Genomic DNA, 138,142 nt, shown 5'->3' with positions numbered 1-138,142 from the left:
TAGATTAAGGAATGTGTGGGCCGATTTTTTAGCATTCCTGGGTGGTAAGTCAACAAGCCAGCTTATAATCGAAAGACAAAAATGCCTATATTGCGACCTAAATCGGGAGATAGGCGTTTATCTCCGAAAAACGAATAACGCGGTATAATCGAAAGCCGAACTTGGACGTTTTCAACTGCACTTCATCGCGGAAGCGTACAAAGTTGACGGGGGCGTGTCAAAGGTGTGGTGAAGGCGGAACTGGGGCGTGGTTATCGGGCGATCAGAGATGGGCGCCTTTCGCCGATAATGGAAAAAAAATATGCGTTTTTAGCGAGAATTTAGGGCACTTTTCCTGGACCCTGTTTTTCCACGAATAAGGCCCCAAAAAGTGCCCTAAATGACCAGATAACCACTGGAGGGAATCGGGGATGACCTCCCCTGACTCCCCAAGTGGTCACAAACCCCCTCCAACCACAAAATATGCCGTTTCACAACTGTTTATTTTCACCCTCAAATGTCATACCCACCTCCCTGGCAGCAGTATGCAGGTCACTGGAGCAGTTATTAGGGGGTGCAGTGGACTTCAGGCAGGTGGACCCAGGCCCATCCCTCCCCTACCTGTTACAATTGTGCTGCTTAATGCTTATTAGTCGTCCAACCCCCCAAACCCACTGTACCCACATGTAGGTGCCCCCCTTCACCCCTTAGGGCTATAGTAATGGTGTAGACTTGTGGGCAGTGGGTTTTGAGGGGGATTTGGGGGGCTCAATACACAAGGGAAGGGTGCTATGCACCTGGGAGCTGTTTTACCTTTTTTTTTGTTTTTGTAAAAGTGCCCCCTAGGGTGCCCGGTTGATGTCCTGGCATGTGAGGGGTGACAGTGCACTACGAATCCTGGCCCCTCCCACGAACAAATGCCTTGGATTTATTCATTTTTGAGCTGGGCGCTTTCATTTTCCATTATCGCTGAAAAACAAAATCGCCCAGCTCACAAATTGTCGAATAAAACATGGACGTCTATTTTTTTCGAAAATACGGTTCGGTCTGCCCCTTCACGGACCCGTTCTCGGAGATAAACGCCCATGGAAATAGACGTTTTTGTTCAATTATGCCCCTCAAGGTCTATCATGTAGTCCGGGGCATCTCCGTGAATAATTTTATGAACGAGCGTGCAGATCTTGAATGCGATTCGTTCTTTAATTGGGAGCCAGTGTAGTTTTTCTCTTAGGGGCTTTGCACTTTCGTATTTTGTTTTTCCAAATATGAGTCTGGCTGCAGTGTTCTGGGCTGTCTGAAGTTTTTTTGAGAATGTGCTCTTTACAGCCAGCATATAGTGCATTGCAGTAGTCTAGGTGACTCAGCACCATTGACTGCACCAGGTTACGGAAAATAGCCCTTGGGAAGAAAGGTTTTACTCTTTTAAGTTTCCACATTGAGTGGAACATCTTCTTAGTTATATTCATCACTTGATTTTCCAATATTCCTATGGGCATCTTGTCATTTAGAGTGTGCTAATCGTTAGTGCTCACTAAATCTATTAGTACACCTTAGTAAAAGGACTTCTTGTTGAATTTATGTTTATATTTAGTCATTTTACTATTGTTATACTGTTAATGAAATTTTAAGTTTTATGTTGGGTGAATCTTTTCATAAAGGCAGTTAATAAATCCCAATAAATAAATAAACGTGGGTCATGTGAAAGTACGCACCTTCTTGGCTTCACACATTTTTACACACATAGGGCTAGATTCTATACATGGCGACTAAAATCTAGGCGTGTCCGATTTACTCGCCTAGCAGTATTCTATAAGCTGCATCTATATTCAGCACTGGTTTATAGAATAGCGCATAGGCCAAGTGGATGTGCCTAAGTATAGGCACAGCCATGTACGCCACTGAAAAGTTGGTATAAATGCCTGCACCTACATCTAGGCCATCATCCCCCGCATTCTATCACCACGTGCATGGATTTGATTGATTTCTCCAACAAGCCCACACTCCTCCAATTGCTGTGCTCCCTTTTTGGCTACACGCACTGGAATTTACTAATTATGACTAAATTAAACAAATAATAGCAACTGGCAACAATATACTCCTCCTACAATTTGACATGTCAAGCGCATTTGACATGGTCGACCACGGAATCCTACTACACATACTGGAATACTTTGGCATTGGAGGAAACGTCCTGAACTGGTTCAAGGGGTTCCTAACCTTGTGTTCGTATCAAGTCACATCAAATTCAACCACGTCCAAGGCATGGACACCTGAATGTGGAGTTCTACAAGGATCACCTCTCTCACCAACTATCTTCAACCTAATGATGATCCCTCTAGCAAAACTCCTATCAAACCATAACCTTAACCCATATATATACGCCGATGATGTGACGATATACATCCCTTTCAAACAAGACATCAAAGAAATCTTCAACGAAATCAATCGAAGTCTATACATCATGAACACGTGGGCAGATGCATTTCGTCTGAAACTAAATGCAGAAAAAACTAAATGCCTGATACTCACCTTCCAATACAATACAAATGAATTCAACGCGATAAACACACCAAACCAAAACCTTCCAATCTCAGAAATGCTAAAAATTATTGGAGTCACTATCGACCGCCACCTAACACTCGAAACTCACGCAAATAACACAATTAAGAAGATGTTCCACTGCATGTGGAAATTGAAAAGGATTAAACCATTCTTCCCAAGATTCGTCTTCCGCAACCTAGTGCAATCCCTCGTCCTAAGCCATCTGGATTACTGTAACTCACTATACACAGGCTGCAAAGAGCAAGTACTGAGGAAACTTCAAACAGCCCAGAACACAGCAGCCAGACTCATCTTCGGAAAACCAAAATATGAAAGGGCAACACCACTACTAAAGAAACTACACTGGCTTCCACTTAAGGAACGCGTCACTTTCAAGGTATGTACACTAGTCCACAAGATCATTCATGGTGAAGCCCCTGCCTATATGTCCGAGTTGATAGACCTTCCAACCAGAAATGCTAAAAGATCATCCAGAACATACCTCAGCCTCCACTTCCCTAATTGCAAGGGCGTGAAATACAAGACGCTACACGCGTCAACCTTTTCTCACACGAGCACGCAACTTTGGAATACACTGCCGCGCAACTTAAGAACGATTTACGAACAAGCCTCCTTCCGCAAATTACTGAAGACTCATCTGTTTGAAACAATTTATGGCAAGAGCTAAAACACATAGAGTCCACACTCACTGAACATCAATGCTCCATACATCCACTCCTAACCCTCATCCCCCGTAATTCCACATCACTCATACATTTACTCACAGGAATATGTACACCATATATCTCTGTGTCTTAACACTGCCCTTTAAGCTTCCCATTGTCTCTTTCCAACGTTTCAATGTTGATGTCCCATTGTTATATTCTTAATGATACTTCGATGGTTTCACAAAACTTGTACAATGTAACCTATAACCAAGTTGTAACAAATGTATTTCCATTATTCATATCTTATTGTAAGCCACACTGAGCCCGCAAAGAGGTGGGAAAATGTGGGATACAAATGCAATAAATAAATAAATAAATAAATAAATAAATAAATACACCTCTTTTTAGAATACCCCTAAAAAGATGCACGTGTAAATTCCACCTATTGCCAATTAGTGTTGATAATTGGTCATCATCGGCCAATTATCAACACTAATAGGCTCATTAACTAATTGAGTGGTGTACGTAAATTGGCCACGTGCACATATATAGAATCTGGGGGATAACCCCTGGGATAATTGTATAAAATCTCTTTTACATGTGTTAAATGGCCTTCAGCGCATAAAATCCATTAAGTATCACCTCTGTCTGACTACTCCCTGGATTTTCCTTTAAAGTCATGTACCTAACTCCTAGATATTTCTACTGGCCTGCCTCTAGACTCCCTCTAGATCTGTGATTCTCAAACCGGTCCTCAGGGCACACCCAGCCAGGGCCGCTGAGAGACTGGGCCAGGCCCAGGACTAGGCTGCCCCTGGCCCCCCCCCCGCCACTCCCCCCTCCACCCGCTCCCCTCCATCCGCCACCGGGCCAGGCCTCTGCACTATATGTAGATCCTTCAAGAGGTAGTGTGTCATGATTCAGGCTCTACACCTTTTCTGATGTTTTGGTGCCACCTCAGTAAGGCCAAAACACAATCTCTCCACAGCAAAACACTATACACAAACTTGTGCAAAACCCACTCATAACCTTACCAAACCATAACAGCACTAATTCCAAGGACAGGACGAGCTACAACCTTATGCATGGAAAGGCAGCACTGTAATTACACCGGGCTCTAAAACACCAGTACACTACCTAATGAAAAACAAAACAAAAAGGACTGCAAATACTACATACTAGCAGAATACTGCACCTTGATCACACATGAAAAACACATGACAACAGATATGACACAAGGAACTAGAAATAAAAAAAAAAATATGAAGGCAAAATACTGAACTGGAAAGTTACCTCAAGAAGTCAGACTCAGCATGCAGCAATACTAGAAAAATTGAAACTTACATGAAAAATATCACAGATACACATTTCCAAAAGCTGACATATTTCAATTAATAAATTCTGAATAAAATACTTTTTTCTACCTTTGTTGACTGATCATTTAGTTTTTCTATTCGCTTTGGTCCCAGTGTCTTCTGATTTATGCAGTGTCTTCTTTCCATTTGATATTTTTTCTCTCACCATGTCCACCATCCTCCTGTGTCTTTATGTGTCCTGTCTACCATCTGTAGCCCTGTCCCTATCATTCCTCCAGTTTCAGCATCTGCCCTGAAAGTGTTCCGGTCCAGCCCTTAAATTCAGCAATTTTTTCCCTCCATCCATATCCAGCATTTCTCCTCACTCCTCTCCCCTCCATCCATGTGCATGTACTTCCTGTCTTCCTTCCCCTCCATCCATGTCCAGCACTTCTCCTCTCTCCCTCCCCCTCCATCCATGTGCATCTCCTTCCTTTGTCTTTTCTTCCCTTTATCCTTGTCCAACATTTCTCCTCTCTTCCCTGCCCTGTACTCCATCCATCTATGTCCATCATTTCTCCTCTCTTCCCTGCCCTCCACTCCATCCATCCATGTCCAGCATTTCTCCTCTCTTCCCTCCCCTCCATCCACGTGCATCTCCTTCCTGACTTCCCTCCCCTGCATCCATCCATGTCTAGCAACTCTCCATTCTCCCTTGGCCTCTCCTCCATCCACCCATATCCAGTAAATTTCTTCTCTCCCCTGCCACCTCCATTCATCCATCCATGTTCAACAATTCTCCTCTCTCCCCTGCCCTCCCCTGCGATCTCTTCTCCCCCCTGCCCTGCCCTCCTGTCCAGTGATCTCTTCTCTCCCCCCTGCCCTCCCCTCCTGTCCAGTGATCTCTTCTCTCTCCCCCTGCCCTTCCCTCCTGTCCAGCGATCTCTTCTCTCTCCCCCCCTGCCCTCCCCTCCTCTCCAGCGATCTCTTCTCTCTCCCCACTGCCCTCCCCTCCTCTCCTGTCCAACAATCTCTTCTCTCTCCCCTGCACTGCCCTCCTGTCCAGTGATCTCTTCTCTCCCCCTGCCCTGCCCTCCTCTCCTCTTCTCTCTCCTCCTGCCCCCCTCCTCCAGCCACCCATGCCCAGCCACTCTCCTCTCTCCTCTGCCCTCTCTCCAGCCACCCATGCCCAGTGACTCCCTTCTCTCCCCTGCCCCCTCCTCCAGGCACCCATGCCCAGCGACTCCCTTCTCTCCCCTGCCCCCCCAGCCACCTATGCCCAGCGACTCTCCTCTCTCCCCTGCCCCCCTCCAGCCACCCATGCCCAGTGACTCTCCTCACTCCCCTGCCCCCCCAGCCACCCATGCCCAGCAATTCCATTCTCTCCCCTGCCCACCCTTCTCCTGCCACCCATGTCCAGCGACTCCCTTCTCTCCCCTGCCCCCCCTCCAGCCACCCATGTCCAGCGACCCTTCTCTTCCCTGCCCCCTCTCTAGCCACCCAGATTGTCCAGCGGATTCTTCGGGGCAGGCAGGAAAGATCCCCAGTCTTTCCTGCCCGCTGCCGGCGCTGCCTCTCCCCCGCTGCCGGATCGCTATTCAAAATGGCCACCGAGACTTACAAGGGCGGCCTCCAAGACTTAAGCAGAAGTCTCGCGAGAGCAGGCAAGCAAGACTGCCTGCTCCGAAGAATTCGCTGGACAACAAGGGAGGGGACATGCGGCACCGGGCCCCCTGGAGGCCTGGGCCCGGGGAATTTTGTCACCCCTGTCCCCCCCTCTCGGCAGCCCTGCACCCAGCCAGTACGTTTTTTGATTTATAATTAGCTAATTGGGGCTTCTTTTACAAAGCCGCGCTAGTGATTCCAGCACAGCAAATGAAAGGAAGCACTGCTTTGTTTAAGAGGCCCTTGATTTTTTTAGACTGCTGTATTCATATGTAATGATTCCCTTTTCCAGCTCATTAACATACACAGTGCTCAGAAAAAACTGGACCCCTTACATAGTTTCAAAATACTTTGCAATTGTTTAAATATTTAGTATGACCTTTGAAAATACATTACTTTAATTACATTTTTCTTAAATCATTCATAATTTTTTTTCAAAGTGTTCTTCTTCAACCTTGACACATTCACTAAGTCTTTGATGCTACTGAACTGTTGGCTCAATGAATTCTGGGGTTTTATTAAGAGCTCAACCAAAGTTGCCAGGGCTGCGGGTTTCTCACCCAATTGGGCTCCTTTCTGTGACCCGCTGCAGCTTTTTCACGCCGTGTGCGGGTTGCGGGATTTTGGGTGGCTTTTTTTGCTCCACCGTGATTTTTTCGCCGGTCGTGGGTTGGCTGGTTTTCCCGCGGCCGCGGCCAATAGAAGCCCCACGGAGGCGGGCTTAATGACGCCATTTGTATGCAAATGACCTCATTAATATTTATTAATGATGTTATTTATATGCAAATTGACATCATTAATATTTATTAATGATGTCATTCATATGCAAATGACTTTCTGCGGGTTTTGGGGCGTGGAAAATGTTTTCCATCTGGCAACACTGAGCTCAACTATTTTGCAAGCTGAATGTGCTGGAGCTACATCATGTTGATAAATGAAACACTCAGAAAATGTGTCAAGTTTCAGGCAGAAGTTTCTGCTGCAGTAGGACATTTTGGGGTTATTTGGATTTTGGAAAAAGATTGGCAGTTCCTTTTTTTTCCAGTCACCTTATAGATGAAAAGTGCTAATTTATATTTTTTTAAAAAGGCCAGGAATTCCATGATAATTAAGCAAAACCAGCTCCGGAGGGAGGGTGATTTTATGTTTATGTTTAAGTTTAAGTCATGTTTATTTCCACAAACAACAAAAGTACAACTCCAGACTTTGCATTTTCAACCACTCCAAATTTACCATGACTCCCCACTACCTCCCTTTCCCCCCTCCTTGGGAGGGTGATTTTAAAAGTCATGTACGGAGGTAAAATGGAGCTTCACCTATGGAAATGGCCTTCTGGAAAGCTTAGGTTAACACTTGTCAATGTGAGTCATGGGACCCGCAGCACTGATTTCTGTAGATAGAATAATGGACTATGACTCCCACACTGCTTTGGGATGTAAATTCAAAACCAGGATTAGCCAAACATTCTTCCTCCTTGTTATGGCTGTGTTAGGTGCTATTCTTAGAAGTAAAAGAAACAAAGTAGAAATAAAGGAATTTTTATTACACTACAACTGGAGCTTGTATAACTGGCAGGCACTAGGAATCATACAGTGGAGGACTGTATGATTCACATACAGTAGAGTGGAGGTCTGGCCTAGTGGTTAGAGCACTGGTCTTGCAATCCAGAGGTGGCCAGTTCAAATCCCACTGCTGCTGCTCCTTGTGATCTTGGGCAAGTCACTTAACCCTCCATTGCCTCAGGTACAAACTTAGATTGTGAGCCCTCCTGGGACAGAGAAACATCCAAAGTACCTGAATGTAAGTAACTCACCTAGAGCTACTACTGAAAAAGGCATGAGCAAAATCTAAATAATAAATAAAATACAAAACCAAAAATTGATACCTTAGGCAAATGCAAAAAAAATAGTAATTATGTTGCAGAAAGAAGGATAGGAGCTTTTAGAGGATACCAATGACAGGAAATATAATTAGCTGTAAATCTGCAGAAAAGTTATAAAGGTGAATAAAAGAAAAAGGGAGAAAATATAATTCTCACCAATACAATAATAAAAAGAGAGAAAGGTGTATTTCCTGAGAAATATTCCTGCTGAGCAAGGATATGAAGCTTCTCTTGCCAGCCAGGCTATTTCAGAGTCTCTTTGTCTGCTGGGTAACCTGGCAGCTTTGCTGATGAACACTGTACCGTTTAAATGTTTGAGAAATACTGCTGGTGACACATTCAAGCAAAAGGCAGTAAAGGGATATACTGAAAAGGCAGGAAGGCATTTTGGATATAGTACTCATTGATATTTACATTTTTAGGAAGTGGGGAGTGGCAAATTTTTGTTGTTCCTTTGGGCTTCTAGCTCAGTCAGAAGGTGCCTCTACTGGGTTGGGTTACAGGGCTATCTCTGTTCACTACTACCGGTGATGTTCGCTCTGTTTTTAATTTCTCAATATCCTCCCTCCTTATTAATCTAGTCATTGTTGGAAGGGACACAAATCTCAGCTCCCTTCCATTCTGTGTGTTCTTGATCCCACCAATAGATGTCGCTGTGTTGCTGTATCCCCTGAACTTAGTCTAAACCATCCCCAGCCCCTGAGCAGAAACCGGATTTCACTGGAACCCGTTTCCTTCATTGCATTCACCAATGATAAGCTAACTCATCATACTTCCCAGCTTTAAAGCTGAAACAGAGCCAAGACACCAAGCAACCACTGATTTAGATCAGATAGTGACAGAAATTGTCATTGATCTGTCCTGTGAGGGGAAAGAACCAGCTACAAACCCTGTAAGAGGTGAGTGGTATGGTAACTCTGTTTTAGCAAGTCATGGCAACTTTTCAGATGGTGAGAGATAAAACAGTTGTTTTTTTTTCCAATTCTGACACACACAATGATAAAGTAAACCAAACACATTATTTTTAGCAACCTCTGCTAGTCAGAATCAAATAACGCAAATCAGTCCTACAGGTGTGTGCCTTGCAACTTTTTCCATTGTGTGACTGGGTCAAAACATCAAAGCTGAGGCTTGAGCCATATCCTGTAGGAGACAGGGTACAATTTACTACACACATGAACTGTGCAGCAGGGGCAGAAGGCAGCTGATGTGAGGAGACTTCTTTCATGCTGCACCTCTCCTTCCTGCAGGAATGCTATGAGCAGATGTGAACAGATTGCTTTCACTCTGCACCGTCTCTTCCCGCAGGAATGCTGTGTGAGTAGATGTGAGGAGATTGCTTTCATGCTGCACTGTCCTGCCAGCGGAAGTGCGCTTCCACCCAGTCGGTGCTCCGTTCTCTGGGCTGCCACCCCCTCACACACATACTTGGGTTTTGCAAAACTGAGCAAGTGTGTGGGAGCCCCCCCCCCCCCATGCACGAAAACCATGCATACACAGTAGGCTAGGCGGGCCTCTCCTGTGTATGCTAAAGCCTGGCGTTCAAGTTCTTGTTGCATTGTGCCTGCCTCGGTCTTCTGTGTACTCAGGGCTGGATAATGGCCAACTGATGCCCTAAACACAGCCCAACAATGGTGCCCCTTGGCCTTTCCATTGCTTAACTGACATTAAGACTTAATAAGTGCAGAGAAATATCATTATTATACCAAACGAAACAACATATATTTTTATAATGATTAGAAACACACTGAAATTCATATGTTGGATAATTGCTGTGGCAGACGGCAGTGAAAAAGTTAAGGGCATGATAGCTAGAGGAACAAAACTCCTGGTGCTTCCCTTCCCTGCTTATTTTGTTCAGTGGTTAACCCAGGGCTGTGCTACTTCTTTTCATTGGACTGAATAGCTAACCAGTGTGCTGTGTGGAACTGTGGCTCAATTTTCAGAGCAATGCTTCCCTCATAAGACCACAGTGAGGATATTTCTTTAAATTCCCTTTGTTTGTATGCAGGGGCGTAGCCAGACCTGGAAGGGAGGGAGGGGCCAGAGCCCAAGGTGGGAGAGCACATTTTGTCCCGCCTCCCTGCTGCCGCCTTCCTGCCCCTCCCCCTCCCCCCACTGCTGGAAGGTACCTTGGCTGGTGGGGGTCCCCAACCTCCGCCAGCTAAAGCGTTTGTCCTGCGTTGGTCTCACATTGCCTGGCGCCCTGTCCTGTTTTCAGCGCTGCTTTTGCTCACTTTCATTAAAACGAATGTGCATGGTGCTGAAAACAGGACAGGACACCAGGCAATGTGAGACCAGTACGGGACAAACGCCTTAGCTGGTGGGGTTTGGAGACCCCACCAGCCAAACCGGGGGCCCGGAGCCAATTTTGGGGGCCCCAGGCCCCCTGTTGCTATGCCACTGTTTGCATGTACTGTGCATAGACCTGCAACTTGTAGATTTCTTTCCATTGCAAGATCTATGATAGGAGATGAACTTTATCTCACACAGGATGGAATGAAATGAATGAATGTCTGTTGTTTCAGTTCACCATGAGGTTTCCACTGATAGCCATGAAAGAAAGATGTGTTATCTCTGTCTTGAAACCAGGTGCCAGAGGACTACATGAAAAACTTTCCAGGGTTCTGAACCCTGAGACAGGAGAAGTAGCTGGTGAGGGTGTAAGAAGTTTGCAATTTGAAGAGATAAGCTGGAAACGAGCTCCTCTGTTCTCAAATTTTCATCAGCAGATCAGAATTGCAAAACCCAAATCTAAGATTCTTTGCTTGCAAAAATACCAGAGCATATTCAAAGCATCCTTTTCCTTAGGGATCAGCAATTGTAGACAAATGTTGGACATTTCCACCCCACCCCCATTCTATAACAGGCCCGGAGCAGGGACGCAGCAGCCACCGCCGCACCCTCCCTCTCGGGCCGAAGCTGTGTGCATGAAAGCTGTCTGTGGCATGCGCAGAGCAGCCATGCTTAACGATTGACTGCTCTGTGCACAGTCAGATGACCGACTGGCTTCCCCCCATCACATGCAAATGAGCCTGTTCACAAAAGGAACAAGCAGCTCATTTGCATGCGATTCGCTTTGGGAATCCCTCTGTATTTCCAAATCGGTAATTTTTACCAAGGTGGAAATACAGACGGATTCTTTACAGGGATCTTTGTGCATCTGGGACTCAGTCTTTGTGCCTTTTCTGTGCTAATGACCCCTAAGTGACACAAATATACATATTTGATTCCACTGGAAAATGTACCCAGCACTAGTACCTGTAGACTGAAAAAAACAATAAACACAGGTTTTTTTTGTACCCTCAAAGAACCCCTAATTAGCAAGAAAATAAAAATGTAAAGCTACAATTTATGAAACACTTAAGAACAGATGCCATAGACTCACAGCCTCGCCTCCTGCAGTTTAGTGGTCAGGGATGTGACAAAACCTTCCTTTCCAGTATTGCTGTTGACATCTTGTGGTAGGAAAGCAGAACTGAATCCTCTTTGTGCTGTCATTCCGATTCTCTTGGACCTACTATCCTTTGCCACAGAATTTACCTCTTCTCTGTTGCAGGAAATTGAAAATCGGAGGCGAGAGGAGCCTAATTATATTTCTGTTTATGAGATTCTTGATATACCACCTTTCTGTGGTAGAATCAAAGATGTTTACATATTACATACAGGTACGTTCTCTCTTCCAAGTGGGCTAACAATCTAAGGGGTCCTTTTACAAAGGTGCACTGAAAAAGGGCCTGCGGTAGCGTAGACGTGTGTTTTGGGTGCACGCAGAATTATTTTTCATTGCACCTACAAAAAAATGCCTTTTTTGCCAAAAATGGATGTGTGGCAAAATCAAAATTGCCACACGTCCATTTTGGATCTGAGACTTTACCGCCAGCCATAGACCTAGCGGTAAAGAATTTGGGACGGTAATGATCTACATGCCTCAGATGCTACTTGGCACGCGTCCGCTGTGTGCATCCGAAAATAAAAAAATATTTTTCGGTTGCGCGTAGCGGACACGTGCCAAAATTGAAATTAACACAAGGGCGGTAACTCCAATTTGGCACACGTTGGGTGCACATAGGCACCTATGCGGCTTAGTAAAAGGACCCCTAAGTTTTCTACCTTGATTGCATTACATAAAATAAGCAAATATGGGCTTCCCTTCTTGGCTTAGGCATATGCCTAGTTTGCAGATGCACTAATCCCTCCCCCTGGTCTACATAAATTTTTTAAAAAATTTTTATTTATGAAATTATCAAAATCAATCCAAGACGTATATTCTTGTTACAGAAAAAGACATTTTAACAAGGAAATAATATTGCTAGGAAAATAACACAGGAAATTATTACTCTGTCTTAAAGTCTACCACTTAAACTGGAGACAAGGCAAATATCAGGAAAAATACATTTGAAAGGAAAATTAATAGATCCATCTAATACTAATTACGGAGAAGAAGTAGGACCACCCCATGGTGGATGGGAGACAATAGCAGGTGACTTAGGGCCCTGTTTACAAAGGCGCGCTAGTGTTTTTAGCGTGCACTAAAAATTAGCACAAGCTATCCTTGTAGACACCCATAGGGATATTATGGGCGTCTACACAGCGCACACTCATTTTTAGCATGCACTAAAAACACTAGTGCACCTTTGTAAGCAGGGACTTTAGCCCAAGAAATTCTTCAAATGGTCAGGATCAAAGAAAACATATTTGACCAAATTATATTTAATGACACATGTGCATGGGTAATTCAACCAAAAGAGGGCACCCAACTGTAATACAAGCAGCCTCAGGACCAAAACTTGCTGGTGACGCTTCTGGGTTGCCCCTTGCAATGTCAGGAAAAGGTCCAAAAGAGAATCCACATGTGTGGAGAACTCAAATGATCCCATGGAGCAGCTCAAGTAGAGCAGAAAAATGGGAACTAAAGCCACGGATTCCAGAGACTGGAGCACACAATGTCTGCATTTTAAAACAAGGTTTATTTAAAAATCACAAATGACTCAACACAACGTTGTGTTTCGGCCTGCCTCAAGAGTCTGTGTAGAAGTACAAAACCAAAAATATCAAAAGGCTAAAAATCATGCAGAAAAATGGGATAGTCTTTAAAAAGACCAGTTGGTATTTCCACTACTAAATGGTCTGACTAAATGTGTTGAGTCATTTGTGATTTTTAAATAAACCTTGTTTTAAAATTTAGACATTGTGTGCTCCAGTCTCTGGAATCCGTGGCTTTAGTTTCCCACTTTTCTCCTCTACTACAACATCAGGAAAAGCCCAGACTTTACAACCTAAAAAGAGAGAATCATGATGGCAGAAGAAAAGCCTTAAACCCCCAATCATGATCTGGATCTAATACAAAGGAAAGAATTACAGTTGCGGGTTTAACTTCAGTCGCATCTGCTTCAGTGATCTGAGTCAAATTCAACAAATTGTATGAAACATCCAAATTAGTAACTGTATCCGCTGGTTGATCCATTTCTTTCTTTGAAAAAGGTGGAATAAAATATATCTTGGATATCGGTGGATAAGAATTTTCTGGAATTTTTAAAACTTCCCCCAAATATTTCTTAAAGGTAATTAATGGAGCTTCAGCAGAAAGTACAAGAAAATGTATTTATTATTTATTTTATTTATTGCATTTGTATCCCACCATTTCCCACCTATTTGCAGGCTCAAAGTGGCTTACAGATTGTGGTTATGACATAGTCGTTTCATGATAACAAGTACAATTATTACTGTTTAAAGATTAGGTAAGGGAGAATAGACGGAAAGTGTTAGGTAGGTTAGAGGTGAACTGCGGTAACTGTGTGGATTGTTAAAGTAGTTTTGTATGCTAAGTATTTTCCACATAGGCCTTTTGGAAGAGATGAGTTTTCAGAGATTTGCGGAAGCGTAAAATCTTACGTCTTAAAATATTAAATCCTGTAGGATACAAGGACCATATTACATTACATTACCTGAATTCTCATCACCACGTCCAATAGGTCTATGACAATAAGTAACATAGTATCATAGCACACAATAGTAACATAGTAACAAGTGTTATCATTATTATGGGGCCCTTTTACTAAGCCGCGTGTCTATGCGCACCCAACGTGTGCCAAAATGGAGTTACCGCCCGACTACCATGTGGCTCTTGCGGTAATTTCATTTTTGGTGCGTGTCCGATATGCGTGTCTGAAAAATATTTTTTATTTTCGGGCATGCATAACCGACGCGGGCCAAGTGGCATTTGGAGCATGTAGGTCATTACCGCCCGGATTCTTTACCGCTAGGTCAATGGCTGGCGGCAATTTTCATTTTGCCGCACATCTGTTTTTGTCATGTCCCCTACCTCAATGCAAGCAGCATCCTTGGGCTGCACGGGGTCCCGTCGACACACACACTTGACTGGCACTGCCTGAGCCATGTGTGTGTAGTTCTCTCTGGGTTTGTTCAGAGAGCGATGGTTGCAGGCTCCTTAATTGCTTTGCTTCCACCCACCTGGGTCTGCTCTTCCTCTGCCTGGCTTCTCTTGCTTCTCTCCTATTGGTCTTCCGATTCCTCCTTCCCCTGCACTTGTCCTATGGCTGTGCCCTTTCTCCCTGCTGATGTCAGACGCCAGCCCTTTATCAGCTGAGCTCTCCCTGGACTCCATTCTTCGGCTTCCACTTTGGTAGATGTTTCTAACTCTGTAGTCTGCTTCTTATCTACTGGTCCCTCATTGCTGACTTTGCCTGTACCTGGATTACTCTCTTGCCTGCCTACTGACTTTCGCCTGCATCTGGATTACTGTCTTGCCTGCCCCCTGCCTACTGACTTTCGCCTGTACCTGGATTACTCTCTTGCCTGCCACCTGCCTACTGACTTTCGCCTGTACCTGGATTACTCTCTTGACCTGCTGCCTGCCCAGTGGTGTGCTGGAGCCGGCTCGCACCGGCTCGCAAGAGCCGCTTGTTAAATTTTGACAGCTCTTGCGAGCCGGTTGTTGTTGGGGGCGAGCCGGCTCCATTAGGGGAGGTAAGCATGGCAGGAGGGCGCCATCACAGGCCATGCTTACCTCCCCTGCCGCTCCGAAGCATGTCCAACGATGTCCTTCGCCCCCACCCTCCCCTCTCGCTCCCCTCCGTCTTTTTTAATTACCTCCGTCGAAGCGCCGCCATTTAAAGCCCTCCTGCGTACTGGAAAAAAGGAAATGACGTCAGAATGAAGGCGGGACTAAGGCACGAACATCAGCCGAATCAAGCAGGGGAAGCCTGGAGACGGCCAGCACGCAGGAGGGCTTTAAATGGCGGCGCTTCGACGGAGGTAATTAAAAAAAGACGGAGGGGAGCGAGAGGGGAGGGTGGGGGTGAAGGACATTGTTGGACATGCTTCGGAGCGGCAGGGGAGGGAGGAGAATCGCTGGATGGGTAGAGGGGGGCAGGGGAGAGAACTGCTGGGCATGGATGGGCAGAGGGAGGCAGGGGAGAGAATTGCTGGCCATGGATGGGCAGAGGGAGGCAGGGGAGAGATTTGCTGGCCATGGATGGGCAGAGGGAAGCAGGGGAGAGAATTGCTGGGCATGGATGGGCAGAGGAGAGAATTGCTGGGCAGAGGGGGCAGGGGAGAGAAGAGAATTGCTGGGTATGGATGGATAGAGAGGGACAGGGGAGAGAGGAGTTTCAGGACATGGATGGCGGGAAGAGCAAGAGAAATTCTGGACATGGATGGAGGGGAGGGAAGGGGGAGAGAAGAAATGCTGGACATGGAGGGAAGATAGAGGAAGGAGATTAGATGAGGGAAAAGGAAGTGAGGAGAGAAACTGCACATGGATGGAGAAAATAGGCAGAAGCTGGATCCACTGTACAGTCAAGTATGCGGAGGACCAGAAATGAAGAAGAAAGGAGGAAAGAAAAGAAATAAATGGAAAGGAAGCCCTGGAAACGGAGTCAAGGGAACAGATAGAGAGCAGCAGAATCAGATACTGAACCAGCATGATCAGAGAAACAAAGTCACCAGACAACAAAGGTAGAAAAAAAAATAATTTTATTTTCATTATAGTGTTTGGAATATGTCCACTTTGAGAATCAGGTGCTGAACATTAAAAGTTTATGTTTATTTACTTATTTATGGCATTTTATCCCATATTAAACATGAATTAGATTGGAACCTGGGATCATTTAATTTTTTTTTCCTGGAGAGAGTAATGTGTTGGCCGCTGCCCCCCCCCCCCCGGGTATAGCCAGCTCTGCAATTTTTTTGGGGTGGGGGGCGCAGAGGTGGACGGGGGGGGGGGGGGGGGGCGCCGAGGTGGACCGGGGAGAGAGCCTGTTTTTAAAAATTTACCAGCACACCACTGTGCCTGCCTGGGCTATACATTCATCCCCCGCTTCCAGCTCCGTCTCGTAAGTCCTGCAGGCCGCCCGCACCTAGGGGCTCAACCTCTGGGGAACGGCGGTCAGCGCAGGTGAAATCCGGGGTTGTCCAGCCGCCAAGCAGAACCTGGTCCGAGTACAGGGCTCAGCAACGCTCTACTTGGTACAAGAACTCACAAATCTGACAGTTTTGGGCAAAAAAAGGCATTTTTTGTAGGTGCACTGAAAAATAATTCTGCGTGCGCCCAAAACAGGCATCTTTACTACCGCAGGCCATTTTTCAGCGCACCTTAGTAAAAGGACCCCTTTGTGAAATGTAATGGAACTTAGCATTATGTAAGTATAGTTAGGATTGTTGTTCCCTATGGGCATCACATTGTGTAACCCTAGTAGCGCTTTAGAAATGTTTAGTAGTAGTAGTAAATTTCCATCTGTCATTTTAACCTCCAGTTCACCAGTCTGGCAAAGTCCTTCTGCAGTTCCTTACTGTTTGCTTGTGTTTTACTGCTTTGAACATTTTTCTGTTAGCTACAGGCTTGATGGGTTTATTGTTCCCTTACCAGATCATTAATGAATATGTTAAACAGCACCAGTCCCAGCACAGATTCCTGAGGTGCTCCACTACTTAACCCTTTCCATTGGGAAGATTGACTATATAATCCCACTCTTTGCTTCCTATCTTTTAACCAGATGTTGATCCATCATGAAGACATCACCTGCATTTTATTTACAGTTAGCATGATCTAATGCTGCTAGCATATGCTATCTGCCACAGGGCCCATAGGAATAACATTGTTAGTACACACTAACCATTAGTGAATGACCTCTTTCACTGCTCCTTCTGTTTTTAGTGTCCACTGGATTTACTTAGTCAAAGGAAATTTCGTATGACATTTTGCATATTTTACTGAATTTGCATAAATGATATAATGGAATTTGGAAAAAAAAAAGCCTTCATTGATAACGTGAATGCTTTCATAGAATAAGCTTTATTTCATCTTATAGGAAGGTGTTGCTGAATTGTAAAGTACTATAAAAGGAACTTAACTATTCATTTAAAGAGCAAAAGTAAAAGATAAGATTAGAGAAGTGTCAGTTTATGGGTACAATTTACCGCAATTCTATAAAATCTCTTTCCTATAGAGTCATTATCGCTCATCCTTATCGAGATCAATTCATCATTTCCTCATCAAATGTGTTTATAACATCGGGCAGGGGTAACATTTTAATCAGACCATCCGCTGGCAGCACTTTAAAACCATGAAGACTGTGCTGTGTTTGATTCTATCAGCTCTGTGTGTCTGTGACACTAGAGCCAAAATTATCTGTAACTTATGCGCAGAAATTTACGCACAAGTAGGCAAACTAAAATCTGGTCTCTCAGCAGCAACAATTGAGGTAAAATGACTGCCTGTGAAGTGCATAACTTGGTTTATTTCATATTTTATTTTATATGCATATTTATTCATTGCACAGTGAACAAACTGGCACGTTATTTAAAAAAGTTTTTTTTAGAGTAACTGAAACTGGCAAATTATTAACCATTCTTTTACCATCCTGTATGATTTTTAATAGCATATTTGTACTATTGACAAGAGAAGTTGTCAATGATAACTAGTTCCTTATTCTTAATTAGCAATCAAATAAATTCATTCTAAGTACCAATTAGAGCATAAACATTGAGCAGAGTCAGATGTATAGTAGTTAGTACAGTGTGTTATGGAGCTCTGTTAGGTTAAGGAACTGCACTGAACATGGAATACAGCACAATAAGAACTATTTTTCTATTTCAGAATTTGAGAATTCCAGCACCAGTTGATCACAATGTAAGTACAACTTGCAAATTGTTTTGAAAAATGCTTTAGACTGAGGGCCCTGTTTACTAAGGTGCACTAGTGTTTTTAGCATGTGCTAAAAATTAGCATGCACCAGGGGCGTAGCCAGACCTCGGCAGGAGGGGGGTCCAGAGCCCAAGGTGGGGGGGCACATTTTAGCCCGCCTCCCCCAGCCGCTGACCCCCATGCCACTTTTGACACACACCCCCCTCCCCCCCGCTGCCGCAAGCTACCTTTCCTGGTGCCGGTCTCCGGCGCATTCATTCACTTCGCTGATCTGTGCTGTGAGTCCTGACATCCTGCACGAAATGTGCAGGATGTACTGGATGTCAGGACTCACAGCACAGAAAGTGGAAGGGGCCAGGACTAAACCTGTGGGGGCCCATACCCCCATGGCCCCACCTAGCTACACCCCTAGCATGCACTAACCATTTAAACTCCCATTGGAATGTTATGGGCATCTACACGGTTATTTTATTTTTTTTGTTACATTTGTACCCCGCGCTTTCCCACTCATGGCAGGCTCAATGCGGCTTACATGGGGCAATGGAGGGTTAAGTGACTTGCCCAGAGTCACAAGGAGCTGCCTGTGTCTGAAGTGGGAATCGAACTCAGTTCCTCAGTTCCCCAGGACCAAAGTCCACCATCCTAACCACTAGGCCACTCCTCCACTAGGGCGTGCTAATGCTTAGCACACGCTAAAAACGCTAGTGTGCCTCTAGCATGGCTTAGTAAACAGGGCTCATAATGAATCTGATGTCTCAGTTCAGCCAAAACTCGAGAGCTTTCCCCGGTCACTGTCCGGTTAAAGTGCCACTGAATATCAGTAGATACCCTGAACAGATAATTTACTCCGCTTTGAATATTGATCCCTAAATGGGAAATAAAACCGTGTTCCATTCCAAGGGGGTCCTTTTACCAAGATGCGGGAAGAAGGGCCCTGTGCTAGCAGTGGAAGTCTTTTCCCCTTGCACCTGGGCCCTTTTTACCACAGCGGGTAAAAAGACCCCAGACAAACATGGCCATGCGGTAATAGAACTCTTACCGGGTGGCCAAAGGCGGGGAGCCCTTACCGCCACCCATTGGGCTTACCGATGCTTTGTAAAAGACCCCCCCCCCCCAAGTCAATTAAAGTCATTTAAGCCCACGGGGGCTGCACAGAGATAAAGGTGAAAAAAACAAGTTACAAGAGAGGCCTTTTAAAAAAATGGACTAAATAAACTGTACATTCAGATGACACTGTCCTCAGCTCATCTTGCACAGGTCTGATGTACTAGGTTGCATGGATTTAGAAAGCTTGTACCAGGGGCATAGCTAGGTGGGGCCACGGGATCCTTGGCCCTCACAAATTTCATCCGGGCCCCTGGTTTGGCTGGCAGGGGTCCCCAACCCCCGGTCTAGAAGGCTTCGGCTGGCGGGGGTTGGGGACCCCCGCCAGCAAAGGTATTTGTTTTTAAGGGGGGAGTGATGAGGCAGTGAGGGGAAGCGGCAAGGAGGTGAGGGGAGTGGCGAGGCAGTGGGGGGGCGAGGTGGCGGGGCGGCAGACTAAAATGTGCCCCCAACCTCAGGCTCTGGCCCCCTCCCACCGTGAGGTCTGGCTACACCCCTGGCTTGTACAAATGTGGTAAATTAATCTAATGAAAAAGCATCATTTTTGTATTTTCTTTGACATGTGGTTAGTTTATTCTTCATAGTTAATGAATATGAGATCTGTATTTTCTGTATAAGTTTTAACATTTGCTTGATATTCTAAGTCAAGGGTGGGCAACCAGTGTCCTCAAGGGCCACAACCCAGTTGGGTTTTCATGATTTTGACAATATCAAACTCAGATATTCCGAGCGCCCTGTTTTCTCCCTTCACAAAGCCAATGGGCGAAACGGGTCCCAGTTGGGAGTTTGAAAAGGATCCGATGAACAAGTGGGGCTGGACCTTATAAGTCAAGCTAAGTCACTGTAATGTTTTTGCTAAAGGTTTGCACCATGTTATTCCACATTTTTATGGACACAGAGTTTGATATTGTCACTAATTTTGAAGATAAAACAGAAAAACCTTTAAGGAGGTTTTTGGCCTATGATGACATAATGGCCCAGTGAGTGCTGCAAAATGTGTCAGTGACAAGTTCACTTGAGCACCAAAGGTCTTTTGAGGTCTTTTCCACCTGTTGTATTTTAAAATGGAAAATAAGTTTATAAGCAACAAATATTGAGGTCTGCAGTTTATTGAGTGGAAGATCCCAAAACAGTACAATACGTTTTATGCTGCTTATCCTGGAAATAAGCAGTGGATTTTCCCCAAGTCCATATTAATAATAGTAACATAGTAACATAGTAGATGACAGCAGAAAAAGACCTGCACGGTCCATCCAGTCTGCCCAACAAGATAAACTCATATGTGCTACTTTTTGTGTATACCCTACCTTGATTTGTACCTGTCCTCTTCAGGGCATAGACCATATAAGTCTGCCCAGCACTATCCCCGCCTCCCAACCACCAGCCCCGCCTCCCACCATCGGCTCTGGCACAGACCGTATAAGTCTGCCCAGCATTATCCCCGCCTCCCAACCACCAGCCCCGGCATAGACCGTATAAGTCTGCCAAGCACTATCCCCGCCTCCCAACCACCAGTCCCATCTCTCACCACCGGCTCTGGCACAGACCGTATAAGTCTGCCCAGCACTATCCTCACCTCCCAACCACCAGCCCCGCCTCCCCCCACCAGCTCTGCTAGCTTATGGACTTTTCTTTTAGGAAGCTGTCCAACCTATTTTAAACCTGTTAAGCTAACTGCTTTTATCACATTCTCTGGCAATGAGAGTTTAATTACATGTTGAGTAAAGAAATATTTTCTCTGATTTATTTTAAATTTACTACTTAGTAGCGTCACTGAATGCCCCCTAGTCCTAGTGTTTTTGGAAAGAGTAAACAAGCGATTCACGTCTATCCGTTCCACTCCACTCATTATTATTTTATAGACCTCTATCATATCTCCTCTCAGCCGCCTTTTCTCCAAGCTGAAGAGCCCTAGCCGCTTTAGCCTTTCCTCATAGGGAAGTCGTCCCATCCCCTTTATCATTTTTGTCGCCCTTCTCTGTACCTTTTCTAATTCCACTATATCTTTTTTGAGATGTGGTGAGCAGAATTGCACACAGTATTTGAGGTGTGGTCACGCCGTGGAGCAATACAAAGGCAACCTCAGATAGCATGGATGTTGTGTTCCAAGATATTTGACCATGCAATAAGTGAATCCACATTTTATTACATTACCTTATGACACTGGTATCCCACACATGCCTACTGAGTTCAGTGTGGCTTACAAGATAAGAAGCTGGACATTCCCAGGAACATAACAAAAGTTTTGCTATAAAAATGAAATAAGATCATCTGTGGACCAAATACTTCCTAAACAAATAGGTCTTCAGTAGTTTTCAAAATTTACCATAATTTGTCTGATGTCTAATCGAGCATGGAAGCTCATTCCATTGACTTGCAGCCCAACATTCTTTATTCTTACTTACTATAGATTTTGCTGATACACAGAACAAAGCGGTTACATTATAAAGAACAAATGACAAAGAAAAGGAACTCCAAGGACACACTAACCTAAACATACACAGCCACAGGAGAATAAGAGGGAGAAGCGGGAGAGGGATGGGAGACACAACAAACAAATCAGTGAGGTAGATGCGAAGAGAATATCAAGTAGTCTTTATTAGGAAAACTGCTAAAAGGACGACCCGACATAGCCGTGTTTCGGCCCAAAGGGCCTGCCTCAGGGGTATGATGAATCTACATAAAAACAAACACAAATATGTAATAAACAATATCAAGTAAATGAGACCATATGGTTAAAGAATTTACAAACAACTACAGTGGGATTTGAACCTGTGACCTCGGCTTCTTTGTGTTCATTCTTAACAAACTGTTCTAATCATTAGGCTACTCTCTGCATCTACCTCACTGCTTTGTTTGTTGCTCACGTTCATGTGAGGTTTGCTCCTCCTTTTTGCTTCGGAGGGATGGGAGACACCAGAACACTGCTCTGACCGTTAACCAAAAGCTTGCCTACAAAGTCTGGCTGTTTTAAATCTGGGGAGGGATAATTCACCACAAATTTCTAGAGGGAGATTGTTCCAGGTTGCAGGAGCAAGAAAATAGAATGCACTGTGCCAAGTGTTTTCATATTTAGCCAGTTTTGGACAGGGAAGAACCATATGGTGGTCATTGATGGAATGAAGCAATCGTGTGGGGGGAGGGGTGTCAGGATAATGCAGAGTTAAAAATTCCCTAGATTCAGGACTTACATAAGCACATAAGTACATAAGTATTGCCATACTGGGATAGACCAAAGGTCCATCAAGCTCAGCATCCTGTTTCCAACTGTGGCCAATCCAGGTCACAAATACCTGGCAAGATCTCAAAAAAGTACAAAACATTTTATGCTGCTTATCCCAGAAATAGTGGATTTTCCCCAAGTCCAGTTTAATAATGGTCTATGGACTTTTCCATTAGGAACCAGTCCAAACCTTTTTAAAACTCTGCTAAGCTAACCGCCTTTACCACATTCTCTGGCAATGAATTCCAGAGTTTAATTACACATTGAGGGAAGAAAGATTTTCTCCGATTCATTTTAAATTTACTACATTGTAGCTTCATCGCATGCCCCCTAGTCCTAATATTTTTGGAAAGTGTAAACAGACGCTTCACGTCTACCTGTTCAACTCCACTCATTAGACCTCTATCATATCTCCCCTCAGCTGCCTTTTCTCCAAGCTGAGTTTCTAACTGATAAATGAATAAGCGGAAACATATAGATAGCGGCACAACCATGCAGAGTCAAAGAAAACTAGCGAACATAGCTTGAATATAATGCATGGTTGTGCTGGCAGCCGGTGGAATCACAACAATGGTGCAGCCTTCTCAAATTTGAAGCTTTAAAAATCATTCAGGCTCTGTTTAACATCTGGATTTTCATTATAATAATCTCTTCACAGCCCAAGTAGATGATGTTAGAATAATCGATATGGATATTACTATAATTTTTGTGCAATCATTCTGAAAACATCAAGAGTGAAATTAGATCTGAGGTGTCTCAATTTCCATAATAGCTTAAAAACTTTAGGTGCCGTTGCCTGTATCTGAGGTTCAAATGTAAGACATCCTTGGAAAATAACTCCCAGAATTTTTAAAGTAGACACTATAGGAAAATTGATTTCATCAACTCATAAGTTCTTAATGCTTAGTCATGTTAAAAGAACTACTGAATAGCAAAAACTTTGATTTTTCCTTATTCAGCTTCAACTTAAATGTTGAGGCCCATGTTTCTAAAGTGTTCAGCCATAACTTTATATCAGAAGTTATATCCAAAATCTCTCCTGCAAATGGAATGAACGTAGTTATATTGTCAGCATAAATCAATGGATGATAGCCACAGTGAGCAAGTTTCCTTCCCAAAGACACTATCATTAAGTTAAACAATATTGGTGATATGGGGAAACCCTGCGCTACTCCACATCCAGGGTTCCATGCAGGAGATAACACTTCCTTGTAGGATCTACATAGCAGGAAGCCCCAGATCCACTCAAGCATGGCTCCACTGATGCCATAGTAATCCAAAATAGACAGCAAAACATCATGATCCACCATATCAAAAGCACTAGATGTATCGAACTGCATTAAAAGGTTGACAGTGCAATATGTAATAACAGCTTCAACAACAAAAATCTAGGTTCCAACCCTTGATCGTGTTACAAGTGATCCTGTGTTATATTTAGTTGAGTTATATGCATTTGCTCACCCTTGTGCTTTTAAATCTTCTTTAATACAGCTCTGCTACCAGCAGTTATTTGATGGGTTTGAAATCCTAAAAGCAAACGCTGAAGTCTCTAATAACAGGATCATATATATTTATAGCAACCTACTAGATCTGAAAAAAGAAGTTAAGCAGCAGATGGTAAGAGTCTTCTTTTTTGCCCATAATAAATTGTGCGGGGACAACTCCCTTTTTTAGACCACTCTTTGGCCACAAAAGTTTAGGTCTGTGGACAACTGGCTCCCTATTTCTGTTAGTCTAACTGTTGGATTATTTGTAGTAAATAATTAGCAGATTTTAGTACACACAGCTTCAGCTTTAGAAATGTTAATTTCTTTCTTCATCTCTCTCTCATTCACCCCTGAATAATTCACTGCTGAGTCACTTTAAAGTTGAAGTAACAAAACATCTGTTTACTCACAGTTTGTAGTTAGATTATAATCAGACAGGCTTATATATACATATTACTATACATTTGTATTATCAGCTCCTTCCATGTGCTTAGATGGTAATGGATGCTCACACCACCATAGATCCTCTCAGGTTAGGAGAGATCATGAGCTCCATGTGCTCCATGTGCTGCATGTGCTGCATCTAACCCCCAACAGGAAGTTGCATAGCTGTGTGACCTCTCTAAGTAATTCACATCAGAGGTCACAGAGTAATCACAGAGAAATAATAGGTGACAGGCAATGCATGTAAAATACAATTACATTCCAACAAACCCCTTCTCATGCATAACTGTCATGCAATTATTTATTCATACAAAGTCCAAGCTTTATACGCAGATTCACAAAATGTTCTCTGGGTAACGGTTTGGTCATGATGTCAGCTGTCATCTCACTGGTGTGACAATAGTGTAGACTGATGACCCCTTCTTTCGCCAGCTCTCGCACGTTGTGGTATTTCGTTGCGATGTGCTTGGTGCGTGACTGAACCTTGTCATTCTGTGACAGTCGGATGCAGCTCTGATTATCTTCCATTAACTGGATTGGTCTCTTTTCAGCTATTCCGAAATCCAGCAAAAGTTTTTCAATCCACATCAGTTCTCTGCACGCTTCCGATACAGCCACGTATTCAGCTTCTGTAGAAGACAAACTCACAATACTTTGTTTATGACTGGCCCATGAAATTTGTACATTTCCATACATAAACACATATCCACTTGTGGATTTATAATTAGAATGATCCCCTGCCCAATCTGAATCACAGTAACATATTAGTTTTGGATTACTATTGGCTGAAATCTTTAATTTACAATCAATGGTACCCTTTAAATACCTTACCATCCTTTTAACTGCAGTCCAATCTGATTTGGTAGGTGAGCTGACCCTTCTGCTCAAAATTCCTACTGCATTTGCTATATCAGCCCTGTATGTGGTAGCTAGATATAAAAGCTTACCTATGGCTGATCTATATTGGATGTTATCTGGTAAAGGTTCTCTTACTGTTTCATCCTTCAGAAAATCAGTGATCATGGGAGTGCTTACAACTTGGGCATCTTGCATACCTAAACTTTCAATAAGCTCATTTATTTTCTGCTTCTGGCTTAGAAGATAAGAACCATCATTTTGTTTCTCAATTTCTATACCAAGATAGTATGACACATTACCAAGTTCTTTTATCTCAACATTCAGGTTTAAATATTTTACAATGTCCTTGTACTCTTGTTCACTTTCGCTTGCAATGAGCAGATCATCAACAAAAGCTAAAATGTATGCATATTGTCCATTTCTGCACCTAGTGTACAAGCATTTATCTGCTTCACCTTGCTTAAATCCTAAATTTGTCAATATTTCATGCAATTTTTCATTCCAACATTCTGCACTTTGCTTTAATCCATAAAGACCTTTGTTTAATTTACACACTAGCTGTCTTTGTTTTGTATTTATGAAACCTGTTGGCTGTTCCATGTACAAGTCTTCAGTTATATCTCCGTGAAGAAACGCTGTTTTCACATCAATGTGGTTGACTTGCATGCCTTTTGAGACTGCAATGCTCAGAAGTGTTCTGATTGTCGTGTGTTTCACTACAGGTGCAAACACTTCATCAAAATCTTCTCCATATTTTTGAAGATATCCCTTTGCCACTAATCTGGCTTTATACCTTTCCACTTTTCCTTGTGCATTCCTTTTAACTTGAATACCCATTTGCATCCTATAGCTTTCTTGCCAGGAGGTAATTTTGTAAGAATCCAAGTATTATTTTTATCCAATGCATCAATTTCTTCTTGTGCAGCTTTATGCCATTCAGCAGCTTCTTCTGCTGGCATTTTCTCAATCTCATCCCATGTTAAGGGCTCTTGAGCTTCTGCTGACTTTGTTAGGTAAGACAGTCTTGGGGGTGGAACACCTTTGTTTTCCCTGGATGAGCGTCTGACTACAGGTTGGTCTGACCTTTCCGCATCCTCTAAATCTGAGAGTTCTTCTCCAATTGATTCCCCTTCTCCAACTGTACTGTCTTCTTCAATGATCCTTTCTGTGTCTGCTTCCTCTGCCTGTTCCTCGTTAGATACAGATGAGTTGCTTTCAGACATCTGCCTTGGTATGGCATTTATATACACTGGCATGTCTATTATGGTTCTAGTTTCATATTCTGGATGATAAGGCTCATCTGGGATAATCCAGCCTTTATCAACCCTTTTGTTTTCATCAAAATATGTAACATGTCTTATGCCAACAATGCCAGTTTTCAGATTCAAAATTCTATATCCTTTGTGTCCTGGAGCATAGCCAACTAAAATGCCCCTTTCTGTTGTGGAATCCAGCTTATGCCTTCTTTGCTTTGGTACATGAGCATATGCTGTACTTCCAAATGTTCTTATGTGTGACAGGTTTGGCTTCCTACCATGCCATGTCTCATGTGGTGTGCGCTCAGCGCCTTTAGTTGGCATTCTGTTTTGTAGGTACACTGCTGTGAGAATGGCTTCCCCCCATAGTCTTTTAGGGAGATTGCTATCTGACAGCATACATCTGGTCATTTCCACAAGTGACCTAAATTTTCTCTCTGCAACAGAATTTTGTTCTGGTGTATAAGCTACTGTTGTGATATGCTGAATGCCTTCTTGTTCTAGAAATGTGCGCATGCTTTGTGAAGTGAACTCACCACCATTGTCGGTCTGAAGAACCTTTGGTTTTCTTTCAAATTTATTGCTCACCATGGCTACGTATTTCTTCAGCATGTCTGTGACTTGACTTTTTTCTTTCAGCAAATAGGCCACACAATATCTAGAGAAATCATCCAAGAATATTAGCACAAATCTGTTATTTCCCAATGATGGGATATTAAACGGTCCACATAAGTCACTGTGTATTAAGTCCAGCACTTTATTACTCCTATTTCCTGTGTATGCAGGAAATGAGGGTCTCACACCTTTTTGAGTAACACAGTCTATGCATTTCTCAATTTTACCAGCATCTGCACTTATCTGAATGCCGGTGGCCAGTTGCTTACTGTAAAGATCCTGGATCACCTTAGAATCACGATGTCCCAGGCGGCGGTGCCAGATTTCCAGACTACATTTACCATCATTCTTCCTTACTTGCGCCATATGTGAGGCTTCACCTGAAATGTTCAGTTTATAAACATCATTATGCATAAAAGCTTCAGCATACACTTCATCATTTTTAGAGATTGTGCACTTACTGTTTTCAAAATGAATCGCAAATCCCTTCTTATCTAATGTAGATACACTAAGCATATTACAAACTGCTTGGGGAATATACAAGACATCACTTACAGGAATTTCTTTAACTTCATTAGACACTTTGCATTTTAAGAATCCAATACCTTTTGCTTGGATCTTAGCAGTCCCTGCGTTTGCAGTTTTAAGAATACCTTCCTCTGGACACATTTCCTGAAAGAAATTCTTACAATTGGTTAAATGGCATGTGCTCCCTGAATCCAAAATCCAAGTACTTTCATTTGAATTATTATTTACCATAGTCAAAGATTTTTCTGCCATTAGAAAGCCCTTGTGTTTATCTTTGTCCTTCATACATTTCCTGGTTTGAAAATTCTTTAGTTCCATTGGCTTAGGTGAGCTAGAGGGAGTGTTTTGTGTTTCCTTACACCATTTAGATACATGTCCCTCCTTTCCACATGAGTAGCAAATCAGCTTGCCCTTGGGTGGAGTTTTCCCATAGCTCCGCCTTCCTCTGTTCTTTGCCAAGAAATTTGTTTCATTTCTCTCTGACTGACTTTGAGAACACATCTCCTCAGAATCATTTATTATGCATTCCTGCCTTAGTTTTGATGTTGCCTGTTCAAAAGATTGCCCTTCAATGGCCTCATTTACAGACCTAAAAACATCAAACTTCTTTGATAGTGAGGTAAAAAGAAATGCTCTTTTCAATGCATCACACATGGGAATTCCAGAAAGTTCTAGCTTTTGAAATGAAGACATAAGATGCATAATGTGATCATTACATTTACTTTTATCCCTTAATTTGGTTTCATTCAACTCTGCCAACCAAATTGGTTGCTGCTTTGCATATGTAGTTGCATACATAGTTCTCAGTTTATATAAAATGTCCTTTGGTGTATCTTTTCCCTCCACTAATATGGCTTGTTTCTCTGAGAGAGCTTCCAAAAGCATGCACTTCACATAATAGTTTGCATTGTCCCATTCAGCCATATTTTCAGCTGTTCTGTCTTGGTCTAAGCATATATTTAATCTTTTTGCTCGAAGGAGACATATGAATCTTAGTTCCCACTGCCGATAATTAAACTCAGTTAATTTAGGCACCTTGAGAGAATAGAACAATGGTGAATTTCTTCCCTCAGCCATTTTCTTAGCCTTCTGTCTGCTGTGTGGGGGGAGAGAGAGACAGACTGAATCTTTCCTTTAAAACTTAAGAGAAAAATGTGGCCTTTTTTTCTGCCTGGTAATATTTCTCTTCTTTTTCAATTCCTGGACCCTGGGCCCATAACCCTTTTGTTGGATTATTTGTAGTAAATAATTAGCAGATTTTAGTACACACAGCTTCAGCTTTAGAAATGTTAATTTCTTTCTTCATCTCTCTCTCATTCACCCCTGAATAATTCACTGCTGAGTCACTTTAAAGTTGAAGTAACAAAACATCTGTTTACTCACAGTTTGTAGTTAGATTATAATCAGACAGGCTTATATATACATATTACTATACATTTGTATTATCAGCTCCTTCCATGTGCTTAGATGGTAATGGATGCTCACACCACCATAGATCCTCTCAGGTTAGGAGAGATCATGAGCTCCATGTGCTCCATGTGCTGCATGTGCTGCATCTAACCCCCAACAGGAAGTTGCATAGCTGTGTGACCTCTCTAAGTAATTCACATCAGAGGTCACAGAGTAATCACAGAGAAATAATAGGTGACAGGCAATGCATGTAAAATACAATTACATTCCAACACTAACTACGGGCTTGCTGTTAAATCAGAGGATTTATGGAGAACACTGTCATTTACACTATACTTTCATTATCCCCCAAATTCTAGAAATGGCACCTTATGTTAATTGCACATCTAGTTATAGAATAGGATCAGTTATGGTGCATAACAAAATTAGTTAATTGGTGCTCAGTTGGCACTTAATTGAAGATAAGTACCGGTAATTGGTGTCAACAAGCACTAATTAGCAGTTGTGCATGTAACTGACGTACGCCTCTATGAGTGCCTAACTTGTTTCACATGCAACTGCAAAGGGGGTGTTAACATGGGAGGGCATTGGGCGTGTCAGGGGTGTTCTGACCAAGGAGGTTTGATAACAGGATGTCACAAGGCTGAAGCTGGGCTCCACCCACTCCACCCAAGGAGGTTTTAATTCTCTCCAATGCAGCAGCAGCCGCCGCCATCTTGGTACATTCAAAGCAATGAAATTGATAGGACGTCAAACTCCGCCTACTGACTTCAGCCCACATAATGGGTCAGATAGGCTCATGCCGTCTCCTGTTATCAAACTCCTTAGTTCTGACTATACCTGCATGCACTATGTAGAATAGATGCATTTGTGCATGCAAACTGATTTTAGGTGCCACCATGTACACCAGCCAAAGACATGTTGTAAGTGGCCATGTGTATCTGTGGACTTATGTTAGTATTCTTTGATGGATTTGCTGTAACTGGCGTAGCGCCAGTTTTTGGCACCTAAGTTTTAGCGCCATTCATAGAAGTCCCCCATCTGCCAAACTTAGCCTCAAAGTGCAGCCCAGCTCTGTGGTTGGCAGAAGGGCGTTGGGGTCCACATTCTCCTCAGAGCATCTGTTGGTAATAAAATTGCAGGAGTAAGTTTTTGCCCAAAGGCACTAAATAGAAGATGCCCCCAGTACTGGCTAGCTGGTAAATAAAAATGGCATTAAGAGGGATGCACTATTTCATTTCCCCGTGATATTAAGGACTGAATGAACAAAGCAAGAATCTGTTCTGGTCAGTAGTGGTTGGTCTTATGTGACAGGTCCTGTAGTCTGTGGTATGCAGTATCCAGCCTTACCTGCAGAAATGACCTTTCCTAAAATTCTATGATGTAGACGTATTTAAACTTCAACTTTGGAGGAGATGTTCCCGGGGGGTGGGGTGAGGTTTAGACTTGTGTGCTGTTTGTTAAAGCTGGCAAAATTAAACCAGATATTTGTGCATGCTAAAGTGCAGGTGTGCATATGTTTTCCATTGGCTAAGCAAGTATGCACATACTTAACCTTAGAAAACTGGTGTAACTTATGTGCATACCTGACCCAAAATGATGCTCTAAAGCTTTATCTCAGGATTTGCTCCTGAGAAGTGGGCAATCGGGGGGAAACGACGGTTGTGTAAGCTCTCATGTTTTTTGAACTCCGGGAAGAGTGTCGGCACTGAATATTGGTGGTACCCAGATAACTTCTGGCTCCACCCACAGACTACCCTAGAACTCTCAGGATAGTACCGGGCCAGTCAGTAAATATTTTCAGCTGCATTATCTGAATAATGCCATTAAAAATAGGTGACTACCCTGGGTTCACTGCCATTGTGTCTATTCTTTTGCAAATCACTGGACTTACTCTTACCCCTTTCTAATGTATCACATTTTTCTATTTCTAGGATACATGTCAAACAGAAGAGATAGATGTTGAGAAATACCTGGAGAAACTCTCTCATGTCATAAACCAGATCAGCCTTGGATGCAAGATGAACTCACCTTAAAATTGCTTTTATAGCCATTTACAGTGGCTAAGTATTTATTTGACACACTTACTGTGTGATAATGATTTGACGGCTCAGTGTTTGCAGATAAATATTATAATTTATTGTGTCACAGACAATACAGAATTTTATTTTTAATACTTTCATTGTTTGGTGGAGAGAGATGAGGTTGTAATAAAATATTTAAACCATAGTAACATATTTTTGCTTCATGTTTCTCTTTTGATGGATATATTTTAAGGACAAATTTCAAAGCCACCTTGGCAGGTAAAAGAATGTTTTGCCCAAGGAAGAGGGCTACTGGAAAATTGCCCTCCCCCTTGTGGGGTTAAAGTGCACATATTGTTCCACCACCACCACCCTAGGCATTGGGTTAAGGAGGGGGTTGAAATAATGGGGGCAATTCAGTATTGTTACACCAAAAGAAAGGTGTCAAAATACGTGCAACATGCTGGGGGCTAAGGCAGGGGCGTAGCCAGACTTCAATGGTAGGGGGGTCCAGAGCTGAGGTGAGGGTGCACATTTTAGCCCCCCCCCCCCCGATGCTGCCAACTCCCCCATTGCCGACACCTCCCCCCCGCCATTGCCGGCACCTCCAACAACTTTGACCCCCCCCCCTGCCAATGACCCTCTTGACCCCCCGCCCGCCGTCGCTTACCTTTGCTGGCGGGGGACCCCAACCCCCGCCAGCCGAAGTCTTCTTCCTTCATTTGGTTTCTGACTCACAAAAACAGAACGAAGCCTTGCGATCTGTACATGCAGGACGTCAGACTCAGTCAGAAGAAACCAAATGAAGGAAGAAGACTTCAGCTGGTGGGGGTTGGGGTCCCCCACCAGCAAAGGTAGCAGGCGGCAGGTGGGCGGCAGGAGGGGGGGTTAAGAGGGTCGCCGGCAGGGGGGCCCAGGCTCCCGTGGCCCCATAGCAGCTACGCCCCTGGGCTAAGGGCTATTCTATAATGGCATCTGGGCACCAAGATGTCATTATGGAATAGAGCCTAAGTTGGCATTTAGATGCCAACATTTAAGCATGAGTAGTTACATCCGGCCAATGGTCGGGCTAAGTTTACTGTTTTTTTAGCCCAATTCTTGAACTGCTGTTCTACAGGTTATCAGTTTATGGATGTAGGTAGGTCTGGTTCAGTGGGTAAGAGTAGCTGCATGTTTTCTCCCCAGTTTACTAAGCCGCACCAGCAGCTGCCATGCGGCAAAGCTGACACAGGTTTCTAACACAAGCGGACAGATATCCGGCTTCAAATCACTGTTTGGAAAGTATGAACTCCCCCTAACATTTTGTTTGCTGGGGGGGTCAAGCTTTCGTTCCTAGCTTTCGTTTCTAATTGGTCAAGCTGTCTCTCTGACAGTGGCCAGGGTTCCTCTAAATACAGGGTCTTGCTATTTTTCCGAGGCAGCGGTGAAAGAATTAGTACTGTGAAACGCTGGCCACCGTCGGAGTGACAGCCTGACCCAGTAAAAACGAAAGCTAACTTCTTTTGATAGTTTGATATTTTAAAGTGTTGCTTGTTATGTAAAGTTTTTGATATTTAACGGGTTTTTTTGGGAAGTGCTTTTATGCCTATGATTGTGTTTGACCATGGGCTTATGGTCCACTGAGTTCTCTGAGGCTTTTTCCTTCTCAATATTATTTGCTTCTTTTATTGTACACTTTGAAAGAATTTTCCACACAGTTAAGGAGTAATTTTTCTATTTTTGAATTTTATGGAAGTGTGCATCTAGAGTAAAGCCAGGCCTTAACCATAGAAATGCGTCTGAAAATTACCGTCTAAATGATTTGTGCTTTAAATGCCACTTCTGCACTTTCTTTCTGTCTGTTGCAGGGAGGGTTTGGACTTCTTCTTGTCTTTGCTGTATACTTTTGTACATCAGGGGTTGATATTCAGCTGGTGGTGCTCAGCGTTTTTGTGACCGCCACTGGCATTATACATGAAACTTCAGTACCGGGCCATGTCCAGATTTACTGAGCCAGTGAAACCAAAATCGATTAAGCGCAATATTTAACACTTACCTAGCTATGGCAAAACATATAAAGATAGGACTGGCCTTTATGCGGTCTTTTTATGCAGTTACCTTGGCTAGTTAAGTGCTGAATATCGGTACTTAATCAACCAAGTAATGACTGCCCTGAGAATGCCTCCAAAATAGCTGGTTTCAAGTTGGGCACTAAGGGCCGGATTCAGTAAATGGCGTCCAAAATGTAGGCACGTCAGAATAACGCACCTAGGTCTATTCTATAAACTGTGTCAACAGTAAGATGCAGTTTGTAGAATAGCACATAGGCTGGGGGAATGTGCCTGCATTTAGGCGTGGCCACTTATACCACTGAAAGCCTTGCTTCTAAATATACACATGGTCCCCTGAATCCTATAACAACACATGCAAATTTGATTGATGCCCCAACATAGCCACCCTCCTCCCATGGCTGCGCTCCCTTTTCAGCGACGTGCATTGGAATTTGCATGTGCCTCTTTTTAGATTATGACTAAAAAAAGCATGTGTAAATATCCATTATTGCCAATTAGTGATGGTAATTTGTTATTATTGGCCACTTATCACTAATGGGCTCATTACTCAATTGAGTAGCATGTGTAAATTGGCCATACACACAATTTAATGAGTGCTACTTGCCGCGTTTTATATAGAATCCAGCCCTAACTGGAGGAGGAGTCAAGATGGCGGTTCGGGCTTGAGGCTCTGTGGAAGCCAACACTGAGCTCTGTTCAATATTACCTTTTTCCAATATGCCGCATACAAAGCGAAAAGGTGCAGTGAAGGGTGTCTTACCGTCGGCCCAATCACTCCCTCCGGGCCAGCGAACGCTCCTGCAGTTTGCCACGAGCACCCCTGTGGATACTGGCATGAGGAAACCCGCTGTTGGATCCGCCGAAGGAGCGGCGTTTCCACTAGGGTCGGAGACATCACTATCCCCGCCAGAGCTTAATCCGCCGCTTTGCCCTGCAGCCCTTTGGATGAGCGATGAGGACTCGATGGGACCGGAAGTCGGTAACCAAAGGGCCTCAGACGGCAGAACTCTTCCCCAGGACACAGATGGTTCGATCATAGAGCTTCAAGCTCCCCAAGCGGTGACTCTACACTCTATTTGGGCAGCAATTCAACAACTAACAACTACGGTCACAAAAACTTCTCGAGATACAGCATTGCTGGTAAATAAGCTTGATTCTTTAACATTAACCTTAGAAACTGTTAAGACTGAACAATTTGCTCAAAAAACCGAAATAACATCGTTAAAATCTGTTACGGATGCTTTGATAAAAGACAAAATGAAAACTTCTTTAAAATTGGAACATTTAGAGAACTATAATAGAAGACTAAATTTGAGGTTACTGAATTTTCCTTTTCAAATTGGAGTTACTCCAGTGGATTTCCTTAAAAAATACTTAATGGAAGTTTTGGCTTACCCTCAATCAGCAATACCACCTATTAACAGAGTTTACTATTTGCCAGATAAAATCTCCAAAGCGAATCCATGTGATAATAATCAAGGTCCAGAAATAAACTTGAAAGACTTATCAGCATTTCTGGAAGAATCTATTTCAGAGATAACTTGTCGAAGGACTCTATTGATATCTTTCGTTTTCGAGCAAGATCTAAATGCATTACTAAGACTTTACTTCAAGAATGCTACTAAATTTTTTCATGGTCAAAAAATCTGGATTTTTCCAGACGTGATAAAAACTACTCAGGATCGTAGGAGAGCGTTTCTAGCTTACAGAGAAGAGGTTAAAACTATGGGCGCTACCTTTTTGCTGGCTTATCCCTGCAAATGCTGTATCAAGTTTTTAGGGAATAAATATATATTTTTTGAACCAGATCAGCTAAAAAAGTTTATAGATGCTAAAAAGCTATCCAAGTAAATGTGTAGAAGATATTAAGGAAATGGAAATTTGACGGGGGAATATGAACCAGGCTATTTACTTTTTGAGTATCTTGTTTTATCTCCTTAATTGCTTTATCTCCTCCCCCTCCTTCTGATTGTTGTGGTCTAAGAAAGTAGACTATGTTTCATAGTTAATATTTGTTAGGTATATTGAAATACTTATTAGTTTGAGATTATGTTGAATTGTTTCATGGTAATACTAACCTAAGACAATTTTACTGCTGTATTTCCATTTATAAGTTTATCTTGTGAAAATGAAAAATTCAATAAAGAAAAATTTAAAAAAAAAAAAGAATCCAGCCCTAACTGGACGTTTTCAGCAGTATTAACCGGTTAAGTGTCACTGAATATGACTGGTTAGCCCTAAACAAACGACTTAACCAGCCAGCAGCTGTTTCTGGCTGGTTAAGTCCCTTTGAATACTGACCCTATAGTTTTTTTCAGTTCTCTCTTTCCTGATGGGATAGACTAGAAGGCTAATAAATAATAACCAATGAAATAAAAAGTAACAAAATCGAGTGAATTGTCACAGGCATTGTGGATCTTTCTCATAGGACCCTCCTTCTACTGGTACAACAAGTGTGTTTTTTCTAGCAAAAAAGGTGCCGGTTTCTCAAATGCTAGGCCACCCTTCAGGGGTGGGGTGATCACTGAGGGACCCACTCTACAATAGCCAGGCCCCCTGCAACCAGTCACAGAATCTATGAGCTCTTTCATTAAAACTTGGGGTCCATGGGTCAATTTTAGCAGACAATGGAAAAGGTGCCAGTACTCAGTACCCCCAAGTACCCCCTCAAAAAAAGCCCTGGGTACAACATTCTAATTAGCAAATATGTGAACTCAAACGCCATTGCAAGCAGTGTGTGAGTATTAAAATGTGCAAGAGAGATGGGTCAAAGGAGACAGCCTGAACTCCTAAGTCTTTCTTGTTTGTGGGTTTCTTTCGATATCAAAAACACTAATAATAAACCAACCCACTTTCAGTTCATTCTGCAATGGAATCTTGACTAAAAGGAAATGAGTAGTAGAGAAGGTCCTCTTAAATTCTGTCACTGGAAACTCCATTTAACCCTCTTAATCTTCCTGAGGTTTGGTTAACACATCCTGTTCCGCAGGGACATATTTCTACCTGAGGAGGTATGCATGAAGAAAAGTGAAGAAGGATCAGGACATGTCTGGGCCTTGCCAATGAGGTCAGGGTGTTGGTGATTAAGCTAATTTCTGGAGGATTAGAGACTACTGTAATTGCAGTTAGGAATAAGGTTGCACACTTTGCCAGTCTGCCTGGGCCCTGACTGACCTCCCAGATCAACCTACTCTGACCCACCAAACTTTGTTGAGGACTATCCAGTCCTCAAGAGATTCTGCCCTCCTGCCAGTGTATCAATGTACAGTGTATCTGGGAATATTATTACAGTCTAAGAAAGACAGATTGGCCTGCATAGTCATTAAAAAAAAGGGGGTTAACAGTTTTCAGACATGCTAGTTGGGAGGGTATTTGACATGTCAAAGAATTATCACCCACAGATGCTAACTTCTTAGTGATGAAACTTCTGTGATAAGGTGAGATATACATTAAAATGAATACAACTAATAATAACGTTAACCTTTTAGTAGAAGGAAATTAGATACAGTAACTTTTAGTCATAAGCCCTTTGTTACTATGTTTCGCAAATAATGTGGTTTGAAATGAGCTTGATTGTGTTACAGAGCAAGCCAGTTCTAACGTACTCAGGAATAAGATAGAGAACTGGAATAGTTTTTTTTTAAATTTAGTATTCAGGGCTTTTTATCTTGTAGCTTCATATAGGGATTGAGTATAGTCTCTTCATGATCAGCAAGAACAGGAACTGAAATTCCCCCTCTTCACTCGTCTCCTCTCAGGAAAGGATCAGTAAAAAACAAATACAGAGATAACTAGAACACATTTTTCTCCCCCCTGAATCACTGAAATAGAACAGTGCCACCTGAGTTCCATCAGGGGCTGGTTTGTGTGTGTGTGTGTGTTCATTGCTTTGAGTCTGTAGATAAGATGTACTGTTTGAAAATTGTGCAAGCAAATGCACTTGCAGATTTTTTGCACTTTCACCTCCCTCCCTCCCTCCCCTTTTTGGCCAAAATATAAATAAATCCAGGTTGCAAAATGTAACTTCATATGAATACATGTGGAATACTTAGGCAATATTGCAGAGGCATAAGTTTAAATTAAGGGCCCCAAGCAAGAATTTCAGAAAGGTCTCCAGAACGGATGGGATCCAAATAGACCTCCCTGGGCCAACCTGCACTGCCGGAGGCTGCTCAGGCAGAATTTATGCCACTGCATTGTTGTGATATATTTGATTATCATTTACTTGCTGGTGGCTTGAAAGTTATCAGATAGACCAAGGGGTCCTTTTACTAAGGTGCGCTGAAAAATGGCCTGCGGTAGTGTAAGCGTATGTTTTGGATGCGCACAAATCCATTTTTCAGTGCACCTGTAAAAATGCCTTTTTTAAAAAATTTTGACCGAAAATGGACGTTAGGCAAAATGAAAATTGATGCGCGTCCATTTTCAGTCTGAGACCTTACCGCCAGCCATTGACTTAGCAGTAAGGGTCAATGCGCGTCAAATGCCTTTTACTGCCCGGTAGCGCCGTGCACAAAAAAATAACAATTATTTTCTGGCGCGTGTAGTGGACGCGCACCAAAAATGAAATTACCGCCCGGCACATGTGGTAAGTTAGAACTGGCACGCGTTGGGGGTGCGTAGGCTCTTACATGGCTTATAAAAGGGCCCCCAAATTTCTAGTGGGCATCTCGTCTGTGTGCATACTCAAATGTGTGTATTCAGTTTTACATGCGGAAAAAACTTTCAAAAATGTACCCCCTAGTGTCCGTGTCCAAAATAATGTTACAGAAAAAAAGATGAATATCTCTTAAGGATGCTTCAATAGACAAGCTTAAAGGAATGACTCTCTTCTCCCCTGTAGGAAATGATTACGCAATGCCACAGTGGAACATTTTATCTATGTATCAATGATCTGTTTATAAATAGGAAATGATGCTAGATGAGAAATTATTGTGGTTTGTGAGCTGGATTGTTAGAAGAGCTCAGGAAAAAAAATTCATCAGCAATATGGGAGAAAAAAATTAAATGTTAATATGGGGGGAAAAATGAAATAGTAAAAAATTAGATGAAGTTGTATTTCATTGCAAAAAGTCTAAAGGATGCAAAAGCATGGTCGCCACGTAGCAGTTAGGAGGGAATGAACTGCAAATAGCAGCCATGAAACGGTTCTAAGAATAGTCATTTCTGATAGGTGCCAGGCAGTCGGTATAATAAATCAGTGGGGAAACCTAACAGCATACTTAGGGACCCTTTTACTAAGCCGTGTAAGCGTCTACGTGTGCCCAATGTGCGCAAAAATGGAGTTACTGCCTGAGAGAGACTGAATGAATTCTTTGCTTCGGTCTTCACCGAGGAAGATTTGGGTGGGATACCGGTGTCGGAAATGGTATTTCAAGCGGACGAGTCGGAGAAACTTACTGACTTCACGGTAAACCTGGAGGACGTAATGGGGCAGTTCAGCAAACTGAAGAGTAGCAAATCTCCTGGACCGGATGGTACAGTGGTGGAAATAAGTATTTGATCCCTTGCTGATTTTGTAAGTTTGCCCACTGACAAAGACATGAGCAGCCCATAATTGAAGGGTAGGTTATTAGTAACAGTGAGAGATAGCACATCACAAATTAAATCCGGAAAATCACATTGTGGAAAGTATATGAATTTATTTGCATTCTGCAGAGGGAAATAAGTATTTAATCCCTCTGGCAAACAAGACCTAATACTTGGTGGCAAAACCCTTGTTGGCAAGCACAGCGGTCAGACGTCTTCTGTAGTTGATGATGAGGTTTGCACACATGTCAGGAGGAATTTTGGTCCACTCCTCTTTGCAGATCATCTCTAAATCATTAAGAGTTCTGGGCTGTCGCTTGGCAACTCGCAGCTTCAGCTCCCTCCATAAGTTTTCAATGGGATTAAGGTCTGGTGACTGGCTAGGCCACTCCATGACCCTAATGTGCTTCTTCCTGAGCCACTCCTTTGTTGCCTTGGCTGTATGTTTTGGGTCATTGTCGTGCTGGAAGACCCAGCCACGACCCATTTTTAAGGCCCTGGCGGAGGGAAGGAGGTTGTCACTCAGAATTGTACGGTACATGGCCCCATCCATTCTCCCATTGATGCGGTGAAGTAGTCCTGTGCCCTTAGCAGAGAAACACCCTCAAAACATAACATTTCCATGCTTGACAGTGGGGACGGTGTTCTTTGGGTCATAGGCAGCATTTCTCTTCCTCCAAACACGGCGAGTTGAGTTCATGCCAAAGAGCTCAATTTTTGTCTCATCTGACCACAGCACCTTCTCCCAATCACTCTCGGCATCATCCAGGTGTTCACTGGCAAACTTCAGACGGGCCGTCACATGTGCCTTCCGGAGCAGGGGGACCTTGCGGGCACTGCAGGATTGTAATCCGTTATGTCGTAATGTGTTACCAATGGTTTTCGTGGTGACAGTGGTCCCAGCTGCCTTGAGATCATTGACAAGTTCCCCCCTTGTAGTTGTAGGCTGATTTCTAACCTTCCTCATGATCAAGGATACCCCACGAGGTGAGATTTTGCGTGGAGCCCCAGATCTTTGTCGATTGACAGTCATTTTGTACTTCTTCCATTTTCTTACTATGGCACCAACAGTTGTCTCCTTCTCACCCAGCGTCTTACTGATGGTTTTGTAGCCCATTCCAGCCTTGTGCAGGTGTATGATCTTGTCCCTGACATCCTTAGACAGCTCCTTGCTCTTGGCCATTTTGTAGAGGTTAGAGTCTGACTGATTCACTGAGTCTGTGGACAGGTGTCTTTCATACAGGTGACCATTGCCGACAGCTGTCTGTCATGCAGGTAACGAGTTGATTTGGAGCATCTACCTGGTCTGTAGGGGCCAGATCTCTTACTGGTTGGTGGGGGATCAAATACTTATTTCCCTCTGCAGAATGCAAATAAATTCATATACTTTCCACAATGTGATTTTCCGGATTTAATTTGTGATGTGCTATCTCTCACTGTTACCAATAACCTACCCTTCAATTATGGGCTGCTCATGTCTTTGTCAGTGGGCAAACTTACAAAATCAGCAAGGGATCAAATACTTATTTCCACCACTGTATTCATTCTAGAGTACTGATAGAACTGAAAAATGAGCTTGCGGAGCTACTGCTAGTGATATGCAACTTATCCTTAAAATCAAGCGTGGTACCGGAAGATTAGAGGGTGGCCAATGTAACACCGATTTTTAAAAAAGGCTCCAGGTGAAATCCGGGAAATTATAGACCGGTGAGTCTGACGTCAGTGCCGGGGAAAATGGTAGAGGCTATTATTAAAAACAAAATTACAGAGCACATCCGAGGACATGGATTACTGAGACCGAGTCAGCACGGCTTTTGTGTGGGGAAATCTTGCCTGACCAATTTACTTCAATTCTTTGAAGGAGTAAACAAACATGTGGACAAAGGGGAACCGGTTGATATTGTGTATCTGGATTTCCAAAAGGCATTTGACAAGGTACCTCATGAAAGGCTACAGAGGAAATTGGAAGGTCATGGGATAGGAGGAAATGTCCTATTGTGGATTAAAAACTGGTTGAAGGATAGGAAACAGAGAGTGGGGTTAAATGGGCAGTATTCACAATGGAGAAGGGTAGTTAGTGGGATTCCTCAGGGGTCCGTGCTAGGACCGCTGCTTTTTAATATATTTATAAATGATTTAGAGATGGGAGTAACTAGTGAGGTAATTAAATTTGCTGATGACACAAAATTATTCAAAGTTGTTAAATTGCGACAGGATTGTGAAAAATTACAAGAGGACCTTACGAGACTGGGAGACTGGGCGGCTAAATGGCAGATGACGTTTAATGTGAGCAAGTGCAAGGTGATGCAGGTGGGAAAAAAGAACCCGAATTATAGCTACGTCATGCAAGGTTCCACGTTAGGAGTTATGGACCAAGAAAGGGATCTGGGTGTCGTCGTCGATAATACACTGAAACCTTCTGTTCAGTGTGCTGCTGCGGCTAGGAAAGCGAATAGAATGTTGGGTATTATTAGGAAAGGTATGGAAAACAGGTGTGAGGATGTTTTAATGCCGCTGTATTGCTCCATGGTGCGACCGCACCTTGAGTATTGTCTCCAATTCTGGTCGCCGCATCTCAAGAAAGATATAGTAGAATTGGAAAAGGTGCAGCAAAGGGCGACTAAAATGATAGCGGGGATGGGATGACTTCCCTATGAAGAAAGACTAAGGAGGCTAGGGCTTTTCAGCTTGGAGAAGAGACGGCTGAGGGGAGACATGATAGAGGTATATAAAATAATGAGTGGAGTGGAACAGGTGGATGTGAAGCATCTGTTCACACTTTCCAAAAATACTAGGACTAGGGGGCATGCGATGAAACTACAGTGTAGCAAATTTAAAACAAATCGGAGAAAATCTTTCTTCACCCAACGTATAATTAAACTCTGGAATTCGTTGCCGGAGAAAGTGGTGAAGGCGGTTAGCTTAGCAGAGTTTAAAAAGGGGTTGGACAGTTTTCTAAAGGACAAGTCCATAAACCGCTACTAAATGGACTTGGGGAAAATCCACAATTCCAGGAATAACATGTATAGAATGTTTGTACGTTTGGGAAGCTTGCCAGGTGCCCTTGGCCTGGATTGGCTGCTGTCGTGGACAGGATGCTGGGCTCGATGGACCCTTGGTCTTTTCCCAGTATGGCATTACTTATGTACTTATGTACTTATGACTACCGTGTGGCTCGTGTGGTAATTTCATTTTTGGCGCACATCTGATACATGCATCTGAAAAATATTTTTTATTTTTGGATGCACGTAATGGATGCATGCCAAGTGGCATTTGACGTGCGTAGGTCATTACAGCCCAGATTCTTTACCGCTAGGTCAATGGCTGGCAGTTAGGTCTGAGACCCAAAATGGACGTGAGGCAATTTTGATTTTGCCGCACGTCCATTTTCAGCAAAAAAAAAAGAGGCCTTTTTAACAGGCACGCTGAAAAATGTGTGCCCAAAACCCACACCTACACTACCACAAGCCATTTTTCAGCAGGCCTTTGTAAAAGGACCTCTTAGTTGCATAAAAAGAGGTATCACCGGTAGGAAAATAGTATTTTTGCTATCATGCAGGGGAATGGTGAGATCCCGTCTTGAGTATTATGGTCAGTGTTGGAGTCATATCTTTGTGATGGGGGCAACCAAAATGGTATGGGCCTCAGAGCTGCTATAAGAGTATTGAGTGGCCATCTAATGTACTTGGTGAAAAAAATGCGAAGGCCTATGTGTCTCCTTAGCCTAGACGCTGAAAAGGCCTTCGATAGGGTGCATTGGCCATTCATGTACAAAGTGATGGAGACCTTCGGGATGGGACCCCAGTTCTCTAGGTGGATTCAAGCATTCTATACCTCTCCTAGAGCATGTATCAGCTTGAATGGGGGCTATTCTGACTGCTTCACCCTACACAGAGGCACTAGGCAGGGTTGCCCTCTCTCCCCGTTGTTGTTCGCTATGGTTATGGAACCTTTTACTTCTAGGGTAAGATCCAACCCGGGGATCACTGGCATTACAATAGCGGGGAGAGCACATAAACTGGCCCTCTTTGCAGATGACGTGCTACTGTTCCTCACTCGCCCTTTAACATCTTTCCCTGAGCTATTGCAGGTTATTGAACTATATTCGGCAGTCTCAGGGTTTAAAGTAAATATGTCCAAATCTGAGGCCCTCAACGTGACCCTCACAGAGGACCTGGTGGAAACCTTAAAGTCCACATATGCTTTTCGGTGGGCTAATGGGAGTATTCGTTACTTGGGGGTGAACATCACTGCTAGTCTCCCTGATCTCTTCATGGCAAATTATAAAGGCCTGGGCCGGATTCTTACTGCAGATATGGAAAGGTGGGGAGACATTGCGCTCTCCTGGTTTGGCCGTATTGCGGCAGTCAAGTTGAACATATTACCACGCTTATTGTACTTATTTCAGGCTCTTCCGATTCCGCTGGCCCGTAAGTTTCTTGCTGCACTGCAAGATCGTATTGTGCATTTTATTTGGGCTGGCAAATGTCCGCGGCTAGCACGGGCCTTTTTGTACCAGGATAGGAATAAAGGAGGGCTTGGGGTCCCCAACCTGGCTTGGTATTACAGAGCAGCTCAGGCGCGTGCAGCTGTGGAATGGTTCCAGGCCTACCCTGACCGGCAATGGGTGGATCTGGAGCAGTTCACATTGGGCACAAGTCCGCTGGGGGCGTTAATGTGGCTACCGAGGTCCCTTAGGTTATTAGAAGAGGGTTTGTGCCCCTCTATATACGTTACCCTGTCTAACTGGGATAGTCTTTTCCCGCATCGGCGATGCTCACTGTCGCGTTTATCTCCTATAGCATATAATCCATTATTTTTCCCAGGGACAGAGAGAGGCACATTCACTAGATGGTACGAGGGAGGTCTGCGAACATGGGGGCAATTGTTTGCAGGAGAGTCCCTCCTGTCTTATACAGAAACTCAACAGCAGTTCCCGACAGTGGTGACTGATAAGTATGCATATCTCCAACTCACTCACTTCCTTAATACAAAAGCAATTCAGGAAGTATTGCACAGGGAGCAATCTGCCCTTGAACAAATTTGTGAGGGACCGGCTAGGACCACGGGGTTGATATCTCGTTTACATCGCATCATTACTCAACAAACACCCTATACTTCACAGGAAGGGTTGGCAGAGGGACCTGGGTATTGAACTAGAGGATACGGCATGGGAGAGGATTGAACGAGCGGTGGAGGGGGTGTCGTTTCATGTACCATTCAAAGAAAATGCCATTAAAGTCCTATTTAGGTGGTATATGACACCAGAGCATTTACAACGTATTTATCCTACCTCGTCTGGGCAGTGCTGGAGGGGATGTAGTGTGAAGGGATCCATGGGGCATATTTGGTGGAACTGTAGGAAAATTAGGGCTTTCTGGAAAGCGGTTTGTAGTAGACTGCAGGTATGGTTGGGAACTCAGATTCCATGGCACCCCACCATCTTTTTGTTCTCATCAAATGCAGCGGGTCTCTCACCCAATCAACAAACTCTGATGCGCTATGCCACCTGTGCAGCTCGAATTGTTATAGCGGCCTGTTGGAAACAGACTACGATTCCACCATTAACTCGGTGGCTTCGAAAACTGGGATATGTCTGTGAGATGGAAAGGCTTATAGCTGAGCGGAGCAACCATACAAACAGATGGCACTCGATTTGGGACCCCTTTCTTTATCATACATAATTCAGAAGCTGATTCCTACAACCAGTCCGATTGGGACGAGGGGGGTGGGGGGGCAGGGGTAGTGGGGGGGGGGGGGGGGGGGGGGAGGGAGGTATGTTTGACTCCTAATGTAAAAGTTCTCAAAAAATTTGAAGTTTCGAAAGGTTTGATTCTTATTTTTCTTTCTGCTCTGGTGCGGAGATAACTTAGTGAAGGATATGGAGGTCCTACGAGAGTATTGAGATTTTAGTTATGCTTGGAGAGGCCCAAAATGTAACTTACGACTTCTGATATCACATACTGTTCTGGCTGTAAAGACACTTTTGTTTGATCTGCTGGAAGATTGTACCATTTGTTAATAAAGACTTCATACAAATAAAAAAATAAAAAAATGTTAAGTAGTAGTAGTAGTAGTAGTAATCTTCAGAGAATACCTGTACTGGTGTGGTGCGCCTGGCTGCAGGAGAGCTATTATCGTATACTTCTATGGACTTACTTTGCCCAAATGCAGTTGTATCATGCAGGGGGAGCACACTTACCTCTCTGCGTGAAGTGCAGCTCCGAGGATAACTCTTATATTCATGCTCTTTGGAGGAGTCCTTTGGTGCAGATTTTTTGGAAATACCTGGTGGGATACTCCTTTGTTTTGGGTAGAGGGGACATTGGTACTATTGATCAGGTGCTCCTAGATCGGCCGGGGGCCTTTATAGGTTTCTAAGGACAGGCGAGTTTACGTTTGAGGAAGTTCTGCTTGGTAGCGTGGAAAAGTATTATGCAATACTGGACCTCCCATGATCCACCTAATTTTTGGCACTGTAGAAATCAAATCCACCTCCTGGCGGTGTGGGAGGCTATAGGCGCCCCCTGGGCCTCACCTAAACACAAACAATGGTATTTACAAACCTGGGGCCTACATCTGCAAACACTATCTCCTATGCAAGTTCTGTGTGGATTTGGGGTCCTTGGAGGCTATGGGTGGTTGAGAATGTTTTTTCCTTGGACAGTACTGGTGCTCTGGAGGTTGGGCTCCTAAACTGAGTTGTAAGGAGAGTACAAGACACAGGCTCTCTCCATATTTATTGTAGTAAGTGTGAAGGTGAGGTTGGGGTTTGCAACCACTAATGGAAGTTTGACCATCACACCTTGGGAGGGTGGGGAATTGGGAGTGGAAGGGGGGGGGGGGGTGTTGGAGGGGCATGTCTTTATGCATGTTTTTACTGCTGCGTTATGCAAGTTTCGGGAGGGTGGGTGGGTGAGGGCAGGGATGAAAATAGTAAAATGTTGATGACAGGCAATTATATTTTGTTACTGTTGCATATTATGTTTGGCTGTCTGTCATTAATAAAAATGTTAAAAACTAAAAGAGTATTGAGTGGCCAAGGCTTGGGGTGGGGGTGGGGGGGGGGGTGGATATGATAGAGGTTTACAGAACCTTATTGAAGTAAAGCAGGTAAATGTGAATCAAATGTTGACTCTTTCATAAAGCACAAAGATTATGGGACATTCTGAGAAGTTATAGCAATACTTTTAAAATGAATAGGTGAAAATATTTTTTCACTCAACAAATAGTTAAGCTCTGGAACTCGTGGCTGGAGGATGTGGAAACAGCAGTATCTGTGTTTTTAAAAAAAGTTTGGATGTTCCTGGAGGAAAAGATCATATTTGTTTATTTATTTTATTATATTTGATATACCGCCAATTGCCAAATGGCAGCTGGGCGGTTAACAATAAAAGGTCTGAGGAAGAGAAGAGGAGAGAGGGAAGAAGAGAAAATAGTTAAATAGTGTAATCTGAGGGTCTAGAAAGAAAGACTTTATGAAAAAGTCAGGAATTAATATGTTTTTTTAATTAGTTTATGAAGGCTCAGATTTATTATAGGAAGGCAGAGAGTTCCAGAGCTTTGGGCCTATATATGCAAAGGCAGTGGCTCGAATACTATCGAGACGTATTAACAGAGGGAGAGGGAAGGTGAAGAAGGGACCTGCTGGAGTAGAGTTCAAAATATCTAAAAAGATTGGTGAAAAAAGACCAATAGTCTTTGAGCAATCTTAGAGGAATATCATCCACCAGAGAAGAACAATTTAAAGATAATAAATTTTTGCTGAAAGAGTGTCAAGGAAGTAAAATTAGAACACTAGAAGATACCTTTCCCAGGGTGTCTTGTCAAGTTAATTCAGGAAGAGGTAATAGGGCAAATGACCGTATATAATCAGAGGACATAGTCCTTGTAAATCTAGAGCTTATTTCAATAAAATAAATGTCCAGATTGATCTGGTGAGATATCCTGGGAAGGCATAGTCACTTTATCATCTTGGTAACCCAAGATGATAAAGTGACTATGCCTTCCCAGGATAACTCACTTTAGAACACAAAATCCTAGCTTACACATATAAAAAGGTATATGTGGGATCAGTCCCTGTGTGTGCATAGTGGTGAATTTTACATAACTCACTCTGCACGCAAAACTGAGGTTTAAGGATATAAGCATTGCCAGTCCATCAAGACCAGTATCCTGTTTTGAACAGTGGCCAAACCAGGTCACAAGTACCTGCAAAGTCACAAGTACCTGGCAAGATCCCAAAAGAGTAAATCAGATTTTATGCTGCTTATCCCAAGAATATCAAAAAAAGAAACCAAAAATGGCTATGCTGTGTCGAATAATATCTTTGTAAAAATACACAAATAAAAATAAACAACACAGCTCTATTGCAACAAAAAAACTGTTGACTTATTTGAAGGTGTCTCATACCATCACAGCGACAAGATAATGTCAATATGCTATATAAGCACACAAGCTTGTGAATTAGTATAATCATAGACCACCTCCTACCAACCTATAGTGCACATTAACTGCATCTTGTGTAAACCTTCATACCTAAGTGTCCATATATATACTCAAAACTCTTTTTTTAATAAAAAAATTTTTGTTGTGCACTACTGCCAAAAATTGAAAGGCTGTTGCAATCACTCTATTGATAAAGCAAAAATCAACTTAACTTGATAGCTCAAGAAATTATTCGCCGTCTTGATGGGCTGGAGCTTATCGCATGGGGATTGGAGCCTATAGAATTTCCCGGATCCAATCAAACCCATATATGTACAATCTCCGGTATCTCTGTAAGCCCGACAGGACCCTGTTTCGCGGTCACCTGCTTTCTCAAGGGCCAATATTTTTCAACAGCTGTTGAGAAAGCAGGTGACCGCGAAACAGGGTCCTGTCGGGCTTACAGAGATACCGGAGATTGTACATATATGGGTTTGATTGGATCCGGGAAATTCTATAGGCTCCAATCCCCATGCGATAAGCTCCAGCCCATCAAGACGGCGAATAATTTCTTGAGCTATCAAGTTAAGTTGATTTTTGCTTTATCAATAGAGTGATTGCAACAGCCTTTCAATTTTTGGCAGTAGTGCACAACAAAAATTTTTTTATTAAAAAAAGAGTTTTGAGTATATATATGGACACTTAGGTATGAAGGTTTACACAAGATGCAGTTAATGTGCACTATAGGTTGGTAGGAGGTGGTCTATGATTATACTAATTCACAAGCTTGTGTGCTTATATAGCATATTGACATTATCTTGTCGCTGTGATGGTATGAGACACCTTCAAATAAGTCAACAGTTTTTTTGTTGCAATAGAGCTGTGTTGTTTATTTTTATTTGTGTATCCCAAGAATAAGCAGTGGATTTTCCAAAGTCCACCTTTATAATGGTTGACAGACTTTTCATTTAGGGACTTGTCCAAACCATTTTTAAACTCTGCTAAGCTAACTGCTTTTACCTGGCAATGAATGCCAGAGATTTAGTGAAGAAATTTTTAAAATATTATTTTTCAGCATTTGATATACTGCAAGTGATCCCTGAGGTGACTATGCGGTTTACAATATTACAGGTACTTTGCACTGTCTCTAATGGGCTCACAATCTAAGTTATATATTGTACCTGGAGGCAATGGATGGATAAGTGACTTATCTAGGGTCACATGGAGCTGCAGAGGGAATTGTACTTGGTTCCCCAAGATCACAACCCACTGCCGACCGTCAGGCAGCAGCAGGAATCAAACCCAGTTCTGATTTGTTTTAAATTTACTACTTAGTAATGTAACCCTATGGGTTAAATTTTAAAAGATTACCTGGCTCCTTCTAGATCTGGTGTAGAGACAGTGAGCAGCAGTACAGTGAAACTGAGTAGTTTGTGTGCATGCGCTGAGTGTTCCGCATGCTGATGGAACTTCAGGAGAGTGACAAAACGGCTCAGGCTGGCAGTTGGGAGAGAGCTCTATTGGTGAGAACATGTTACTAGGATAAGACTGGAAGAAAGTTGATGCTGGAGATCATCACCTGAAAGAAAAGGCGCCTGCCGTTCAAGAGAGCCAGAGAGACTGAACTAAGTGACTGAACTAAGTGACTGAAACTATTTTAAAAAAGTGCACATAAGAGAAAATAGTAAAGGAAACCTGAACAATAAGTGAGAGATAACTAAAAGAAGAAAAAAAAAAAGAGTTGAGGAAAACTTACATGTTGTGGTCCTTGAAGGTCTCTGGAAATCTGAAAGACAGGAGAAAAGAAAGTTTAAAGAATCTAGTGTTTTGCAGAATTGAATGTACTTAAATGATTTATGTAACTAATATTTATACTTTTGGGGAAACACTGTGACATATTTGGTACCATCATTGTAATACCTTGCTCTGCCACCAGGGGGTTTACAGTAATTTCATTGTATGCCCCTTAGACCTTGTATTTTAAGAAAGATTAAACAAGCAATTCACGTCTACCCGTTCCACTCCACTCAGTATTTTATAGACCTCTATCATATCTCCCCTCAGCCATCTCTTCTCCAAGCTGAGGAGCCCTAGTCGCTTTAGCCTTTCCTCATAGGGAAGTTGTCCCATTCCCTATATCATTTTCACCCCCCTTCTCTGTATCTCTTCTAATTCTGCTGTATCTTTTTCAAGATTGCACCCAATATTCGAGGTGTGGTCGCACAATGGAGCCATGCAAAGGCATTATAATTTCTCAGTTTCATTCTTCTTGCCTTTCTTAATAATTCCTAACATTGTATTTGCTTTCTTAGCCCCTGATTCACACTGAGCAGAGGGTTTAAATGCATTATCAATGACGACACCTATACTGGCTGCACTAGCCAGAAAACTGTCTAAATAAAATAAAATATAATATTCTAGTCACAATCCATCAACTAGAAGCACAAAAATGTCAAAACTGACTGAACCCCTCCCCTCTCAATGTTTCAACCATTTGCAAAATGCCATAAATTGCAGCTCTAATTTTAACTCAAGAGGCAGCGTATTCCAGAAAAATGGAGCTTTTCCTAGAATGACCTATTTCAGTTTGAGGCTAACCTAAACCTATGAGCTGAAGGCAAGGAAGGCAGAATATTCTGACTAGAATGTAGAGAAGGGATAAAGATTTCAATCCCCCGGCCCAAGCTAATTCCAAAGGACTGTGATCGATATGATGTCATAGGGATCAACGGTGAGCCCAATCCTCTTCAATAGTTTTCTAAGTGATGCTGGGGAAGATTTTGTAGGTGATACAAAATCCCATCATATAGCAGAAATTCCAACGGCGATGGATAAGATGAAAGGTGAACTTTAAAAATTGAAAGAATAGTCAAGACAATGGTTTTAATGAAACAAAATATGCATTTGGGATGCAGAAATCCTATATCAAACCCCAGGTTTAAAAGATGATGAATTAGCAAATATTAGGGAAGAGCAGAGCAGTAGGCTGAGAAGCAAGGAAACTTGGTTCAAACTCTGCTTCCCCCACTGTGACCTCGGGCAAAACACTTTAACCTCAATTGCATCAGGTACATCAGATTTCCTCATATGTGTTAATTTAACGCACATTATTTAATGCAAACCCAATTATTGTTAATGGGGGCCATTCACTAATTAAGCTCATAACTTGCATTATTATGTGCATTGTTACATTAGTAAACCCAGCCCTTAGATTGGTCTTCTCTGGCAGGGAAATACCCTGCTGTACCTGAACTGTAGCTTGATTTGCACTGAAGTTTGGAAAAGGGAGTACATAAGTACATAAGTATTGCCATACTGGGAAAGACCAAAGGTCCATCAAGCCCAGCATCCTGTTTCCAACAGTGGCCAATCCAAGTCACAAATACCTGGCAAGATCCCAAAAAAGTACAAAACATTTTATACTGCTTATCCCAGAAATAGTGGATTTTTTCCAAGTCCATTTAATAATGGTCTATGGACTTTTCCTTTAGAAAGCTGGCCAAACCTTTTTTAAACTCTGCTAAGCTAACCGCCTTTACCACTTGGTATGCAGAAATCCCATATCAAACCCCAGGTTTAAAAGATGATGAATTAGCAAACATTAGGGAAGAGCAGAGCAGTAGGCTGAGAAGCAAGGAAACTGGGTTCAAACTCTGCTTCCCCCCTTGTGACCTCGGGCAAAACACTTTAACCTCAATTGCATCAGGTACAAACAGAGGGTAAGATTTCCTCATATGTGGTAATTTGATTTAACGCACATTATTTAATGCAAGCCCAATTATTGTCAATGGGGCCATTCACTAATTAAGCTCATAACTTGCATTGTTTTGTGCATTGATACATTAGTAAACCCAGCCCTTAGATTGGTCTTCCCTGGCAGGCAAATACCTGCTGTACCTGAACTGTAGCTTGCTTTGCACTGAAGTTTGGAAAAGGAAGTGATCATAGTAAAATCCAAATCCAGGCATGAGATTACACAAATAATCATATATTTTTAACAAATATATATTTACAACATGGGGGTCAGAAGCACTTTTATTCACTTTTTACTCACTATAAGCACTTTTTTAATAGATCTTATGGCTTTTTGAGAGAAAAAAAAAGGAGGAGGAAGGAGACAAAATCCTTACGGAAGAGTAAACACCAAACAAAAGAGTGAGGTGAGTACCAAAAGGATATCCAATATACAATGATCTTTATTGTAGAAATCACAGAGAAGGTCCTTGTGTATTTATTTTCAGTAAGAGGAAAAATTACATCCTGCCCCTGGGGGAGGGCAGGAAACCACACACAGATAAGATGCAAAACCAAGCCAGAAATATTCCCAATAATGAATAAAGCTGAATCAGCCTGCGTGAAATCCCATGAGATGCTTTGTCCATCATTTCAGAAACATCATCCCTAAAGACAACTGATTATATCAACCTGTCTCAACGTAAGCACAATGTTTCAAAACAAAGAAAAGGAAGTGGTTGCTGAAGGCTATTTGGCAACTGGTTACATTTAGTTTCTAGCAGGTATAAAATATGAGAAATGTAAAGAGTACTTTTACCATCAAACATTACTAGTTGCCCAGGTTTTCTACCTTATACCAGATTTCAAGAGCCATCACTTTCACTCTATTAAAACTACAGCCATGGCCAGGATGAAATGCTTTATGTCAACATATTAGGCAAAACCTTTGATGGATAAACATTCCTGCATTTCTTCCTTTTTGTTTTAATACCTGGCTGGGGGAGATGGAGGGGGTTGGGGTTGTGCTGTGTATATGGGAAGGGGGGTATCTCAAAGGATGAAAGAAGGAAATATATTTTTACATGCCCATTCAACTACTACCTTATATTGAGCTTAGTATGTCTAAAATTTGGCTTTGGCATACCTACAATTACTGTTATTCATTCCCCATTGAGACTGCAGGCCACCTGACGTGTGAATTAGGGGGGCACCCTGACAAAAAAAGCCCCGACAAAACAGCCTTGTAGCAAAATAGCCCTTGACAAAATGGCCCCACCCACAAAATAAAGAGATAGGTCTTCAGCAGTTTGCGGAAGTTCATTAGTTCGTCAATCGTTTTTAAGTTGCGCGGTATTGCATTCCATAACTGTGTACTTAAGTGTGTAAAGTTTGACGCGTTAATGTATAAAGCTGATAGAAAAAACTCCAAAAAAACAAGAAAGATAAAAGTTTTGAACAATTGAATATTGAACTGTTTTAGAATATATAACCTTTGGATGGAGGAAGTTTTTTTTAGCCTGTGCTAGAAGTAATACCGGACAAAAATATATATTTTGCCTGTGCTACAACTGAAGCGTTTTCCTTCGCACCAAGGTGAAGCCATAGAGAAGTAAGATTCACACTGAACATAGAACTGAAGTTTTTTTTTAAATTATTGTTGTTGGTATATGGATAATGCCATTAAAGTATGGATCCTCTATACAGATAGTGCTATAGTGGACAAGCCAACTTTCTTTTGAAAACAGACAGTGGACTTTTGAATATCTGGCCTTTTGTTTCTAGATTGCTTGAAGAAATATAATTCCTAAGAACTGTCCATTGCATTTTCTAAAGGGTTCTTTGAAACAGATTACTGTCGTACAGTGTGAATAAGGCCACTGTGTTCAATTGTAAACACCTTTACTTAACCACTTAACCTAAAGTTTGTTGGAAAGCTTTCAGATTAGCACATATCAAAGACCACAGTTTATAACATTAAACCTGCAATCCTGATATTAATCTCTTAGTATTTAATAGAACAACTTGGTGCACTGGAAGCTTATTTTATTCTATTCGCCTCTGTCAAATACTAAATAGCATTTTAAAATTCTATCTATGGCTATATGTTTTTTTTGGGGGGGAGGGGGGAGGAGGATAGAAAGGGTATTTGATGCATGTAACACAACTACTATTGTGGTGAGAGACATCCTTTAAAGGTGTGGCAAAAGTCATCAGCATTTCTAAACATGAGTATGGGAATTACCACTAGATCTGCAATCAGATAAAATATTCCACTCCATGGCCCTCCCCCGTCAGACTATATTTATGCCATTATCCTATTAATCACTTCCTTCGGCATTCGTATTTGTGTATATATAAATCCGATTTAGTGTCACCCTGAAATCAGTTCTCCAGCCTGAAGGTCCACAGAAGCATCCCAATGGCTTTCATTCTCTTCTGTCTCCTTGCTTTGGCGGTGTGTGCCAGCTCTGCCCCTTTTCACAGGGATATTGCAAGAACTGATTGTTTCAATAGCCTTAAAGAGTCTATCATAAAACTTGAACAGTTGCAGGTAAACTGGGTTTTTCTTTTTAATTTCTCTTTTCCCATCATGTTACTTTTTCAAACAGAATTTTTCTGCCTCTCCTGGTGTTATGTAACTAATGGTATTTCTGTCATTTGTAGGGAGAAAGAAGCAAGTTTATCCAAACACCCAGAGATGTGGACACATGCTTTGACAAGGTAAGAAATGGAATTCACCAATGCAGATAAGTAAGGCACAGATACATCTTTAGCAACATACTATCGCTGCCGGTAAAGATGGCGTGCTGGGTAGGAGGGTAGTGTTAGGTTTAGAGTGGGAATATGTCAGACAGAAAGCTCCATAGGCTGCAGAGTCAGCTTATTAAGTGACTGAATGCATCTATGTAGAATTACCTTCTGGCAGATAAGACTCATAAGGCCTTTCTAGTTTACCAGTTTCCTTCCTGTTGAGATACCATAGACTTGATCTCTAGCTTTCCTTCATAGCTAAGCATTTTCTGTGCTTTCTTTAATATTTCCGATTCTGCTTCTGCTTTTACCCCATTCACTAGGGGGCTGTTCCTTGCATCCAGCACTCTTCAATGAAGAAAAGTTTTCTAATGTGGCTCCTGAATCTAACCCCCTCGGAGTCTCAGATTGAAAGCTCAGGGAGGCCAACTCAACCTTTCACCTTCCTGAGTTAGATAAAATGAAAATCAATTGTAAATTTGGAATAGTTGTCTAACTGCCTGAAAATTGGAAATCGTAGGATATAAGGCCCTACAGAATTCCATGCTATTGCTACACTCACATCAGTTTTCAACATTTTTAAAAGCTGGCTCACCCTTTCAGCTTCTAGTTCTCTTTACATCTTAGCTTGCGTGTTTAAGAAAAAGTAAGGCTGTACCAAGTATTTGTATTCGATTGGATTCAAACACTTGATCTCTGATTTCATGTTGCTTCTTTTATTATTTAGGTTAAAGCTCAATGCCCATTATTCGCATTTGATATTCGTATTTGGATGAGTAGTAAAATAGGCTATTTGGTACAGCTGTACTAAAAAGTCAACGAAAAGTATCCAAAATAAGCTAACAGTAATTTCATTGTAATATTACATAGCAGAGAACAGCAAGTAGGTGCCAAAATGGCCTGTTCAATCTGTCCAGAAGTAATTAGTCCACTTTTGGCAGACACACACAGCAATTTCCAAATGCTCCCTCATGTTTTCCACCCGCCCTCTCAAAGTTGCACCGTTATATTGTCCTAACTGCTGCTTTGGGCAGGTTCATGTCCACCTTCTGAATTTGTTTTACTGGTTTTCTTTCCATTTTACCTTATGTTTTCTCCATTTCTCCTTTCTTTTCTATTTCTCGTGAATATTTTCTCTCTCCTCTGATTTATCATTTTCACCTCTTTCTGTTGTTTCCCTGTCTTCCACCCCCTCTCAATCTCTAATCTCTATCTTCCCGTCTCCTGACCTATCTCCTCCCTCTCCACTTCTTCTTTGTCTGTCCCACATCTTTCCTCTATGGTTCTCAACTGCATATAGGCCCTCGGCATCCTGTATCTCCCTCTCAGTGTACCACAGTACTTTATTGCCCTCCTTCAGTTCTCCCTCTCTTTCCCCATTTATTTTACCTTCTCATCTCCCTCTCCAAATTGTTCCCCCAGTCTCGTTCACCCTTTATCTCCCAGCAAGATCTAGCTGAAAGATTGTAGAACTTAGTCATTGATGTCAACGGGCAGACTGGATAGGTCATATGGGGGTCTTTTTACTAAGCAGTGGTAAAACGTGGCCTGTGGTAGTGTGGGCATGTGTTTTTGGCACGTGCTGGGCCATTTTTTTTTACTGCGCCTTGGAAAAAAAGGCTTTTTAAAAGTGGGGCAGTAAATGGCCTTGCGCTAAAAAATTAACAGTGGCACATGGCTATTTACTCCCTGAGCCCTTACCAACACCCATTGACCTAGCGGTAAGGGCTCATGTGCTACTCATGCGGTAGTCTTGTAGCATGCACCAATATGATTGCGCTGCCAATTACCACCAGGAAACCCCTCCCCCCGTGGTAGAAAATAGAAAAATATTTTCTACTGCAGGAAACAGCGTATACCAACTGATTTGCTGTGCGCTGCCTGTGCGTTAGCCCTACCTGCTTAGTAAAAGGACCCCATGGTCTTTGAGCTACTACTGAAACAGGTGTGATCAAAATAGAAATAAATAATAGAGTCAGGCAGAGGTACACAGGCACCCCAGCTGTATTCATTGGACACAGTGGCATTCCTAGGGGGGGGCAGTGGGTGTGGTCCACCCAGGGTGCATGCCGCTGGGGGGGGGGGTGCCCATGCCTGTTGGCGCTGCTCGTTCTGTGCTCCCTCTGCCCTGGAACAGGTTACTTCCTGTTCCGGGGCAGAGGGAGCATGGAACGAGCGATGCCGACAGGCGCGCGGCACCCCCCCCCCAGCAGGTAAAAATGCACCTGGGGGGGTGTCGTTTCGCCGGGGGGGGGGGGAGAAGGTGTCGTTTCACCTGGGGGGGCACTGCACCCGGGGGGGGGGAAGCCCATCGGCGATCCGCCCCGGGTGTCAGCCGCCCTAGGAACGCCACTGATTGGACACACTTAAAATGTTTCTCCCTAAGCAAGCAGTGGGAAAAAAATTGGCAAGACTGAGGGAAAATACAAAAATGTGCATCGATCCTTTGTTTTGCTGATCGGAAGGATAAAAAACTGTTTTCTGTATTTCAGGAGTATGGAAAGCTGGACCGTGCCTGCCAAAGGCGTGTGAGTTTCCTTTGATTTTCTTTGGGTTGTAATAGCATGCAAACTCTGCCAGTGATATCCTGAGTCTCTGTTCAAGTTCCAGTTTAAGCTGCAGAATGTCACAGCCTTGTGTATGGGTTTCTGGGTTCAGCTTGTGGTGGTGGTGGGAGGAGGGAGGCTGGGGACAGTTACTGAAGAAGCAGCTAAGAAGGAAGTTTTACTTGATGCACCAGTGGAAAGTTATGCAAGGCAGGGATTTACCTGAAAGGCTGCCAGCAAGTTGGGTTGAAGGGATAATTTCTGTATAGGTCAAGTCTAGTGCGAGGATGAAACCAGCTTGAGAGAGAGTGACAGAGAGAAAATTTATATTCCGCCATAAACCTTTCAGTTCAATGCAGATCACACATTAAAGAGGACTGGACATTTCCAAGAATATCAAAATATAGCCTAACAGAGACAAAATATCCCTTAACTACATATCCTATTCAGCATGATTTAATACAAATTTCTTAAATAAGTTTTGATCTGTTTACGAAACAGTTTATAGGAAATTTTGGACATCAAGAGATCTTTAATAACCTTGTCCAAACAAACAACTTGATATGAAAAAAGAGTGTCTATTAATTTAATTCTTCTTGTATTTGAAAGGTAAAATATTCTGTGTCCTAGTGGCTCTAGTTTTATTTATAAAAACTAGATGGTTCAATAAGTAAAGTGGGGGTAGACCATATCTAATTTTGTACACAAGACAAGAGAATTTAAACAGGACCCTGGCTTGCATAGGGAGCCAATGAAGCTTCACGTAACAACAGGATACACGATCAAATTTTTTAAAGAGAAGATTAAATGTAAAGCTATATTCTGTATAGTAAGAAGTTTCTTCGGTATCTGTTTGGAAACTCCCAAATAGACGATATTACAATAATCAAACAAACTCAGTATTAAAGCCTGTACAATAAATTGGAAATGGGTTGATCAAAGCATTTCCTAATCTGATGCAAATTATGCAACAATAAAACAAGATAAAGAGTGTTAATTTGCATCTCTAAAAATAATTTATTATCCAACCATATCACCAAAATCTTAATGGATGGATAAAACTGATACAGAGCCTTGTTTATCATGACATTCTTTTCATCTGTATCAGAACTGCGGCTGATTAACATAAATTTTGTTTTATCTGAATTTAATTTAAGCTTATGCTTAAACATCCAGTTTTCTATTTCATTTAAGATGTTTTCCAATAACTCTAAGTGTGAAGCAACTGAAATATGCGGATCTGACCAAATTTAGGACTCCTTTACATTATCTGTATAGGTGCATGTTGCTGTAGCTCCAGCGTTTTTAAATAAACAAATATTGTGTACACATTTTTTTACTGCCTGTATTTCAAAATATTATAAATAATATTGTTTATGAAATGATTATTTTAGGTCCATGATAATCTGAACACATTTATCAAAGGACTGTTGGAACTGAATGGCACCAGAACCATTATGGAGAATTTGAAAATGTTATCACAATATCACAACTTTCCAGAAGTAAGTTTTGCAGCTTATTTATTTCTTGCATTTGATTATTTAAGGTAGAGAAGTATCACCTGCAAGAAACAAAGGGGGTTAATTTAGAAGTCTTATTTGTAATTTCCTCATGGAAATGCCAGCACTTACAGACATATATCATATACGCAGGTTAAAAATTTCAGAAAGCTGCTATTTGCAAGTGGAGAGTCACACTAGGTAGAGATTTTTAGGGGATGAGGTGTGGGTGGGGCTTTGACAGGACTGAACTTGGCACTTGTATTCCTCATTTTACAAAGAGAATATACGAATGGGGGGGAGGAGAGTTCCATGTCGGCTTTTACACCTGCTCAATGGCACAGAGGTTTAAAAAGTGCTTGTTTCAGCCAGGGCTTTAAATGAGGGATTAAGGGGTCCTTTTGCTAAGGAGTGCTGAAAAAAGGCTTGCGGTAGTGTAGGCGTGGGTTTTGGGCATGCGCTGATCTGTTTTTCAGCGTGCCTGTAAAAAAGACCTTTTTAAAATTTTTGACAAAAATGGACATGCAGCAAAATCAAAATTGCTGCGTGTCCATTTTGGGTCTGCAACCTTACCGCCAGCCATTGAACGTGGTAAAGACTCACGCGGTAACCAGGCGGTAATGACCTACACGCGTCAAGTATCACTTGGCACACGTCTGATATGCGTGTCCGAAAATAAAAATTATTTTTTGGATGCGCATATTGGATGCATGCCAAAAATGAAATTATCTCAAAAGTCACGTGGTAGCCGGCGGTAACTCCATTTTGGCGTGGGTTGGGAGCACATAGACGCTTACGCGGCTTAGTAAAAGAGCCCCTAAGGGAGTCATCTTCTTAATCCCATGTAGTTAATTTCCACCTCCGAAGTGAAACCATGTTAAACTTGCAGCCTCACTAATTAATTGGTGGCATTTACACATGGAGATTTGTAATGTAGAACAGCTATATTGAAAGTTGTGACATCACCACTTCAAGTACCAACACCTCCACATGGAGCTGCTGGATCGATGCCATTCAATTACACATTACACATGTGAGCAAGTACACTTTTTAGAAAAGTCTGCGTCAGCAAATCCCCTTCTAAAATACCACCAGAACTCACTCAGCAACCCATCTCTATATTGCATGTAAAATGGAGCCTCACGTCTAGCTGCCCTATTCAAAACTGCCAATTCAAATGCTATCCCAATTAACAACATTTTATGTGTCATTTCGTTTCCTTCCAGACATCAACATTTCTTGAAAGTACAACAATGAACATGGTGGCGAAGATATTCTCAGACTTTAAGAAGGCTCTACAGACATTTCTACAAAAACTTCACATGACAAGTTACTGTTCCTAGTTAGGATTCCGAGTACATATACTTAGGAGTGAAGGATCTGATTCAGAGCTGGACTCGGATTTCTTAATATTTGACTTGAATTTATCTGGATAATCAGGAGTTGCCCTCTGACAGATTCAAATTGAAATTTACAAAATATTTTCTGATTGGTTCTGATCTACACAAATAATCCTAGAGGATAATTCAAACGTAAGTGAAATGACTCACTAATTTGCTGGGCCCTGATTAATCAGATTCCACACGAACCAGTTCACCTATGCCTCTACAGGACTTAGGGGCCGTTTTACTAAGCCGCGTAAGCATCTACGCGCGCCCAATACGTGCTAAAATGGAGTTATCACATGGCTACTGTGTGGCTCTTGCAGTAATTTCATTTTTGCCACGCATCTGATACATACGGCTGAAAAATATTTTCTGCTGCACGTATCGGACGCACGCCAAGTGGCATTTGGCATGCGTAGGTCATTGCCGCCAGGTTACTGTGTGAGATAATGGCTGGTGGTAAGGTCTCAGACCCAAAATGGACATGCAGCAATTATGATTTTGCCGCATGTCCATTTTTGTAAAAATTTTTTAAAAAGGCCTTTTTTACAGGTGCACTGAAAAATGATTCTGCGTGCGCCCGAAATCAGTGCCTACGCTACCGCAGGCCATTTTTCAGCGCAACTTAGTAAAAGGACCCCTTAATTAATATCCACCTATCTGTAATCAGATTGTAGGTGATAATTGTTGCTGCTATGCATATCTCATTGTTTACACTGTTGTTACCTCTTTGGTCCCTAAGGTGGAAGGGTCAGGGCAGAGTGGGGCAGGTACTAAAGTCATATATAGAGCAGAGAAATTTGGGTGATCTGCATATAATTTCTATATATGTAAGTTAAGCCAGCAAAACAGTAGGCCTAACTTATGCCTATCGACCACGGCATAGTCACCTCTCATATGTATATTCAATGGATATCTTTAATGGTCTGGGCCATTAAGCATAAAGCCAAAAGTTGAAATCAACGCTTAACATTTTGCAGTGCCCAGCTGCATTGAATATCAGGTCACGTACAGTTAAAATAACCACATTGAGCTTTTATAGTTCTTGAAGAGTTTATATGTTTGGATTAGTTTGATTTTTGTTGCTGTGTTAATTCATTTATTTATATTTATTTATTCACTATGGATCTGACTAACATCTAAATATTTGACTCTGTGCCAGTAAGTTTGGATGTTTTAGGCATCAGGAAACTCTGAACTAGTTGATTTCAGATGTTTCCAGCTACCTGGTCCACCCTGAACGGTTCTGTATCTATGCTGATGATATGCCACTCCTTGTATCTATTGAACTAGGTCTACCTACAGCTTTGAGTAAATTGGCTGATTAATAGCAATTTAGGAATGGGCAAAAAATGGACAAACTCTGCCTGGTTTGCGAATGCAGGCACTATCAGGAAAGAGCGCGTTCTCTTTTGGAGGACTGTGCACTATTAATGATACATTAAAAATCCCACAGAATTGTGTTTGCTTCTGTCCTTTTCGTTTGAAAACATGGCGAATGTTGTTGCCATTTCAAATGAATGCACATCTCTACCAGAAATCTGTCTTTCTGTACTAGCCAGTAATAGCGACATTCATGTTGGAAAGCAGCCTGTGACTCTACTGTACTAACTACTAGAACTCAGTCACTGTTACTTCATTTCACCCAGGTCAGCAAAACACAATCATAATTTCACCTAAGGGCTTCTCCCCTTTTCTAGAGGATTTGACTACACAGTCGTGCATCTGGAACTATGTTTTCTAACAAATACAACAAAAAAAACACCTCATTTTACAAAATGTGAAAAAATTATAAAGTTTACTTGGAGTGGCAGGAATTGGCTTTTCATTGGTGATGGCCTACATCAAAGGAGTGGAAGAGTAGCCTAATGGCTAGCACAGTGGGCTGCAAAACAAGGGAACTGGGTTCAGTTCCTACTGTAGCTCCTTGTGACCCTGGGTGAGTCACCTAACCTTCCATTGCTCCAGACACAAAAGACAGATTGTGAGCTCAGTAGGGGCAGAGAAAATATCTGTACGTAATATGTAAACTGTATTGGTTGTAGCACAGAAAGGCAGTATTACTCATCACAGGGACACAGATGCGAGGACAGGGCAGCATGGAAGGAATGCAGAACTGTAGATCTGAGGGGAGGAGTAGTGTTTATGTACCAGGATATGGATTAGGACCACAAAATTGTGCCATTTGGAGGCCAAAAGGAAGACTCTGAAAATGTGAATGTGTTAGTCTTCAAGAGCCAGTGAAAGTAGATGTCTGATGCCTTACCATCTCATTCTAGAACCTCTCCATTTTTCTGACTGATTCCAATGTTTTCTGGAAGTTGTGTATAAGTTATTTATGATTATTTATATCTTATTTATTTTTGTTATATATTACTTGAATATTTAAAAATTTATCTTGCAGATTGTTACAACAATGACTGTGAAATTAATTTAAATGAGTACTGCCTGTGAAAGACCAAAATGTTCCATGTGATATGCAAAATTTAATAAATCAAGTTATCATAATATGTGTTTAAATATAAATCATTTTCTTTGAGTACATTTAACTGCTTCAGATATTTTACATTCTACCTTCCCCATCCCTAACCCTGAATGGTTTACAGTATGTTTTAGCTGACATTGTGGGATATGGTTTTGTATGTGCATGGATGAACATGGTCATGTGATTATCTGTTGGTGTCATACATGTATCTAATAGCCACGTACAAGCATTCAGGTCATATTATGAATACACATAGATATGTAACAATCAAGATACTCCTGTCCATGCTGTTACTTGGAACTTGCAGCAATTCTTAAGTAACCAATGGAGGGTCTCACTAAAAATGGAAAGATAGATAGATAAATAATTAAAAATATGTAGTAGGCCTAGAAAATGGATCTCCAAATTCTTCCATGCATTTTCTCTGCTTTGCTAATTTCTAAAAAAATAGCCTCATCTCAAAAGCAAAAACACTTATCTTCATTTTAAAGTTATTTCAATGTCCCGTGGTTATAAGCTGCTCAATTTGCAAATTCCTTTTTTCTCTTTTTTTCTTTTATCCAACATGAGTAGTAACAGTGACCATGCTCATATTTCTCAACTTGGATCCAGGTTTCATCACAAAGGCTTCATCAGGGGATGCAGGAGCTGAAACGCTTCTGGTTCTCCAAAATGGTCATGATGGTTTTCTGAAAACAAATAATTTTTATATATGAGCTTTGTTTATTTAAGAAAAATTAGTTTTGAGATAGAATATCAGGGCTTTTATTTGAGGGGTATTGCGTACTGGCACCTTTTCCATTATCTGCTAAAATTGACCCATGGTCCCCAAGTTTTAATGAAAGAGCTCAGGCCCTACACACCAATTCTGCCTTGTCATAGATTCTGTGACTGGTTGCAGGGGGCCTGGTTATTATGGAATGAGCCCTCAGTGATCACCCAACCCCTGAAGGGTGACCTAGCATTTGAGTACCGGCACCTTTTTTGCTAGAAAAAACGCACTGTAGAATATTGACAATACTGATAATAACCTGAATTATTCAAACTGATATTTGAAATTGTTAATTCAGGGTTGGAATAAAGTGTTGGGGCAGCATTTACTAAAGCAGCGCTAAGGGCATGTTAATGCTTTTAGCGCACACTAATGATTAAGATGCTCTAAACGCTGTCACCCATAGGAACATATGGGCAACTCTAGTGTTTAGCATGTGCTAATTTTAGCGCACGCTAAAAAGGGCCCTTGGTGATTTAATGATCCCAATTATTATAATATAGCTGCCCAATTACTGCCAGGTAAGCCCCTGGAGCAAAAAAAAAAAGATTTTCTGTCGCACCAAAAATGGCATGCACTGGGGGCGGGTACTACTGCCTGCTCCTGAAGTAGGCCAGCGGTGGTGCCATATTGGCGCATGCTAAGGCTGTGGAACCTCTACCGTAGCATTGAAAAAGGGCCCCAAAGTTGGGTACGAGATCCATGTTTAAGCGTTATTCTAAAAAGGCACATGCCCTTTATAGAATAGAATTTAGGGTCAATTTTTCTGGCACCTAATTTTGAACACTATTTATAGCATCTGGCCCTAAATGCATGTTTTACTGCATGCCAACTGCGAAAATACCACTAAGCTCCTCAATGCGGCTCTGTGTTGGTGGTTAACATGGCATAAACCGATTCTATATATCATACCTCAATTTCCACATGGAAATCAAAGCGTATTCTATAATAATGCATGTAACTTAATTAACTAGCTAATCAACTGTCAATTGGATGGTAACAAGCAATTAGCACTAATTGGCATTAAGATTTACACGCAGAACTCACTAAGCATATTCTGTAACGTGGTGCACATAAATTCTAAACTGCATAATGGAAAAGGGGCATGGGCATTTCTAAAATCTAGGCACATTGTAATAGAGTACACTCGCTCTGCACCTAATTTAGGCATTGGGATTTAAGCCAAATTGATGTGACCAAATGTAGTCATGTGGAGAGGCGCTCAGTGTATTCTATATACTGCGTGGAAATTTACGCCTATGCTATAACATTTAGGCATACTTTAGAGAATACAGCTAGGCGTATTTTTTCATATATAGAATCTAGTCCTAAGCGCTTAATGTAGTTTAGTAAAAGAATCCCTTAGTCACAAACAGGGGTGTAGCCAAACAACAGTTTGGGTGGGCCTAGGGAAGAACTGGGTGGGCACCAATTGTTCTCCCCCCTCCCCCAACCACCACCCAAAAAATATCTCAGCTGATGGGAAAACACTTCTTTCCACCTTGGCAGTCTTCAGCAGGCATGCGCTGAAAACTGAACATACGCAGGTGCCGGTATCATGGAGAGTAGCATTTTCATTACCATCAGGAGGAAGTCTTCAGCTGGCTGAGCTTGGGATCTTACCAGCTACCACTAAACATGTGCTACTGTTGGGTGGGCCTGAGCCCTAAGTGGGTGGGCCCCGGCCCACCTGTGGCTATGCCACTGGTCACAAAATATATTAACTATGCAGAGTCCTAGAAAAGAGTGTTTCTCAAGATAGTACCTCCTACCTACCCTGAATATGCATGATATAGATTTGCATGTACTTTTTTCATTGCATGCAAATCTATCTCATGCATATTCATTGTGGATGAGCTAAAAGCAGACTAGCTAAACCACCTACACTATTTACTGGCTTTTATTTCAGCATAGTTCAGTGGGGTTCATCAAGTAACCACAATTCTGCATTCAGGTCATCTAGAAAAAAACTCCTTTGTTTTTGTTTCTAGTTTTCATCAGCCACTGATCATTGGAAAATACAGTATTTGTAAAATGCATTGTGGTCAAAGGTTTGACGTGCTCTCATTTTTATTTTGGGAAATTTTGAACCACTGTTTTCCATATTACACATGTTTACTTCTGTGAATGAATCTTTCACACAAAGATGAACTGTTTATTAGAAAAATTATTCCAAGGAAGATATGGCTTTAGCCACTGAAAAATAAGTTTTCAACGCTGAATTCTTTAATGGTTTATCTGTAATTAAATCCTCTCGTTCCTGAAAGCACAATAAATGAAGGCAGGAAAGTTGAGTTTTCTTCATTAGTATTACAAACTGATTTAATAAAATTAGGGGCCCTTTACAAAGCTGCGAAAGCGTCTACACACGCCCAACGCATGCCAATTTGGCGTTACCGTCCGGCTTCCGTGTGGCTCTTGTGGTAATTTCAATTTTGACGTGCATCTGAAAAATATTTTCTGGCATGCGTCCACTACGCACGCCAAGTGACATTTCACACGTGTAGGTCATTACCGCCCAGTTAACCTGTGAGACCTTACCGCTGTCAATTGCTGGAGGTAAGGTCTCAGACCCAAAATGGACGCGCGTCAATTTTTATTTTGCCACATGTCCATTTTTGGCAAAAATTTTAGAAAGGCATTTTTTTTTGCAGGTGCACTGAAAAATGGATCTGTACGCACCTACACTACCGCAGGTCATTTTTCAGTGCACCTTAGTAAAAGGACCCCTTAGGCACTGAAATGTTTAAGCTTGGATTTTTCTGTATGCCTTCACAGATTGCTAAAGTTGTAGGTGTTTGTAACTCTGAAATTTAATAAACTTTACAAGTATTAAAAAAAATTAGGCACTGGGTCTCTCACTTTGGCAGAAATCTATCTCCATAGAATATTACACTTATGCCCATCAGTATTTTTGTGAAATGCACACCTAACTTTGGATTTTGAAACCTGTGAAGAACTACATTTCACAAAATGAAACCCTTTTGCTAATGCTTTCCTCCTCCGAAGTCTGAGTGGGGTGCTCCAGTTGTCCATATTCACTATTTTCAGGCGTTTGCAGACAGCTGGATATTTACAAGACAGTTGAGATGTTGACAGGACCCCTGACGAAGGTATATTTGCTGAAACATGGCCTGTGTTGGGTATTTCTTGCCAGCTCATCCTGTATCTAAAGATTTTATCATAAATGTACCGTTTGAGTTTGAAGAATAAACTGGGCTTTTGGCCATGTTGATACTTTGTCATGGTGACTTCCACCTGTTTGACTGTTGACTGTTTGTGGAAAGGTTGTTTCCCTTTTTTCCTTTGTGCCACCGTCCTTCCACCTACTTCATCCATATCAGATTAACTAACCTTTTCTTACAGTTGTTAAAAAAAATCCAGTTCATCCAAAGTACAAAAAAAAAAAAAGACATGATACACATTTCCCAAAACTAACAAAGAAAATCAAAGACTTCCCACTAATGCTCTATCTTTTTCTCCAGTGAAGCAAATTTGCTATTTTTTTTCTAGTAACAGTTATTTGATAATGTTATCACTAGCCCCTAAAAAAAAAAAAAAAGAGAGTTCTGAGGTACACTAGCTGATAGTGGGAGAGTAGTGGAGGAGGATTCACTAAAAGTACAATGAGAGAGAGAAGAAACCAAGGTAGAAGAGAGCCTCAAAATCCAAGTGAGGATAGTGTACCAAGGAGTAGGTAGTGATCAACTGTGTCAAAAGCAGGAGACAAGCCAGGAAGGATGAGGAATGAGTAACAGCCCTTGGACCTGGCCAGGAACAGGTCACTTGAGACTTTAGCAAGGGCTGTTTCTGTAGAATGTAGACAGTAAAAGCCAGATTGTAGTGGATCAAAAATAGCTTAAGATGAAAGAAAGTCATGACAATGATCACAAACAGAATGTTCAAGCAGCTTGGATGTGAAAGGGAGGAAGGAGAAGGGGGAAAGGGAAATGGGACTTGATATACCGCCTTTCTGAGGTTTTTGCAACTACATTCAAAGTGGTTTACATATATACATGTACTTATTTTGTACCTGGGGCAATGGACTTGCCCAAAGTCACAAGGAGCTGCAGTGGTAATCGAACTCAGTTGCCCAGGATCAAAGTCCACTGCACTAACCACTAGGCTACTCCTCCACAAGGGATGATAGCTGGAAGGGCAGGTGGGGTCAAGTGAAGGGTTTTTGAGGAATGGTGTAATCATAGCATGTTTGAAGGCATCAGGAACACCAGCAGTGGAAAATGATAGACTGAGTATATGACAGATGGAAGGGATGACAGTAGGGAAGATAGATCTGAGTATCTGGGTGGAAGTAGGATCAGAACAGATACCTGGTAAGTTTGGGGGAGGAGAGGAGATGGGCAGTTTCCTGTTTAGTGATGTTAGAGAATGAAGGAGTGGCAGGGGTTAAAAGAAAGACTGTAAGAATTAAGTGGGGGAAAGGAGATGGAGATGGCCTGGCAGAGAACTCAAGATTAATCTTGTGAACCTTGTCATGGCAGTTCTCACCCACAGTCTGGACAGAAAGCGAAAGGGGCAGGAGGTGGAGGCACTTTGAGGAGAGAAGTTCAGTGTGGCCATGAGATTGAAAACTTCCTTGCCCCAACCCTTGCAAACAGACATAGAACTCTTCTTTGGCAAGTGTAAAACAGACTGGGAGGAGGTCAGCGAGAATTTGAAATGTATGAAGTCAGCATGGGTGCAGGATTTTATCCAAAGGCATGCACCAGAGCAGGTACAGGAATGTAAGTGGAGCTTACAACCTGGACAAGACGCACAGACAAATGAAAGGTTTCAAGAACATCAGTTTTATAGAAACTGGATCAAAACAGCAAGGCCAGGCCCAGGGAGAACCAATGTTGGGATTTAAATCTGCCTACTATAGATGAGGGTTTTAGGTGGAGTTTGGGGGCCACTTTGAGCAAAAGGCCTCTGCCTTCTTAGTCTATAAGAAAAAGTAAGCAGGTAGATGGGTATAGGCAGGAAGCTATTTCCTGGGTACATTGGTGTTCTTATAACATTAGATATCACTGAGGTTTCTCTGTATTAATGCTTTAGGTTTATGTTAATTTCAATTTAATGTACTGCCTTCCTTCAGAGAAAACAAGGTGCTGTACAATTCATGTTACAGTAATATGGGATGTATGAGTCTTTAAAGATTATGTACCACAACATTGTCTGGTAACCCTGATGTCCAGCTAAAAGCATCACAAGTTTTCTCCATGAAAATCTTCACTTAGAACTATGCATTAGAGGAGCAAAGGAAATTATTTAAATCTACAAGTGTGGGTTAGGCTTCTTAGAAAGTAAAATAGGAAAAAAAAAACCTTCAAATAAAAGGCAAGCTAAATATACATAACTCCAAATTAACAAAATCACTTTAACTTATGAAAAATGTGGAGGAAAAGACTCAGTTTTCAATCAGTACCTTACTTGTTCCATGACAATACAAAAGGTTTACTGAACTATCACCATCACAAGTCTGGAAAACCTCCACCTCCTTTTATTTCCTGATTTCAATGTATTTAGCACTTTTTTCTTTTATGAAAGTTCTATTTTTCTTTTTATACAAGTTCTGTTTCTCTTCAATATACTTAATTAATATCAGTTTGTTGACTCTAAATCATTATGGTAACTTAGCTTTTTCGTCGACAAGGCTAAAGCTGTTACCAAATGATTTAGTCTTGGTCTCCAATAGAAGAGGCTGCTCGTATTATGGCAGTCATGCCCTCTACTCTGGGGTAGAATCAGGACTCCGTTATTGACTTTAAAAGTAGGGCAGTCTGCATTGCTGTGCTGAAAAGTGAAGGTATTTCTGCTCCTCTGTCTCTGTTGACATACAGTAAGCATGCTCTCGGGACCAGCTCTACCTTTGCTGCTTCATCCTTGTATCTCAGTGCAGCCGAAACTTTCAAGATGGACACACATACACCACACCCTGGGGCCAGCAAAATTTTCTGCCTCAGGAAAATGTTTGAGAAGAGTGCGCCCAAAAGGAATATAGCAGTAATACAGAGCAACTATGGCACAAGACACCAAGGAATTTTTCTTTTTTTGGTACTTGGGGCAGGTAGCGGTAATGGGCGGGTGCCCTAGACACCAGGGATTTAAAAGAAAAGTATTAGGGAGGGGGTCAGGGGTTGCCCTAGACACCAAAGAATGTCAGTTGGGTTTCGTAGGGGCAGGGGAGAAGATGCTAGTGCAGAAAAACTAACTGGGCAGAGATGTCAGGTTGGGCTACACCTGTCCTAGACCTGCTGAAAGAATTCATGTAGTAACTGCTTGTCAGAGACCTTTTTTTTTTTTTGGTGCATCGACCAGCATACTTAGTATCCTCATATACATTCACTTGAATGCAATGTGCAGCTATTTATGCCACATTGAAGTAAATCTGCACTCAACTCCCTTCCTGCATTGTTCATTGGCATATACCTCAATGTACCCACAGTGTTTCAAATTGGCATCAGCTTTCTGCATTGGTCCAGAGTTCTTTCTGATAAGGATGAGTTCTCCTTTGTGCTACCTGAAAAGATATTAGTGCAAAGTCAAGATCTTTTCAAGAGAGTTTAATTCTCATCATGCTTTTTCAGTTTCCGATCCAACTTTCAACTTTTGCAAAATGCAGGTTATCATAGAAATCACACAAGTATTACACCACAACACTCTTCCGGGATGCTGTAGAGTTTGTACCAGATTGTTACAATGACACACATTTCTAGCTATAGAAGGTCTACATATAGTTATTATTCAGCAACCTTGTTATTTACTGATAACACTGACTAATAGTAGTACTAATCCTATTATTTTCCTCAGGCAGACAGATATGTGTATGAAGTTAAAACAGCACTGGAACGTTGCAAACCCAAAGCTGGCTCATTTGCAGAAATGCTCAGCCTTGGATGTCTGCAACTTCTGTTCTTGCTGGACTTTGGGGGACTGCAGCCAGATCGTCCTCCAAAAGGATACTTGAATGTTGTTAAGGATTTACAGAGCTGTCATGGAGAAGACAAAGAGCTCCTGGTGTGTGCCATAGGACAACATAAGGAGGATATTACATTTTTTTTTTTTTTCTTGTACATCATTAATGGAGTATCTCTCATAGTTGCTTGGGTCAGAATATATAAGCAACCTAAGTTACAACTCACGCAAATAAGAAAACAGATGTTCTGGCTAAGAACCAAGTAAAAGCATAAATACAGCAGCCTTCAAGGCTGGAGAAAGAGACACTTAAACAGCATCTTTTCCATCTAGTTACAAGGGATCTTGCAGATGCCATGCGTGTCCTGTCTTGCACTAGCAGAACATTGCTCCTTCTATTATTTTTAAAGCAGGTGATATGTGTTTTTCTTTGGTTATTAGGAAAAATTAAAGAAAACTTAGGAATATTCAGCTGCCACCAGCGTTATTCCTGGATATTCAATTTGTCCTTTCTCCTCTGCACCACACAAATGTAGGCAATGCAACAGCTGTACCAAACCAGCCTACTACTGCCTCTCATCTCACAGATATGAGCTCTGCACTCAAACCAAATCAATACTCAAGGTGAGGCCACACCATGGAGTGATACAGAGGCATTATAATATTCTTTGTCTTATTTTGCATCCATTTCCTAGTAATTCCTAGCTTCCTATTTGTTTTTTTTGGCTGCCATCACACACTAGGCAGAAGATTTAAGTGTACTGTCTACAATGACTCCTAGATCTTTTTCTTGGGTGCTGATTCCTAAGGTGGACCTTAGCATCAGGTAACTATGATTTGGATTATTCTTTCCAATGTGCATCACTTTGCATTTGTCCACATTAAATTTCATCTGTCATTTGGATGCTCCTGCAGAAGTTCCCCGATGATCAAAATTAATAGTGTGCATAAATATGCCTGCTATTAGTTTTGATCGCCAGGGTTTTATTTCCCCGTGCTAATTTTACAGCGCTGTGTGGAACAGCTCGGGGTTTTGATTATCGACCTATAAGAGAATTAAAACACAAACCAATGCATTTCTCAGATTTTTGAAAGCTGATATGAAGGCTTTGGAAGAAGAATGCCATCATGGATATGATCAACCACCATCGCTGCTTCCTGACAGATGCAGGGCCTGCCTGCAAGACTGTGAACATTGAAATGCTCCCAGAGACAGTTTCTGATCCTTAACCCTGTTACAAACTGCTTTGTGTGATCCTACTGAAGTTATAGTGGTAGAAAGAAAGCACAGAATATCTTTCAGCCTCAATAATCAAACTGTTTTCAAAAGTATCCTACCAACCTTGAGGTAGATATGTAAATAAAAATAAATGAAATGTGTGTTTTTAGTTATTTTGATCTACTGATACAATTTGACTTGTGTTTGTATAAATCTGTTGTAAAAGCCTCAATTCCTAGAGTGCTCTCCTTTACATTGACATTATGTGTAAAGACCTTGTTTCTCTGGGAACCTACGGTTTGAAAATACATTTGCCTTTTGTAAACGAAGGTGAATTCCTTTCTGAAGTGCTCAAGTTTGCGTCAGTGTGTCTCCTGTGTCTCTCTGTCCTTCTCTTCTCCTCTGAATCTCCCCTGTCCTAATTGCTTTCTTTATTTTTTTTTTTTTTGGGGGGGGGGGGGGAGGAGGAGGACTGGGTGCTCACTGGGTAGTCACTTATCCCGAAAGGAAGCTCTCCTTACTTTTTTTTTCTGATAGATTTCATGTTTGCTTTTTTTTACTGGAAGATCATTTTGACCACTGAAAGCACAATGCCTGATCATGCAACTTGCAAAAGAAATCCATGTTGGAAAAAACAATTGCAGAGAGAAATAAATCATTTGTCTCTCTTTTGTCTAGTACTTTTGGAAATTAATGGCAGTTTTTTTGAATATCAATATTTCAGCATTAAAGAAACAAAAACAGTTTGTTTTAAAATACAAATCAGACTTTTTATTTAAACACACATTTATTGTGTTAAAACAGGACTTTAGTTCAAAAAAATATTTAAGGCTGATAACAGCTGAGGTACAAAAAGGCACAGGAACAAGGTGCTGAATCTTGACCAATTCAACACCAGCGACTGCAGAACAATGGTAATATTACTGGTAAGGCAATGTTCCCCAGTCTTCTTGGAGGATCACATGATCATTCAGGTTTCCAGGATGGTGATAATGAAACGCACTAGATGGTTTTGCACACACCAGATCTCCAATGTATGCCAATCTCTCTCATGGGTCTTCTTTGTGGATATCCTGAGAACCAGATTGGTCAGGGAGGTCTCCAGGACTGGGGTTGGAAAACAGTGTGCTAGAGATTGTGGGTCAGAAGCGAGACCAAAACACTGAAGACAGATTGCACACAGTAGCACATAGCCTACGTTCTCCTAGTGTTTCTGACAGTTATGCCATCCTCTGTTCAAGGATTCTTTCACAGCAGAAGGATTCACTCCTCAGGAGCTTGTCCTTAAATCAGCAGATATCAGGAAGGAAGAGATGGAAGACAGCACACAGAGAGGAAGGGGCAAGAATTCAGTCCACTTCTGTTAATCCACAGGGCCTCAAGAACTCCTGTCCTCTCTCGTGGAACCATTTGTTTGAAACTGTCAACAGAAGCATAAAAAATAATCAAAAGTCTTTCGTAAATAAATAAATAAATAAATTCAAACAAGATCCAAAAACATTTTAAAATTCTGAATTTCAGAAACACTCAGTGCCGCAACTGAAGTGAACTGCTTAATACCATATATCAGGCACTCACAGAAATGCTTCAAAAGGGTGAGAGGTGGGAGGAAAACTATATTGTTATATCCAATTACAACTGGGGGCAGATGGAGACAGGGAGAAAAAAAAAAGCCCTATTTATTAAGCATTTTCTCCAAACATAAATTGCATCCTCATTGTATTATTATCAAAGTACTGTTTGTTGAGACTCATTAGCTTTTCCAAAATTAATTTAATAATTGATAATAGTGTGAGGATGTCCTTCAAGTACCTACAGGCCCGAATCTCTATGTTTTACACCCACTCTTTATCTAATGGGTAGTGAGCTTGTACTATTAAAGTCACTCATTTTTGATATTTTCTACGGTGAGCCTCCCAGACATAAATGTTTACAAGCAAAGAACAAATTGAATTTAATTAAAATAAAGCAGAGAAAAAATATGTCACCCCAACACACAAGGTCTAAGTTTATTTGTAAAAAAACACATTTCTTTGATGATCCTCTTGAACAGTTGCTTTTCAACTCAGTCCTCAGGGCACACCCAGGTTTCCAGGATATCCACAATGAATATGCATGAGATAGACTTGCATACCAATAAGGCAGTCTGACTGCCCTGAGGACTGGATTCTAGTAGATCAGCAAAATATAAAACTTGGTAGTAAAATATATTGTATTTTCTTTCAGTCATCTTACTTTGTAACACTTCTTACTCTCTTACCTATCTCTATATGTTCCATCTTTGCTTTACCCTTCACTATCAATTAAAATGTTCTATTATGTACTGTGTTGACAGTGTAAGTAGTATATACTATGCCATACTTTGTATTATTTGAATATTTTTACTACTGTAATTGCCTATTGCTCATGTTTGATCTATTCTTACTGTACATCACCTTGAGTGAATTCCTTCAAAAAGGTGGTAAATAAATCCTAATAAATAAATAAAATTTAGGGTTTTCTTGCTATCTTACCCATGGACATTTACTGTACCTTGCCATGACCTCACAGTGACTGTAGTGAGTTATAAATTTGTTAACCAAATACTGGCATTACTGATCAGTGGACCAACCTAATGGCGACCATGTCAAAGGTCTAGCTGCAGTTTGTAAGTAGTCCAGTTTTGATGTCACAGACTGCCAATACAAGCTGTGGGGGCGGCACTCCCAACCCATGGGGAAGGGTATCCAAGCTATTACACAATGGCAACAGCCACTGGCCAGGCTCAGGATGCATGAACGCAAGATCTAAAGAGAAGCATAGACCGTGATGCCTAGTCCAAGACTGGCAATGTAATGGCTGGGCTTACAAGCGAGGGGAAATAGCTGGAGTGGAGAAATTACCTCAGAACTCACAAATGTAGGCTCATGGTGCTGCTGGTCAGACCCAGCTGAGCTGGAAGCTCAATGCAGCAAGTGAAAATAGGTGGGCCTAAAAGGGCTAGTGATTCACCAATTATTCTAAAAAAAACTACACCAGTGTAATGACAGCGGGGAAGCGTCACATTTGCATTGTGCCACTATCCTTACCCTCTTAATCCAGCTTCTTCTGCAAATGTATAGAATGACAGAAATACCACTAATAGGAAAAATCTTTAGTACTGGGTCCATTGTTTATTAACCCTCACTTATTTGAGAGAGTTATCAACTGTCATCCCTGTGTCAATGTAGCTTACAAAATAAACACATTTATTTGCTACTTTTATTGAAATTACAGCTCCACAGTACATTTTTGGAATTTCAACTCTTTCCCAAGTAAGGTTTTCTACACATAAAACAAAAACTTTCTTCAAAGGGCTGCGAGTCCAGTCACTTACCCCATTTACTTCCCACTAAAACCGGACAAGCTGCGTGCCTTGTTCTGTAATCACCCTCCCCACTTCGGAACAGATTATACCAAAACACTGCTGTGCCCTGAAACCATAAGGAGACACAGGAATTTCATTAAACACAGAAATCTAACTGGTTTTATCTTTTAAACCAAAACCATGAACACCAGTCACACTGTCGATGTGCTTATTTCTTTGCAAGTACATGTAAGACATTCATCCAATAAAAGCCTATTTAAGCAGCTAATATTGATACACATATCAATAGACAAATCTTCAGAAAACAGACATATAAGAACAGATGAACTATAAAAGCTGCTCATCATTACAGACTTCTTTCCTCCTTACTTCCCAAATACAGGAGAACATATTTGTCTTTAGTAGTTTCTAAAATCCTAAGCAATCTTGTTCCTCCTAAGTGAGATAGGAAGCACAATCCAAATGCTGGGGCCGCAACAGAGAAAGCAGAAGCATGAATAACGAAAAATCACCCTTCACAAAGGGACGGAACAGCCAAACAACGTGATCCTGCAGAATGAAGAGTGCATGCTGTCAAGTGTGGTATCACAACAATCTTAAAGTGACCAGGAAATCCATTAAGCAAAGCCTTAAAATCTAAGGAACACATCTTAAAACGGATTCTAAACGTGACCAGTAACGAGCAGAGAGATTTCCAGCGTGTAATCCCCATGGTCCATGCTTTGTAAACAGGTGAGACGCTCAATTCTAAACTACCTGAAGAACATGCACCACATTTGAGCAGGGACTGTCTCTTTGTGTCAGATGTTCAGCGCTGCGTGCATCTGGTAGCGCTATATAAATGCTAATAATATAGGCCATAGTGAAAATTTTTTTGGGATTGGACTTGGAATTGTTAACCATTTTAAATGGGCATGTTCTGAGAGATGGCATATCAAATGCAGTAAATAAATAAATATGCAGAAAGGTCCAGGTAAAAACAGTATTACAGTGATCCAATTAAACAAGTACCAGAGATTCAACAACAGTACACAGGCTTGTGCTGAACGGAAAATGAACAAGCAACGCAGCAGAGACAATTTGAAAAAGGAGACATACATGAGGTTTTAAAAGTTATACATGAGGTTTTAAAAGTTAAGAGAGAAACCAAAAGGACCCCAAAATTCTGCACCACGTTAGGAAACGTGAAACTATCATCCCTAAGCTAGACCACGAACATGGGGTGGGGGGGGGGGGGGGAAAGAAGAAGATACAGATGTCCTACCAACCCATAGCAACTCAAGTCTTACCAACATTCACTGAAAGTTTTTGGACATTCAATTTGATCTGAACGTCTTCAGCATTCTCACCTGCATAATGAAGCTGAATGTCATCGGCATATATCCAAAAAACATACTCCTAAGACATGAAGTACAGTGGCCACAGACATAAATTAAACAGGATGGCCAAAAGCAAAGATCCCTAAGATGAAGCAGAGTTAATAGACCTCACCTGAATTGTTCTTTAAGACAGAAAGAGATGAAACCAAAGCACAACTTTGAAAAAAAGATACCAACTGCTTGACTAGTATAGAATGATTGAATGTGTCAAACACAACTAATTAAATGATACCAGCAACACTGGATGTGCAGGAGAACTTCAAGATTTCAGGTTTATTAAAAATTGTAAATTATTCTTTCTTCAAAAAGTCAGTAAATAAATCCTAATAAATAAATAGTATAAAGGGAGAGTAGTAATTAGAGATTAATACGAGATAAACTTGATGATGTTAATTTTATTCAGTACATTTTAAGGCTTGCTTAAATTTTTTGCAGTTGATATGAAAATCATGGAGGCTACTGTCCAGCTCCCCTAAACAGTATCTTCTCTCTCACTGGGACAATCATATCTAACGTTTCCTGGATTGTAATATTCCAATTTTCTACCATGTGCTGAACATCAGACTGATTCTACTGTGATACCTCAAAACATAATGAATTAGCAAAGTATTCAACATTAAAAAGAGCTCTGATGTGATGACCCACTGCATCGGCTACAGGATAGCAGCTCTCTGAAACAGTAATTGACCTGTCACAATATAGTGGTCAGACCAGGGTACCGAATAGCAACCCTGTAACGACGGCCAGCATTTCTCCTCCCATACCTGGCATAAAATTCATAAGGTAGAAGCAGAATGAACAGGCCCAGATAAAATGTGTTATCCTAAAGAAGCCTTGTCACACAAAAATTATCAAATGATTCCGTATCAGGGTTAGTCACTTCATCTATATGAAGATTAAAATAACCAATTATTTTTAAAATTCCTAAATTAAAACCAGATGTTAACCACTCAATGATAAAGGGTTAAGAGTCAGGGGAACTGGCAGACAATAAACAGGGGAATAAAGACGGAAACACTCTGTGACAACAACTGATATCTGAGGCATACTCAACAATCAAATCAGCAATAAAAGAGGGTGTGTTCCAGATCAAAACACCATCCATAGAGACAAAATTAACAGTGTACAAGGAGCCCCTCTCTTCAAACAGCTGATGAGATGCTGATAAATTAAAACCTTCTCACTCATACTGAGAAGAATGCCTAGCCCTAAGCCATTCTGCACCAGCACACAATAGAAACTTTGGATTATGTAATTTCAAAAGCTTAGCTACACAGTACAAGAGGTGCCCGTTCTACAAAGCAATATAGGATCTTGCTTTTCTTTATAGAATATTAACTTAGCAGGGAAAATATGTGCCTAAGTGCTGGAGATAGAATATTATGTTACATGCATGATTGCCTCTGTGTGTACCTACCTATAAAATACCTGTTGAGTAAGATAAATGTGTATTTCCAGAATAATGCTTGGCTGGGACTTTGGCATTTGTGTGCATATGTGCACACACACACTCCCCTATATGCATTACTCTAATCACATACATGTGTAATTATGTGTGAACAGTTATGCATCACTTTATGACGTTGCCCTGATCGTGGCCGGCCTCAGGGTGCAAAGCATATGGGCCATTCTGAACGGAAATCATCAGGGCCGGTTTAAGGAATGAGCCAGGCGACGCACTAAAAGCCTGCCTCACTGGTCACTCTTCACAGTGGTGAGAACCTGTTCCTTTGCTCTTGGGACACCACATTCCCTTGAGTTGGCCCTGGAAACCAGCATAATTAATCTCTCATATAATAGTGAGGAAACTCATATGCAAGCAGTAGGATGGTAGAGCTTGAGAGCTAAGGGAAGCTTCTGAAAAAAATCATGTTACCTTTTTGGGCCAAATTGCAGCCCCCAAATCTGGAAAAACTGTGGCGCCTCCTGCTTCCACATCACTCATCTGGAAATGGTCACACACAAATATTCATGTGAAATTCAAAATATAGGGGAGAAAGAAAACATTTAGATACTACATGAACCTAGAAAGAAAGTGCCAATAATACATTTTGATTAAAATATCGCCTATTAAAATATTATTCATGAGTTAGCCCAATGAAAAATTTGTGCACTGCCATGAGGAGAACCTGGGTACATAACTGGATCAGGTATTCTACTGTTCACAGCATGTGGGGAGTGTCTGAGTCACTGCACTACAGCGATACACAGTGGTCACATGATTTGAGGAACTCTGAAAAGAACCCTATGTATGGCTCCCAGTTAAGGACCTGTCTGTCACTGCAATGACTGGGCTATGTCGGGGGGGGGGGGGGGGGGTATGAAGGGAAGGGTGTAATAAAATCACAGGTACATGTGAATGAAGGATTATGGGGCCTAATCTCAGCTTCTGTGCTCTGTGGGCTGCAAGCTTAAAGGAGGAGGAGAAGACTGTTTATATCATCTGGCAATCCACCAGTACAGTTTTACTTTCTACTTAGACCAAACCTGTGCAATAGCACTTTCAACAAACATTGCCTTGTTTTAACGGAATATTTAGATCATGAGCAATTACGTTAGCAGTGCTGCTCTCCTGCTAATATCATGGTATATTTATTCCCCATCCTCCTTGAACAAAGTTCAACCCCAAATGATTTACAATAGACTACAATAAATCATAGCATACATGTGAAAAAATGTGCCATACACAGTACTAGAGAGAGAGGCTGGCATTAGAAAATCACATATTAATTCTCTTGAGAAGTAACACACATAGCAACACAGTAAATGACAGCCCAACAAGGCAGCTCTATGCAGGTTATAGTCATTCATGCTTAAACACTGGTTGGCAATTTGCAATCATGCCAACCACTCTGCCTCAAGTTGCACGGCATATGATAACATGATATACAATATTGGAGTTACTGAATTCACATGTCCTTTGCCATTAGTGGGTCACAGACTGTAGACGAATGTCTGGCTGGCACTGGCCTTACTAAAAAGGCCCATGACATCAATACATTCCTGTCTCACAGATCAAAGGGTCATGAAATTTTGGCTCAATGATGATGCAATGATTGCATATTATATGTCATCTCTGTAGCTGTTAAATGACTTTATACAGGCCAGCCTCATGCACTGAACTTTGGGGGAATTCACATTTTAGACATGCAGTTAAGCATTTTCATGTTCAAGTTATAAAGTTCAGGATGTACTGCAGTACCCGGCAGGAAACAAGATCTGGCCAAGTGGCTAGTTTAGAAATGTTTGAGGAGAGAGGTAGGAAGGGACAAGGACTGCCTTGGGTTTTTCTTTTTTTCATGTCTGAGGCTATACTTACATAGTTTAAAAAAGTGGCCACTCGATTTCCAGTGCCTAAACGCTTGAAAACATCAGCTTCCTCTTTCTACAATATGAGAGTGAAGAAAAAACAAGCACACAAGGTACTTACATAGTTCAGATATGTGGCAAGCCTATTCCCCTCTGTTTTGAGATTGCTGTCAAAGGGACGCTGCAACAGATAACAACTTTAACCCAGATTCTAAAATGAGTCAAACCAGCCTGATCTTAAAAAAGCTTCTCAGAGACAGGTGGCATCATCTTTTTTAAGACTAATTTTTAATTCACTCCAATTAAAATGTTTCAAAATTATTTTGTTTTCAAGACAGTTATTCTTAATTAAAAGTTAGGTGCAAAAGAAAGCTATGAGATTACACCCTTTAGCCGTGGCAAGCTTGCAAACACACACAAGAAAGTATGCTGTGTTGTAGTACTGATTATCCCTATTTTAATCCCCAATATGACCCAAAAGGAAGTTAAAAAGGTGACCGATTCTGGATGCTAACTGTGCTTCATATCTTTTGGGATAAAACGTAAAACCAGAGACCAGTTCAAAACACACTATGGAGTAGATGTTCAAAGCGATTTAAACATCCAGTGAAGAGGCTCCTGGCTATTTAACTCACTTGTATGGAGCTATCCAGAGTTATTCAATGGCACTTAACCGGGTTAGTGCCACAGAATATCATTGGCTACTGCAGTATTCAGCCCGCTAACCGGCTCAGTAACAGCATAAAGTTAGGACAGAAAAAAAAGGCTGTCCTAACTTTATGCAGAGTGTTAACTGGGCACCAGTCTGAATATCGGCCAGTACCTGGTTAACATCTGGGTCGGCAGTCATACCCGGATATTCAATGCCGGGAGCCAGGAACATTTAGGGTTAATTTGGTCTGTGGCTGGAAGCAGCTAACTAGCCACTTAATGCCACAGGCTGAATACTGGGCCCTATGAGGATAGTTTTCAAAACCATTCTTGTATGTAAACCAGTGGTATTTGTGCATACGCCGAGCGGCAGGACAGTGTTTGAACTTATGCACACAATTTTGAATTTTCAAAAATGTGTGCAAACTTCCTGAAAATATTTGCACACTAAATAGCAGGTATAAAACATGTACATTATCGGTGGGACAACTTTCCAAAGGAAAGCATGCCCTTTGAAAAGTGGTATAACTTATGCATGCAGCGACTGCAGAATTTAGGAAGGCTGTAACAAAAGTTACCCTGCCTGCCTGCACGGTTTGCAGTGGCCTAGTGGTTAGGGTGGTGGACTTTGGTCCTGGGGAACTGAGTTCGATTCCCGGCACAGGCTGCTCCTTGTGACTCTGGGCAAGTCACTTAACCCTCCATTGCCCGCCGCATACAGCCTGCCATGAGTGGGAAAGCGTGGGGTACAAATGTAACAAAACAAAAAAAAAAAATGTAATACTGGAATGTGAATTGGGACCCACACATTTGAATTTTAGTCTTAATTGGAAGTGGTCCAAATAATGCAAAGCAATTTTTAAAGCAGTATTTCAGCCATGACTTCAAATTCAACCCAGCATTGGGGGCTAGCATCAAATATTTACATTTAAATGTAAGGCAGGAGATGTGATGATGTCCAAAGCCTCTTAATTCCCATATTACAAAACACTGTCACACTTTTATGCCAAGATGTTGTGGTTAATGTGCACAAGTGAGAGAAATCTGTGCCCATATACAACCCCCCCCCCCCCCCCAAAAATACAACATTCCAAGGGCCCCGTTTACTTAGGTGCGTGTTTTTAGCATGCCTACACTTAGTGCACACGCTAACCATGTAGGGACCTATAGGGATATTGTAGGCGAGTACATGGTTAACACATGTACATGGTTAACGCATGTTAAAAACTTTAATGCGCCTATAACGCTGCTTAGTAAACAGGGCCCTAAGATTTCAGAAAGGACATCTGAGATTTTAACTTATAAAATGAATAAAATCAAGCCATGTTCAATAAATCTGAACATATCAACTAATATTTTGCAATGGAAAAAAACAGCAAGTACAGAAGATGCTTACATCGTATTATATCTCTGTTATTACATTTCAGTGCTGTTAAATGTTTGATCCTGTTTCATGGTAGTTCTGTTATTAGGTTTCAATTTGCTGTATTTATGTTTATACTTGTACATTTTACTATTGTTATGCTATTAACAAAATTGCAAATTTGATTTTAAACTGTACCTACTGTACACCGCCTTGGGTGAATCTCTTCATAAAGGCAGTTAATAAGTTCAAATAAAGACAGACTTAATCTCACATCAGAAAGGGACATTATAAATTCATGGAATAATTCTCCTTATTAAGATTCCCTTAGTGACAGGGTCCCCTTAACAGCTTCAATTCATTAAGCACTGCAATCTCACACAACACTGAATGGCAGGAGGAAAGGAGAAAAGCCATGAGCATGCACACAAGATGCCAGAAACACAAGCAGAGGAGCAGTGCAGAAACTCACTCTGACCCAAAAGAAGATAGCAAGATATTTAATCATCTCCTACACAAGAGGATTATGGAGTAAGAAAGCGGGGTGTGCAGTTACCATGTCAAAGTGCAAAAATGTGTTCAACAAGTGCTTTTTTTATCATGTCGATCATTTTTTGTCTCCACTGATGACATGAAAAAAAACCTGGACCCTGGCCAAACCAGATTATACCTGCTGTGAAAGCAAACACAACATCAACCTTAAAGTTTTAGTTCCTGTATCTCTCAAGTCTGATGCAGCTTTTATTCTTGCAAACTCTATTGCTGGCCTTTGGTTTCTAGCCGTGCAAAGCCTAAACTCCACAGAGGTGGCAGAAATCAGCCTGAACTGGGCTCTATAACACAAGTCTTGTGTATGAGGTAAGGGCATAAGAACATAAGAATAGCCATACTGGGTCAGACCAATGGTCCATCTACCCAGTATCCTGTTTCCAGCAGTGGCCAATCCAGGACACAAGTACCTGGCAGAAACCCAATTAGTAGCCACATTCCAAGCAGGGAGTAACTGGCCTGGTGGTCAGAGTAGTAGGCTGTAAATCACAGAAGCTAGAATTCAAATCCCACCTTTTTAACTAACATACCTCATTACCTTGCGCAAGTCATTTCATCTCCCATTGCCTCAGATACAAAATTAGGTGGCTTCATATTATTTAATATGCGTTAATGCACATTGGTAAATGAGACTATTCAATTGTAATTTTACAGGTATGATAAGTACCTTTCTCAAATATGAAGTATCTCTTTGGGCTAGGTACTTATCACACCTGAATAGTTACTGCCATTATAAAGAGCTGCTTATAAAAATATAAGCATGTCAAATATACGAGTCCCAGTGTAGGAAAACCAAGAGGTTGCTGGTGAGAATTACAATTTCCTGGAGAGAATCAGTTTTGACACAGCACACACACCCATTTTTCTTACTCCATTACTGAACAGTATCCAGCATCACCCCGTAAGAGTGACCCAGAAACCTGGAAAAGAGCCCAAGAGCTGTTGCTTAGTTTTATACCCACAAGTATCATGCCCGCCCCTCCCCCCCTCAAAAAAAAAGCAATCATTGGGGGGGGGGGGGGAGTTTATTGTTGCACTGTCCTAATTGATTTCAATGTATTTACTGCAATGCCCTCAAGAGCTCACTGTAATTTATAAGAATTTATATAACAATTTAATCTAGTTTAAAAAAATACACACTAAACCTTTTCATATAATCTTTTTCCAAAAATTCAGTCAGAAGAAACACTCTCTCCACTCTGGACCAAATAATTATACCATTAGTTTTAATGTTTTTGTAACAAAACGAGATTTAATTTTTTCCCCCCCAAACATTAAATAGTCTGAGAAGTTTAACTGTATCTAGGTACAGCTGCTTACATAATGAGTTTCCTCACAATGAGAAGAGGTACAAAACAGCAAGACCACATTCATTTAAATTAGCAGAGGTGGGTACTGTACAGAAATGCTACAGGCTGAATTCGTTTGGCTAACAGCAGCTCAGGTTTCCAAATTCTTTTCAATCTCTCATTCATTGCATATGAAGTACTGGGTATATGGTTTTCTTGTTCTTTGAATAACTGTGTATATCTCATTACAAGTCAGTTTCTACTGCACACTTTAAAATCACCTTGCTTTTGTGTGTACCTAGCAATTGAATAGGCAACAGAAGAGATATGCTTACCCGTGAAAAATCAAAATGTGGCTCATATTGACCTCCCAAACCATAATTTGCAACCTGAGAAAAGGCAACAAATAACATGCTTCATGAAAACTAATGAAGGTAGTGGGGTAAAATGTTAGTAAGCAACTCAAAGAATACATGATCTTTAGTGTCATCTGTAGTACTGCAGTAGGCAGGCAAAATAAGCACATGTCATGGTCCTGTGGTTCTTATCTGCATGTGCAAAGCTGCAATGCATAATCTATAAAATAGCTTTCAAGGTCCATACAATTTGTGCTTAAGGAAGATAAGCAGAATGAGAACTAAAAATAAATCCAACAAACTTTTAGTCTAAAGCAGTAGTTTCCAAACCTGGTTCTGGAGGCGCCCCAGCCAATCAGGTTTTCAGGATATCCATAATGAATATTCATGAGACAGATTTGCGTGCACTGCCTCCACTGCATGTAAATCTCTCTCATGAATATTTATTATGGATATACTGAAAACCTGACTGGATGGGGTGCCTCCGGGATTAGGTTTGGGAACCACTGGTCTAAAGGCATCATTTCTCTTTCCTTGACCAACTGTGTAGCCCTTTCCTCGGCTATAAATGTATCTCCTGGCTATTGACCATACTGGGGGTAATTCCACAAAGGCTGCATGTCAATTTTGGTGCCCCGGTGGTGTTTGATGCACTTCTACTACCCAAGAAAATGCTAAATGGATTTAAAAATCATTTTTTGCTTAATTGCTACATCATTTCTGTTGGGATACAAAACTGTTTACAATGATAACAGTCCCGGTATCGCCTACCACATCTGGCCCAGTGATACCAAGTCAAGGTTCAATTTATCTGAATACCTGCTTAGGGTCAGGCCATCAAAGTGATATACATAATTAAAAGTATAAAACAAAGATACAAATATAGCATCTGGGTAACATCATAGCCACAAATACATAAAATGCACACGATTAGAAAGGATCTCACACACAAAACACCAAGACCTGCTCCTCTCATGAATTTCGGCGCCAGAAGGGCAGAGTGATGGCGCTGAGCAGCTACAGGGGTTCCCTCGACCCCACGGCCAAAGAATTGGAGGACGGCAGAATGCAAGAGGGAGACCCAGGGCTGTGGTGCTAACAGCAGTATATGGAGCTCCTCAGGCCCTGCCCTCCAAGATGCATAAGTCAGGCCTGGATGTGTACCAGAAACCAGACAGGGAAACTAAGACCGGGGGGGGGGGGGGGGGGGGGCAATGCCTGTGAAAGAGGGCGCAATCGCAGTTACAGAGGAGACATTTTTGGGGAAAGTGGGGGATGCAGGGGCATTAGAGGTCAAGGAAGGTTGGGAGGGGGCAAGGGTTAAGGAAGTCAAGTGTGGGGGGATGCTGGATGAAGGAAATCAAACTAAGGCTATACAAGAGATTGCTGAGAGTGAAGGGGGAGGGCTGTATGAATTGATTTACACTTCTGAAACTCTGCTGGAAAAGTCTCACTCTTTGGGATGTGTCAGCCTTGGCATCTCTGCTGACTAATTATCCTAAAATAATTGTTCAAAGATACTGGCAGACAAACCCTGAGATAAATTTGTCTGCCAAAATTTATTGGAAGTATAGCAGAGCAGACCCTTTGGAAAAGATTCCTAAAGATTTCCCCAGAGAACATAAAACATCAGCAAGGTTCTTTCAGTAGCTCAGCGCAAGAGGAAATGGAGATTACTTACCTGTAATGTAGGTTCTCCTTGGACATCAAGATAAATTAGCTACCCAATCCTTTCCCTTATGGTTGAAATTGACTAGGCTTTAGAACAAACTGAGCAGAGGAGCTACACCTGCACAGAAGGGAGAACTTGCACATGCTTACAGAGCTTTTCTACATTCTTCTGAATTCTGGGACAGCAGTCTGACTTTGCTCTGGAAAATGCTGTGAAGTTCTAAACTAAAATTATGAATGTAGCAGTGATCCTTTGCTCCCGCTGCATTTCATGGTAATCCACCAATTATGATGTTTAAAACTCCCAGGCAGAATCTAACACAGAATAAAGATCTGCATGCAAAGGCACATTTTACGGGGTCCTCCCCCACCCCCCCCGAGATGTTGGCACAGCATGCAAAAGGGTAGCATTTTAATACAGTCTCTTAGTCTAAAAATGCTGCTTTGACCTCAGTAAGGAAACAAGGAAAACCTCAAATACCTGCAGTAATTCTGCTGTATCAACTGATAACCCTGTGATGGCTTGCATGCGTCGATTCACCCGAGCAATGACAGAATCATCATCTTCCTCCAACCAGGCACTGAGAAAAGAAAAAGCAAGTTGCAAAAAGAAAAAGCAAGTTGCTGGAAAAGTCTATTTTCCTAAAACATTTTAGTGTTAGAATTGCCAGTTTTCAGTATAGTCCTACCACGAAATACTAAATCCAGCACATGCAGTATTCCTACTTCAGTCTCATGCCCCTAACCTTGTTAATCGACTGCTGGTTTTATTTCTTCAAACATGTGAGCAAAGACAACGGAGCCCTATTAAAATGAAATGCATGGATGAGCACCATTTCCCAAAAGCTGTTCTCACCTCACGGTGCAACACATCCTTACCGTAAGGAATCTGCTTCCACAATAAACTGCTGCTGGAATTACAAGTTTTTATACTTGATGTATTACATTGCATGTAGCGTCTCATTTATAGAGCATTACAAATAAAGAATGAAGATACCAGCAGGAAAAAAAAAAAACAGCCCCCCCACCCCCCATCTCTACTGTGCAATCCAAATATAAAGATTGTATGACAGAAACGAGAAAAACTACACTGGCTCCCACTTAAAGAACGCATCACGTTCAAAATATGCTCCCTAGTTCACAAAATCATTCACGGAGATGCACCAGCCTACATGTCAGACCTGACAGACTTACCACCCAGGAATACCAAAAGATCATCCTGCACATTCCTTAATCTGCACTTCCCTAACTGCAAAGGTCTGAAATACAAACTAACGCACGCATCAAACTTTACCTACTTGAGCACACAGATATGGAACGCATTGCCGCGCAACTTAAAAATGATTTACGAATTAACGAACTTCCGCAAACTGCTGAAGACCCATCTCTTTAACAAGGTATACCACAAAGATCAACCAATGTAAATTGTTTTTAATTACCTCTTCTTATAGACCTCTTTCTGACTCCGTCACACGGGGGACTAAAGGTACTTAGTTCATATATCAGGTTCTGTATAGTTTCTCTAACCTCCATTGTCACCCAATCACAAGGGAGTGGCATTAGGAGCCGTAATTGAAAACTAATTCCCGTAACTACTGCTTTCTGTTTTTCTGGATCTAGGTATATTCTGGGCCATTTATGTTCCCACATAAATCTTATTAAACATCTGTCTAAGTTTCTACAAAGACTGAGTGTCACTTGTATATGATCTACCTTGTAGGCTAAATGTAAGGTAAAGAGAAGATAGAATCAATAAGAATAAAGACAGAGATAGGTTTAGATAGATAGATACATTTTATTTCTTACCCAAACACAGGTCTTCAAGTTGATACAAATACAGACATCAGATTCTGGTTTCAGCCGCACAGGGCTTCGCCGTCGGACAGAAGCTTCGGAGAAGACTCTCAAACTAAGCCAAAATCTCCCTTCTTTTATACTCTATCCTCTCCATAGAAGTGAATGGTGAGATACCTAGCTCCTAATATTTCTCACTTTCTGAGATCATACTTTCCCATGCGATCTGCTATCTGATGTACCCAACTCCTTCCGTTCTCAGCTACTGCTAATTATCAACATGTTTTGGGAAGCGTTGAGATAACAGTTTCACATCTTCCGGCTGCAATACTTTTCATACCTTTCTCATGAACTCTGTATTACCTCTGTATCATTGTATACCAAAACTAATAAGCTCCATTTTATTCATCTGATCTTTCATTACAGATGCTATATTTGATTTAAAAATTGTACCAATTTGTGTCAGAAGTCATTATTCAGACCTGCTCTTTGCAGATTCTCAAATATTAAATCATTTACTTGTTGTTTGGCCTAGTCAGTACTTTTTCAGTTGTTTTTAGGCTGCATAGCTTTGGCCATCACTATTCCAGTGGTAGCCTTAAAGCTAGGCCATATATTAACATTCCCCTCTTCACCCTATCCCATAGGGTGACACCAGGGTTAACGTACCTTGGTACCATCCATTCCAGAAGGTATTCTATGAGGCCATAAAATTATCTGAGTCTTAAGGTCAACTGGTACAATTTGTTTCGTTTTCGGTTTGAAAGTATCATCTTGGCAGTACTTCAATTATGTCAATCCCACTAACACTTATGGTTACTACAATATAATTTTTCTTCAACCTTTTAATATGCAGGTTCTATCTTATTCTTATGTATGTCAATATATTTATATTGTTATAAATCACAAAATCATTGGTTATATACTGATTATATCTTAATTATACATTTGCATAGATTTGCACAATTGATCACATCATCTTATACAGCTTTATATGGTTACATTATATCCCTGTGCGCTATTATCTGATTGTACAGTTGCAGACATCTCTCCAGTGTCTCTAACAGTTGCATAGCGATTGGTACTTCTCGGAGGGAGATAGTCCAATGTGTTTTCTCCTGTGGTGTTGGGAAGGAGATTTTCGTACAGGGCATATTGTCCTGCTGTGGTCCTTTTCATTATTGCGGTTTCAATTAAGCGTTCTACTAAGCCTCTAGCACAAGGGATTATGCAACATCCTACTAAAACAAAAATTGCTACCACTATGATTATAGTCGTGGCTGCTGAAATGATAAATGTTTTCCATTTACCAAAAGCTCTATCCATCCAACCTGTCCAGGATGTATCAACGCCAGAGTTCTCTGCCAATTCTTGCGACAGTGAGGTTAAGCCTTCTAAAGCTCTGGTAATTGATCCATCTGGAGCTGTATTGTTGGGGATAAAGGTGCAACACTGGGTGCCTATCTTTTGACACACCCCTCCATCCGCTGCTAGAAGTTGGTCAAGAACTAATCTATTTTCCAACGTCATCCGGCTGGTGGCGTCTAATTGTGTTGCAATTCCTTGAACTGCATCCCTAGTGTAATTCACAAATCTCTGCTGATTGTAATATATATAGTTGATCCAGTCAAGATTCTTATTGATAGTCGCCCACCAAAAGAAAACTGATTCAAATCCTGCAGCTATCTGGTTTCTGGCTTTAAACTCATCAGGAACCCCTCTTGGAACTCCAATAGCATCTATATAGACCCGATCATCAAAAGATCCAGGCATTGCATTTCTCTTCACTCGTGAGGAAGAGCTGCTATGAGGAGGAGGCAAGGATGCTATAATGATTGGAATGACCAATTTGACTAGGGCACATCTGCCTGTCCAATTGTTAGGAAGTGTATGGCGGATAGTGCGGGTTCCACAGTACCACCATATGTCTGCTCTAGCTTGTGAGAACCGTGTTAGGTTCAGATTTTGCAGAGTCCCATTTCCTAAGGTTGTGTTACAATTGGTTAGGTTTCCTAAAAACCGTGTCTTTTTCACCCCATATCGTTCCAGACATGTATGATATTTGGTAGCAGGATTTGGAATCCTGAATGCAGGTGGGACCCTCATCCGAGGGGGTAAGTAGGGGTGGTGCTCGTCAAGATGTTGACAAGACTGATTAATGTCGTCTTTAGCCTGCAATAACTGCAACATACACCAAAATCCATCTGGATCATTTTGGAGATCCAAGGGGAAAGGAACAACTGTTGGTTCTGCTCTTGCATGGGAACAAAAATAACAATTAGAGACATTCAAACTCTTTGTAGTATAATGTGCCCATTCGAGCCATAGGTTTGTCTCTCCAAATCCTGTTTCCAGTGCCACTAAATCTTTAGAATTATTAATTGGTACAATCTGGTAAGGAATTTTTATTTCTGGGATCTTTGTCGGCACTAAAGGATTGGTCGCTGTAGGTTGGGCTGGGGGTGGAACAATCTTGAATTTTCCAATGGGGTCTCTACCTGGGGCATCAATTCCTATGGAATAAGTTCTGTATGTAACATCCGTTACTCCTCTAAAAGTGATAGCCACTGGATTACATTTGGTCATTTGGCAGAGGCCAGTGACTCGCAATTTCATGATGGAAATGCTCCTTTTTAGATCTGGAATCTCAGTACCTGAGTAGGGAACCCATGAACCTGTATACCACCATACTTGTGCCCAACTTCCACAATTGGGGAAGGGACACAGGTATACTTCAAAAGCTGACAAATATTGCTGCACAGGATGTTCCCCACACATTGTGTAAGCACACACATCAAGGGTGATAGTGGTTGTGTCCTTGGTAGGGGGTAATGTTATTTCATAAGTGGTTGTAAATTGTTCTTGAAAATTTGCTAGGTACTGTGTTCCATGTATCATGGGTGTGGTGAGCACACACAACAGGAGGGCTAAGCACTTCATGTTGGTAGTTTTCATAATGAGGCACTGTATCACAATTGTACGAAAGGTAAGTAACGGCTACTGAGTAAGGAGAGCGACAAATTTATCCCAAGGGTTTTAGCAACAGGTATTTGGGTATGGGGGGTAAATTCTAATAGCCCCTATTTCAGTAGGATCTGGGATTTGGAAAATACCATATACTTCCAAAGGTCTCGATCCAACCTCTCTGATAAACAGGAAGGGAATCCAGTCAGTGCCCAGTACAGCGTATGTAATTACCCAAAAATCTACAATGTCACCAGTTTGTGGCCTGATTAGGAGGTCGTCTGTTTGTTCAATTTGTAAGCCTAAGATTCCTCCAAACAGTAACTGAGTGTGTGTAACCGTACGGCTAGGACCTAATGTCCAACTGTCAAACAAAGGTTCACACAGTGTGTGGTATCGGGTGAAGGGGTCCCAATTTGTATCGTCTTCTGGAGCAGGGTCCCAATGAGGATGAATAGAGTCGCACACACAGAGTGAAGGCAATAGCAGATGTGCAAAGGTGGGGGCTGTCAGTTTTGAGGAGTGGTTATAAGAACAGAGAAACCAAAAGGATTTTAGAGGAGAGCAATCTTAAAGCGTGCTGTTCTCCTAGAGTAAAGGAAATTCCCTCGATACGGGAACATACAGAAGAGAAAAGAGCAGGATTAGACCCAGGGGACTAATAGGAGAGGTAGGTAGAAGAAGTTAGGATGAAGGAGAACAGGAAAAGGGATTGGGGAGGAAAATAAGGTCGACAGAAGAAGAAAGAACAGAATACATAGTGAGAACAAGGGGATAGGGATTTGAAAAAGGAGGGATTAATACAGAACACAGGGTGGGATGGGAAACAGAAAATGCGCAATCTCTAAGGATTGTTAAGCGAGAATTGCTAGCATAAAGACCAATCCAAAGATTTTGAACATTGAAATAAGCTTACAGCAAAACCCAAATCGCAGTCGCCTGGATTCGTTGTTATGCTTCATTCACACAACAAGCACACTCTTGCGCACATCACGCAAATCAAAGAGACGGACAGGATAGAAGAAATTTAGGGAAGCAGGTGTGTTAGTTCAGCGCAGGGCATGAAGACAGCAAGAAGGTAAAAGAATATGAAAGATAGGGGTCAGAAAAAGTGTGCAAGTTTAGTGCTAAAGAAGGGAACCTGCAAAAAACAAAGGGAGAAGACAGAAAAAATAGAAAGACAGGGGTAAGAACAAGAAAATTGGACAGAACAATAGTGCCCAATACCCCTAAAGTGGGCAGTGTCCATGATAGAGAGAAGGAATGAAGGAATAACAGCAGGGAAAGATAAGAGAAAGAAAACATAGAACCTTTGAACGCACAAAATTAAGTATCCCCTCTTGCGTTCAAAAGAAGATAAAGAAGGATAGCGAGTACTGTCAGCGTTCGGGGCTCACCACTGTTTTTAATTACCTCTTCTTATAGACCTCTTTCTGACTCCGTCACACAGGGGACTAAAGGTACTTAGTTCATATATCAGGTTCTGTATAGTTTCTCTAACCTCCATTGTCACCCAATCACAAGGGAGTGGCATTAGGAGCCGTAATTGAAAACTAATTCCCGTAACTACTGCTTTCTGTTTTTCTGGATCTAGGTATATTCTGGGCCATTTATGTTCCCACATAAATCTTATTAAACATCTGTCTAAGTTTCTACAAAGACTGAGTGTCACTTGTATATGATCTACCTTGTAGGCTAAATGTAAGGTAAAGAGAAGATAGAATCAATAAGAATAAAGACAGAGATAGGTTTAGATAGATAGATACATTTTATTTCTTACCCAAACACAGGTCTTCAAGTTGATACAAATACAGACATCAGATTCTGGTTTCAGCCGCACAGGGCTTCGCCGTCGGACAGAAGCTTCGGAGAAGACTCTCAAACTAAGCCAAAATCTCCCTTCTTTTATACTCTATCCTCTCCATAGAAGTGAATGGTGAGATACCTAGCTCCTAATATTTCTCACTTTCTGAGATCATACTTTCCCATGCGATCTGCTATCTGATGTACCCAACTCCTTCCGTTCTCAGCTACTGCTAATTATCAACATGTTTTGGGAAGCGTTGAGATAACAGTTTCACATCTTCCGGCTGCAATACTTTTCATACCTTTCTCATGAACTCTGTATTACCTCTGTATCATTGTATACCAAAACTAATAAGCTCCATTTTATTCATCTGATCTTTCATTACAGATGCTATATTTGATTTAAAAATTGTACCAATTTGTGTCAGAAGTCATTATTCAGACCTGCTCTTTGCAGATTCTCAAATATTAAATCATTTACTTGTTGTTTGGCCTAGTCAGTACTTTTTCAGTTGTTTTTAGGCTGCATAGCTTTGGCCATCACTATTCCAGTGGTAGCCTTAAAGCTAGGCCATATATTAACAAAATATACACAACTTCTCCACATATATCCAGAACTGTCTTACAATATCTGCTTGCTACATGACTATCATGTTTTTTCATCAACATGTTGCCCAAGATCCTTCTGTGACACTAAATGTCTATTTTCTAATATATTTCCACTATTCATGATTATTGTAAGCCACATTGAGCCTGCAAAGAGGTGGGAAAAAGTGGGATACAAATGCAATAAATAAATAAACAAACAAACATGTACAGGCTTTAACTGCACATGACTGCGTTTTATTCCATGTAACATTTGCTTTTTTTCAAAAATATTTCGGATAGGGAGAGAATTTTCCTGATATGATTATTTAGATGAAAAGTATAAGGTTTAATTTAGCTTTCATCAAGGAAATGCTTAATTTGATTTTTATAAACTTACTAGAGACAAATAGTTGGATCATTTGTTTATCAGATTTTTCTACAAGGACGGGGGTATCAAAATCACTTCCCTTCTGCTCCTGAATTAGTCCCCCTCCCCCCAAGTGCTCAGCCCCCTCGGTGATGAACAACTTATAAGAAATATCACCTGAGACTCAGCACACTTTTACGGACCAGTTAACTTTCTTTTGTTCCAGCTCAAATCAGAATAAGTCTTCATAAATACAAAAGGAACATTTCTCCTCTTTTAATAAACCCTTCCTCCTATTGGTCATTGCAGCAAACAGTCCCAAGTGTGAAACCCTGGATTATGGGCTTCAATCCAGCCATCAGGCATCACCGTTACTGATGGCCTTGACATCTTGCCCCTCTCTCACAGAGTTATTAACATTTATTTATGCAAGAATTTATTTCACACCAAGTCACCAAGGTTCAGCGCGGTTACAATCAATCATTTAGAGGTACTTTCACACAACAAACAATATTGACTCCATAACATCCCCAGCCCCAGATCACCCAACATGTGGGAGACCTGATCTAGGAATTGAACTTTGCAACCTCCCATATAACAATGCACAGCAATATCACCGAGTCGGCCCATTCAGCACATTTTTAAACACACTGCTGTGATGCTCTGCTTTATTCTTAACATTTCAATTACCAACTGAAGTCTTCAACACAGGGGGGGTGGGGGGTTCTCAACCCAGTCTTTGGGTTGGGACAGACCCAGCCAGTCAGGTTTTTAGGATACCCACAATGAATGTGCACAAGATAGATCTACATACAATGGAGGTGGTGTATGCAAATTTAATCCAGATATATTCATTGTGGGTATCCTGAAAACCTGGCTGGCTGGGTGTGTCCCGAGGACTGGGTTGGAAACCCCTGCTTTAATAAAATTAGTTATTCTTCGTGTAGATGTCTTTTGGAAGTGTTTTCCATGGTTTCATCATTCAAGAGAATAATATTTACAACTTGGATAGCAGGAGTGCAATATTACCAGCCCATTGCTTGTATAAAGATTAGTCAAGTGAAAACCATCCGCTATTACATGCAGGAGCAATATCCCTTAGACTGTGGAAGGCATATTAGTACAAGCTCCAAGATAGGCCAGTCCCGTTATGCAGTGTACATCTACATCACTCAATAACACATGAGAAGCAAAAGAAATCGACCCGGTACTATACATACGCGGATATATTAAAGGAGGTTAAAAGAATGAAACATGCTATATAGGATGCTCTAGGGGATTTCAATGGGAAGCATGCGAACAAGCAGGAAGCCATACACTAACGAGAGCATGCAGACTCGGCTATTCAGATGTACCATTTAGCTTCCGTCGAACTATTTTCCCCAGCAGAGCAAAGCCTAATCTTACCTTTTTGACACTCTGTAGCTGGCTACTGTTAGGACACCTGTTTTAGGGTCACGTACCGTGGCTCGTGCCAACTGTGCCAAAAGAAATACCAGAAGATAAAAAAAAAATAAGTTGGAAAGGAGTCCTTCTAACCATAAAGAATGAATGTGATATATTGTTATACAAGTGTAACATGGAGAACTGCACTGCCAGCGAACTACAAGTCAATAAAAAGCTCTGTTAATTTATTTATTTGAACATTTGTTATAACATCTACGAGGAGCTGAACATAAAAAGACAGCGGAACAAGAACCACAGCAAAGAGTCAACAAAAGGGTTGGCGGAATGAGGTTGACAACAAATAGATACCAGCAGACATTGTTACTGAGAAAGGAGACAAAAAGGATATTAAAATTCATAACTAAATGCAGAAAAGCCAGGGATCAGTAAGAACAAGTGAGAAAGACTTTAGTGAAGAGCCGTCTTATGGAAGGAGGACACCAAATGGAGATGAAAAAGTAACGAGTCCCAGAGTGAGGGAGGCAAGCAAGCAATCAATCAGCCAAAGGCTAAACTGTAAGAAGACAGAGTTTCAATTTTGCAGCAGAGGGAACCACTAGTAAATTAGTACTGGATAACCTAAGAGTAAGAGGGTTGATATAGAATTAAGGATGAGGCCAAGTCACCAGAGTAGAAAGATTGGTGCAAAAAGGATGAGAATATGGAGACAGGGTCACTACAAGGGGTGGGGCAAGCAGGATAACAACCAGAGTATCATACTGCCTTTTTAAATCAGTCTATGGGTCTGTGAACAAATGAGCCTGAATGGGAATGAGGGAAGGGACATTAAAAGCAACCATTGTTCAAGTCACCATTTTATTCAGTGCTTATGAATAAAATGTTTGCATCTCTCCTACCTAAGCAGCTGAGCAAGAAGGTGCTGTCAGTGGTTTCCAAACCTGTCCTACTCACTCCATAAGCCAGTCAGGCTTTCAGAATATCCACTATGAACATGCAAGAAATATTATTTGCATGTATTGGAGACCCACTATTTTCAAATATGTAATTCATACACATTCATTGCAGACATATTGAAAACCTGACAGACTTAGCTGTCACGAGGCCAGATCTGAAAATCATCATCCTAAGCATTTTCTGGGAGAAAAGGAGGAGGGGTAGAACGGGAAGTTAACTAAACATTTACAGGCCTTACTTTAAATTTAAACCCATGTCTTTCTTGGCCTTGCATAACAATGGTTTATATCTAATTGGTAGGAAGGGTGGGAAGGAAGTTTTGGGAAGGGGGGGTGGAGGAGATATAGTGTTTATCGGAGGGGGGGGAGGGGAGGGGGTAGTGGAATTTCAATAAAAGTATTACTAACATTATTGGTTTCTTTCATCTGGTTTAATAAAAATGAATGTAATAAAAGCATATTTAACCCTAGAACGCATGCTTACATTTTTGCTATTATCTGCAAAATTACTTTAGTTAGAATTTTGAAACTCAAGGTATTACTCAAGTATGTCATTGTTGATAATATCCAGTTGTTCATATAATTTTTTTTCATAGGCATTATGGTGTAACAATGCTTGTTTGGTGAAAACTACATCTGTACGAATTGGGGGCCTTTTAGGCCCCCGCTGTTTTTATCATGTTCTCAGAAGTGTTTGTGTCTCAAGTTACTTTATTTGTACTCAGTAATGCTGGTGGAGGGGCCAGGGTGTGGATAATAACATGTGAGGATGTCATGTGATTTTTGGAGGGAGTGATAAGGCCATGACATCACCTCAGGTCCTCTGAACACTGAGGACAGTATACACTGTGAGCTAATTGCTGAAGGACCTGTGATAAGATAAGCTGTTGAGAGGAAATCTGTTTCATTTTCTAACATCTAGTCAGCAATGGCACAGTCTTCCTCCAAGTGTCTGACTGATCAAGAGATTGAAGCGATTATGTTTCAAAGCGATGATGAAAGTGAACTATCTTTGTCTGATGAAGAATATCTGCCACCAGCTAATCAAACATCCTCATCCAGTGATTCTTCTGATGATGAAGAAGTGAATCTAGTGGATCCTCAAGAAGTGATAAGTAGAACATCCAAAACGAATGTTTTTTGGGACAGTAATCCTACATTAGTCGGACGTACTCCAATACACAATATTGTGAGACAGGCTCAAGGAGCTGTGGGAAGTCCCAGTTACTTTACCCCTAAAGATGTATTCTGTACTTATTTTTCTGACAATATTGCAGAAGAGGTCCTATTATGTTCAAACCTAGAAGGAAGACGTATCGCTTCAGCAAAAAATAAGTCCTGGAAAAATATCTCAAAAGAGGAACTTTATGCATATATTGGACTTTTCCTGCTGGCAGGGAGTCAAAAATCGTATGATGTCCCAATACGAGAATTATTTCTGGACCCACTTTCTGATCCACACTATAAGGCGACAATGTCAGTGGGCAGATATGAGGAAATTAGAAGGATCATTCGCTTTGATGATAAGCGAACTCGTGCAGCGAGGTTTGAAACAGACAAATTAGCCCCTATCAGTTATATCTGGAACATATTTATCAAAAATTGCACAAAACTTTACAATCCTAGTACTAATGTTACTGTAGATGAGCAACTTGTACCGTTCAGAGGACGCTGCAAATTCATACAATACATGCCCAGCAAGCCAGCCAAGTACGGTATAAAACTCTTCTGGATGTGTGATTCTGCAAATTATTATGGCATAAATGGCGTAATCTACTGTGGCAAAGAGGTTGGTGCACCAGTACAGAAGGATCTGGGGTCTGAAATAGTCAAAACTCTTGCTGTTCCAATATTCAATTCAGGTAGAAACATCACCATGGACAATTATTTCACCAATGTTGAACTAGGCAATTTTCTGCTTGCAAAAGCTATTACACTTGTTGGTACTATAAAGCAAAACAGACGAGAAATTCCAGCAGCACTCAAACACAATCGTCAGCGAGCACTTTATGAGAGTGTCTTTGGATTCAATAACAAAGCGACTTTGGTATCTTACAAGGCAAAGAAGGAGAAATCTGTAATTTTACTCAGTACCATGCATCACGATTGCAGTGTTGACAGCAATAACCAAAAATTGAAACCAGAAATCATCCTGCATTACAATGCAACAAAAGGAGGTGTAGATAAAATGGATGAGATGGTGGGAGAATATTCGTGTAAGAGGCAAACAAAACGATGGCCTGTAGTACTATTTTCAAATATGCTTGATGTAGCAGCCCTAAATTCATTCATTATTTATACAGAAACTCATCCTGAATTTCATGCACAGAGGAAGGACAGGAGACGCTTATTCTTGAAGGACCTTTGTCATGAACTTGTAATACCTCACATGATAGAGCGAAGCGACTTGAAATGCTTGCCAAAGAAAACTAAAGAAGCAATGAAACGGTGTGGCGTACAGTTTCAGATTACTCCAGAGCCAGGAGAAAGAAAACGAAAGCGTTGTTTCATGTGTCCAAGAAACATAGAGAGGAAAACTGAGCGATATTGTTCCACTTGTAAGGAAACTGTTTGCAAAGAACACTCTTCTGAAAAAATAACATGTCAGAATTGTTTGGAAGACTAATATAATAGAAAAGAAAGTTAGAATAAAAATGTAGCTGCAGCTAGTTTGCTATAGATTTCTATGCATTTTTGTGTGTTTTCATGTCTTTGCGTGAAATTTGGGAAAAAAAAAGATTTTTTGGTGTTTTCTGTGAAAAATTATAATTAAAATGTTGTCCACTATTCATATTTTATTGAGCAATTTTGAAATAAACTTGTGAAAGTTATTTAAGTGTGTTTTTCTACATTATGTGCATGGGGGCCTAAAAGGCCCCCATGACGTTAATATGTATATTTTTAACGTCATGCGTTCTAGGGTTAATATAATATACAGGAGAAAGTGTCAGGCAGCAGACATTGAGAAAGGACTGCAGTTTACTCAGTAAGATAATTACAGTTGAAAAGTTATTACAGGAAATGTGTTTAAAAAGTTGAACATACAATAGAAGAGGGGTGGGGTGGGATGGGGATAAAATGTTAAAAGTTTGATGACGGTATGTATCATTTTGTCCTTAGTGAGTACTTTTTCCTATTTGAATCTTTGTGTATTCATACTGTGGATGTGTTTTCTTTGTATTCTCATTAATAAAAAAATGTTGAAACTAAATTTAAACCCGTGTCTTAGGTTTCTAATACAGTGGACTCACACCAGTATGACCCAGGGGCATAGCTAGGTGGGGCCACAGGGGCATGGGCCCCCGCAGATTTAGCCCTGGCTCCCCTGCTTTCACCCCCCCCCCCGACGCCGACCCTCCCTCGCCACATTCGACCCCTCCTCCCACCAACAGGTGCCGTCAGGTACCTTTGCTGGCGGGGGTCCCCAACCCCCACCAGCTGAAGTCCTCTTCAGCGCTGGTCTCCGGCGCATTGCTGATCTGGATTCTGTTTCTGTGAGTCCTGACATCCTGCACATTCCTATGTGCAGGACATCAGGACTCACAAAAATAGAATCCAGATCAGCGAACAAGCTGGACTTGGAGACCGGCGCTGAAGGGGACCGGCTGGCGGGGGGTTGGGGACTCCCACCAGCAAAGGTACCTGGCGGGGGAGGGTTGGTGACAGCAGGGGGGGGGGGGGTCGAAAGGGACGGGGGAGGGAAAGTGGTGCTGGGGGGGGGGGGGGTAAAAAGAGGTGGGGGGCTAAAATGTGCCCCCTCACCTGCCGAAGTCTGGCTACGCCCCTGATATGACCATTATCACATGTTCTGTGGTCTAAAACGGCAGCCAGATGTTCAGACTATGTGCTTCCTGCACCATCTCCTTTTATGGTGTGAATACATAGTACATCAGTGCTTCTCAACTAGTGTGCCTTGGCAGGAAGGCCTGCTCCGTTTCTATTGGACAGTGCTCCAGACCAATCCCAGCTCTTCTAAGACAGCATATACACAACAGGAGGGAGAAAGGTGAACTGGAAGCAGTCACAGCAAAGAATCTGCACCTCCTATCATTCAGGGATAAAAGAGGATACATGTGATTGGAGCAGAGACTGCTGAGCAAAAAGACTCTACTCTCTCTGCTCCAGCCCCTTTCTGTATTAATATAAAAAAAACAAGCATTGGATTTTCAGGTCAGCAATTAAAATGTGTGATCTAGTACTTGAATGCCTCTGGAGTAAGCTAAATTCTCTGGAATCCAGTTTCAAATATCCAAACACCTCCCATATAGTACTTTCACATTAGGAATAGCTGAATTGTATTTGCTAATTTTGATGTTTTGTTCTGGTGCATCATTAAATTCTCATGTATGCTAGCCCTGAGGCTTTTGCATCAGGCCCAACAATATTTTGTAGTTTCAACCTAGTTTTAGACTAGATTACTACAATTTTCCATGGAAACAGTCCACTGGATGGCCCCATGTGTTCAGAAGTCACATAAACCGGCAGATTGAGGTACACACATTGCGAAGGAACGAGTAGTGAAGATCACGCAAAATTTGTTTTGATATATTGTAATGGTTGAACTTAGAGACCCAGTAAACCTTCAATGAGCTATTTGTGTACATATCAACGTACCATGAAATCTTGTCATATTGATTCTCTCTCAAGTATTGTTTCTATAACAGGTTAGGAATGCAAGCTTGCAGTACTATGCTGGTTCTGACCAATCTTATTTTTTTTCTACAAGAAATGTGCAACAAGAACGCTACTAAAGAGATGAGGGGAGACACACATTTTTCCCCAGTGTTCCACAAACGGACCTGTAGCTTTCCTTCATTCAAGGATCTATACCAATTAAACTGTTCTCTGTGTTTGGCATCTGATAACACAATTCAACTTTCTAAATTTCCTGGTGTGCTTATATACTTCCTTTAAGCTCTCCATATGTATTATTTTATGGCTTTATTATTTTATATGTAAACCACATTGACCTGATGACAGATAAGATGGTATACCAAGTATAACTAAAACAATATGGGCTGCTTTCTTTTGTCACCAGTTGCCCCGGTGAAGAAAACATATCCAGCTAAAATAAAGCTCATCTGGCATATTCTCAAAAGCTCTTCTCTTTCAGCTCCAACAAAATTCTTCAAGACTTAGAGAATCCCTGTCTCAGTGCCTTTTACTCCCACGCCAGTCATATTTTTTCATAAGCATCACAGCCAAAAGTTCACAAGCCAGCCAGCTGTTTCACAAGAAAGAACCCTTTCTGATATAAGGACATGCAGCTAGTGCAATAGGTCATGTGATCGCAGCAATGTAAACTGGAATTCTTCATTTATAAGGGTCATCTGGCAATCACTGGCTGACCAATTACATTACCTAAATCTAAAAATGGCATTTTAAGCACCACTTTAATAATGAAACACTTTTCTTTGAGGAGGTTTCTATCTGTTGATATAGATTGCAACTGGCCATCAGTGGTCTATATTTGATATTTTGTTTATGGCTTTGTAAACCTTGTCTGTTGTTTATTTACTGTTAGCCACAATGAACTCAAGAATATCACAATGCCTGTGTATAAATCTATGGCGCAAGGGCAACTTGAGTTCTAGTCAATCCATCACACAAAGGATAAAGCGAATCTAGAAACATGATAAAATAGATGGACACCTCCTTTATGAAGAAAGGCTAAGCAGGTTAGAGTTCTTCAGCCAGGAAAAGAGACAACTGAAAGGAGATAATGATAGAATTTTTAAAATCATGAGTGGGGTAAAACTGTTAAACAGAGACATTACATGAAACTTAACAACCAGCAAACTGAAAACAAATTGTAGAAAGTAATTTTTCACACAATGCAGTTAGGCTGTGGAAACTATTGCCAGAGGATGTGGTCACAATGTCTATATAGCAGGGTTCAAAAGAGGGTTGAAAAAGTTCCTGGAGGAAAAGTCCATTAAAAATCACTGCCAGATATACTTGGAAAATCAATGCTTATCTACAGAGATGAGCTATAAGAAACAGATTTACTTTTTGGGAACCACTGAGTACTTGTGACCCAGAATGGCACTGTCAGACTGGATGCTGAGCTCCACTGACCTTGGTTTGACTTAGCACGGCTTTCCCTTTGTTCTTACAACTCAGTGAAGCTTCCGGTCAAGAGAGGACTTAAAAAATAGACTCGCATTGTGGTTCTCACAGATGGTAGAAGGTCTGCCAAGGGCTTGGCTGTCTACCCACAAAAATCTATTTGCAGAAATTTCCAAATGCAAGTCAAATTTTCTCAAGCTTCATTTCTCACGCTGTTTCTTTTCATGTACAACGCAAATTCAGTTCAGTATGGGTTTAGAAACATAGATCTTGTCTATCTTTATTTATTTGAATTTTGCCTAAGGCTGCCAACTGGATCCAGAATGGCAGGACAGAGTTGATCCAGTCCTGGGTTTTACTGCAGTGCATGCTGGGACTTGCAGGCTTGTTTTTCTTAGTGAATGCAATGGGGAAATTAGAATTACAAATCCCTGCATCAGGGACGTAGTCAGACTTCGGTGGGTCCAGAACCCGAGGTGAGGGGGCACATTTTAGCCCCCCCCCCGGCGCCGCCGAACCCCCCCCCCCCCCTGCACCGCAACCCCTACCCCGTGCAGGACGTCAGGACTCACAAAAACAGAATCCAGATCAACAACGAGACAGAGACCAGTGCTGAAGAGGACTTTGGCTGGCAGGGGTTGGGGACCCCCCACAGCAAAGGTACCTGACAGCGGCGGCGGGTTGGCAGCGGCGAGAGGGGGGGTTGAATGTGGTGGAGGAGGGTCGGCGGAGGAGGGGTGAAAGCAGGGGGACCATGCCCCCACCTAGCTACGCCCCTGCCCTGCATGCAACGGGGTAAACCCAGGATTTGATCAACCCTGTCCTGCAAATCTGGATCCAGTTGGCAGCCTTAATTTAGCCGATGCCTTTTCATTGGTAGCTCAAGGCAAGTGTAAATATTTCCTTGTCCCAACTTTGGCTCACAATTTAAGGAGGGTGAAGTGACTTGCCCAATATCACAAGGAGCATCAGTGGAAGATGTGAATCTGGCATTCCTGTGCTCGGTTCACTGCTCTAGCCTAGAGAGGTTGATACTCAAAACGTTTGTATAGCAAATTGTTTAGAATTAGCTGGATAAAACCTGGTGGTTTAAATTCAATCCCTCCTCCCCACTACTCACTGTCTACGTTTTGTCTGGACAAATCACTGGCCAACAAAACTACTTAGATAAAATGCAGAATTAAAAGTTATAAGGTTAAAAATTAAAAAAAGGCTGCTGAGCAGGAAAGTTATCTGGATATATAACACAACTTACCCAAATAAGTGTATCACTGAATATAATTAGATAAATACCTAAACTGGATAACTGTATGTAATTAGAATTATAAGGGTAATGTTAGCCAATCAGCACAACCAGAAGGCTCATGGCAAACAGGCCAATAGAAGCTGCTTCCAATTAAGTAGGAAGTCTAAAGAAGATGGTGGGTACCCCTCTTCCCCCCAAAGGTTTATGCTTTGATCAAATATGCCAGCCATACACCTCATGTTAACAGCAAGGCCCAGCTCCTGCCCTGAAAGATTTTACACAGGAAACTCCATTCGGTTACATTTTATCTCCATTGCTATGAGTGGCTTTGTGGTACTACCACTCTGTATCTCATTAATACGGTTAATCAGGTAATAATGACTACCAGGTGGGGCTTTGTCTAATAGTCAATATCCTGAAAAACTTCACTGCTGAACTTCAAAGTAGTCAAACATTTTCAGCCCCGAGAAATTTCTAACTGCTGGATCAAAAAAACACCCTTTGACCAGTTGCCATTCACTACAACTTTCAGGTATTAATACAGTGCTATAAGGTGTACGTTAAACATAAATTGGGATTCCTCTCAGTACAAAGCAGTCCTCTTACAGTTTAACAGTTATAGTACATCAAACTACAAACTCTTTGGAGAAAGGGTTAACATGTGCAGCTGGTGACAGTTTAGAAAAAATGTAAATCAAACACTGATAAGGCAGCATTTCTACCACACAAGGAGATATTTATCTCATTCTTATCTTTTGCAGTCAACCACCAATATATATACAAGTGCACAGCACTCAAAAGCTGATCCTGTAACTTGCCTATACTACCCTTCTGGGCAAAAGGAAGATACAGTATTAAGGTGCAGGGGAGGGAGTGTTACAGACTCTGAACTCTACCCATGCTACACAACCAAAGTCTGTGTCATTCTGCAAGTCTGTCATCATGGAGGTACCGCAACAGAGCTCCATTTCCTCGTTAAAGATCTTGTTCTAAATTCAGCAAGTCCTTAAGCAGGTACTGGGCTTATGTAGTTACATGTAATATTGATGTTCTGGTATTGTACATCTATGTTTTAAAGACAGAAGTAAAAACCCTCAGCGAGGGTGAATGGCTGAGTTATTGCATAATGGGATTTGTACCCCAGAACTCCAGATTATGTACATCTGTTACAAGCTCACAGTTCAGACAGCAGAATTAACTATCCACTGAAGGAAAACTTCATTAAGCAATGCCATTTTGAAAAATATGATTTACTGCATGAAAATGAAATATTCCATAAACGGAAAACAGTCTCTGTGAAGATGAGTCTACTCATACTTACCTTTGGTTTTGCTAGCTCTTTGATTGTATTGATTTCTTCATCAGATAAAACATCATGGTATCTAACAATGTGAGGGCTGTCCCATTCGTCTTCTTCTTTAGCAGGTGCAATGAGCAGCTGAGGATTCATATTGGCATTATGGTACCTGCAGAACAATCTCTTCTGCCTCCGAGAAGTCTTTGGGGAAAAGGGAAAGCTATTATATTTTAGCCAGAAGTTTAATGCTGGTCATTTTTCAAACCCAATAATGTCTGGCATATCCACATCTACCGTTATCAGACCTAACTTCCTTAGGGGTGGTCCAGTGGCTCAAGTGCAGGACCTGGGTTAGATTCTCAGGTTCAGCTCATTATAGAGCTTAACAGTAGGCCAGACCTAAGGGCTTACAATGGTAGGGTTTGAGGGACCTGGCATTTACAGATATCAGTCAAGGGTCACTGAAATATGGTGGGATAAAACAAGAGAAAACCTTGAGGTGGCTGTTGATAAAGGCTCACAGAACAGCAGCCCAACAGAAGCTGGTTCCAATTAAGCAGAGGGTCTAAAGAAATAGGTAGAAACTGGAGGGCAACCCTCTCTCTCTCCCCTCCCCTCAATAAAACCTCTTTCTGATCAAACCTATCAGCTGAGGTATGGTGGAGTTTTGGTCTTATGCAACAATGACTCTTTGGGGCCTTTGATATAATTCTATTATACAACTGGAGCATCAAGTGAATTTAAAAAGTGCATTTTAAAAGTGAAAATAGAAGCAAACAATTGACAATCCAATCACAGCATATTTAAGAAAGGAGATTGCAATCACTGCTCTAATGAATCCAAATGGTCACTGCTTTTAAAGCCAACGTATTACATTACTGGATTAAAGAAAATGATTGCTTGAGAACCAAATATGATAGTGTTGTGTCTGTGAACTGTACAATATCCATACACAGCTGTCACTATAGACTAAAAGCAGTCAAAAGACTGACATAACAAGGAATGCTTTAGAGCATATCTGGAGAGAAATATTCGTTCCTAGCCAACAGGACCACTTCCTCATCGGCAGAAAGAATATGTATAACGAACCCTAGGATTACTACAGTCTACAGCTCATAGACTTAGCTATAACAACATGGGAGTTCACCTAAGCCCTTCATCTTCCAATGCAGGACAACTAAATTTAAAGTACTTGCTTATGTAATAAGCTAATATCGTTCTTACCATTCTTACACCTTCACCTCTGCAGAGAGCCTCGTAGACATCACGTTCCGGTAGATAATCAAGGGGTCTTGCGTAGATCCCACCCAAATTTGTATCTGGGTCAGGTTCTGCAATCGTATTATTTGGGCTTTTTTTCTTTTCTGCATCAATTAACTTCTCAAAATAATGCAAATTACTTTCAGCTCTCTCATGATTGGAATCTGAAGGAAAGAGGTAGCAGGAACCACATTAGGCAAACTGAACATGCTTACCTTGGTGGCCTCTGAGAGTGTCATTCCACCGCTAACCCCAGGATTCTATGTAGCGTGCTTAGCTTCTGCGCTGAAATCCAAGTGGATTCTATAACAACGCATGTAACTTAATTGGCTTAACAAGTGGAGGAGTAGCCTAGTGGTTAGTGCAGTGGATTTTGATCCTGGGGAACTGAGTTCGATTCCCACTGCAGCTCCTTGTGACTCTGAGCAAGTCACTTAACCCTTCATTGCCCCTGGTACAAAATAAGTACCTGAATATATGTAAACTGCTTTGAATGTAGTTGCAAAAGAAAACTCAGAAAGGCAGTATATATCAAGTCCCATTTCCCTTTCCCTAATCAGCATTGTTAACAGCACTTAACAAGCAATAGAGTACTAAATGACAATAATTAGAATTTACTTGCACAAATCGCCAAGCGTGTTCTGTAATGCACAGCACCAAAATTTTAATGTGCGCAAGCAAAAAGGGACGCGGTTATGGGCATTTTGTGGGCATTCCAAAATTTACGCACGTAGTTATAGAATATGGCCAAGTGTACCTAAATCTACGGACCAGGATTTACCCCATGTTTTCACTGGTGTAAATGGATGCTCATAGTTTTATTTATTTATTTATGGCATCTGTATCCCACATTATCCTGAACAAGCTCAGGTTCAATGTGGCTTACATTCAAGAAAAACATCAAAAATATGATAGGCAGATATCAATAACATTTTAACATATTAGGAACAATTGTGTGTTTGTCATGAAGCTAGGCAAGAGTATTGGTTATGTTGAAACATATAAGAGAGACGGCAACATTAGTTTATTGTCTTTTGATAAGATATGTACTTAATAGAAAAGCCTTCAGTAATTCACAAAATCTCAGATAATCTTTTAAGTACCTTAATTGCTTGGGTAGAGAATTCCAAAGTTTGGTACTCTGATATCTGAAGCCTGCGACAAGGATTGATTTGTAAGAAAGACATTTGTAGTTTGGATAATGGAGCGTGAGGTATTTTCTAGATGTTTTTACTGTATTACTTGAAGGTAAATTAGGTGCTGCTTATAGAATACGCTTAGGAGGAAATGTTTTCCGTGCGGATATTTTAGGCGCCAAATATAGAATTCCCCCCCCCCCCCCCCCAAAAATGTGTAATTTCATCTGTGAATGCTTTCAAAGTAGCAATACTGTCCTGGGGGAAACGTCAGTTACTGGCAGAGGCTTGCATCTGATTCTTTAGCTGGGGTACAGGAAAAAACAAGGGTATCACAGGATCAGCTACACAATAGGCAAATGTCAGTGGTGTGGCAAAACTGTGCAGTAGATTGACTGCCTTTGTGTACTGAATTACAGAAGGACCTTACGAGATTGGGAGACTGGGCGGCTAAATGGCAGATGACGTTTAATGTCAGCAAGTGCAAGGTGATGAATGTGGGAAAAAAGAACCTGAATTATAGCTACGTCATGCAAGGTTCACGTTAGGAGTTATGGACCAAGAAAAGGATCTGGGTGTCGTCGTCGATAATACACTGAAACCTTCTGCTCAGTGTGCTGCTGCGGCTAGGAAAGCGAATAGAATGTTGGGTATTATTAGGAAAGGTATGGAAAACAGGTGTGAGGATGTCATAATGCCTTTATATCGCTCCATGGTGCGACCGCACCTTGAGTATTGTGTTCAATTCTGGTCGCCGCATCTCAAGAAAGATATAGTAGAATTGGAAAAGGTGCAGCGAAGGGCGACTAAAATGATAGCGGGGATGGAAATACTTCCCTATGAAGAAAGACTAAGGAGGCTAGGGCTTTTCAAGCTTGGAGAAGAGACGGCTGAGGGGAGACATGATAGAGGTATATAAAATAATAATGAGTGGAGTGGAACAGGTGGATGTGAAGCATCTGTTCACACTTTCCAAAAATACTAGGACTAGGGGGCATGCGATGAAACTACAGTGTAGTAAATTTAAAACAAATCGGAGAAAATCTTTCTTCACCCAACGCGTAATTAAACTCTGGAATTCGTTGCCGGAGAACGTGGTGAAGGCGGTTAGCTTGGCAGAGTTTAAAAAGGGGTTAGACGGTTTCCTAAAGGACAAGCCCATAAACCACTACTAAATGGACTTAGGAAAAATCCACAATTCCAGGAACAACATATATAGAATGTTTGTACGTTTGGAAAGCTTGCCAGGTGCCCTTGGCCTGGATTGGCCGCTGTCGTGGACAGGATGCTGGGCTCGATGGACCCTTTGTCTTTTCCCAGTGTGGCATGTACTTATGAATGAGGAGTGGGTGGGAAAACAGATACCATTCTTAGGGCTAAGGAGCTCAGGGACCTACTTACAATTCTGCCTTAACGCTAACCTTTCTCGTATGTGGATATCACAGAAAGCTCAGTTATGTCTGACAACAGAACAAAAAACAACTGCAGGACCACTGACAAGATTTGAAAGGGCGAATTCAGACATTCCTATTTGTAGGCGGCTTCAGTTTAAAATGTTAATTATTGGGTGTGAATCTTACCTTCTTGTCCTATCTTTTATTTATTTTGCCTTTGGAGACATTGGTGTAGGGTAGGGGGATGAAAATGTATAAAATTGATGACAAGTCTTCAGTATCTATAGATTTGTGCATTTATTGTACACGTTGGTTAAATGTTTTGTTTGTGTTTCATTGCTGTGTCATCAATAAAAACTGTCAAAACATAAAATGTTAATACTAGCATATTGCGCTTATTACACAGCTGTTCCCTCTTTTATCCCCTACTAGCCACAATGCTCTCTCAGATCTTCTCATGCTGCCTTCCTAATTATAACACCTGTGATCAAGCTAAGGCTGGACTTTTGCTGCCTGGAACCCTGTTTTTGGAATTTACTTCCAACTGACCTCTGTTTAGGGGGGTCCCTATTCGAAATTTAAATCTGCTCTGAAGATCTGGCTCTTCTCCCAAAGCTTTTCTGGGAGAATCTAGCTGGCTGGTTACCCCCACTCCACTCCCCTTTTTTTTCTGTCTCAGCTGATTGGTCATTGTCCCTGGATATCTGCTGTTCATCCCTCTCTTTTATGTCTTTATTTTGCTATGTTATGATGTTTAGTTGCTCGTTTTGTGTTGCTGTTCATGTTGTGATCATACTGCAAACTACTATTATATCTCTGTTTGAATGGAAGCATACCAAATAACCCAAATAAATAAAAGAAAAATTAGAGACAACACCAAATGCAAAGCACCCAAAGCAAACCAAGATTTGTGACTTTGTTCCGATATGGAACCTTTCAGATGTGAGTACACAGAAAAAGATGTATAAACTACTTTTGTGTTGCTACACAAATCCTATAATAAGGATCAGATCAAAACTAAAACTGTGTGACCACTCTAAATCTGCAAGATGTGACTGAGAAACACAAACTTCTAATGAAAGACTAGAGGCAATGGACAATAAAAGAATCTCCACATTGTCTTCTTCAGGAAGTAAAAATGCCAATCTCTTCTTACCCAGTGCTACTAGCTGCCTGGTGAGTGCCACTGCCCTGTGCAAATCGCCAAACTGGAAAACAGCGTAACTGAGGTAATCCAGCACAGTCACTTTACTGCTGACTGCTTCCTCTCCTTCATCCAGCTGTTTCAGCGCCTGCTCCATCCACAGCACAGTGTGATAATAATCACCATCATTGTATGCAATCTTCCCCATGTCAAAACAGTCATCAGCTGACAAAGAAGAGAGGTACTTGGTTCCTTTAAAAAGAAAAAAAAAAAAAAGAATGCAAAGTTATAACAAAATGGAAAGAGGGCAACCCAAACCTTCATTTTGCTACGAAGGCCTACGAATTTGCCACAAATCAAACTGTTTTGAAATTTCTTGATTACAAAGTAGCCGGGCTTCTTGTTCATGGCAAAGCTAAAATTTACCAAAATCAGAGGACCAGATTAAGTGCAGGTCTTCTGCAGGAAACAGATATGCAGTTCCCATTTCAATTATTGTTAAATGTACCATCTTTTCACCAGGTCAGGATAGAAGAATACTATTTGTCTATCCTCTACATTGCAGGGCTGATGTTATGGAACTGGACTTGTGAACATGCAACATAGTAGATGACGGCAGAAAAAGACCTGCACAGACCATCTAGTCTGCCCAACAAGATAAACTCATATGTGCTACTTCTTGTGTACACCTTACCTTGATTTTGTATCTGCCATTTTCAGGGCACAGACCGTAGAAGTATAAGGGTGAAGTCGAGGGGGGGGGGGGGGGGCTGCAACAACAGTGGTTATCTCCTCTTCTCTGCTACCACTGTTACCCTCTCTTCCAGCCCACTGTAGCAGTACCCAACGTTGGTACTTTAAAGTATTAACACTTTTCAGTTCCGTAAACAACTGAAGGCATTTTTATTTGAGAAAATGTTCTTATGTAATCTAGTCACCAAAAGCTAAGTGTTGCCATACTGGAACAGACCAAAGGTCCATCAAGACCAGGATCCTGTTTCCAACAGTAGCTAATCCAGGTCACAAGTACCTGATAAGATCCCAGAACAGTAAAATAGATTAGGCCCACAGATTTACAGACTAGTGACTGAAAATCTGTGTTGCAGCCCCCCCTCCTCGACGTCACCCTTATACTTCTACGGTCTGTGCCCTGAAAATGGCAGATACAAATCAAGGTAAGGTATACACAAGAAGTAGCAGATATGAGTTTATCTTGTTGGGCAGACTAGATGGACCGTGAAGGTCTTTTTTTGCCATCATCACTATGTTACTATCCTGCTTATAATCGAAAGAGAAAAACGCCTATATTGCGACCCAAATCGGGAGATGGGCAACTTTCTCCCGTGGGCGCCCAAATCGGTATAATCGAAAGCCGATTTTGGGCATTTCCAACTGCAATCCGTCGCGCAAACGGGTAAAGTTGACGAGGGTGTGTCGGAGGCATGGTGAAGGCGGAACTGGGACGTGGTTATCGGCCGAGGAGAGATGGGCGTCTTTAGTTGATAATCGGAAAAAAAAAGGCGTTTTTACCGCGATTTTGGGTCACTTTTTTTTAACCCTTTTTTTTCACGAACAAGTCCCAAAAAAGTGCCCCAACTGACCAGATGACCACTGGAGGGAATCGGGGATTACCTCCCCGGACTCCCCCAGTGGTCACTAACCCCCTCCCACCAAAAAAAAAAACCCACTTTAAAAACTTTTTTCCCAGCCTCTATGCCAGCCTCAAATGCCGTACCCACCTCTATGACAGCAGAATGTGTTCTATCCTGTGACAGCCTTTCCCTGGTTCTGATGTGGCTCTCGGGTGAGTGTGACACCTTTTCTGTTATGTGCACTGCAGAGTCACATTGGCAATGCATTGTGGTGGGTGTAGGGTATTGGGCTCCGTGATTCCACTAGCCTGTGGCAAATGCTCACGATATTGGTATTTGGTAGGCTCTACTCCCATGGTGCTTTTCCCCCTGCTTACTGGGTCAGAGTGTGCCCTGTTTTGTTTCCGGTAGTCCATGAGGTAGTGGCCATTTTTGTAAGCCAGTTTTAGATCCCTTTCACGTGTTAGCCACGTTACACGACTTAGTTCTTCTCTTGATGTGGCTGAAAGAGGGCATTGTACAGCATTCTGCCAGCTCTGACCTACTGCTAATCTCAGTACCAGCGAGACACGTTGCCAGTGGGGCACAACCTCTGATCTGCAGTTAACTGTGAGTAAGCGTGCTTATTCCAATAAAGGACGTTTTCGGAGAGATTAGTCTTCAGGTGTCAACTGGTGTACCAATGTTATATAGCATCAACAAGTCCTAGAGGCCTGTATGTATGCAGGTCCCTGGAGCACTTTTAGTGGGTACCGCAGTGCACTTCAGCCAGGTGGACCCAGGCCCATCCCCCCCCACCTGTAACACTTGTGCTGGTAAATGGGAGGTCTCCAAAACCCACTGTACCCACATGTAGGTGCCCCCTTCACCCCTAAGAGCTATGGTAGTGTTGTACATTTGTGGGTAGTGGGGTTGGGTGCTCAGCACTCCTGGTAAGGGAGCTATGCATGTGGGAGCTGTTTCTGAAGTCCACCGCACTGACCTCTAGGGTGCCCAGTTGGTGTCCTGGCATATCAGGGGGGCCAGTGTACTACGAATCCTGGCCCCTCCCATGACCAAATGGCTCGGATTAGGACGTTTTTGAGCTGGGCGTTTTTAGTTTCCATTATCGCTAAAAAAAAAACAAACGCCCAGCTGAAAAACGTCAATTTTTTTCAAAAATACGGTCTGTCCCGCCTCTTCACGTACCAGTTTTCGGACATAGACGCCCATGGAGATAGGCGTTCGTGTTCGATTATGCCCCTCTATGTATAGTCTGCCATGTAATGTTATGGTTTTTAGTTTGTCATTTTGTTATGTAGGTTTTTATTGTTACCTGCCTAGAATTAAGCCAATCATAACCACTTCTTACAGTGTTATTCCTAATGTTTCATTCCTGTGGATCATAACAAAAGCTACTTTCTCTACTCAAAGCTTATTTTACAAAATAATTTGAAAAAAAAAAAAAGTTACAGAATCTCAAAACGTAAAAATGAAAAGAAAAAAATAAGAACTGGTACTGTATTTAAGGCCCACATGTTTTATTTTTATATATAGTACTGATAACACAAACCCCTTTCCAATAAATGAGGGAATGAATCTGGAATGAGGTTTCTGTGCATTTAGAATTGACTTAGAAAGCTGACAGTCACTATCATAGAACATGCCAATACTTCCAAATACAAAAATTCATAAAAATATCTAGCTGCAAATATCAGAGAGAGGACAGTTATGCTAAAAGAGTGATAAATGTAAGGTGTGCCAAGAAAAGGTACAAATAATTTTTACACACAATTAAAAAAAAAAATAAAAAACAAAAAAGCTCTCATGCTAAAAAGAGAAAAAGCATAGATGACAGCCAGTTTTTAAGTGTTCACTTTCCTGCACCATTCTGGAGCTTCCTGGTCTCAACACCCACTGCAGTTTGCAACGAGTGGTTAACAGAAGTTACTGATAGTTTTCCATTCTGAAGAGCCCTCATTAAAGTCACTGTCTGAAGCAAGGCATTAGGAATGCATATTAAAGATCTTTAATTCAATATAACATGCAACTAAGTGCTCACAAAAATTCCTGGCTGGGGTAAAATGAGTTGAAACACTATCGCACTCCTGATGCCGGCTTCCACTGAAATGCAGCCATATCAGGTTTGATGTTTTTTTTTACAATAAATAGACTTACCATATTGCTAGCATTTTCATTTCTGTTATCTGACTCATTTTACCCCCTGGGTGTTGGATTCTGCCTCTGGTATGTGCTTCAAAAATCTCTGGCTACATTAGGGAAACAAAGAAATGAAGTGGCCAGTTTGTACCCTTACCTGGGAACCTGCCTCTAGAAATGGTCTCTGAATCAAGTCTGTATGTGTCCTGCAGACGCATTAAAGCTTTGGCTGCCCCCTTCTCATCTTCCTCATTTGGAAAGAACTGCCGTTGAAGTGTGAGATTTGCAATAAAACCTTTACAATAAAAAAAAAAAAAAACAACCCTTGGGTCAGGGCAGTGAACTTATTTAAGTAATAGGTAAATCTTCTCTGCTCAAGTTCTCCACTCATTTTGTCAAATGTTTTCTCATTTAATCCTCAGTAAAGATCCTGAAGTAGGGCATTTGTCAACAGTCTATGAACAATTTATGAAAGCACCCGTGCACCACAATCCCCCCCCCCCCCCAACCAATGGGGTCTGATTACACAAGTGACAAATGTGCAAATGTATCTTTGGTGGAGAGTTTAGTGGAAAACAACTAAAAAGATAAAGACCAAAATACTACGTCAATCCTGCGAGGACCTTGAAGCCCTGCAGCCACTCTGTACCCCACGCTTGCAGGCTCATTTTCAAAAGGAAACATCTGAGTTTCACTTTGGACTATTTGGCACAAAACTGAAGCATTTTAAATTGTGCTGGAGATGAATTTTTACCGACTGCAATGACAAAATGAATAGTGCACTGAAATATGTACTAAACAGGCACCAAATGAGATAAGCAGCCTTTAGAAATTTTTATGTGGCTTTACAGTCATCGCTAATGTCATTTGTTGTAATGATGTTGCTTCTGCTGAACTAATCTTTTATGTGGACCTTCCCACATGAACTTATCCTACCACAACATCTCTTTGTAATTGTTTACCCCGAAGCCTGAAAACATCTATATGTAAGCCACATTGAGCCTGCAAATAGGTGGGAAAATGTGGGATAGAAATGTAACAAATAAATAAAATAATAAATGTGTATTTGTCTTTTGTCCTCTTTTCTTTGGAGAAAAGCCAAGGACCACAGCCAAGCACCTGGGTATTCAAGAAGTCAGGTTGCTTTTCTGCAGAGAACGCTCCACTTGCCCCTCGCCAATGCTCTTACCACGTGTGGTATCTTCAAGGACCAGATTCTCCAGATCTGCCCACTCAGAGTTCAGACGTTTTACCAGCTTGTAGGCATTCACTGGGTGGGCAAGAAACCCCTCTGGATCAGAAGTAGATTTCTTGGCCAATTCGTCTGCTTCTTCAGCCCATCTTAAAATTATTGAAGCACAAACATGTTGAAATTTTGAAGTGGTAGTATTAGCAAAACTAATGCTTATAAAGTTCAGGTAGTTAGAAGTTGCAAAATCATTAAATACCCTCAGGAGTAAATCAGTGACCTATTGAAAACTTTTGCTTATTTACTCTCACCTCTGACGAAAAGAACCATATTCAGGAATCTCAAGGACACCAGTATTAAAGCACAATAACTCACAAAGATGAGAAGTTTTTAAAACAGAAGTGCACAGCATGGCACTAAAGAAAATGTATGAATCTATTTTTCCCTAAAAGTGAATATATAATAGAATTTAAAACAAGGCAGGAGACCTAGAAACAAAGGTGCCATTACAGCCAACCAAGACAGAAGATAACTATGACAAAAATTTAGCTCATATGGCTGACAGAATGTAATTTCAATTAACAGTCTGTTTCATCCTACTAATTTACCATCACTTATCAAAGTGCATCACCAGAGAAAACGTTATTAGCTAGACATGGGCCCCAACATTCTATATATGGCGCCTGAAATTCCACATGGAAACCAAAGCAAATTCTATAACAGTGTGCATAACTTAATTGGTTAACTAGCAAATCAGCACTGTTAATTGGATGTTAACAAGCAACTATCAGCACTAATTGGCATTGACATTTATGCACACAACTCGCTAAGTGTATTCTATAACATGGCATGCCTAAATTCTGTTGCATAGTTGAAAAGGGGGTGTGACCATGGGCGGGGCATGGGAGTTTCATTCATTTATGTGCATTATTATAGACTACATCCACTCTGCTCCTAATTTAGACATCGGGATTTACATGAAGTAAAACGTGGCCTAAATGGACACAACCAAATTTAGTCACATGGTGAATTCTATATACCATGTAGAAAGTTAAGCCTATTCTATAAAATTTAAGCGTACTTTAGAGAATATGCCTAGGCATAATTTTTTAGGTGCCATATATAGAATCTAGCCTGGTATACATAGGTTGGCCTTCTCAGAATGATGAAAGTTCTCTTACACTGCTCTTTGGGGAATATTCTTGTCTGGGAAACGTTAAAGTTCATAATTGCTCCAGTAATCAACTCCCGAGTCCTACAAACTTCCAACTAAGTTATTTCACTGCTTAGTATTTCAGAAATCACAGTTACCGTTTGATTCTGGAAATCCGAAATTCTTCTGCTCTTATATACTCCTTTAATGACTGGACCAGATCTTTTTCTTTGTAAATCAGATCTGACATCTGACCTAAAACAGAGCAAGATAATGTTACTGGTGAGCTACCTTTGTACAAACATAATGACTGCTGGAGGGCAAAGAGTGGCACCCATATCACCCACTAACATTTTAAAAAATTATAATCCAAACACATTTTTATGTCCCAAATGGCTAAGGGATGCAAATGATCTCCTAGCTCATAGTAGTTGTTCCTACAAATGTTATGCACTATAGGAAAGGTGAGAACCAAATCAGTATTTTGTAGAGCCATCAGCTATGAAGTTAGCGTCTGGTAACTTACCCCCAGATTCTATATAGCGCGCCTAGAGATCTGCGCCAAAATCAGCACGGATTCTATAACATTGTGCATAAAAACAAGCTAATTTAGACAACAACTTGCTAAGCGTATTTTGTAACGATGTGCACCGAACTTCTAACGCTCGCAAGCAAAAAGGGGTGTGGCTATAGGTGGTGAAATGGGCATTCCAAAATTTATGCACCTAGTTATAGAATATGGCCCAGTGTGCCTAAATCTATACCGCTGGGATTTACGCCACATTTTCGCTGGTGTAAATGGATGTGCGTATTTAGGCACTGAAATATCAACTAAGTGCATTCTATAATTGGCGCCTAAATCTAGGCACTGATTATAAAATACTTTTAGTTGGCACCGATTTCAGCGTCAAATTTTTTAGGCGCCATATATAGAATCTCTCCCTTACTGTGCACCATCACTACTGAAAATATAAGGCTGTAAGTGCACCCATGCTATCTGTAAGTAAACTTACCATGCAGTAAATTGTTTTTTTTTTTTTTTTTTAAATGGCAATATGCTGGTAACATCCCCAACAGTTACCACACAGGCTTTCTACTTACCATGTGGGTAAGTTCCCTGTAATGAAAAAAAAGTATGCTGTTTCCACTATACGGATGCATCTTAAATATCTTTCAGGGAAAGACATTATTTCACTAAAAATGTTCTTCGTGAGATCTAACATATAGTCAAGTCATGATAAAAAAACCAATTTTTAAGCAAAAATAATAGGTCATGTCAGGTATTTAATTTTTATTTTAAATCAAGCACAGATGTCACAAGCCACATCAAAAAGCTGCAAGCACAGGCTGAAAATAATCAGGTACCTTTTATCAGTCAACCTGTCAGCTCCCAGAGCACAAGTTAATTTCTCATTCATTAGAAACCTGGCAGTATTTTTCCATACCTATGGATGTGAAGAACTCTGCTTGTGCATACCAGACAAAGATTCTGCTGAACAGCAGCACTGGCAGTGCCAAGAGTCTCATCTTCAAAAACCTGTGAAATGTCAGACAGTTAACATCCAAACCATTAGCCTGAAGTAAGATGACAGATTAGTTAAAAGCCTCGAGACCCTTCAGCTATTTACTTTCATGATACATCTAAATGATAACTTACTTGTATGCATTCATGTACATGAACTGATTAGTAGAGCAAAAGAATAGCGTAATCATGAACAAGTCACTCAACCCTCCTTTGTCCCAGGTACAAAACAGATTATGAGCCCCTAGGGATGGAAAAAGTACCTGCCTATAAGATATATGTAAACCGGTTGTACCACACAAAGGCAGTTTATCAAATCCATGGCCCCTCTGACCCTTCAGTGATCCACTAGGGTCTATACCTATTAATGCTTATTAATTTGGAAAGTGCACAAATAATACATAAAAGGCCCTTTTTACCAGGCACCCTGTTATAAAAATCACCCTCAAGAAAACAAAAGAAAGAACAAAGGAGCCCTCAAGACTGGAACAACGTAGAGCTCTTTAAAGTGTACTTTCGAACCCTCTCTTCTGCTACTTTATAAAAATCACTCTCAAAATGTTTCTTCTCTTTTAAAGCAGATTATTTTTTTAACCTTACAGTTCCATGAAAATAAAGTATTTATTTATTTGTAGCACTTGTATCCCACATTTTCCCACCAATTTGCAGGCTCAATGTGGCTTACATTTGCCATAATGGCGATTGCCATTTCCAGGTAACAGAATTACAAATGGCATTGCATTAAGGTGCATACATACATGGTAAAGAAGAATACATTATGGTATTACTACTACTACTTAACATTTCTAGAGCGCTACTAGGGTTACGCAGCGCTGTACAATTTAACAAAGAGAGACAGTCCCTGCTCAAAGAGCTTACAATCTAATAGACAAGTGAACGGTCAGTCCGATAGGGGCAGTCTGGATTCACTGAACGATAGATTGGATTGTAACATACGTTAAGTCACCGACTATAGAGAGATCAATTTCGACATAAGGATTAAAGTGGTAGTGCTTGTTCACTAATAGCAATGAGGTTAATCAGTCAAGTGATAAGAGTTTGGTTTTGTCTAGTTCATGTACAGTCTTATTATTTAGTATTTAGGATGGATGTTTATGGTATGCCTTCTTGAACAGGTCAGTTTTCAGTAGCCTTCGGAAGATAGTTAGGTCTTGCGTTGTTTTTATGGCCTTTGGTAGTGTGTTCCATAGTTGTGTGCATATGTAGGAGAAACTGGTTGCGTATGTGGATTTATATTTTAGTCCTTTACAGTTGGGGTAGTGGAGATTGAGGAATGTGCGTGCTGATCTTTTTGCGTTCCTAGTAGGCAGGTCTATAAGGTCTGACATATAGGCCGGGGCTTCCCCGTGAACGATTTTATGGACCAGGGTGCAAACTTTGAACGCAATTCGTTCTTTTAATGGGAGCCAGTGTAGTTTTTCTCTTAGGGGTTTGGCGCTTTCGTATTTCGCTTTCCCAAATACGAGTCTGGCTGCTGTGTTTTGAGCGGTTTGAAGTTTCTTAATGATTTGTTCTTTGCATCCGGCATAAATGGCATTGCAGTAATCTAGATGGCTTAGCACCATTGATTGTACCAGGCTGCGGAATATTTCCCTTGGGAAGAAAGGTTTGATCCTTTTAAATTTCCACATTGAGTGGAACATTTTCTTTGCTGTATTTTTCGCATGGCCTTCGAGTGTGAGATTTTGGTCAATTGTGACTCCCAGAATTTTCAGACTGTCTGAGATCGGAAGGGTGTAGTCTGGGGTGTTTATAGTACTGGGTTTGTTTGTGTTATATTGTGAGGACAGAGCTTACAGTCTAGCTAAGAGATGTAAACAAGACAAGACAAATGAGATGCATCAGAACCTCGTGTCTCATTGCACCATATTCAGTGATTCTTGAGCCTTTCCAGCTGTGCAAAGAGAGTTTGGCAAACAAAATAGAAATGACTTGGTAGGGTGTGTGTTTTTTATTAAGGCAAATATCAGTTTGGTTTGTTTCAACTTTTGTCATTTGGGGATTACAAAGCTGCAGGTTAGCCCTTTACAAACCCAAGCTGTTATGTAAATGGCACTGCATTTTAAAAGCCAGGAGTCCTTTTGATAAGGAAGCATTATACTGGGGTAGCAAAATCAAACTCTTTGTGTTTTATATCTGTTCAACCGTGTTACACATTTTCAAATAGGAACATTGTAAATGATGCAGATAAAATCCAGTGTGGTCAATCTAGTGTGATCAGTGAAGTGGCTAGAATTGTATATGCAAGCCTGTATGCCCGGGGTTCCCAAAATGTGTCCTGGGGGAACCCCCTGCCAGTCAGGTTTCAGGATATCCACAGTGAATATTCATGAGAGATTTGTAAGCAATGGAGGTGCATGTAATTCTCTCCCATGGATATTCATTGTGGATACCCTGAAAATCAGACTGGCTGGGGGTTCCCCCAAGACAGGTTTGGAACCCACTACTCTATGCCCTGTGTTTGGGGTTCTACCTGCCCCTGTTTAGGCTGTACTCCTCTATGTTTATGATTGTGCCTGCCACTCCATGCAGGTTATATCTTTCTATGCCTTTTTTGAAGTCTTGCTTCGATTCCATCCTTTTGCTATATAGGGATCCTCTGTATTTTATCTCAAACCTTTTTGAATTCTATCACTGCTTTTGTCCCCACCACCTTCACTTTTTTTTTTCTGCCTCTCCTCTTAATAAAATCCATCCAGAAATTCTACTGCACAAAGGACAGTAATGTCCAATTCCAGTGCTCAAAAATCTCCAAGTTGTTCCCAAAATTAACCCGACCCCCTGGACCAAATCTCATGAATATTTGTTATAGATACCATGAAAAATCATCAAACCAGTATGGCAATACTTATATATTTATGACTCAGTATCAGGCAAGCTGAGATATGAACCTCAATCTCAAATAGCCTTCAGGTGTTCATTTTGACTCAGTGGGTGTGTAGGACTGAAAGGAATGGCCTGTTACCAGGAATAAAAGATTCACATTCGCACCTTATATTTTCTTCAGTTAAAATAACGTGTGATAAAGAAAATAAAGTCACACAACATGAAACATTCTCTAAGAAGGGTTACAGAGCAGGCCTGATGCATTTCTCTGTAACACTATACCTATATATATTATTTTTGACTGTCAGACAGAAATAATATATATAGCAAAACACTGATGTTATTTTGGTTTTAGGATAATGTTTCATTTAAAAGCAGGAGACTACTCTTCAAAGTTTATTCAAACCTGTTATTTGTGGGAACAAGAGGTAACCTACTGGTTCTCACTCCAATCTTTGGGGCGCACCCAACCAGCTGAATTGTTAGGATATCCACAAAACATAAATGTAAAACCTTGAGCCAAATACAACTGGGTGTTTCTTTTTCACTAAACTTTACATGTACATGAGTTATGACGTTCCAAACAGTGAACCATCACACCCTTTCAGCTTTCTTACCCAATAATTGCCTGTGGCTACTCCTGCCACCTCCTATTCACTGTTTCTGTGCTCTCTTAAGAAATCTGGGCCTTAAGGTATTTCAGTGGCTTCCTTTTTCCTTTGTTTATTGCCAAGTTATTTCGCTTTTCTCCCTTCTAGAACTGGAGTCTCTGAAAAAATTATGAACTTCAGCATTTGCAGCTGAAGTTTATATTTTGATTTGTCATTTTTTCTAATACTGAATTTGCTTTATTTTATGCGTTTATAAATTTGCAATATGATTATTGTAACCTTATATATATATTGTAAGGGGTTACTGAGAAGATGGTCTCAGGGAAAGCGAGAACAGCCCCGGGGAGCGAGTATAAGACATGTGCAGATCCCTTATAGATGGGGAATGTGTCCTCTGGTGGACAAGAGACCAATTAGAATAAGGGATGAGCCTAGGAACCACGATTCCCACAATGCACCTGACCCAACACAAGACTCACAGGAATTGGAGGGGGAGGAGCAGGATTGGGAGATGGTCTCTGATCAGGGTGATGAAGAGCAGCTGAGGGAACCCTGGGAGGAAGTAGAGGAGATGGAATGGGATAAAAAGGAAGAGAATGAAGAGGAGAGGATGGAGGTGGCGGCATGTGCACAGACTGCTGGTGCTAAGGTGAAGAGCTTCCTGGCTAAGGTATTGCCTCAACTGTCTGGAAAGGGGAGGACAGGATTGATACAGCTGGGAAGAAACCTGTGGCAGCAAGTGCTTAAGAAGGCTAAGGGTATGAGAAGTTAAATATTGTGTGTTGCAAGGAACTGCTGTGGAACTTGATACTTGTCTGGCATTGTGAACATGAACTTGTCAAAGTCTGCAATGTGAGATCGTTATACTGTGTTGCTGAATTCACTACAATTGAACGGCTGTGAATAAAAGTGAATCCCTTTATTATAAGACTGTTGGAGTTTCTGTCGGTTTGTTGGGGGTCATTATTGAACGGCAAACTAAAAGAAGCAGTCCTTTGAGGAAGCGGCTGCAGAAGGGCGAGGAATTGAAATTATCCGGTGCTGCAAGGGAGAAAGATCAGCAGTGAAGCATATCTGCTAAGCAGGGTCGACCTGGCCCCAAAGAGGGGAAGGGTGACCTGCTGACTATATATATATATATATATATATATATATATATATATATATATATATATATACATACATACATACACACATAATATATGAAAGATCATGCCTATGTATATATATATGCCCCCCTCCCGATATTCAGCCAGTGGCAATGTCACTGTTCAACGCAGATATTCAAATTCAATGCCAGGCTGTTTCTGGTGATTGGCACTGAATATCTGGTTCTTGAAACACTAGCTAGCGCATGACTGGTTAAGTCAATGTTCAGATTTAACTGGCCATGGCTTAACAGACAAAGGTAGGACTGCTATTTATATGGTCTTATTTGCCCATTAAGCCTGGCCGGTTAAACTCTGAATACTGGGACTTAACCAGTCATGTCCTCGGAATGAGCACGGCATAGCCGATTTTATTTTCAGCAGTGAGAGCCGGTTAAATGCTGCTGAAAATGACTGGTTATCCATGGAGACACGAGTTAACTGCTCGGCGGCTGGTCCTGGCTAGTTAACTCGTGCTGAATATCGGCCGGACAGTTTACAAAGTGAGGGTCTACTCTGTACCATCCATTCATCCTGTCTGATCAACCACTGTGCAAGAACTTTCTATTTCAATCTACACTGGTATTTTACCACAATTTCTCAATTGTTAACATTTTAAGGAGTAAGGAGCCTTAAATTACTATAAAGATGTAAATATTGCTTAAAAGCACAATTGATCTACTGTAATATGTTACAAAATAGACTCTTCCCAAAGGACAAAGGAAACATACTACTTACCCTTATACCAAAAGACGCAAAGAAAAGTACAAATGACTTAACCAACTATCGCCCAGTAGCATCCATCCCGCTGATAACCAAACTAACGGAAGGTATGGTTACCAAGCAGCTCACCAACCACCTAAATAAATTCTCAATTCTTCATGATTCTCAATCAACCGAAACAGTACTAGTTACCCTCCTGACTAAATTTAAACAAGCAATTGCAACTGGCAACAACATACTTCTCTTACAATTTGACATGTCCAGTGCCTTCGACATGGTTAACCATGAAATACTACTACACATCCTAGAATACTTCGGAGTAGGAGGCAACATTCTGAACTGGTTTAAAGGATTCCTGACCACAAGATCATACCAAGTGATATCTAACTCGATTACATTACCCCCATGGATACCCGAATGTGGAGTTCCTCAAGGATCTCTCCTCTCACCGACCCTCTTCAACCTAATGATGACACCCTTGGCCAAATTACTATCCAATCAGAACCTCAATCCATACATATACGCAGATGACATCATGATCTACATCCTGTTCAAACATGATCTAAAGGAAATCACCAATGACATCAACCAAAGCTTCCAAACCATGCATTCATGGGCAAATGCATTTCAGTTGAAACTTAATGCAGAAAAAACACAATGTCTTATATTTACTTCACAACATAATACAAGCAAATTCACCACTATAACCACACCAAACCTTTCCCTTCCCGTTTCAGACACCCTGAAAATTCTCGGAATTACCACTGATCGAAATCTTACACTTGAAAGTCATGTGAAGAATACAACTAAGAAGATGTTCCATTCAATGTGGAAACCTTTCTTCCCAAGGGCCATTTTTCGCAACCTGGTACAGTCAATGGTGCTGAGTCACCTAGACTACTGCAATGCACTCTATGCCAGCTGCAAAGAGCAAATCATCAAGAAACTTCAAACAGCCCAGAACACTGCAGCCAGACTTATATTTGGAAAAACAAAATACGAAAGTGCTAAACCCCTAAGAGAAAAACTACACTGGCTCCCACTTAAAGAACGTATCGCGTTCAAGATCTGCACTCTAGTTCATAAAATCATTCATGGAGATGCCTCGGCCTACACGTTAGACCTTGTTGACTTGCCACCCAGGAATGCTAAAAGATCAGCCCACACATTCCTTAATCTACACTTCCCCAACTGCAAAGGACTAAAATATAGACTAACACATGCATCCAGCTTCTACTACATGGGCACGCAGTTGTGGAATGCATTACCACGTAACTTAAAAACAATTTTTGACCTAATCAACTTTCGTAAATCTCTGAAGACCTATCTCTTCAACAAGGCATACCACAACGATTAACAAGTACAAATGTAACACATCACCACGATACCTTACACTCTGACTAGCGCTTTATATGCCTGTCTGCTAGATTTCTATTATGTCATACTATTCTTTATGTAACACTAACTATATCTTTTACTCTGGAATGGCGAATGCCATAACGGAACGTTGTAAGCCACATTGAGCCTGCAAATAGGTGGGAAATGTGGGATACAAATGCAATAAATAAATAAATAAATAAATAAAATAGCAAGTGAAATATTTATATAGCCGTGGAGCACAGGGGAAGTGTTCTTCTCTCTCCACTGCAAGCCAACAGTGAGAGTCTGCAAATCACACTGTATGCCAAGAAAGGGAACTTGGAAGTCATCCATGGGTCCCCGGCTCCTGGTAGCAAATATTAACATTATGACTTTACTCACTGTTTAATCAATTATTTAGCATCCCTGAATTACTGTCTAGTTATGATGACAATGTTTCCATGAGCAGCAACTTGCTTCTACAAAAAAATGTTTTCATTTATTTTTTTCTACAGTTGTCTGGTAATGCTCAATCATCTCAAACATGCCTGCATCACCAACTTAACTGCCAAAATAATTAAATGCTTCTACTACTAATTAGAGAGTATTAAGAACAGCAAAAAAACAAAAAGCTTTAGGCACTAGGAGTGCAATTGCCGTTATAGAATTACTAGCCTAAGTCTACATCTATGTGCCTTACTTTAGGCACAAACCCCGGGATTCTATATATAGCGCCTTAATTTCCACACAGAAATCGAAGCGTATTCTATAACAATGGGCGTAACTTATCCCCCTATTTACTAAGCCATGCTAGCGGCTGCTGCATGGCAATGCAGACACAGCCCAAAGTGAATGGGCTGTGTTGCCATTAGTGTATAAGTACATAAGTATTGCCATACTGGGACAGACCAAAGGTCCATCAAGCCCAGCATCCTCTTCCCAACAGTGGCCAATCCAGGTCATAAGTACCTGGCAGAAACCCAAAGTGTAGCAACATTCCATGTAGAACCCCAAAGAGCAGCAAGATTCCATTCTGAATCCCAAATACATAGGTGTTGCAATACTGGTCCATCAATCCCAGCATCCTGTTTCCAACAGTGGCCAATCCAAGTCACAAATACCTGGCAAGATCCCAAAAAAGTACAAAACATTTTATACTGCTTATCCCAGAAATAATGAATTTTCCCCAAGTCCATTTAATAATGTCTATGGACTTTTCCTTTAGGAAGCCATCCAAACCTTTTTTAAACTCCACTAAGCTAACCGCCTTTATCACATTAGCACCACCAGCTGCTAATGTGGCTTGTAAACGGGGAGGGGGGGACTGGTTAACTAGCTTATCAGCGCTGTTAACTGCATGTTAGCAATTATCAGCACTAATTGTCATTAAGATTTACACGCACTCGCTATAACATGGTGCATCTAAATTGCAAGTCGCATAGTTGAAAAGGGGGCATGGCCATGGGCGGGGATTTCTAAAATCTATGCGCGTTGTTATAGAATACACCCAATTTAGGCATCGAGATTTATGCTAAGTAAAGCATGGTGTAAATGGCCGTGACTACATTTGGTCGCATGGAGAGGCGCTCGGCGTTGCTCTATATACCATGCGGAAATGTAAGCTTATTTTATAAAATTTAGGCGTATGTTACAGAATACGCCTAGGTGTATTTTTTTTCTGTGTGGAATTTTCAGGCGCCATATACAGAATCCAGCCCAAAGCACTTATTCCATGTCAAAGGCTGGTAGATTTTGATAACTGCTGACTAGACTGCTTAAATATTGGTATCGATGGCTAACAATTTCCTGAAGTTTATTAGTTGTTTTGTATGACTGTTTATCTTCTTGGTAGTGTATGTCTTTCCTTTTAATTGATGGCGTTGTATTCTGCATTTTTAGTAATGACTTTATAATGTACGTAAACTGCCTAGAAATAGGTGGTAAAGCAAATGAATAAACCATAAACCTGTGTGTACAATTTTGCACACTATCCCCCGGATTCTACATAGGGCCACCCAAATTTGCGTGCGCAGGGCAGATGTGAGTGCAAATTAATGAGTTAATGAGTTGTCATCAATTGTTTGGATTTGCGGACACATCTACCCGCTCATTATTCTAGAACACTAAGTGCCAAAGGGGGTGTGGCCATGGGAGGGGCATGGGCATGTCAGGAGTGTTCCCAATATTTAGGCACAGCGTTACAGAAGACTGACGTTGCGTGTGCAATTCGCGCACCAGGATTTACACCAGGTTTCAGCAGGCGTAAATTCTCACGCTCAAAGTTGGGCGGGGGGAATCTGTGTAAAGCTCTATTCTATAAAGGGAGCTCTGTCTGGAGGGCAAATATTCCCAGACTCTATACAGCGCACCTGGTGTTCCGCACTGAAATCCAAGCGTATTCTGTAACAACACGCTTAACTTAATTGGCTTAACAAGCTAATCAATGTTAATAACGCTTAAGCAATAATGAACACTAATTGGGAATAATTAGAATTTAAACAAACAACTCACTAAGCGTATTCTGTAATGCACTGCGCATAACTTCTAATGGGCGCAGGCAAAAAAGGGGGAATGGCTATGAGCAGAGAAATGGGCGTTTCGTGGGTGTTCTGAAATTTACACGTGTACTTACAGAATATGGCCCAGTTCGCCTAAAACTAAGTGCCAGGATTTACACCATGTTTTCACTGGTGTAAATAGACGTGCATAGTTTTAGGCACTGAAATATCAACTAAGCATATTCTATATACAGCGCCTAAATCTGGGTGTTGCTTACAGAATATGCTTAAGCGATAATGTTTTCCGCGTGGATTTTGTAGCCGCAATATATAGAAATCCCCCTCCCCCGTACTGCTTAGTGCAGATTTACCCTGGTGCCTAAATTTGAGTGCTATTTACTGAATCTGGCCCTGTGTGTGATGCAAGATTCTAGAATTATTGGAAATATATTTTAGTATTTGAAATGACTCTGCTGTTCTATATGCTACATCTTCACACCACTGTCTTCTTTCTTTGTTTTTGACAAAGGGGTATTATCCCTGTGAATTAAAATTGGCAGCTATTCACCCTGTACTTAAAAATGTGAAACTAGGGGTGGATGTTTTGTCAAACTATCGCTCTATTTCCACCCTGCCAATGTTAGCTAAAGTTCTGGAGCTCTCTTTTTATAATCAGTTGGGTAGTTTTTTTGAGTGATCACTTTTTGTTAGATCTATTTCAGTATGGCTTCCATAGGGCATATAGTACGGAAGCCTTGATGGATGCGACAGTAGATGAAGTGCAGGCAAATCTGGCTAGGCATGTTAATTTCTTTTATGCAATTTATTCACTGCCGTCAATACATTGGACCATGTAATTTGCTTCAATGGCTCCATACTAATGGCCTTGCAGGCGCTGTTCTGAAATGGTTCGAATCATTTCTAAATGAACGAAAGGCTGTAGTGAATATGGATGAGAAGGTGCCCAATGTACACTTGTTCTCAACTGGGGTGCGATAGGGATCACGCCATCTACACTGCTATTTAACACCTTCTCGTGCCCTACAGTTATTAAAAGATAATAGGTTAATTCTTCCATTCCTCTCTAAAACCAGATGGGAATCTACTAGGTCTAGGGCTTTTAAGGTTTAATAATTTTTATTGATGAATGCAGAGATAAAACAATTCCATGTTAAACAAGATAACTCAGGCAGTTAACATTGCAAACCTGTACTAATACAGCGAAACTGCTATCATCAAGTTTTCTTTTGTTTCTCCCCCCCAACCTTCCCCCCTCCGTATTACTATATTAACAATGGCATATGCATGCAAAAGTGTTGTACATAACTATTATCAATAAATCTGCCTGTGATTTTTGGAATGTATCAACTAGCAACTTGAACATTATGCAACAAAATTTAAAAATAAATATAAATCACTGGTGCCATTCTGTGTAGGTCTAGGGCATTTAATTTTACTGCACCAGCACTATGGAACTAACAACTAACACACCACCTTCGGCTTTAAACATCTTACATATCATTTCATGTGCTGTTAAAAATTCACTTATTTCAACAGGCTTTTAACGTATTGGCCTGGACTGGCTCTGCAATGGGAGGTCAGGGATAGTTTTATTTGTGAATTGTTGAGTATGTTTGGTCTTTCTTATGAGTTTTTTTCTCTGATTACATTCTAGTATGATAGTGAGAGTGTTTGAGTGGTAAAGATAGCTAGTTCTATCCTATGAGGAAAGGCTAAAGCGGCTAGGGCTCTTCAGCTTGGAGAAAAGGCGGCTGAGGGGAGATATGATAGAGGTCTATAAAATAATGAGTGGAGTTGAACGGGTAGATGTGAAGCGTCTGTTTACGCTTTCTAAAAATACTAGGACTAGGGGGCATGTGATGAAGCTACAATGTAGTAAATTTAAAACGAATCTGAGAAAACTTTTCTTCACTCAACATGTAATTAAACTCTGGAATTCGTTGCCAGAGAATGTGGTAAAGGCGGTTAGCTTAGCGGAGAAAAGGTTTGGACGGCTTCCTAAAGGAAAAGTCCATAGACCATTATTAAATGCACTTGGGGAAAATCCACTATTTCTGGGATAAGCAGTATAAAATGTTTTGTACTTTTTTGGGATCTTGCCAGGTATTTGTGACTTGGATTGGCCACTGTTGGAAACAGGATGGTGGGCTTGATGGACCTTTGGTCTTTCCCAGTATGGCAATACATATGGAAAAGACCTGTAAGTTTACAATCTTAACAACACGTAATTTTGCTCTATCAAACGGGGCTCAGGCGGAAAAGCGGAAGTATTACTGCTCTTTCTACAATATGGATCTGTGCCGAGTCTGTAATAAAGGTTTTCTCATTTTAACCTCCTGTTCCAGTCTCTGGAGTCATCAGTCCACTTCCCACTCCTGTTTTTTTGGCAATTTTATATATGAAATAACAACCCCCAAAGTCTTAGGCCTGGTGTTACATTTCTTTAGCATTCATATTATACTGAGTGACATTGGTATTGTGTTTTTGCCTGCAAGGTGATACGAGATCACTAAGGCAACTCTCAGCCGCTCAGACTGTGGCTTTGTTTAAGTGAACAAAGCTGCATTGTGGAACTGCACTTCTGCCTGCCTCATTCACCTAAAAGTGCAAATTACTCCTGATTTGTTTATCATTTATTTATTTACTATACTACCTCTTTTGAGAATGAGTTGAAGTGGTTTACAGAATTAAGAGAAATGAACTCCATAAAATGACAGGAAAGAAACAATCATTACATAAGTACATAAGTAATGCCATACTGGGAAAAGACCAAGGGTCCATCGAGCCCAGCATCCTGTCCACGACAGCGGCCAATCCAGGCCAAGGGCACCTGGCAAGCTTCCCAAACATTCCAGAGTTTAATTATACGATTTGTTTTAAATTTACTACACTGTAGTTTCATCGCATGCCCCCTTTCCTAGTATTTTTGGAAAGCGTGAACAGACGCTTCACATCCACCTGTTCCACTCCACTCATTATTTTATATATCTCTATCATGTCTCCCCTCAGCCGTCTCTTCTCCAAGCTGAATAGCCTTAGCCTCCTTAATCTTTCTTCATAGGGAAGTCGTCCCATCCCCGCTATCATTTTAGATAAAATAGGTGAGACAAGTATAACCTACTTGGACCCAACTGAGCCGAGGAACCAGCTCTCCTGATACAGAGACAGGCAGATTGACTAGCTGTCAAATGCTACATTTAAAAATAATAAGTCTTCAAAGAGGCCTGGAATTTAGGATATGATTTTTCTAGAGAGAGATAGTGAGGAAGAAAATTCCAAAGTGCAGGAGCCTAGAAGTAAAATGCACTAGACCTTGTTGATTCCAACCTTGCTTTGGATTTCTGAGGTATAACAAGCCTATTGTCGCTGAGTGAGCGAAATGTTTGAGATGGGGTATAGGGAATGAACCAAGATGCCAGAAATGCAGGTATGTTAGTATAGAAAACATTGTGCATCGATGTATGGGAAATTAAATTTGTGAGCTCAAAAAGAGGGACAAGAAAGAAAAAAAACAAAGGGGTCGATATTCAAAGTGATTTAACCTGCCAAAAATGGCTTCTTACTGGTTAAATCACCTGTTTGGGGCTAACGCTAATTTTCAGTGGTACTTAACCAGTTAGAATTGCTAAAAATAACCAGGGTGCAGTCAGCATTTGGCCAGTTAAGTGCCAATTTTCAGCACTTGCCGGAGGATGTGGTAACAACGGTTAGTGTATCTGGGTTTAAAAAAGGTTTGGACAAATTCCTGGAGGAATAGTCCACAGTCGGCTATTGAGTCAGACATGGGAAGCAACTGCTTGCCCTGGGATTTGTAGTATGGAGTGTTGCCACGATTTGGGTTTTTGCCAGGTATTTGTGACCTGGCTCGGCCACTGTTTGGAAAACAGGATATTGGGCTAGATGGACCATTGGTCTGACCCAGTATGGCTACTCTTATGTACTTTTCAGTCTTTTTTAGTTTTTATTGTAAACCACTTTAATTTACTAGAAATGAAAACGGTATAGCAAGTTTAATAAATGATAAACGATACCTGCATCCACTATGCAGGTTACTGCGAGTTTTGGGGGTTTCATATAGGGTTTACGTTGATGATATACAATTTTTTTCCCCCTACGTCACCTGGTGATGTAAATGTGGCCCCTAGGTTGCAGACAATCTTCAAAGACGTAATGGATTGGTTGAAGTAGAATAGGTTGTAACTAAATGTTGCTAAAACTGAAGTGATATGCGAGGTGTCAGATTCAGTGATAGTTTTGCCCAATACCATTTCATTAATTGGTGTTCCTGTTAAGATCTCAAAGCAGGCAGGTACAATATTTAGGAATTTTGTTGGATTCTGCTTTTACTTTTAAGACCTCAGGCCCAGGCTTTGACTTGTGCTATATATTTTACATTGAGAATATTAAGAAAGCAGAAACCTAAGTTACCTCGGATTGATTTTAAGAAGGTTGTGCAGGTAATAATACTTTGTAGTATGGACTACTGTAGCATCGTTTATCTTGGATTACCTGGATTTTGTATTCAGGTGCTTCAAGTGGCTATGAATTCAGCTGTGAGGCATTTATTTGGCCTTTTGTGGTCTGAACACATACATATATGAAACACCTGAAATGGTAACCAGTGAGTTGCAGGATTCAATATAAAGTGTTGGTAATGGTTTGCTATATGCTTTATCGTGATTTAACTTAATATCTAGGAAATGCTGTAAAGTGGTATTTGCCAACTTGCTCCTTCAGATCTCAACATAAGCATGAACTTACCTGCACTTCAGCGTTTACGCTTAGCAAAAGTACCAATCTGAGTAACTCCTATATGCGGACCTTTGGAATGGAACAAATTGCCACTGAAGCTAAAAATGAAACCTGCTTGTCAGCATTTAACAAACATCTGAAGGAATATTTGCTGTATCAAGTTTATAGTGCTTCTGCTTGAAAGAAACTGTGTGGCTCCAAGACTGGGTTTTAGGCTGAAGCTATATTTTGTTAGTTTTATTTATTTGTTTTTAATTTGTTTATATACTTTTTTGTTGTTATTTGTTTGCTTGGTTGTACTCCGCCCTGGTTAAGGGCACACTAGAAATAAATTCTAATTCTATACCAATGAAAAGCCTTGAAAGGGAATAGCGAGATGATTTTTCGTGACGAAACATAATTACAATGGTTATGATTGTAAGACTGCCTTGTTAAGCCAAGAGAAAGGTCCCCTTTTACCCAGCATTCCATCTCCCAGAAAGGCAAGTAATGGTTTGCTAGAGAAAGTGTAATATACTGCATAAAACATAACTGTGGCTGACAATCTACAATCTACTGAAATAACACCGACTGGAAACCTGGAACACCCTCCCTCCCAGCCATTTAATTATCTTGCAGTATTGCTCCCAGTTCAGCCCTCAGAGATTCTTTAACAATCTGGTGTTCAGGATATTTATTTGGATATCTACAATGAATTCAAAAATGCTTGCATATTCATTAAATATACTAGCAAAACAGATTCCCAAGTACCCAGAAAAGGACTACCATCCTGTACACAGCAAGACCCTGAACATGTGACAACTTTCCTATGCTCCGTTATGCTTTGGAACTATTTAAATAAGACTTACCTTTAAGCACAGTTCAGTCACATATACATCGTAAGGCCAGTCAGCAGCTACTTACTTCTCACTTGGGTGGACCCCAGGTTTTGCAGACATCACCAGGAACAAGTATTAATACAAAAATGCTGTTTTAAATAAGAACACAGAGAGACAAACACAGATGCACAACACGCGAACAGCCCCACATACACAAGAGCCAGCTGCCAAACCTCTACATCCCAGAGTCAAGCGACAGCCAGACAGAGGCCCACGTGTGCAAGTTGACGGCCTGGCTGTCACCGAGTGGCGGAACCGGGAGCCCGGCAGAGGTCCCCTTACCGTGAATAAGACAGCGGAGTCGCGCGACTCTCCTCTCAGCCCTAACGGCGTGGCACCACCAGCTCAGCTCAGCTGAGTCGCTCGGCGACGTCACTTCCGCTTACCCACCGCCTCCCATCGGCGCTGCTGGCACGTGCGAATCCTCACGCTCCAGAGCAGGAGGGGAGGGGCCGGAGAGGCGGGAGTAGGCCAGGCGTTCGCGTCACCTAGGAGCCGCCTGCTCACGCTCACCCACCTCCTTGCGCTCACCACCTTGTTCCCCGCGCTGCTGGGACACCCCGGCTGCAGTACCTCATGTGCGGGCGGGTGGCGCTCGCTATCACCTGAAATGCGATGCTTTTTTGTAAGGGTGTGGGGCTTAGAATTTAGATACACCTATGTAACAAAACTGCCAAGTTACCCATTCCAGGGCCAACACATACCGCCTAAGTGGTATTCTATAAGCTGCGCCTAAAGTTCGGTGCTGTTTATAGAATTTATGGTTAACTTAAACGGAGAGGTTGCATGCAAATGCCGGTGTCAAATAGTACGCATGGAGCACAGTTAACTAAAAAAAAAATCATGCCTCCGATCTGCCCTGAAACGCCATTATGATCCCATTTCCCTGTCCCCTTTTTAGGACTGCAAGTAAATGTAAAAACGTAGGTCCCAATTAGATCTAATTATTATTATTAACATTTGTATAGCGCTACCAGTTGCACACAGCGCTGAACACATGACATAGAGAGACAGTCCTTGCTCAATAGAGCTTACAATCTAAAAATAATACAGATAGACAAGACAATTAAGGGCGAGGGAAGTACTGGGTGAGAAGGAACAAGGGGAGACAATTGAGTAGTAGCTAGGAGCCAAAAGCAGTGGTGAAAAGGTGGGTTTTCAGCATAGATTTGAAAACAGGTAGAGATGGCGCTAGACGTACAGGCTCAGGAAGTCTATTCCAGGCATAAGGTGCCGCGAGGGAAAAGGAACGAAGCCTGGAGTTAGCGGTGGAGGAGAAGGGGGACGACGAGAGATTTGTTCAGTGAGCGGAGTTTACGGGGAGGAATGTAGGGAGAGATGAGAGTGGAGAGGTAATGGGGAGCTGTAGAATGGATGCATTTAAAGGTCAGTAAGAGAAGTTTGAATTGTATGAGGAAGCAGACAGGGAGCCAGTGAAGTGACTTGAGGAGTGGGCTAGTGTGGGTATAACGATTTTGGCGGAAAATAAGTCATGCTGCAGAATTTTGGACAGACTGGAGAGCAGAGAGATGGCTGAGAGGAAGACCAGTGAGAAGCAAATTGCAATAATCCAAGCGAGAGGTGACAAGGGTTTGGATAAGGGTTCTGGTAGTGTATTCAGAAAAGAAGGGGTGGATTTTGCTAATGTTGTAGATAAAGAAACTACAGGTTTTGGCGAGCTGTTGAATATGCGCAGAGAAGAAGAGAGAGGAATCAAAGATGACTCCAAGGTTACGAGCCGAGGAAATAGGAAGGATGTGAGAGCCATTAACAGAGATAGAGAATGGGGGAAGAGGGGAGGTGGATTTAGGGGGGAAAATGAGAAGTTCAGTTTTAGTCATGTTTAGTTTCAGATGGCGTTGAGACATCCAAGCAGCAATGTCAGACAAGCAGGATGAAATTTTGTCCTGGATTACGGTTGAGATTTCAGGGGTGGAAATGTAGATCTGAGAGGCCCTCCTACATAAGTACTGCCATACTGGGAAAGACCAAAGGTCCATTAAGCCCAGCATCCTGTTTCCAACTGTGGCCAATCCAGGTCACAAATACCTGGCAAGATCCCAAAAAAGTACAAAGCATTCTATACTGCTTATCCCAGAAATAGTGGATTTTCCCCAAGTGCATTTAATAACGGTATATGGACTTTTCCTTTAGGAAGCCGTCCAAACCTTTCTAAAACTCTGCTAAGCTAACCGCATTTACCACATTATCCGGCAACGAATTCCAGAGTTTAATTACACGTTGAGTGAAGAAAAGTTTTCTCCGATTCATTTTAAATTTACTACATTGTAGCTTCATTGCATGCCCACTAGTCCTAGTATTTTTGGAAAGCGTAAACAGACGCTTCACTTCTACCCACTCAACTCCACTCATTATTTTATAGACCTCTATCATATCTCCCCTCAGCCGCCTTTTCTCCAAGCTGAAGAGCCCTAGCCGCTTTAGCCTTTCCTCATAGGGAAGTCGTCCCATCCCCTTTATCATTTTCATCGCCCTTCTCTGCACCTTTTCTAATTCTACTATATCTTTTTTGCTGTCTGTGCTGCTCCTCAGCTTGGGGTCTTACAACTTCATAGGCTTTTTGTCTGTGCTGCACTCTTCCCTTCACAAGGTCTCAGTATGTCACCTGCTAATAAAGGAGCAAACTGCCTCTGTGCTTGACCAGGCCTCTCCCCAGGCTCCTTCTAGTACTGGGATCCCACCCTTCTGGCAAGGGAGGAGTTACTCCAGCTTGTAGCCAAGCAGCTCATCCTAGCTTGAAAACAGGGGAAATGTCGAGAGTCCTCACACAAAGCTAGACCAACTTGTCCAAACCTAAATCATTTCTGGCTTTGTGGCATTAGCTCCAACTAGTGGTTTATTTGATTTTATATGTGCACAGTTCTAGATCAATTCTCATCTGGAAAATTCCCACTGAACCAATTCCCAACACACCAGGGAGGACAATTCCCACCCATAACGCCCAAAATACAAAACACAAAAGGCAAAGGTGTGGAGGAGTGGCCTAGTGGTTAGGGTGGTGGACTTTGGTCCTGAGGAACTGAGTTTGATTCCCACTTCGGGCACAGGAAGCTCCTTGTGACTCTGGGCAAGTCACTTAACCCTCCATTGCCCCATGTAAGCCACATTGAGCCTGCCATGAGTGGGAAAGCATGGGGTACAAATGTAACAAAAATAAAATAAGTAATCTCCCTCACTTTTCTCTTCCAGATCATTTGGAGGGGGGACAGTACCCACTCACCCCCCCATAACATTATCTTTCACACATTCCTTTCCCCTTCCAGACATGCACTTCATGTGTGTGTGTGTGTGGGAGGGGGGCAATGCCCCCACACCCCTCAAACTAGGTTTCAACCTAATTCAGCCCCTCAAAATGACACACTGATTAGAAATTACTACTCATAGGCGTAGTTTGACTGTTTCATTTGGGGGGGGGGGCAAAGAATGGGCGGAGCATATTAGCATATCATTTGCATATATACATATGCAAATGAATATGCTAATATGGAGGAAGGAAATGAAATTTACAGGCAAAATATCACAGATGCACATTTCAAAAAGCTGACACATTTCAATTAATAAATTATGAATAAAATACTTTTATTTACCTTTGTTGTCTGATCATTTAGTTTTTCTATTCGCTTTGATCCCAGTGTCTTCTGTTTTATGCAGTGTCTTCTTTCCAGTAGGCTTCCCTCTGCTCCCCACCCTCCCAGTCCCATCCATCTGTTGCTCCTTCCCTCTGCTCCCCACCCCTCCCAGTCCCATCCATCTGTTGCTCCTTCCCTCTGCTCCCCACCCCTCCCAGTCCAATCCATCTCTTGCTCCTTCCCTCTGCTCCCAACGCTCCCAGTCCCATCCATCTGTTGCTCCTTCCCTCTGCTCCCCACCCCTCCCAGTCCAATCCATCTCCTGGTCCTTCCCTCTGCTCCCAACTCTCCCAACCCCATCCATCTCCTGCTCCTTCCCTCTGCTCCCCACCCCTCCCAGTCCAATCCATCTCTTGCTCCTTCCCTCTGCTCCCAACGCTCCCAGTCCCATCCATCTCCTGGTCCTTCCCTCTGCTCCCAACTCTCCCAACCCCATCCATCTCCTGCTCCTTCCCTCTGCTCCCCACCCCTCCCAGTCCAATCCATCTCCTGCTCCTTCCCTCTGCTCCCAACGCTCCCAGTCCAATCCATCTCCTGGTCCTTCCCTCTGCTCCCAACGCTCCCAGTCCCATCCATCTTCTGTTCCTTCCCTCTGCTCACCATCCCTCCGTCCCATCCATCTTCCCTCTTCCTCCCCCCCCCCCCCCCCCGCGAGGTCCAAGATGGTGACTCCGTCTACCCCTCTCTCTTCCTCCCTCCCTCCGGCGCAGGCAGCAGTTTTTTCCAGCGTTCCTGGCAGCGGTAGCGATGTACACGCTGCCTTCGGTCTGCCCCGAAGCCTTCTCTTAAAGTTCCTGTTCCCACCTATGCGGGAACAGGAACTTGAAGAGAAGGCTTCGGGGCAGAGCCAGAGGCAGCGTGTACAACGCTACCGCTGCCAGGAACGCTGGAAAAAAACTGCCGCCTGCGCCGGAGGGAGGGAGGAAGAGAGAGGGGTAGACGGACACGCTCCTCTCCGTCCGCTTGGCTTCCCTGCCCTCTCTGTCTGCGTCCCGCCCGAAAGGAAATGACGTCAGAGGAAGGCGGGACGCAGACAGAGAGGGCAGGGAAGCCAAGCAGATGGAGAGGAGCGCATGCCTGTATTTTTTTTTTTTTTAAACTAATGGCGCGGCGGCGCCTCGCATCGTTTGGGGGGGCATTGCCCCCCCTCGCCCCCCCCAGTCTACGCCTATGTTACTACTCTACCTATGCCCCCCTCACCCCCCCAAACTAGGTTTCAAACCTAATTCATGTTTAATCCAGGATCTAAATGCCATAAATAAGTAAATAAATAAATGCAAACTGCAGTTCATGTGCCCCCCCCCACACCCCCCAAACTAGGTTTCAACCTAATTCAGCCCCTCAAAATGACATACTGATTACGATTTATAACAAATTACTACTCTACCTATGAAAAGTTATTCTGTTATTACATGTCCTCTGTGCAGGGCGGCCGAGAGACTGGGCCAGGCTCGGGACAAGGCCGCCCCCGGGCCCCCCCACCTGAGGTCACCAGGCCCCCCCTCCACCAGGCCCTCTTTCCACCCCTGGGCCCTCTGCACTGACCTTAAGCGCCTCACCTTCGAAAGCGCAGCAAGCAGCGGCAGACCACTCCTTCCTTCTGTGGCCCGCCCTCACGGAAGTTACATCAGGCGAGGGCGGGACAAGGAAGGAAGGAGTAGACTGCTACTGCTTGCTGCGCTTTCGAAGGTGAGGCGCTTAAATTCAATGCCAGGGAGAGCGGGCGGGCCGGACTGCGGCGGCAGTGGTGCCGGGCCCCCCCCCCCCGGAGGCCTGGGGAATTTTGTCCCCCCCCCCTCTCGGCGGCCCTGACTCTGTGTACATCTGTATGCTGTGAAAAAAATTGTCTGGGGGGGGGGGGGATTGGTGGGTATGGACTCGCCTGATACCCATGTGCACAGTGCACCCAGGGCAGCATACCGGCATGCCACTGATTTCCTGAAAATATTCTTTCTTGTTACCGACAATATACTACTACTACTACTTAACATTTCTAAAGCGCTACTAGGGTTACGCAGCGCTGTACAATTTAACATGGAAAGACAGTCCCTGCTCGAAGAGCTTACAATCTAAAAGACAAACGTACAGTTAATCTGATAGGTCAGACAGATAGGGGCAACCTATATGTTCGAAAGGTTAGGTTCCGAATGCAGCATTGAAGAGGTGAGCTTTAAGCAAGGATTCGAAGATGGGTAGGGAGGGGGGCTTGGCGTAGGGATTCAGGAAGATTGTTCCAGGCATAGGGTGAGGCAAGGCAAAATGAGCGGAGCCTGGAGTTGGCAATGGTGGAGAAGGGTACTGAGAGGAGGGATTTGTCATGTGAGCAGAGGTTACGGGCAGGAACGTAGGGGGAGATGAGGGTAGAGAGGTAGTGAGGAGCAGCAGAGTGAGTGCATTTGTAAGTAAGGAGGAGAAGCTTGAATTGGATGCGGTATCTGATCGGAAGCCAGTGAAGCGACTTGAGGAGAGGGGTGATATGAGTATATCGGTTCTGGCGGAATATAAGACGTGCGGCAGAGTTCTGAATGGATTGAAAGGGGGATAGATGGCTGAGTGGGAGGCCAGTGAGGAGCAAATTGCAGTAGTCGAGGCGAGAGGTAATGAGAGTTCGGGTGGTGTGCTCAGTGAGGAAAGGGCGAATTTTGTTGATGTTGAAAAGGAAGAAGCGACAGGTTTTGACAGTCTGCTGGATATGCGCAGAGAAGGAGAGGGAGGAGTCGAAGATGACCCTGAGGTTGCGGGCAGATGAGACGGGGAGGATGAGGGTGCCATCAACTGAGATAGAGAGTGGGGGAAGAGGAGAAGTGGGCTTAGGTGGACATGTTCAGCTTCAGGTGGCGGTTGGACATCCAGGCAGCAATGTCGGATAGGCAGGCCGATACCTTGGCCTGGGTCTCTGCGGTGATGTCTGGTGTGGAGAGATAGAGCTAGGTGTCATCAGCGTAAAGATGATACTGGAAGCCATGAGATGAGATCAGTGAGCCTAGGGAAGAGGTGTAGATAGAGAAGAGAAGGGGTCCAAGAACAGATCCCTGGGGAACTCCAACAGATAGCGGGATGGGAGTGGAGGAAGATCCATGAGAGTGCACCCTGAATGTGCGGTGGGAGAGATAGGAGGAGAACCAGGAGAGGACAGAGCCCTGGAACCCAAATGAGGCCAGTGTGGCGAGAAGTAAATCATGATTGACAGTGTCAAAAGCGGCAGAAATATCGAGGAGGATGAGGATGAAGTAGTGGCCTCTGGATTTGGCCAGGAGCAGGTCATTGCAGACTTTAGAGAGTGCTGTTTCTGTCGAGTGGAGAGGGCGGAAACCGGACTGGAGTGGGTCGAGGATGGCATGAGAGGAGAGAAAATCAAGAATATCATCTTTTTAATTTGCTAGAGGGCAACAGTGCTGCTAATTCATACATGCACAGATCCACAGATATCACCATCATTCCTGGCACCAATTCACAAGAAGGAGATAATTGAATGAACAAGAAAGATGAATTTCTTCACCTCAGGGGTGTTCCCAACAGAACATGACTGAGCACATTATCACTGTAGTACAAAGAGCAGGATAACAATGTCTTTTAAAGCAGTTTTAATTCTCTAATTCTCAGCAAGCCAATTCTCAGAACTCCCACAGTAGAGCCAACAGTGCACATCCGATACCGCCAAAACAGTGCAGACAGCTCTCCAATACTCAAAGGAAATTATATTCATATTATAGGCGTGCTGTAAAAGCAAAAGCAAAGGGGAGGGATGTGCTTGGCACATGCACAGAAGAGTTTTGTGGAAGGTGCAGCTCTCGAGTGCATGAGCCAGGCAAAACCAACTGTGCAGCATGCATTGGTGCTGCTCTTCTGCGCCCTTAAACAGAAGCTTCTCATTTTTTTTTTAATTTGGAAGGCTTATATTTAAGCACAGAAAACAGGCATCAATGTGTGCTTTCACCTTTGGATTTGCCTGGACTCCTGCACATTTCTTTCTCAGTACCGGTGCTTACAGATTTGCACGAGCATTTTTCTGCTTCCAAAAGAAATCAAAATTAGCAGATTTTAAACTAGATATCAAAAGAAATCCTTTCTTCAAACCCTCCACTGCCAGCTCCAAGTTGGTGTTATTTTTCTAACAGGAAGAGCAGGGTTTGTTTGTTGCTGTTCTCTTGAGTATTGGGAAGGCATAGGGAACGATGCCATTTGACATATGTTTGATTACATTTAAATACAGTTTGCGGCTGTCGAGCAGGGACTGACTCTCCATGTTCAAGTGTAC

The 138,142-nt window shown here is 41.7% G+C and overlaps 2 protein-coding genes and 1 long non-coding RNA gene across 7 annotated transcripts; 2 read left to right on the top strand and 1 right to left on the bottom strand.

The window, feature by feature from the left end:
* The first annotated feature begins 8,785 nt into the window (after positions 1-8,785).
* Positions 8,786-31,314, top strand: LOC115476914 (interleukin-5-like). Its single transcript, XM_030213492.1, has 5 exons — positions 8,786-8,929; positions 11,590-11,698; positions 18,151-18,183; positions 24,017-24,142; positions 31,058-31,314. The coding sequence occupies exons 2-5, from the start codon at positions 11,636-11,638 to the stop codon at positions 31,157-31,159; spliced, it is 324 nt and encodes a 107-aa protein (XP_030069352.1). The 5' UTR covers positions 8,786-8,929; positions 11,590-11,635; the 3' UTR covers positions 31,160-31,314.
* Positions 31,315-56,099: 24,785 nt separating this feature from the next.
* LOC115476993 lies at positions 56,100-59,298 on the top strand. The gene is made up of 3 exons (XR_003943256.1): positions 56,100-56,168; positions 57,581-57,688; positions 58,912-59,298. It is a non-coding gene; the product is annotated as an uncharacterized LOC115476993 (long non-coding RNA).
* Positions 59,299-71,212: 11,914 nt separating this feature from the next.
* P4HA2 (prolyl 4-hydroxylase subunit alpha 2) lies at positions 71,213-130,641 on the bottom strand. 5 transcript variants are annotated; one of them, XM_030211094.1, is made up of 16 exons: positions 130,517-130,641; positions 130,205-130,323; positions 115,321-115,412; positions 114,034-114,130; positions 112,723-112,874; positions 111,691-111,828; positions 107,815-108,054; positions 104,093-104,292; positions 102,893-103,069; positions 93,304-93,374; positions 84,859-84,958; positions 82,686-82,739; positions 78,509-78,574; positions 77,066-77,134; positions 73,820-73,916; positions 71,213-71,884 (listed from the first exon to the last, which is right to left on the bottom strand). In XM_030211094.1, exons 3-16 carry the CDS (start codon positions 115,400-115,402, stop codon positions 71,814-71,816), a joined length of 1,614 nt encoding a protein of 537 aa, XP_030066954.1. In that variant the 5' UTR covers positions 115,403-115,412; positions 130,205-130,323; positions 130,517-130,641; the 3' UTR covers positions 71,213-71,813. The 5 variants fall into 5 exon arrangements, with proteins under 5 accessions (XP_030066954.1, XP_030066955.1, XP_030066956.1 ...); XM_030211095.1 differs by having other exon boundaries at positions 130,205-130,265; XM_030211096.1 differs by lacking the exons at positions 78,509-78,574; positions 130,205-130,323 and adding an exon at positions 78,620-78,679.
* Positions 130,642-138,142: the final 7,501 nt, after the last annotated feature.

This window comes from Microcaecilia unicolor, chromosome 8, assembly GCF_901765095.1.
Source record: "Microcaecilia unicolor chromosome 8, aMicUni1.1, whole genome shotgun sequence".
NCBI lineage: Eukaryota > Metazoa > Chordata > Amphibia > Gymnophiona > Siphonopidae > Microcaecilia > Microcaecilia unicolor.
Note: the sequence above shows the minus strand (reverse complement) of the source record. Positions and strands in the feature narration are given on the sequence as shown.

Excerpts from the sequence above, each read along its gene's own strand:
- LOC115476914 (XM_030213492.1), top strand. The coding sequence starts at position 11,636 with ATGAGATTCTTGATATACCACCTTTCTGTGGTAGAATCAAAGATGTTT. Across the intron at positions 18,184-24,016 it reads CAGCACCAGTTGATCACAAT|CTCTGCTACCAGCAGTTATT; the intron begins GTAAGTACAACT and ends TCTTTAATACAG. Across the intron at positions 24,143-31,057 it reads AAGAAGTTAAGCAGCAGATG|GATACATGTCAAACAGAAGA; the intron begins GTAAGAGTCTTC and ends TTCTATTTCTAG.
- P4HA2 (XM_030211094.1), bottom strand. The coding sequence starts at position 115,402 with ATGAGACTCTTGGCACTGCCAGTGCTGCTGTTCAGCAGAATCTTTGTC. Across the intron at positions 111,829-112,722 it reads CCTTGAAGATACCACACGTG|GTTTTATTGCAAATCTCACA; the intron begins GTAAGAGCATTG and ends TTTATTGTAAAG. Across the intron at positions 73,917-77,065 it reads CTGCAATTTGGCCCAAAAAG|GGCACAGCAGTGTTTTGGTA; the intron begins GTAACATGATTT and ends TTATGGTTTCAG.